Genomic DNA, 144,179 nt, shown 5'->3' with positions numbered 1-144,179 from the left:
AGCTATAACTTTTCATTGTAGATCAATTTGCCCCGTAGAAACAATAATATGCCCTCCAAAAGATTTCAAATGAAAAGAACTTTATATTTTGAATAAAGCTCTTTATTCCTCAAAACTCAAGTAGTAGTTTGAGAAAAAATCTTCTTTTCAACTGGGCTCTAGTGGAGTCTGAATGCCTGGTCATAATGCACCAGGCAACCCTGGAACATGAGCTCCTCACTTATACGGTATTTTTTAAGCTGAACTCTAAAGTGAGCATTTACAAAAGTTCTCTATAATCACACATGTTTTTTAGTGGAACTGAAATCTAACAGATCCTGAAATCATAAGCACTTTCTATTAACAGGGTAGTCACACTACCAACTTCCCTGCATCTGCCTCAGGGCTGGACCTTTATTAACACACATCTATGGCTCTTTGAGAGACTTTTTATGAAAAACTTAGTGAGGAAAAAATCAAGCTTGCTTTCCAGATGCCTTGTTTTCTCAAGTACCAAACTGCTCAGAAGAAATAACTTTACAAAATGGAAGCATCTGTTGAATTACCACTACTGCTTCAGCTAAGAGACACATCTTTATGAGTAAGATCTTTGTCCAATTATTTTCTCTGATTCTATGACCAGACATCATGCTGTTACATTGATAAGCAGAATATATCATTCTGAGGAATAAAGAGTAGAGTTATTGGTGGTACCTCTCATTTATACCAAAAGATCCACTAAAAATATCAGATTTATGTCTAGGGAGGCCTCTAGAGATTTTAGGGCCCACTGAAGAAATACTCCTACCAAGAGACATAATGCATTTCAGTTGAATTAAAGGCAGCAACTCACATGTGTACTCATTTTATTTTCTAAATGCCACTAGATGAAGTGTTTGAGATGATTAACTGAATATAAAGGGAATAGAGAAGTTGCCACAAGGTAGAGAAGGAAAAATTTTGGATTTTTAAATGTGATCTAAGTTACCTTCTTTTCTATTATTATATCGAATCATAATGGTTAGTGAACGAGATACTGGACACAATGGACATTGGACACCGATGGATATAAGACATTAGCATGAGTGACTGAAACCAATCTTAGAAGTCTCAGAATATCCCAGTAAACCTGGACAAAGTCAAGCACTGGACTCCAGATCAATTACAAATATTAAAATGGTATAGTTACTAATTTTCATTATTTGTTGTGCCATATATCTTCTTTCCTCTTCATTTTTCCTTCTATTCACGGTATGTGTAAATGGCAGTTAAATTTACCATCTATTCCACAGATGCTAATATGTCAGGGTAGGTGCCAAATGCAATTAGAGAAACATGTAGGTTTATCCAAAAATTCTGACTTTATTCTGAATGTAGGAAGTGCAAAATATTTTTCTCTTTTTACAAAGAGTTGAAGGGTTCTTATTTTGTTTTTGATTTTGACAGTCCCGAGATTGATTGCTGGGTGTCAGAAGCAGAAATACATGTTTCAGAAGAGAGTAGTGGGCTGGACTGGTTCTTTTTTAATTTAATATTCTTGATGTTAATTTCCCCTTCCTAAGGATATGTTTATATCATTTATCTATCTTCTATCTATGTATTTATCTATCATCTATCTATCTATCTATCTATCTATCTATCATCATCATCATCATCATCATCATCATCATCTCTCTATTGCATAAGCTCCATCCTGAATTTGGGGCTTGAACTCACAACCCCCAAACCACAAGTTGCATGCCTACTGACTTAGCCGGCCAGGTGCCCCTCATTATTTAAATAAACTTTTTCCTTTATGATAGTTTTATATTTAGAAAAAAACAACAAAGAGAGTACAGAGCATTACTACATATCCATTGTTAAGTTTCCTACATTGTTAGCACCTTGCATCACTATGGAATATTTGCCACAACATAGGAAGCGAGGATGGTATATTACCACTAACTAAACTCCACACTTAATTCAGATTTCACAAACATTTTTTCCTCTAAAGTCCTTCTGCTGTTCCAAGATTCTATCCAGGATACTACATTAATTCTCATCTCTCCCAGGCATTGCTACACTCAGACAATTTCCTTAAAATGGTCTTGTTTGGATGACCTTATGTTTTGAGGGGCACTGATCAAGTATTTTACAGAATGTCCTTCCATTTGGCTTCCTTTGATGCTTTAACCCCCCTAAACTGAGTGGATCAAAAGACTAGAGAAGCAGCTATATAATTGTGTAGAAACCAAGGAAACTCAAGGGATGAAGTCCTTAAACAGAGTGTGGGTTCTGAGAAGAAAACTCATAGAGAAAAAGTGGCCTTTTTGTCACCTCATACCGGCAAATTGATACTATCAACAGGATGCAACAGGATGACATAAACTGTGGTCATTGGGCCCAGGTAGTGTTTTTCAGGTTCCTTCATTATCAAACTATCCTCACAGCTTCCGTAACCCTCTACCAGCACTTCACCTAGGGCATCTCAGACTCGAGTGGCTAAGCCCACTCTCTTGAGGTTGGAGGTATCTACATAGATTGTTGGGAATTCTGTACAGAAGATTTGTCTCCTCTGATTTCTTTATTTCTCAAATTATTATGTATTGTGTACTTGTTATTTATCTTACACTTTGAGTTATCATACAATACCATATTCTTTATTTTATGCTCAAATGGTTCCACCGTGGGTCATTGGACCTCTTTCAATTTGATGCCTGTGTACTTTTAAAATGCCCCATGCTTTTCTTTATGTTTTAAGGACTCCCCTACTGTCTGGCATAGGAAGACTCTTCACGATCATCTTGAATGTTCCCTGCCCAACCCTAGCGTCAGCCATTTGTGCAATCAAATTGCTTCCTTTTGCTGGAGAATGTGATCAGAAACCAGAATCACGTTGCTAGGTATACTGGTTGCTACTGAGGTGTCATTGCCTCTTGACTCTCAACATACAAGCACACACACGTATGTTTACATAAACTATCATTATCTCTGCATCTTCTCATCTGCATCAATGCTAATCTAAAGATGAGTTCATACCAATGTCCCCTAGTCTAATCCTGTATCACACAATTCATCCCCACTGTCTCCTTTGCTGATCTGTAACCTCCTATTTCAACAGTGAGTAATGTGATGGTGGCCACCACTGGCCATGCATTTTCTTGTTCCTTGTTCCTATGCACCATTTCTTCACATGCTTTTTCAATATAATTATAGTTATCCTCACATATTGTAGTATCTCAGTATAATTTCATTATCTCGTGCATATCATTTGACATTCCACCTTCCTCCACACGATTGTGATCCACTTCTCCCCCAAAATCATATCTCTGCACCTCCTTTGTTACACAACATGGGCTCTTCTCTCCCTCGACATGTGCAACTTTTTCTACAAGCTTTCAGATAGAGTTTTGAGAGACAGTGTGAGTGGGGGTAGAGGCTGAAGAAGAGAGAACCTCAAGCGGACTCCATGGAGAGCTGAGCATGGAGCCTGACATGGGGTCTTATCCCATAATACTGAGATCATGACCCTAGCCATAATCAAGTGTTGAATGCCAACCTGCTGAGCCACCCAGGCATTGCCATGTCATTCTTTTCTAAGAGATTTTGTAAGTTCTCAATTTATATTTAGCAAATTAGGCTTCCTACTACTCTCCAAACTATGACCTCATGAAATTGATGGGCTGCCTCACTTTGCATCCATTCACCTTGCTCTATCTAGGGTTCGCACGCTGATGTGAATTATCCTCAATTTTCTCTCCTTGAGTCTAGTTCTAAATCTTACCAACATCTAAGATTCAGTATATATCTGTCCAAGTTATACCATTGTTTGCTATTGTAGCCAATTTTGGCACCATTTCTTCACATGCTTTTTCAATATAATTATAGTTATCCCCATATATTGTAGTAACTCAGTATAATTTCATTATCTCGTGCATATCATCTGACATTCCCAGCTGGATTTTCTGCTGTCTTAAGGTGGAATGAATTTCTCTATAAGGCCCTCTAGCATTTACTGCAATTAGTGTGCATTATGGATGCCCATTTATTGTTTATTGATTGAATGAATTTGTATCTCCTTATTCTAAAATAATATGGAGTAACTTACAACAAAAGTAGTGAAAAATATTTTGACAAAAGTAGTGTCAAACACTTTTCTAGGCATTTTTACACAGACTGCATTATTTGTTTCTCAAATCAATTTTAACAACTGACCACTATGGCTTATGTACCATTTGTACCATTGTAGAGATGATAAAACAGAGCAATTTAATATAAAGGGGAGGAGCCCAAATTCTAATCCAGGAATTGTGGCTTCAAACAACCGTTTTAACCAATAAACTACTATTCATGTTTATAGTCAGCAAAATAAAAATGACAGTATTATACAAAACTAATGAAAGTATAAACTTTTTTTTTAACTTTTATTTATTTATGATAGTCACAGAGAGAGAGGCAGAGACATAGGCAGAGGGAGAAGCAGGCTCCAAGCACTGGGAGCCCAACGTGGGATTCGATCCCAGGTCTCCAGGATCGCGCCCTGGGCCAAAGGCAGGCGCTAAACCGCTGAGCCACCCAGGGATCCCCGAAAGTATAAACTTTATATAGGTTACTGAGAATCTTTTCTATGGTTTAGCTTCAAATATGCTCCTTGAAGGTATGACAATCAAGGTTGAACAGGAAAGTAGTCTTTGCATTTTTTTATTTTGTTTGTATTCTTGGAGAAAAAAAATGTTATACCAACACGTGAAAAAAAGCAAAGTTTTCTTAGCATTAAATTTTAAAGATAACTTCCTGTATAGGGCTTATTATCATGGGCAGATAATATGTTTATACTACGTGCAAGGGAAGACTTAATATAGTGACATGTGGTAGTAACTTTCCATAAAAGCTAAGGATCTAGCACTAAGAGATTTGCAGAAGATTAAATTAATTTGGTCATTTTGTATTCTCCTAGGGTTTAACTTTATATTAACTACAGAGGGTTAATAGCTTACGCACTAATTATTTATTTCTAAGAGTTAAGTTTTTCAGAGTTGGAAAGATTGATTCTGTTTTCTAAGGAAGACCTGAAACGGTGATATTTAAACTTCCTCCATTCCTTATTTTAATTTTCATCAATTAAAAAGTTATTATTGGGATCTCTGGGTGGCTCAGTGGTTTAGCACCTGCCTTCAGCCCAGGGCGTGATCCTGGAGTCCTAGGATCGAGTCCCACATTGGGCTCCCTGTATAGGGCCTGCTTCTCCCTCTGCCTATGTCTCTGTCTATCTCTCACAAATAAATAAATAATATCTTTTTTAAAAAATTTAGTACTTGAAAATTACTCCAAGACTCATCGTTTTTCCCTATTTTTTTTACTACTACACTAGCTATTCAAGTTTGTAGGCTTTCTTCCCCAAACTAAATTTCATATGGAGATGGAAGCATCATATCGATGTTTCTAAAACCAAATGAGCAGATGAGGTCATATCCTACTATAGTTAAGTTGAAGAACTTAATCAAAATTCGTACTTTGGGAAAAGCTTCTTATATGTCTTCATGGGAGTCTGACCAGATATTTTCAGGAATAAGAGGTAGAATTTTTTTCATTACTTTTGAATCTGTTACATTCATGTCATAGAAAATGAGTGATAAAAATAGTGTAACTAAAAGATAAAATCTTAAAAAAAGAAAATTAATAAATAGTTAATAATTAAATTTGAAAACTATCTGGGGGCACATAAATGGCTCTGACAGTCAACCAACTGACTCTTGGTTTCTGCTTAGTTCATGACTCTGGGGTCATAAGATTGTGCCCTGTATTGGACTCTGCACTTGGCATGGAGTCTACTTTAGGACCTTTCCCCCTTCCTCTCCTTCCCCCTCTGCCCCTCAATCCACTCATGTGTGCCATCTCTCTTAAATAAAGAATTAAATAAATAATCTTTAAAAACCTGTCTCTGATTATGCTACATAACTTCACTTCAAAGGAAAAATGTTTATACAGATATATTCAGAAACATTGTTTTAATGCACACACAATCTATAGTACACATCCAGCAATCCAAGTTTTTCTTGTAATGTCATGACTTCTCCCAGCTTCTTAGGAGCATTCTCAGCATCACCAGTGGCACTTAATGTGCATTCCATGGTGTTATTCGGGGTTTATGGCACTGCACCCAACAAGATGAGAAGTACTCAAGAACTGCAAGATTTCACTTTTTAGGATGATAAGCAATTTCCAGGATAGATGAACAGCTCCCACTAAGATATTATGGTCACATGGCCTTATAAGCAGATACAACTGGAGCACAAGACAATAGCAACAGGAGGTGGCAAGAAATGTTATCAGAGCCAAGTATGACCTACAGTGATTAGAGTATGACCCACAGTTCATCTTACACAGTTGAGATTTAATACTGCATCATTACATCTTTTTACACTCCCCTCAATTTTAAATGGTGCCACTATAGTCTGCAAGTGTTTGTGTAAGTTTTGATAAATTTTAACATTTTTAAAATGTTATTATATAAATTCCAGGTTAATATGCAGTGTAATATTAGTTCCATGTGCCCAATATAGTGCTTCAACACTTCCATACATCACCTGGTGATCATCACAACAAATATACTCATTAATCTCCTATTTAATCAATTATTTTTATAATAAATTTATTTTTTATTGGTGTTCAATTTGTCAACATACAGAATAACACCCAGTGCTCATCCGGTCAAGCGCCCATCTCAGTGTCTGCCATCCAGTCACCCCTGCCCACCTACCCTTCGACAACCCCCAGTTGGTTTCCCAGAGTTAGGAGTCTTCCATGTTCTGTCTCCCTTTCTGATATTTCCCACTTCTTGTTTCTCCTTTCCCCTTTATTCTCTTTCACTATTTTTTATATTCCCCAAATGAATGAGACCAAATAATGTTTATCCTTTTCCGATTGACCTATTTCACTCAGCATAATACCCTCCAGTTCCATCCACGTCGAAGTAAATGGTGGTAATTGTCTTTTCTAATGGCTGAGTAATATTCCACTGTATACATAAACCACATCTTCTGTATCCATTCATCTTTCGATGGACACCGAGGCTCCTTCCACAGCTCGGTTATTGTGGACATTGCTGCTATAAACATCGGGGTACAGGTGTCCCAGCGTTTCATTGCATCTGTATCTTTGGGGTAAATCCCCAGCTGTGCAATTGCTGGTTCATAGGGTAGGACTATATTTCAATCTTTGAGGAACCTCAACACAGTTTTCCAGAGTGGCTGCACCAGTTCACATTCACACCAACAGTGTAAGAGGGCTCCCCTTTCTCTACGTCCTCTCCAGCATTTGTGGTTTCCTGCTTTGTTAATTTTCCCCATTCTCACTGGTGTGAGGTGGTATCTCATTGTGGTTTTGATTTGTATTTCCCTGATGGCAAGTGATGCGGAGCATTTTCTCATGTGCATGTTGGCCATGTCCATGTCTTCCTCTGTGAGATTTCTCTTCATGTCTTTTGCCCATTTCATGATTGGATTGTTTCTTTGGTGTTGAATTTCATAAGTTCTTTATAGATCTTGGAAACTAGCCCTTTATCTGATACGTCATTTGCAAATAACTTCTCCCATTCGGTAGGTTGTCTTCTAGTTTTGTTGACTCTTTCCTCTGCTGTGCAAAACCTTATCTTGAAGAAGTCCCCATAGCTCATTTTTGCTTTTGTTTCTTTTGCCTTCGTGGATGTATCTTGCAAGAAGTTACTGTGGCCAAGTTTAAAAAGGCGTTGCCTATGTTCTCCTCTGGATTTTGATGGAATCTTGTCTCACATTTAGGTATTTCATCCATTTTGAGTTTATCTTTGTGTTTGGTGAAAGAGAGTGGTCTAGTTTCATTCTTCTGCATGTGGATGTCCAATTTTCCCAGCACCATTTATTGAAGAGACTGTCTTTCTTCCAGTGGAGAGTCTCTCCTCCTTTATCGAATATTAGTTGACCATACATTTCAGGGTCCACTTCTGGGTTCTCTATTCTGTTCCATTGATCTATGTGTCTGCTTTTGTGCCAGTACCACACTGTCTTGATGACCACAGATTTGTAGTACAACCTGAAATCTGGCATTGCGATGCCCCCAGCTATGGTTTTCTTTTTTAAAATTCCCCTGGCTATTCGGGGTCTTTTCTGATTCCACACAAATCTTAAAATAATGTGTTGTAACTCTCTGAAGAAAGTCCATGATATTTTGATAGGGATTGATTAAACGTGTAAATTGCCCTGGGTAACATTGACATTTTCACAATATTAATTCTGCCAATCCATGAGCATGGAATAGTTTTCCATCTCTTTGTGTCTTCCTCAATTTCTTTCAGAAGTGTTCTGTAGTTTTTAGGGTATATATCCTTTACCTCTTTGGTTAGGTTTATTCCTAGGTATCTTATGCTTTTGGGTGCAATTGTAAATGGGATTGACTCAATTTCTCTTTCTTCAGTCTCATTGTTAGTGTATAGAAATGCCATTGATTTCTGGGCATTGATTTTGTATCCTGCCACACTGCTAAATTGCTGTATGAATTCTAGCAATCTTGGGGTGGAGGCTTTTGGGTTTTCTATGTAGAGTATCATGTCATCGGCGAAGAGGGAGAGTTTGACTTATTCTTTGCCAATTTGAATGCCTTTTATGTCTTCTTATTGCCTGATTGCTGAGGGTAGGACTTGTAGTACTAAGTTCAATAACAGTGGTGAGAGTGGACATCCCTGTCTTGTTCCTGATCTCAGGGGAAAGGCTCCCAGTGCTTCCCCATTGAGAATGGTATTTGCTGTGGGGTTTTCATAGATGGCTTTTAAGATGTTGAGGAATGTTCCCTCTATCCCTACATTCTGAAGAGTTTTGATCAGGAATGGATCCTGTATTTTGCAAATGCTTTCTATGCATCTATTGAAAGGATCATATAGTTCTTGTTTTTTCTCTTGCTGCTATGATGAATCACATTGATTGTTTTACGAGTGTTGAACCAGCCTTGCATCCTGGGGATAAATCCTACTTGGTCATGGTGAATAATTTTCTTAATATATTGTTGGATCCTATTGGCTAGTATCTGGTTGAGAATTTTTGCATCCATGTTCATCACGGATATTGATCTATAATTCTCCTTTTTGGTGTGGTCTTCGGATTTGGAATTAAGGTGATGCTGGCCTCATAGAACGAGTTGGGAAGTACTCCATCTCTTTCTATCTTTCCAAACAGCTTTAGTAGAATAGGTATGGTTTCTTCATTAATGTTTGGTAGAATTCTCCAGGTAAGCCATCTGGCCCTGGACTTTTATGTCTTGGGAGGTTTTTGATGACTGCTTCAATTTCCTCCCTGGTAACTGGCCTGTTCGGGCTTTCTATTTCTTCTAGTTCCAGTTTTGGTAGTTTGTGTTTTTCCAGAAATGCGTCTATTTCTTCTAGATTGCCTAATTTATTGGCGTATAGCTGTTCATAATATGTTTTTAAAATCGTTTGTGGGGATCCCTGGGTGGCTCAGCGGTTTGGCGCCTGCCTTTGGCCCAGGGTGTGATCCTGGAGTCCCGGGATCAAGTCCTGTGTGGGGCTCCTGCATGGAGCCTCCTTCTCCCTCTACCTGTGTCTCTGCCTCTCTCTCTCTCTCTCTCTCTCTCTCTCTCTCTCATGAATGAATAAATAAAATCTTTTAAAAAAGAAAAAAAGGAAAAAATAAAATCGTTTGTATTTCCTTGGTGGTGGTAGTGATCTCTCCTTTTTCATTCGTGATTTTATTCATTTGAGTCTTCTCTCTCTTTTTTAATAAGGCTGGCTAATGGTTTATCTGTCTTATTAATTCTTTCAAATATCTAACCACCGGTTTTGAAGATCTGTTCCACAGTTCTTCTGGTCTCGATTTCATTGAGTTCTGCTCGAATCTTTATTAACTCTCTTCTCTAAGATCTATTTGCTGTTTTTTCTCTAGCTCCTTTAGGTTTAAGGTTAGCTTTTGTATTTAAGATCTTTCCAATTTTTGGATGGCTGCTTGTATTGCGATGTATTTCCCCCTCAGGACTGCTTTTGCTGTATCCCAAAGATTTTGAATGGTTGTATCTTCATTCTCATTAATTTCCATGAATTTTTAAAATTCTTCTCCTATTTCCTGGTTGATCCTTTTATCTTTTAGCAGGATTGTCCTTAACCTCCACGTGTTTGAAGTCTTTCCAAACTTCTTCTTGTTATTTAGTTCTAATTTCAAAACTTTATGGTCTGAGAATACACAGGAGACGATCCCAATATTATGGTATCAGTTAAGACCTGCTTTGTGACCAAGTATGTGGTCTATTCTGGAGAAAGTTCCATGTGCACTTGAGAAGAATGTGTATTCAGTTGCGTTTGGATGTAAAGTTTTGTAAATATCTGTGAAATCCATCTGGTCCAGGGTATCATTTAAAGCTCTTGTTGCTTTGGAGATGTTTTGCTTAGAAGACCTATCGATTGTAGAAAGCACTACACTGAAGTCACCAAGTATAAGTGTACTATTATCTAAGTGTGTCTTAACTTTGGTTATTAATTGATTGATATACTTGGCAGCTCCCACATTCGGGGCATATATATTGAGGATTGTTAAGTCCTCTTGTTGGATAGATCCTTTAAGTATGATATAGTGTCCCTCTTCATCTTTTACTACGTGTTTGGGATAAACTTTAGTTCATGTGATATAAGGATGGCTACCTCTGCTTTCTTTTGAGGACCATTTGAATGGTAGATGGTTCTCCAGCCCTTTTTTCAGGCTGTAGGTGTACTTATGTTTAAAGTGAGTCTCTTGTAGACAGCAAATAGATGGGTCCTGCTTTTTTATCCAGTCTGAAACCCTGCACTTTTTGATGGGGTCATTAAGCCCGTTCACATTCAGAGTTACTATTGAAAGATATGAGTTTAGTGTGATCATGACACCTATTCAGTCCCTGTTTTTGTGGATTGTTTCCTTGGACTTCTTCTTTCTTTTACAGAGTCCCCCTTAATATTTCTTGCAGAGCCGGTTTGGTGGTCACATATTCTTTCAGTTTATGCTTATCTTGGAAGCTCTTTATCTCTCCTTCTATTCCGAATGAGAGCCTTGCTGGATAAAGTATTCTTGGTTGCATGTTTTACTCATTTAGGACCCTGAATATATCCTTCCATCCCTTTCTGGCCTGCCAGGTCTCTGTGGAGAGGTCTGCTGTTAATCTAATATTTCTCCACATAATAATTAGAGATTTCTTGTCTCTTGCTGCATTAAGGATCCTCTCTTTATCTTTGGAGTTTGCAAGCTTCACCATTAAATATAAAGGTGTTGAGCGGTTTTTATTGACTATTGGGGGGGATCCCTCTATTTCCTGTATCTGAATGCCTGTTTCCCTTCCCAGATTAGGAAAGTTTTCAGCTATGATTTGTTCAAATACATATTCTGGACCTCTTTCCCTTTTGGTGCCCTCGGGAAACCCAATTAAACGTAGATTTTTCTCCCTAGGCTGCCATTTATTTCCCATAATCTATACTCATGATCTTTTGTTTATCTCTTTTTTCCTCAGTTTCCCACTTTGCCATGAACTTGTCTTCTATGTCACTCATTCTTCCACCTCGTTAACCGTCATCGTTAGGACCTCTCGTTTGGATTGCATCTCATTTAATTGGTTTTTAATTTCTGCCTGATTAGATCTAAATTCTGTAGTCATGAAGTCTCTGGAGTCCTTTATGCTTTTCTTTAGAGCCACCAGTAGCTTTATAATTGTGCTGCAGAATTGGATTTCTCACATTGAATTGTAATCCAAATTTTGTAACTCTGTGGGAGAGAGGACTTTTTCTGCTTCTTTCTTTTTGTTTTTTGTTTGTTTGTTTGTTTTTAAAGATTTATTTATTTATTTATTCATGATAGAGAGAGAGAAAGGCAGAGACACAGGAGGAGGGAGAAGCAGGCTCCATGCCAGGAGCCTGATGTGGGACTCGATCCCGGGACTCCAGGATCACGCCCTGGGCCAAAGGCAGGTGCTAAACCACTGAGCCACCCAGGGATCCCTGCTTCTTTCTTTTTGAAGTGAGTTTTTCCTCCTAGTCATTTCGCTCAGTGCAGAGTGGCCAAAAACAAGTTGTATTGGGAAAAGGAGAAAAAGAGAGAAGAGAAAGAAGAAAAGAAAAAGAAAAAAAGAAAAGGAAAGAATAAAAGGGGGGAAGCAATCAGAACACAGAAAACAAGGGGGAGTATCCTCTGATTCTGTATATTGTAAATCCCTCGACATCCCCTAGTACTTTCCAGTGCTGCCTGGTCAATAACTTGCTTACCCCTGACCTTCTAGCTGGTCTGGGGAAGGGGCCTGCTGTGCTGATTCTCAGATGTTAGCATTTGGGGGAGCTTCTCAGCCCCCTGTCTGGTGTAGGCTCAGTGAAAGTTGTTTAACCTGTTTATCCCATGAGGCCACTGTGAAGCTCAATGGGGGTTGTTTATCCATTGAGGCCCCAGGAGGAACAACAACAGTAGCAGTGACCAGCTCTCCAGCCCTGGAGTCAGCTCCTGCAGAAACTATGGAGCTCTCAGTCCACAGGGGCCTGGATGCTCCGGGGGCTGGGCCGCTGATCTGCTCAGCTTGGGGCAGGAGCATCCTTGCTGTCCTGTGCCCTCCTGGCCTCTGCCTGTCCTGGGGGGAGCCCCGGATCTTGGGCTGTGTCCCCAGCGCCCTATGCTCCCTGGCCTGCACTGTTGGAATCGTGCTCCCGGCCACGCAGCTCCCTCTGCCCGGAGCCTCTGCCCCAGCCACCCGCAAGCTGCTCCCTGGTCCAGCCCTATAGGAAGCTCGGCCGCAGGGTGTGGCATGCTCTCCCCGGGACGCAGGTCCTCTGTTAGAGTCCCAGGGAGCCTGGGCACATCCCTGCCCTTCCTGGGATCCTGCTCCAACTCCCTGCAAGCGCCTTTCCGTCTGGAAGGATTGTTGAAGCTCCTGCTTCTCTGGGACAGGGCTCTCCTGTCCTGGGGGCAGTCGCCGCAGCCTTAGCCTGGCTCCTCGCAGGTCCCCTCCCCCTTGGATGCCTTTTGTTTCTTTATTTTTTCCCCAGGCTTCCTACCTTGATAGAAGCGTGAACTCTTCTCACTGTACCATTCCATCTGTTTTCTCTTTAAATCTCAAGCCAAATTGGTTGGTTTTCAGGATGATTCAAAAGTTATCTAGATAATTTCGTGGGGACAGGTGACTTGGGGACCATACTCTTCCGCCCTCTTTTTTTTTTTTTTTTCTTCCGCCCTCTTGACCTACCCCTAACATTTCTCATTTGTAACGTTAAACACAAATGCTTTAGTTGTTCACCTCAGTAGTATTCAAATAAATGCAAATTTAAAATGAAATATCATTTTTATATATTGAGTTAATAGTCAATGGCAATAAAGGTAAGCTAAAACTAGAATGCAGGTAACTTATCCATAGACTGTTAAAGTGATGCAACCCTTTGGCAATCAATTTGCCAATATGTATCAAAAATCATAAATATTAACACATTGTATTTTTGGGAAATAAAATAAAATCAGACTAGAATCTGATGAAACAATGTAAAGAGACTCACTGGAGTACTACCAATAATAGTGAAAAACTGAAAATAACACTATGTTTGTTAATAGTCAAGTAAATTAGATGTTAGCATAATACACAGTTTTTGGAGCAATATAAATTAATTATAAAATCATATCACATAAACAATATGAAACATGGATAAATGTATATAATATAATGGCATGTGTACATATTAAAGTATGTATATACATATATATTCCATGACCATGATGTTATCAAAGGTTGCATTAAAATATTGAAAGAATATAAAAAATGCTAAAATATCATTGTAATTGCATTATAAAAAAGGAATGCAAAATATTTTCTTTTGTCTATCCCAAATTTCTTTCTCATATAACATAGCAAATGATAACAGTTTTAAAACTTGTAAAGATTGACATTTAAGGAAACCCATTATAACATTCTCAATTCCCACTCCTTCCCATGAAAACCCTGATCTCCAAATAATTTATCTTCTCATTCCTTGTTGATTCCCATTATAACAGCTTTGCTAACACTACTTTCCCTAACTGGAATGTCCTCGCCCTCCCATCTGATTTTCTAAATCCCACTCAATCTGCAAAGTCCAGCATATGTCCTGTATCTTTTCTAAAGATTTCCCCAACCCTCCTAGCCACAGTAAAACCACCCTCTGGAACACCTACAGCACTTATCTGTACTTCTATTTATATGACCCTTCGTACATGGCATCTTTCCTCCATCACCCAGAATAATGTTTTTAAGTAGTACAGGACAACATGTCACCCATTTCCTCTGCCCAGGCAGCCAATTTTCCCTAGCTAGAGAAAGGAATATAATCTCTTCCATGGAACTCTATGCTTTAGCTGGTATATTTCTCAATCATAAGAACATTAAAATAAGACTATACTAGAAATAACCCGCTGAGGTTAGGAAGAGGTAAATGCTGTTAGAATATCTAGAATGAAGAGTAATTTTATGGGTTATAGTAATTAAATACTGAAAGATTTTGCAAACTTTCATATACAATGTCTTTAGACATTTAGGGTACACATGTTTTTAAATTTTAATTTCATTTTGAAAGTTTCTTCTAACATATTTTAAAATATTCACTCTTGGTAACTATCAAAAAGACAAGAGATAGTAAGAGCTAGCAACGATGTGGAGAAAAGGGAACCCTCATGCAGTGTTGGTAGGAATGTAAATTGGTACAGCTGCTATGAAAAACAGTGTGGTGGTTTCTCAAGAAATTAAAAATAGAACTCTCATTTGATCCAGCAATCCCACTTCTGAGTACCTATCCAAAGGAAATGAAATTCCTGCACCACCATGTTCACTGCAATATTATTCACAATAGCCAAGGCATGGAAACAACCTAAGTATCTATCAACAGATGAATGGTTAAAGAAATACTACCAGCCATAAAAAAGAAGGAAATCCTGCCATTTATAACAACATAAATGAATCCTGAAGGCATTATGCTAAGTGAAATAAGTCAAGCAGAGAAAGACAAATACTACTGGATCTTACTTAAATGTGGAATCTAAAAGTACTGTACTCCTAGAAACAAAGAGAAGACTGGTGGTGGCCATGGGTGGAGGTGGACAGAGAGGTGATGGTCAAAGGGTATATACTTCCAGTTATAAGATTAATAAGTTCTGGGGACCTGATGCACAGCATGGTGAATACAGTTATCAATACTGCATTGTATACTTGAAAGTTGCTTAGAGAGATCTTAAACATTCTCCCCACCACCACCACCACCACCACCACCACCACCACCACCACAATTATATGAAGTGATTGTCATGTTACATAACCTTACTACATTATCATTTTGCAATGTATATGTGTTTCAAATCACCATTACACTGTAGACCTTCAACTGATACAATGTTATCAGTCAATTATATATCAATAAAACTGGGGAAAAATCATTCTAAAAAAAGGCTGACTACTAGAAAAAAGTAAAGTTTCATATCATTTGAGAGAAGAATAAGCAAACAGAAGGGAAAAAATCTAAGATTAAATAGAACATTTAAATCCACTTCACTGATTTTCATATATTTATTTTTCAGTAAAAAAATGAATATTCTGTAAGGAATGTGATTAATTTTCAAAGAGTATTAAAAACACCTACTGCCTATTAGCACCCTATAACATAATAATTAAGAGGAAGAAATAATGGCAAAAGATGAAGTTTCTTTGAATTGAGGATAAAAGAAAGAGGAAGAGACCAGAAAGTGCCAAAGATGACAGCATCAAGGACATAAGAATGAAACAAAAAAGTGAGTTCTTCATATATTGAAGAAAGAAAGCCAGGAAACACACCTTAACAGCAACATCATAATTCAATTAGGTTAAAAAGAGATTTGGACATGATCTTACAGTTTGGGATAATAGTCTTACAGTTGGTAGAGGTCTCTTTACCCCAGTGCAGACTTCTTTCTAATCTAATGAAAAGATAAGCACTTATCAAATATGCTGATAGTATATGTGTAAATATCTAGCTATTCGCCCTATCATAAGAATCTACAAATTCCATGTCTACCATATGATTTTAATTATATGGAGAAATCACAGCTGAATTCTGTTTATTGAACTTTTGATTACATGCCCTGAATTGCAAATTTATTTATTTATTTTTTAATAATAAACTTATTTTTATTGGTGTTCAATTTGCCAACATACAGAATAACACCCCATGCTCATCCCGTCCAGTGCCCCACCCCAGTGCCCCTCATCTATTCACCCAGACCCCCTGCCCTCCTCCCCTCCCACCACCCCTAGTTCGTTTCCCAGAGTCAGGAGTCTTTATGTTCTGTCTCCCTTTCTGATACTTCCCACACATTTCTTCTCCCTTCCTTTATATTCTCTTTCACTATTATTTATATTCCCCAAATGAATGAGAACATACAATGTTTGTCCTTCTCCGATTGACTTATTTCACTCAGCATAATACCCTCCAGTTCCATCCACGTTGAAGCAAATGGTGGGTATTTGTCGTTTCTAATGGCTGACGAATATTCCATTGTATACATAAAGCACATCTTCTTCATCCATTCATCTTTCGATGGACACTGAGGCTCCTTCCACAGTTTGGCTATTGTGGACATTCCTGCTAGAAACATCAGGGTGCAGGTGTCGGAGGTTTCATTGTATCTGTATCTTTGGGGTAAATCCCCAACAGTGCAATTGCTGGGTCGTAGGGCAGGTCTATTTTTAACTCTTTGAGGAACCTCCACACAGTTTTCCAGAGTGGCTGCACCAGTTCACATTCCCACCAACAGTGTAAGAGGGTTCCCTTTTCTCCGCATCCTCTCCAACATTTGTGGTTTCCTGCCTTGTTAATTTTCCCCATTCCCACTGGTGTGAGGTGGTATCTCATTGTGGTTTTGATTTGTATTTCCCTGATGCCAAGTGATGCAGAGCATTTTCTCATGTGCGTGTTGGCCATGTCTATGTCTTCTTCGGTGAGATTTCTCTTCATGTCTTTTGCCCATTTCATGATTGGATTGTTTGTTTCTTTGCTGTTGAGTTTAATAAGTTCCTTATAGATCTTGGAAACTAGCCCTTTATCTGATATGTTATTTGCAAATATCTTCTCCCATTCTGTAGGTTGCCTTTGAGTTTTGTTGACTGTATCCTTTGCTGTGCAAATTCTTCTTATCTTGAAGTCCAAATAGTTCATTTTTGCTTTTGTTTCTTTGGCCTTCGTGGATGTATCTTGCAAGAAGTTACTGTGGCCAAGTTCAAAAAGGGTGTTGCCTGTGTTCTCCTCTAGGATTTTGATGGAATCTTGTCTCACATTTAGATCTTTCATCCATTTTGAGTTTATCTTTGTGTATGGTGCCAGAGAGTGGTCTAGTTTCATTCTTCTGCATGTGGATGTCCAATTTTCCCAGCACCAATTATTGAAGAGACTGTCTTTCTTCCAATGGATAGTCTGTCCTCCTTTATCGAATATTAGTTGACCATAAAGTTCAGTGTCCACTTCTGGGTTCTCTATTCTGTTATATTGATCTATGTGTCTGCTTTTGTGCCAGTACCACACTGTCTTGATGACCACAGCTTTGTAGTACAACCTGAAATCTGGCATTGCAATACCCCCAGATATGGTTTTCTTTTTTAAAATTCCCCTGGCAGAAGAAATGTGTGGGAAATATCAGAAAGGGAGACAGAACATAAAGACTCCTAACTCTGGGAAATGAACTAGGGATGGTGGAGGGGGAGGAGGGCGGGGGGTGGGGGTAAGTGGGTGACAGGCACTGAGGGGGACACTTGACGGGATGAGCACTGGTGTTATTCTGTATGTTGGTAAATTGAACACCAATAAAAAGTTAATTTATTAAAAAATAAAAAATAAAAAATAAAAAATAAAAAATAAAATAAAATTCCCCTGCCTATTCGGTGTCTTTTCTGATTCCACACAAATCTTTTTTTTTTTTATGATAGTCACAGAGAGAGAGAGAGGCAGAGACACAGGCAGAGGGAGAAGCAGGCTCCATGCACCGGGAGCCCGACGGGGGATTCGATCCCGGGTCTCCAGGATTGCGCCCTGGGCCAAAGACGGGCGCCAAACCGCTGCGCCACCCAGGGATCCCGATTCCACACAAATCTTAAAATAATTTGTTCTAACTCTCTGAAGAAAGTCCATGGTATTTTGATAGGGATTGCATTAAATGTGTAAATTGCCCTGGGTAACATTGACATTTGCACAATATTAATTCTGCCGATCCATGAGCATGTAATATATTTCCATCTCTTTGTGTCTTCCTCAATTTTTTTCAGAAGTGTTCTATAGTTTGTAGAGTATAGATCCTTCACCTCTTTGGTTAAGTTTATTCCTAGGTATCTTATGCTTTTGGGTACAATTGTAAATGGGATTGACTCCTTATTTTCTCTTTCTTCAGTCTCATTGTTAGTGTATAGAAATGCCACTGACTTCTGGGCATTGATTTTGTATCCTGCCACGCTACCAAATTGCTGTATGAGTTCTAGCAATCTTGGGGTGGAGGCTTTTGGGTTTTCTATGTGAGTATCATGTCATTGGCGAAGAGGGAGAGTTTGACTTCTTCTTTGCCAATTCGAATGCCTTTAATGTCTTTTTGTTGTCTGATTGCTGAGGCGAGGACTTCCAGTACTATGTTGAATAGCAGTGGTGAGAGTGGACATCCCTGTCTTGTTCCTGATCTCAGGTGAAAGGCTCCCAGTGCTTCCCCATTGAGAATGATATTTGCTGTGGGCTTTTCGTAGATGGCTTTTAAGATGTTGAGGAATGTTCCCTCTATCCCTACATTCTGAAGAGTTTTGATCAGGAATGGATGCTGTATTTTGCCAAATGCTTTCTCTGCATCTCATGAGAGGATCATATGGTTCTTGGTTTTTCTCTTGCTGAAATGATGAATCACATTGATTGTTTTACGAGTGTTGAACCAGCCTTGTGTCCCGGGAATAAATCTTACTTGGTCATGGTGAATAATTTTCTTAATGTGTTGTTGGATCCTATTGGCTAGTATCTTGTTGAGAATTTTTGCATCCATGTTCATCAGGGATATTGGTCTGTAATTCTCCTTTTTGGTGGGGTCTTTGGTCTTGGAAATAAGATGATGCTGTCCTCATAGAACGAATTTGGAAGTGCTCCATCTCTTTCTATCTTTCCAAACAGCTTTAGTAGAATAGGTATGGTTTCTTCTTTAAACGTTTGATTGAATTCCCTGGGAAGTCATCTGGCCCTGGACTTTTGTGTCTTGGGAGGTTTTTGATGACTGCTTCTTTTTCCTCCCTGGTTATTGGCCTGTTCAGGTTTTCTATATCTTCCTGTTCCAGTTTTGTAGTTTGTGGCTTTACAGAAATGCGTCCATTTCTTCTAGATTGCCTAATTTATTGGCGTAGAGCTGTTCATAATATGTTTTTAAAATCGTTTGTATTTCCTTGGTGTTGGTCGTGATCTCTCCTTTCTCATTCATAATTTTATTAACTTGAGTCTTCTCTCTCTTCTTTTTAATAAGGTTGGCTAATGGTTTATCTTATTAATTCTTTCAAAGAACCAACTCCTGGTTTTGTTCATCTGTTCCACAGTTCTTCTGGTCTCGATTTCGTTGAGTTCTGCTCGAACCTTTATTAACTCTCTTCTTTTGGTGGGTGTAGGATCTATTTGCTGTTTTTTCTCTAGCTACTTTATGTGTAAGGTTAGATTTTGTATTTGAGTTCTTTCTAGTTTTTTTTTCTTTCTTTCTAGTTTTTGAATGGGTGCTTGTATTGCAATGTATTTCCTCCTAGGGACTGCTTTTGCTGCATCCCAAAGATTTTGAATGGTTATATCTTCATTCTCATTAGTTTACATGAAATTTTTAAATTCTTCCTTAATTTCCTGGTTGACCCTTTCATCTTTGAGCAGGATGGTCCTTAACCTCCACGTGTTTGAGGTCCTTCCAAACTCCTTGTTGTGATTCAGTTCTAATTTCAAGGCATTATGGTCTGAGAATATGCAGGGGACGATCCTAATCTTTTGGTATCAGTTCAGACCCAATTTGTGACCCAGTCTGTGGTCTATTCTGGAGAAAGTTCCATGTGCACTCGAGAAGAATGTGTATTCCATTGAGATTGGATGTAAAGTTCTGTAGATATCTGTGAAATCCATCTGGTCCAGGGTATCATTTAAAGCTCTCGGTTCTCTGGAGATGTTGTGTTTAGAGGACCTATCGAAAAAAAAAAAAGAAGAAGAAGACCTATCGAGGGTATAAAGTGCTAAATTGAAGTCACCAAGTATAAGTGTATTATTATCTAAGTATGTCTTAACTTTGGTTATTAAATGATTGATATATTTGGCAGCTCCCACATTCGGGGCATATATATTGAGGATTGTTAAGTCCTCTTGTTGGATAGATCCTTTAAGAATGATACAGTGTCCCTCTTCATCTCTCACTACACTCTTCGGGGTACATTTTAGTTTATCTGATATAAGGATGGCTACCCCTGCTTTCTTTTGAGGACCATTGGAATGGTAAGTGGTTCTCCAAACTTTTATTTTCAGGTTGCAGGTGTCCTTCTGTCTAAAATGAGTCTCTTGTAGACAGCAAATAGATGGGTCCTACTTTTTTATCCAGTCTGACACCCTGCACCTCTTGATGGAGTCATTAAGCCCATTAACGTTCAGACTTACTATTGAAAGATATGAGTTTAGTGTCATCATGATATCTATTCAGTCCTTGTTTTTGTGGATTGTTCCCCTGAACTTCTTCTTGAAGGGTTATTTTAAGAGTCCTCTTTAAAATTTCTTGGAGAGCTGGTTTGGAGGTCACATATTCTTTCAGTTCCTGCCTGTCTTGGAAGCTCTTTATCTCTCCTTCCATTTTGAATGAGAGCCTTGCTGGATAAAGTATTCTTGGTTGCATGTTCTTCTCATTTAGGACCCTGAATATATCCTGCCAGCCCTTTCTGGCCTGCCAGGTCTCTGTGGAGAGGTCTGCTGTTACCCTAATACTCCTCCCCATAAAAGTCAGGGATTTCTTTTCTCTTGCTGCTTTAAGGGTCTTCTCTTTATCTTTGGAATTTGCAAGCTTAACTATTAGATGTCAAGGTGTTGAACGGTTTTTATTGATTTTAGGGGGGATCTCCCTATTTCCTGGATCTGAATGCCTGTTTCCCTTCCCAGATTAGGAAAGTTTTCAGCTCGGATTTGTTCAAATACATATTCTGGCCCTCTGGCCCTTTCGGCGCCCATGGGAACCCCAATTAAACGTAGGTTTTTCTTCCTCAGGCTGTCGTTTATTTCCCTTAATCTAATCTCGTGGTTTTTTAATTGTTTGTCTCCTTTATCCTCTGTTTCCCTCTTTGCCATTAACTTGTCTTCTATGTCACTCACTCGTTCTTCCACCTCATTAACAATCGTCGTTAAGACTTCTAGTTTGGATTGCATCTCATTCAATTGATTTTTAATTTCTGCCTGATTGGATCTAAATTCTGCAGTCATGAAGTCTCTTGAGTCCTTTATGCTTTTTTCTAGAGCCACCAGTAGCTGTATAATAGTGCTTTTGAATTAGCTTTCTGACATTGAATTGTAATCCAGATTTTGTGACTCTGTGGGAGAGAGGACTGTTTCTGATTCTTTCTTTTGAGGTGAGGTTTTCCTTCTAGTCATTTTGCTCAGTGCAGTGTGGCGAAAAACTAGTTGTATTGGGAAAAGGAGAAAAAGAGAGGAGAGAAAGAAGGAAAGAAAAGAGAAAAAGAAAAAAAGAGAAGAAAAAGATAAAGAAAGAAAGGGAAAAAAGGGTGGGGGAAGCAAACAGAAATCAAAAAGAAAAAAAAAAAAGAAACATGGGGGAGTATCTTCTGATTCTGTATACTTTAAGTCCCTTGACTTCCCCTGGAACTGGTCCTTCTAGCTGGTCTTCTGTGGGAGGGGCCTGTTGTGCTGATTCTCAGGTGTTAGCACTTGGGGGAGCTGCTCTGCCCCCTGCCTGGTGCAGGGTTCAGTGGGGGTTGTTCACCCCCTGAGGCCCCGGGAGGAAGCCACAGTGGCGGGGCCAGCTCTGCAGCCCTGGAGTCAGCTCCTGCAGTAGCTCCGGGGCTGTCTGTCTGCAGGGCCTGGAGGCTCCGGGGCGGGGCCGCTGATCTGCTCAGCTCAGGGCAGGAGTGTCGCGGGCCCTCCCGGCCTCTGCCTGTCCCGGGGAAGGCCGGATCCTGGGCTGTGTCCCGGCGCCCTGTGCTCCCGGGCCTGCGCTGTTGGATCCGTGCTCCCGCCCCGCAGCCCCCTCCGCGGAGCCGCCGCCCGAGCCCCTCCGAGCTGCTCTGGGTCTGGCCGTGCGCGCTGCAGCCCTTAGGGAGCTCCGCGCACTCTCCCAGGGCGCAGGTGCCTGTTAGTGTCCCAGGGAGCCCAAGGGCACCCCCGCCCTCCTGGGTCCTGCTCTAACTCCCTGCGGGCCCCTTTCCGCCCGGGACGGTCGGTGCAGCTCCTGCTCCTCCGGGACGGGGCTCTCCTGTCCTGGGGACACTCGCCCCAGCCTCAGCCCGGCTCCTCGCGGGGCCCCTCCCCCTTGGAGGCCTTTTGTGTCTTTATTTCTTTTTCCCCGTCTTCCTACCTTGATAGAAGCGCGAACTCTTCTCACTGTAGCGTTCCAGCTGGTCTCTCTTTAAATCTCAGGCCGAATTCGTAGATTTTCAGGATGATTGGAAGGTTATCTAGGTAACTTGGTGGGGACAGGTTATTTGGGGACCCTGCTCTTCCGCCATCTTGCCCCTCCCCCTCTCCCCTAATTTGCAATTTTAAAGCTAAGGCATTTTTCAAGTAATCAATACATTAGAAATTTATATGTCATCTAATTTATAGAATTCAATTCAAACTGCCATATTATGATGCAAGCATAAGATGTTTGTTATATAAGACAGAATTATTGATTTCTATGATAGCTTCACATCTAAGTTAATCACTTCAACCTATCCTATTCAAGGTTGAACCTAGTTAAAATCCAAAAATCTAATCCTAGTTCTAGGTCTCAAAATTCAACCCTCTAAAAATAATTATAATACCACTAGCTTGAGTGCCTTCTTAAAAGACTGTGGCATGAAGGAATAAAAACTTTTGTATCTACAGGAGTCTCAAAAATAAAAACCTCTTTGTCTAGTTTTTTTTTCTGAATGATCAAAATAACTTCTCCAAATGGAATATCTGGCAATTTATGCTGCCAATCTAGTTCAACGAGGCTGTGTAAAAGCACAGTTGCAAGAATTATATTTGTCAATTTTTTTGGTCAGCTATCTCCTCAACAACAACAGTTGATTAGCACATATCTGTCAAAATATGCTTTGAATCAATATCTTTCCTTTACTTAAAATCCTGAATCTATACTGGGATAATCAGAACAACAGATTGTGTTTTTTAAAACATTAATATAAAAGTTGTCTCTGCTATTTTCCTACAGTTGCCCAATGCCCCGTCCTTTATTTTGAAATCCTATTAGTGGGACAGTAGCCAAATATTACCTCAATTCTTATGTTGAAGGTAAAGACAGGGGAAAGACAACTAATGCCTTGTTATAATAAAAAAAAACAGCCAAAACTGTCAGGTGACATGAGGATAAAGGGAAAACAGTTCAAACATTTGGAGAACTGACCTCCTAAATATTTTTAACACTTCCTGTCTATGCAAGCTAAAAGGAAGATAAAATCCTCAAAAGATCTGGGTTAAAATGACATAAAATTAGGTGCAGGTGGGGAGGGGAGGGATTTAGCTTTTCTGACATACTCTTTTCATCTAAGCACAATGCCACAAACTTTAATAAAAGAAGGAAAATATAAAATGACTCAATGTATCAGTGAATAAGGAACACCTGACTGATCACTTCAGCTTTAAAACTCTCTGTTACCAGCTTTCTCTAGAGCCAGGTAAATACCCGGCAAATACAGTTAGTACAGTTGTTAAAATCTGTGACTGAACTTAGGTACATAAAACAATTAAGTTACTGTTTAAATCACCATAATTTGCTACTCAATTGGCCTGTAAGATACATGTGTTTATAAATAGACTATATTGAGAATGATTTGGCAAAGAAAAGTTGAGGATAAAATCCATCTACCACTTATTCTCAAAAAGAACTCCAGTTTCCAGTTTGGAACTGTTATTAGTAGTTATTCCACTTTCTTTATCTTTTGGGTGTTTTTGAGGCAAACTGTCTTACCCAATTACATGCTTTGAAAATTTTCAACTGATAAAAATCTGTACAAGGAAACGATTTAAAAATCACCAAAAAACCAAAGGACCAGATGTTCAAGACTTTAGACAGTATCTAAGAGAGAATACGATCAGAGAATGGCTACAGTCAGGTGGGCAGAGGTCAGAATGGCGGAATTCCTTCCCTGTTGTAATAAATATACGAAAACCACCAGCGGTTTGGTGACTATCACTGGTTACAGTAGTAAAACAGAAGGGGAAAGCCTGGTACAGAAACTGACTGGCTCAGAGAAAACCTAAGTGGTGAGAAGAGCCTAAAGGCACATACAGGTACGCATCTTTTATACTGGATGTGATCCACTTACATGGCCCCTGTTGAATCTCTTGGGGACCAACAGTAAAGCAAGTTTAGAACTTCATATCTTGAGACATCTCTAGCAAGATGCTGATCCAATGTGGTTCCAAATATCTTCTGTTTTCCTGGCTCACCTGAAGAGGAAAAAACACTACAGAGGATGTGGGAACTGAATTTCTTTATGTAGTTTCTTCTAGAGCAACTGTCTGAAAGTTTTGGCCCAATTCTTTATGAAGACTGGAGATGAGACACTTGAGGGACTAGTGGAAAACAAAATTCAAATGAAAAGGTGGAGTGAGGCATCTAAATGGGGAATACAAGAGCAAAAGATAACCGACCGTCATAGGTAAATCAGCATTTCTAATCTGTAAGTGGAAGGAGGCAGAGAAAGGAGAGAAAAAATAGGCACAGATGTTTCTCCCTCCACTCCCTCACCCCAATTGCTACTAAAAATTTCCAAAGTGCCTACACTTTTGGACCACAACTAGGGAGTGAATAAGCAAGGTTATTTGGAAAGGTAAACATTTTGTCAAGTCTCCCTCCCCTGGCTATGTGACATGATTAAGCTGCAGGGAGGCCTCTCAGATAATACTTTTTTTCTAAGAAAGATTCTGGTATAATACAGCTTGAAGCAATAATAAAGAGAAATATAAACTCAATTTATGCAAAAAGAAGTCACAGGACAATATACCATATTGACAAAGTTTATTTAATTCTGTTTTTCAAAAGGGGAGGAACAGCTTTCATATAATAAGAAATCAGAACAAAAGTAGTTTTTATGTAATAGAAAATATTTTTAAACTAAGCAAAACAAACTGCATGCTTCATCCCCTTAGGAAATATTATCCTCTGGAAAGATAATCTTTAAAAAAAAAACTAATAAGAGCTAAAGCAAATCTGATGTACATTACCACACAAAAGCATAAAAATGTAGTCCATAATATTTAGATTCAATCTAATAACTTTTTTCTTAAAACATTTTACCTAAATATTATATTACAGTTATTCTCCAGCGTTCATGTAATAGCCTAGGAAATAAAACTATTTTCTTTCCAAATATCTTCCATTTTAACTAGTTTACTTGAACTATATCTGGTAAAAATAGCAGAATTTTCTGACAAATAGGATTGGAGAACCAATTAGATCCTTACCTGACGTGGCTGCTTATTCATTCGTTGTGGGTCTGATTTTACTTTATTACTAGGGTGAGTTGTGACTTTGGTTACTGGTTGTTTGAAAATTGATGCGGTTTGTCTAATTGGCAATGTTGTATTCAAGTCTGGTTTATCCGGTGGTTATAAGCATGTTTTCATTAATAAATATTATGTATAAATATAGTTTGGTCCATTTTTTATTAATTTATTATCCATTACTTTTAAGTTTTTATAAATTCCAGTTAGTTTACATACAGTGTAGTATTAGTTTCAGGTGTGCAACCAGTGATTCAACACTTCCATATATTACCCAGTGCTCATCACTAGTGCACTGCTTCATCCCCATCATCTATTAAACCCATGCCCGAACCCCCTCCCCTCTGGTGTCCATCAGTTCTCTATAACTAAAGAGTCTGTTTCTTGGTTTGTCTCTTTTTTCCCCTTTGATTTTTAAGTTTACCTATTTAAATAATCTCTACATCTAATGTGGGGCTCAAACTCACGACTGCGAGATCAAGAGTCACATGCTCCTCTGAGCCAGGCAGGCACCTCTGTTTTGTTTCTTAAATTCCACGTATGAGCAAAATCACATAGATGGAGCTAGAGATTATTGTTCTAAGGGAAATAAGTCAGAGAAATACCATTATTCATTACTTTAAATTATATTATACCAAACTTCTCAATCTCAGCATTATAAATACTCGAAAGGACACTTTTAGCACTTCATTATACAAGACATACATGAAGTTTTCCTATCATAAAAAGCTTTACTTTTTATAAAAAGTTTTCTGTGTATTTTAAAATGTAAGGAAATTATCTATATGTGATGCATGATTAATTTGATTAGCCAGATATTCAGGACTTTTAAATGAATAAATTGTGCTTATGGGTAACACAAAAAGGAGCATTTTCAGAACAATCATCAGGATAGCAATCATCTCAACACTTGAGAAGGGAGGAAAATATTGGTATACTTGGCCTTTAAAATGTGAACAACCTGGTCAGCTATTAAGAGGCCAGGTTTATATAAAACCATAGAAGTTAAACTTCACTCTCAAATTAAAAGATAACTAGAGATGGAAGTTCTAACAAATAGAACTCAATTTAGCAACAAACATATCTTTTAATCACCAGTAAATAAAATCTAAGATGTGTTCTAGTAAAGTCAAAATGTGGCAGAGTTACTATTAAGTTCATTTGTGATGGAGGAGCAGAGGGGCAAGGAAGGAGAAGAAGAAGGAGAAAAAGAACAAAATGTGATTTAATCATTGTATATTCTGATCCTGGCAAAAATCTATATATACATAAACAGTCATCTGTATTTGCAACAATATACATCTGGTATTTTTGATACATGCACTTGATAAATCTACAAGAGGGTATTCAATGAAATTTTGTCTTTACAACTATCCCCAGATAAAAATTGTGCTATCAACTTCCAGGCTCCAAAAGAATGGTTCTCAAACTTCAACACACATCCATACCACCCAGGGGATTTATTAAAACATGATTCCTGGGCCTCAGCCCTAGAGATTCTGATTCAGGAGAGATGAAGTGAGGCCTGGAAACTTGCATTTCTATTAAGGTTACACGTGATGCTGATGCTACTGATCCAGAGACCACCTAGAGAACCACTACTCTATAACAAAGATTGCAAACTTGTTGCAGAAGAACCAAGTTTAACCCATAGGTGTAATTTGTTCACTTTTTAGTGTATTAAAATGAGGAAACATCTACAAGATCTGGAGATTTCACATAAAATCCATATTCTAGCTTAAAAAAATCAAAGATCTAGAAATACTGGACTTGATTTGACCACAACAGGCCATAATTAATTAGTAACAGCTGCCCACAAGGCTTTTCTTCACCCGACCCTAACTTTCCCGAACCTGAACCTGAACCCAAAACTGAACCCTAAACCTAACCCTACCCCTAAACCATAACCCTACTCCGTAAGCTTAACAGTATCCCTTACACTCACACTAAACCCTAACCCTAACCCTAACCCTAACCCTAATGCTACACCGCAAATCTAACCCTAACCCCAACCCGAAGCCTAACACTAACATTAAGCATAGTTCCATTTGGAACCTAGGTGTGACATGCCATTGAGTTGGATGTATCGTGTTGGTCAAAACCCATCACAAAACACCTCGCGGTGACACAGGGATATTTATGCCACAGGTCATTATCGCTGGGAGCCATTGTGAAGGCTGCGACTCCCAGAGCCCAGAAGGAGGCACCTCGGTCTCATTCAAAGTAGAACAGGACACAATTGGATGGTTTGATTACAGAAGATGACCATGGCTGCATCTTGTAGCATTCCCACCCCCATCATGCTGCCCCCATTGAAATGAGGCTGGAGGTAAAGTGACCATTGTGATATTACATTGCTGGTACCTAGGCCATTTTAAGTGGTACCCCATGCCACATCGCACCTCTTCGTGTCAATGCACCATCCTTAAAATTGTGCCTCAGATACACAGGGCACCAGCTCACGTGCATTACAAATATCATCCACAGACCCCTGATGATGTCCCTAGGAAGGAGATTCTGCCTCTTCTATCACCGTGCAGGGTGGGAACCTGGGGACTATGTGAGAGACACGGTGGGTTAGATAGGTCACAGATCTGGGAAAGCAAGCACAGAAAGAGAGGTCTGAAATCAGCTCCGTCTCCAGAAAAGTAGGACCTTCCTTGCATTTTCAGAGAGTTGTGGCTATGGCATTTTTGGCTCCTGATGTACAGTGAAGGAGATGGCATCGGGTAAGCAGTCATCTGCCAAGAAGGGGCTCTGGATAGGTCTGACTGAAGGGAGGGGCCCAAGGGCTGGAATCTTGAAAAAGTGACGTCACTTCCTTGGGGACAAGCGTGTAACAGATTTAGAACTCTGGTAACCAGGAAGCTACATTGAATATCCCTCTTTCCAGCTCACTTAACTGGAGCTGGTCAAGAGAACAAGATGTTCTGTTGCTGTTGCTCTACTTTCAGTGGCTCTGGGCTTCAGAGAGTCCAGACAGAGAGATGTTCATGTCGTTATGGACATCAGCTCGGCCCTCTTGGCCGAAGCTTCTGGTTATGTGCGGGAGACCTCAACAGGTACCGCAAGGCACCTGGGGGAAGCCACGGGAGAGCAGGCCACACTGTCATCTCAGCTGAGGGGGCTCGCACCTCTTTCACCCTCATTGGGTGTGTGTCCGTTTGTGTATGTGTAAGAGGGTGTGTTGGTGTGAGACTGTGTGTGTGTGTGTGTGTGTGTGTGTGTGTGTGTGTGTGTAGAGGGGACAGAGGAGAGGAACATGCCCTTCCTGGGCAGAAAGCAGCTGCCACAGTTTGGAAGCCTGACACATCTTTGGTGTTCAGACGCCAGGTCATAGCAGGCAAGATGAGAAGGTGAGTGCTGAGGGCCAAGCTCAACTTCAAGTATGTCAGTCATGAGCGCAAGAGTCTCTTTCATCTGGCTTCTCCTTGCCAGATGTCCCCTCAGCTGCCCCTGTGATGTGAAGCGGAGAACACGATTTCTAAAGGGGATGTCCCCTTGTTGTGTTGTGGAGGGAGTACCCTAAAGTGTCTTGGCCCTGTCCATATGGGGCACTGTATTTGCAGAGCTGCACCCAGAAGATCTTGGAGATGTTCTGTGGCTCCAACTCTTCTAACTCCCTAGACAGTGATTGAATGCACCAGGTAAAGAAGGCGCAGTGCTGTTCTGAGGTGAGAATGGGAAGAGGGCTCTCCACAGACAGATGGCCCCCAGACAAACATGGAGAGAAACCTGGGTCCCTCCCGTAGTGTTTCCACACGAGTGCCGCACAGGCCCAAATGCAAAGAGACCTGAACCTCCACTCCTAACCTCCGGCTACGTCTGAGGTGATAAGACACTGTTCCCCTAGGTTGGAATGGTGCAGAATAGATTTCATGCTTTTGAGGAGTGGGGGTGGTTTGTTTTTTTCACTCAGAGCAATGAGTGTCTGCGTTTCACTACCATTTTCCTTATTTCACCCACGCGCCCCAGGCATCCTGTGTAGAATGCAGATCCACGGTCTTTGCACAATGTCTGCAGGCCTCACAAAAGATCACACTAAAGAGGGTGATTTAAGACAAAAGGAAGGGTGGGATGAAGCCATTCTCTATGTTTATCTCTAAGCTGTCATGTGTCAGAACACATCAGATCATTGTAGGCCCAACGGGTCATGAGCTGCGTCCTTAGAGGTCCTCGTAGTACTCCATCAATGGGGCCGTCTGCCACAGTGATTCAGCCATTCAAGGCCATTGGCACTTGACATGATGCCATACTCTTGCCATGTCTGCCATGCTGCAAGGAGCACCTTGGACTCCTGAACCAAGGACTGTTTAAGTTGCTTGATCTGCCATAACTGCCCAGTTTGGATGGAAGCCCTCTGATGCCTCCTGACCCAAGTAGCTGGCTCTGTCTTTTTTGTAGAGATCCACACAGGAAATTGTGGATGAGTTGCTCCAAGGGTTCAATTACTCCATCTCTCCCCTAGAAGCACAGGTGCATCAGGCCGCCGACTGTAAGCATGGCCGGTCTGGGCTGAGAACAAGTCCCATTCATGGTGAAAGTCAGGACCCACAGATGATCAGGGCAAGCCAAGAGCCCAGACTAGAAACAACTGGCTCCCCTGGGGCCTGCCGAAGAAGGTGCTCTCCCCTGATCATTCCTCCCTAGGTCAGGAACAGACCAAGGTACATCAGCTTAGGGGAAATGCCACGCAATCCATGCTTTGGTCTCTTCTCAGGCCCAATCTGTGGGATCTTGAGCAGCATTTGAGGTGCTAACCCTCTGTGTTCTATCTGCAGTGGGAGGTTTATGGATGACTCCATGGCATACTGGTCTTCGTAACAGCTCTGAGTTGAGAGAAATGCGGGTGTTGCTCAGCTACTGGAATGTGTTGAAGTTGCCAATGCTCTGCCCTGCGTCCCAACCAACCAATGGTATTTTGAAGCCTAGAACCTTTCTCTGTGTGGGCCCTGAAGTCCTTTGTCCTGCACAACTTCCCAAGGGGATGGGTGTCTCTGGGCTGAGCACCAGACCCTGTTCTTCCCAGTGGCTCGTGGTTGGGAAGCTGACTTCAGTGCCCCTCCTTGTGTCTCTGGTGTGGAAAGGAATCATCCCCCCTGACCCCGGGTGAGGCCTGGACCATGCGGACGCTCCAGGAAGGCAGAATGGATACTTTTGTACAGTCCCTGCTGCGATCCTTCCAGGAGAGGAGCCTCTCAGAAAACGCAGTCGTTTTCCGTCTCTACCAGGTGTTCAGCACAGCCCCAAGGGGCCTGGGCCAGCAGCTCCACAGGTGAGTGACCACCCCGTACACAGCACAGGGCCTAAGGCTCGCCTCTGCTCCCGGCATGTTTTGGGAATGTCACTGCACCTCTCTCAGCTTCCTTTTCCTCCTCTGAGAAGGGCTGTGGAAGAGGATGAACCTCATGGGGCTACCGTGGGCAATCCTGGCAGGAAACATGGCCTAGACTTCTCTGCTGCCTGGCTCTGTCGAAAGGGCTGCTGGGCATCTTCCTGTGGAGCAGCTGTCTCTTTCCCTGTCAGCGTGGACGCGGCCCCACAGCCTCCCCGAGCCTCCCCGCGGGTCCTGAGGAGGCCGGGCCCTGTCAGCGTGGACGCGGCTCACGTCCTCCGGAAGCCTCCCCGCGGGTCCTGAGGAGCCGGGCCCTGTCAGCGTGGACGCCACCCCACGGCCTCCCCGAGCCTCCCCGCGGGTCCTGAGGAGGCCGGGCCCTGTCAGCGTGGACGCGGCTCACGTCCTCCGGAAGCCTCCCCGCGGGTCCTGAGGAGCCGGGCCCTGTCAGCGTGGACACCACTCCACGGCCTCCCCAGCCTCCCCAGCGCACCCAGGCTCCCGTCTGCAAGCGGAGAGGCTACTGCGCACGCGCCCCCGGGCGGTGCCTGGGCTCGGTCGCCCCCTGCGGGACGCGCAGGCGCTGCAGGCCGTGCGGGAGGCGGCGTCCCCCAGCCCAGGGCCGCCCCCGCCTCCTTCCAGGCTCCGGCCTGTGAGCCTGTGAGCCTGTGAGCCTGTGAGCCTGTGAGCCTGTGAGCCTGTGAGCCTGTGAGCCTGTGAGCCTGTGAGCCTGTGAGCCTGTGAGAACTGTGAGCCTGTGAGCCTGTGAGCCTGTGAGCCTGTGAGCCTGTGAGCGGCGGAAACGTCTCCCAGACACGGAGCCCAACCCCGGCTTCCCCAGGATACTGATGGACGGTGACCTGGAGCCCACGGGACGCGACGTGACATGTGGACCAAACTCTCACCACTTCCAGCAAAACTCACTCAACGTTGTACGTAAATTTAAAACACACAGCTATCAAAATATCAAAAAGAGAACATAAAAGAAAATCTACATGACCTTGAGTTTGGTGGTGCGTTTTAACACAAAACACGAAACACTGATCCAAAAAAATATATATATACATAATGTGAACTTTGATCCAAAATGTGAACCTAATGTGAACACTGATCCAAAATGTGAACATAATGTGAACACTGATCCAAAAATATATATATATACATAATGTGAACTTTACATATAACTTTATATATATACATAATGTGAGTTTGGTGGTGCGTTTTAACACACAACACGAAACACTGATCCAAAAATATATATATATACATAATGTGAACTTTATAAAGGTAAAACTTCTACTCTGTGAAAGACTTTGCCCAGAAAACTAAAAGACAACTCACAAACTGGGAAAATATTTGCAAAACACACATCTGATATTCAAACTACTTGATTTTTATCCAATCTCTACAAAAAACTCTCAGAAGTCCACAATAAGAACATAGCTGTATAACAACGGGTGAATATCTGTGCAGACACCTAGACAAAGCGATGTAGCAATAAAAAACAAGCCTGCAAAAATATGGTCTACATCCTCTATCATTAGGAAGTTACCAATGTGAACAGCAGCGAGATAGTGCTACACACCATTTAGAGATGCTAAAGTCCAAAAAAAGGATCCCAGTTGCTGGAGGGTTGTATATGACAGGAACGCTCCTTCATGTTGGGGATGTGCATACGGTTGCTTTGGAAGACAGTTTAGCAGTTTTTTCCAAGGCTAAATAAATCTCACCTGAGGGCCCAACATTCATACTTCTAGTATTTAGACAATTGTTCTGAAAAAACTGTTTCCAAGCAAAAACTAGCATGTGAGTATGCGCGGTAGCTCCATTCATCGTAGCTAAAACCTTAAAGAGATCAGGATGTCCTTCAATACATGAACCCATAAGCAAACTGCAGTGCATCCAAGTGAAGGGTGCCAGGAAGGCCTCACCAGCCTGTGAGAAGGGTGCACATGGGGCCGGCTGGGCCCATGCACACAGTCCTGTATGAATCCATGAGTGTCCCCCGAGTGCCCTCCCTAGTCAGGGCTGTGCTGGCCCCTGGAGCTGCCCGGGCAGAATGGGGCCAGGAGCACTCTTCCCAGGTGGGGCAGTGGAAAGAACAATACATAACCTCTGACACCCTCCACAACCCTTGACTGGGTTTGGGTTGGATTTGAAACAGTGACCAGGTAAACATTCATTCTTCTATTAGATTCTAGGCACTAAAAAAAAAAAAAAAAAAGATTCTAGGCACTTCGGCTATTCCAAGCCCTAGTGTAATTGATTATAGCAAAGCCCAAATATAGAATCAAGTCTGTGTTTCCATAAATTCCTCCTGGAAATAGCACCAGCTTGAAGCACTAGACTGTGCGCAGGTGAGGCCTCTACACTTGCTCTGCAGAGAGGATGAAAGGCTTAACAGAAGTCTTGGCAGGTGGGCCAGAGAAGGAAAAGCCTCTGCCTAAACTCAAGGCATAAAGAGCCTTCAGTCACCTCGGTCTGGGGAGAAGGAATTCATCCAAAACAAAAGTGTGAGTTGAATTGATTGTGTCAGCTTCTGAGCTGCTTCTTTTTTTTTAATTTTATTTATTTATTTATGATAGGCACACAGTGAGAGAGAAAGAGAGGCAGAGACACAGGCAGAGGGAGAAGCAGGCTCCATGCACCGGGAGCCCGATGTGGGACTCGATCCCGGGTCTCCAGGATTGTGCCCTGGGCCAAAGGCAAGCGCCAAACCACTGTGCCACCCAGGGATCCCTTCTGAGCTGCTTCTAAGCCAGGTGTCCCTTTGTGATCGAAAAAACAGCAGCCACATACTCACTGGCCCTTTAAAATTCCTTTGCAAACTCCTTAACTGATTTACCTATCTCTACCTTAAATATCTAGAAATCAGTTTAAAATTATTTCATTACATAAACAATACATTCAATGAAAATATTTCAGAAAACATAAACAGAAGGGAAATTGAAATTGAAAAGTCACCACCGAGAAATGACCACTGTTAGCATTTTGGTGTACGTTTCCAAAGCTATACACAACTTCACTCTAATGGCTGCATGCTATTCCATTGTTTGAATATACCAGATTTACAGCATATCCAGTTCTAAGATACTTGGTGCTTTCTTGTCTTTTACTACTATCAAAAGAGGTGGAATAAATATTTGAATCAAGTCTTTATTTATTTCATTGACAAAGAGCTCTAAAAGATAAAGACCCTCATTTACAAAAATAAAACGGTAATAATACTACAGTCACACCTAAATAATTAAGTAATAATTGCATAGTATCATCAAATATTTAATGTTTAGATTTCTCTGATTGGCTTATCAATTTTTGATGTTTTTAGTCATTCCCTCACTTTTGGTAACTAAATCTTGATATATTTGCTTAATTAGTTATTTAGGATAACTGCTTAGATTTGAAATTACTGTGTCAAAAGTATATTATGCCTACATCTACAAAAATGTTCTCACTCATTAGCTTCAAACATTCCAAAAGAACATTTTGTTGGAATGTGACTGTGGAAGGCAGGAGGAGGAAATCTTTCTATTTGAAGCTTTCATATGGTAGCGACAGAGGGAAGATATAACTCAGAGGTTTCTAGGTATTTTTACTATGGTACATTCCGGGCTGATTTCCCTCCTGCCTCCCTTCATCAGCTTCAGTGGGTTCAGGAGGCTGAAGAGTGTCTGTGCCTTCTCAGTAGCCCAGGTGTTTTTTGAAGAGCTGGCATCTCTCACTCAGCAGTCAAGAATTTACCTGTAGAACCAGGGATCTTCCCAAGAGGAGGATCTATATTTCAGTCCGGTGCGGTTTGTATGCCACCTTGCCCTCTCAATGCTGTTATTATTTTATATTTATCTAAAGTATTTACATTTATTTATATTTATAATTTATATAGAAGCAAGAGTGTAGTGAAGACAGCTAGACAAACCTGAGTTAAAATTTTGACATTATCAGTTATGGGCTGCATGAGCTTGGGCAAACTATTTCCCTTTTCTGAAAGTCAGTATAATGATAGTTTCCTAAGATTGCTACAGCAATGAAGTTACTTCGCACATAATAGGTACTTAATAGATATTTGTCTAATAAGTATTTGCTTACTAGAGTCTTTTTTTGAGTTAGAAGAAATCTAAGTGTACATCCTTTTTATTTTAGAAACGTAATAACTAAGTTCAGAGAAAATATGAAATTTGGCCCTTCAGTTATTCACTCAACAAACATTGATTAAACACTGAACCTGTATCAGGCACTGAAGATACAATGCATAGTAATAGATGGTCACCGTTCTCAAGGAGTAGGGATGGCATGTTTTTAAAAGTGCTCCACTGGCTCTATGTGCTGTCATAGTTATCTACCACTGTGATGCCCAGTACAGTCACCGTTAGCCACATGTGGCTATTTAAATTTTATTTACAATTAAATAAAATTAAAATCCAGTTCCACAGTCACATTCACCACTTTTCAAGTGCTCAGTGGCAACACATGGCTGGTGGCTCCTCTGCTGGACAGCACAAGTACAGACAGTACTACACGGCGCTGCTCCAGACCTTCTCCCCAGAATAATATCCATATGTGTATCTATTTCAAATTCATACACTTTCAATGTATTTGTATCAAGGTCTGAAAGCCCCTTACAATACAGGCAAGAGAGAAATGATGGGTGTTGGTAATGAAGTTAAAATAAAAAGCAGTTTTAATGTAAGCCAGGGCCCAAACTTGTGAAAATATGACCTTAGAACAGTTTCTCACTGAGTTGGCTGCAGCAGAATAATGAGTCACTCGTTCATGTCAACAGGGATGGGCTCCGTTTCCTGTGCCTTGTGAGGAGCTCTGTGGTTGTCTGGGCACATGCGGCCACATGCTGATGTGTGCACACTTCAGCCAGGGAGAGGTCACAGCTTCCCTGAGATTTCAGTGAAACTAGACCACTTTTCTCACTTACTTGCAGTCTCTTTAACTGAAGGCCTTACATGGATTTCACTTCTGGTGGTCTGTGTCCACTCAGTGATCACGTATTGCATAGTTTCTATGTCCCGGGGATCGCATTATGTGTTACAGATACGAAGATGATCTGACAAGTTTATGATCTAGCAGAGGAAGATAAAACTATCTAAAGGTGAGAATAGCCAGTCATCAGCCAAGGTGAAACCAAAAAGTAAGTGCTGGAATAGACAAGGTGCTGAAAAATTAGAGAAAAAGATTAAATTTAACTTAGGGAGACCAGAGAAGGCTTGACAAAAGAGATGGCACCTGAGAGCAGCCCTAAAGGATATGTTGGGACAGAAAAGAATGAAATACACTATCACTGAGAATTATTCTGCATTGAAGTCCTTGAAATTAAAACTTTTTAAAAAGATTTTATTTATTCATGAGAGACACACACACACACAGAGAGAGAGAGAAGCAGAGACACAGGCAGAGGGAGAAGCAGGCTCCATGCAGGGAGCCCGACGTGGGACTCGATCCCTGGTCTCCAGGATCATACCCCAGGCTGCAGGCAGCGCTAAACCACTGAGCCACCCAGGCTGCGCAAAGTCCTTGGAATTAAAAATTCTTCCATACAGGTTTTGATTTCTCCCACTCTTTCATACAGAACTTACTCTGATTTCTAGAGACTTCCACTCTTACCCCATTTGATTCTCATGGCCCTTCAGACACATCCAGGTGGGATCCTATGGTCAGAGTTCTCAACCAACTTTTGTCAGCACTCCATTGTTCTCAGGCTTCTGTATTTCGGTCTTGCCCATCCCCAAACTTGCCTTGCTGAATTCCAGGTCATTCTTTTTGAGATCCCTTAATAACCCTCCATTGCAACGCAACATTTCTTAGTCTCCCTCAACCCATTCTCCCCATGAGTAACTCCTTATCCTCTCCTTTCCCTCCTCTTCCAGGGCCTAGTTCTATGTCGTATCTCCCCATGTCTATCTTCAGTTTACATTGCCTAAAAACGTCTCTAATTTTAGGGGCAGATCCAGGTTTTGTTTTGTTTTTTTCAAAATTTATTTTTATTTTTTTAAATTTTTATTTATTTATGATAGTCACAGAGAGAGAGAGAGAGAATGAGGCAGAGACACAGGCAGAGGGAGAAGCAGCCTGACGTGGGATTCAATCCCGGGTCTCCAGGATCACGCCCTGGGCCAAAGGCAGGCGCCACACCGCTGCGCCACCCAGGGATCCCTAGACCCAGGTTTTATTCAATCTCTGGAGCATTCTTCAAGAAAAAGAACACAACATTACAAATACCAACATAGGAACAAAAATGAATATTTACAGTCGGCCCTTAAACAATGTGTGGTTAGAGTCCTGATCCACCACACATTCAAAAATCTGCATCTAACTTCCGACTCCCCAAAACTTAACTATCAAAGCCTATGGACCAGACACCTTAAGGATTGTATAAACAACAGATATTTTGCATGTCATATGTATTATATACTGTGTTCTTACAATAAAGACAGAAAAAAGAAAATGTTACTAAGAAAACCATGAGAGAAAATACATTTACAATACTGTACTGTATTTATCAGAAAAATATCTGCGTATAGATGGACCTGCGCAGTTTAAGCCTGTGTTGTTCAAGATTGAACTTTATTTAGAAGAGGCCTGTACAAGTGTAAGGAGCCCTGAAGGTTAGGCTTCACAGTAAATCTACCCCTGTCTACACTGTAATAAAAACAAAGCAAAACCCTAAAACTTCCTTTCTCTTTTTCTCATCACTCCAAAACCTTTCAAAGAAGTAATCTACACATCTTGTCTGTGCTTCTATCCTGTGTCCAATCTTCTGCAATGGTTTTCTCTAAAACAACATTGACCACCTAATCCCTAAAGCCCATAGATTTTTTTCTTGGCCCTGATCTTTCTTGTCCTTTCCACAGAGAATCTGACACATAGGTCATCCTTTGACTTCTCCAATGACTCCTTACCACTACATTACCAATGGTATAGCCTTACACAATGGCCCGAGTTGTCTTCTCTCCGCTGTGACTCAATGATCATACCCACACCCACGGTGTCTACTATCATTCTGTGTGGCTGAGCTGATCTGCGGTTACATCCCTTGCGATGACTTCCCTCATAAACTCAAGGCCTATAGTACACATTCTCTACCTGAGGTCCCACCGTCACCTCAAATTCATCTTTTTCTGGCTGTAGCAATAGCATCACTCCCTCTCAGCCACCTACTCAAGAAATGTCAAAGTTACTTTAAATAAAATACTCTCTCTCCCTCTCTCTCTGCATCAACTCTAATATCTAGCAGTTCTACATCAGAGATATCCCTAGAATCAGCCCAGCTCTTTCTATCCCCACTGCCACATCCCCTACTTCAGTGTTTCTATTGACTTGGACCAGTCCAAAAGCCTAATGTCTGAAGCTGAAGAAACTCAGGGCTGGATGTGACTCGCCCTATTGAATTAATGGCAGGTCAGCTCTAGAATCTCCATTTCCCACGTCTTCTTGGTGGCAACATCACAGTTTTAGACCCACCGAGATCTGTTTTGTAAACACTAATGCCAGGTTAATCTTCTTAAAAGTGATGATTCATCAAATGAAAGTGTAGTCCCTAGCATGTACTTCAGGGCCCTGAAATCAGGTGTCAGAGAATACCTCAACCTTATCTTCTTTTTGCATTGTACTGCGTAATCGACTGGGCTCTTGGATATTCTCTGAATATGACCATACTTTCATGCAAGTAATTTCTGGCATTAATTTCTTCCCTGCTATGTAGTAGTTCAGTAGTTCAAACTTCTTATCAATTATGGTCTGGTGTTGTCCTTATTTGCCTGTTTGTAGTTTGTAGTAGACACAGTGATTGTCTCAGCATCCTTCCCATCCCGGATGATTGTGAAGTCCAAAGAATGATCCAACCTATTTCCTTGTGATTGGTTTAGGGATGGGCATGTGATACACTTTTGGCCAATGACACAGAAGGGAAGTCAGCCCGACAGAATCTTGGGAAGGTCCCCATTTCTTAGGAGATATGGAAGAAGCAGTCCTTTCTGACTCTAGATACTCTCCTGGCTGGATGTGACCTATGGCTGGAACAGCCATAGCCACCTTGCTCCCCTGACAAAGGAGATGGAGAGGATCCGGGCTATTGATCTTATCGAAGATCTGATCAACCGCTCTTGGAGTCTGCCCTGACTCTGAACTTGCTATTATGTAAAGTAATATATTTCCTATTGTCCAAGCCATTTTAAGTCACAGCTTTCTGTTATCTGCAGCCTAAATCATCAGGAAACAGTGTTTTGTTTACAATGCTAGACCTTAAGCTTCTTGAATTCAATTTCTATTTCTGCCTAGCTCTCTCATGGCTTGGCACACAGCAAACACTCACAACATGATTGTGAAATTGATACTTATATATTTATTTCTGATATAACTAGTAAAAGCATTTGCAATTTATAAAGCTCTTTATTTATTCATAACAATTTAGAGATAACAAAATAAACCTTAGATAAATTAAATAATATGTTGAGGGCATTTTATTTTTCAAAGTCATGTAGGTTCTGAACAGGTTGTTCCCCTTTGTCTGAAATCCTTGTCCATGACTCCCATGCCTGTTAGGATCCCAAGAGTACTGAGGACTGATGGAAAAAGCAAGCAGCAGGTCCCTCCAGTGTCTAATGGGGCAAATACTGCCTATTAGTATCCTAGTTATTTCTGACTTAGAGCTCGGGACTGGAACCCCCTTCTCCTCTCAGTCCTTATTCATAATGCTATCTCTAGGGCCAGGGCAGACCACGAATCCCCACAAATACAACACTTTATAAGTAGAAGTATTTCCCCAGGAAAATGGATCATAGCTTTTATTAAGTTCTCCAGAGGGTCTGTGACTCCCTGAAAGCTAAGTAGCGCTATAACATGATACAATATCTCAGAAATAAACGAAAATAAAAGCTTTAAAAATATCCCTCACTCAGTGGACCTCGTATCTCCCTGTATTGTTCTGTGGTGTGTGATCTGAGGGACCAGTAGACCAGGGACCACTTGTAGATCGGGAAGCAGGAGACACTTAGGCAGAGAGGGTTGGATAGGTCTTGTCAAGACTAGTGTAAAAGGGAAATGCAGAGCTCCTTGTTGAAAAGTCATTAAGGATTTCAAAAGAGCTACAGCAGAGCATGGAACCAAGCGCAGGGCTCTTCTAAGCTGGAGGCCCTGTGCACCTGCAGAGGTCTCACAGCCAGGGAGTGGGTCCTCCTTCTAGGCCCCTGCAATCCCCCCCCCCCCGCCCCGTTAGGCTCGGGTCCGTTGGAGGGATCGCCAGGCATCCGCCAGGCATCCTGCACCCGCACGGAAGGCGCCTCGGCTTGCAGCACGTGCTGGGCAGGCCTCACAGGAGCATCCAGGCAGAGACGCTGGGTGTCCGCGAAGGGCCTTGTTCCAGGTCCTGGATGCAACTCTGAAGAAGACATTCGTGTTGGGCAGAGACGATGGACTAATAATCAAAATATCAGTGATTGATGCTGAGTAAAAACGTTAACGTAGGATGACGCGGTATTGGGTGACTGGGCGGCCCTCTGACACGACATTTGAGCTAAGACTTCACTGAAAATAGGCCAGTCCTGCCTCCTGGGAGGTCAGAGGGTTTCCTTAAGCGTGGGAAGGGGACCAACGCTCAGGGCAGGAAAGGAAGGGAGAGAAAGACCCCGGCAGGGGCCCGGCTAGCGGGGCGGGTCCGGGTGCGAGCAGCTGTGCGGCCGTGCGCCCCTGCGCCCCGTCCCCACCCCGCCCAGGTGGCCCGCCGGGCTCGGGGCAGAGGCGCGCAGGGGTCTGCGGATCCTGCAGATGACGCGCGCCCCGGGGCCCGCCCGCCCGCCCCACACCCAGGGCCCGCGGAGCGCGGCCGACCCGCGGGGCAGAAGCGCGCTGGGTCAGGGCGGGGAGGGGCGGGGGCGGAGCCGGGGAGGGGCGGGGCCGCAGAGGGGGGCGGGGCGTGCAGACGCCGGAGTCGCAGCCGCGGGGAGGGGCGGGGCCACGCGGGGTTGGGGGCGGAGAGGGGCGGGGCCGCGCGGGGGCGGGGCCGCAGAGGGGGCGGGGCGTGCAGACTCCGGAGTCGCAGCCGCGGGGAGGGGCGGGGCCACGCGGGGGCGGGGCCGGAGGGGCGGGGCCGGAGAGGGGCGGGGTCGGGGCGTGCAGGCGCTAGAGCTGGAGCCGCGGGGGGGAGGGGGCGGGGACGCGCGGGGGCCGGGGCGCGGGGGGGGGGGACGCGGGGAGCGGGCATGGGGCGGGGGCCGGGGCGCGGGGGGCGGGGCGGGGGCGGCGGCGCCGTTGCCCTTTGAAGCCGCGGGGCCGCGCTCTCGGGCCGCCGAGTCGGTTGCCGGGAGCCGCCCGAGGCCCCGCCGCCCCCGCCGTTTCTCGCCGCGTCGCGCGGGCCGGCGGCGGGGGGGCCCTGCGGGGCTGCGGCGGCCGTGACGGCTCCGGGCCCGCCGGAGATGAGGGCAGGATGTCGGTGGCGGGGCTCAAGGCCGAGCTGGAGCTCCTGGCGTCCGTCTTCCACAAGGACCACGAGCGGCTCCGCGTCGTCAGCTGGAAGCTGGACGAGCTGCACTGCCAGTTCCTGCCGCCGCCCCCGGCCCCGCCCGGCAGCCCGCGCCCGCCGCCGCCGCTCTCGCTGCACTGCAACATCACGGTGAGGCGCGGGGCTCGGCCGGGGCTGGGGGGGAGAGGGGGAGGGGCGGGGGCGAAGGGTTAGGGGCTAGGGGAGGGGGCGGGAGGCAGGGGCAGTCGCCCCTCAAGGCCCCGTCCCCTCCCCGGCCCCCCGCGGGGCGCAGGCCCAGCCCTGGAGCGAGGCGCGGGTGGAGGAGGAGGGGGAGGGGAAGGGGGCCCACCCCCACCTGTCCCGCGGGGCGGCCGTGGGGCTGCGGGCGCTCGGCCCTCTCTGCCCCCTGGGCCCGCCTGAGTCACCGCGGCCGCCACACCCGCTGTCCCTGGCGGCAGGGGGAGCCCCGGCACCCGAGGGGGGGCCCCCTACTCTGCAGTCAGCTGTCCCTGGGCTCCCTTATTCCCCCAGCTACGTTGAAGGCAGAGCTGACGCGGGGAACTGCCGCCTTCCAGGGAGAGTGGAGAACGCAGCGTCCGGTGCTGCTTGAACGACCCCTCCCTGCAGGCCTGGCTCCGCGCGGGCGGCCGAGCCCCAAGGGCGCCTCGTACCCGGGCTCGCAGGTGCTGCCGCGGGCTCTGGCCGCCGGGCCCCCCTGGGCGTAAGCCTCGGGATGATCTGCAGGCAGAGGGGGATGTTTGTCCAAGCCTTCTGCCCGGAAAGAGGATTTTAGGCCATAAAGCCGAAACGGCAGTTTAAAGCTCCCTCTTTGGTTTTAATTGGAAGCTCGTTAGGAACACCGGGATTGGTGTTTCGTGACTCTTTCCTGGGTGTGTTTGAGGGAACGGTGACCCGTTGACTTGGGGTGCTGTTCCCAGCCGCGGAGTAGCTTCTGACAGCAGGAGTCCAGGTGGCCGCCCAGCGCTCCTTGGAGCCAAGCCTGGTGCGTCCGACTCCCGGTGAAGCCGGTGGCACTGGGGAGTTTGGAAAGGGCTGGAAGTCATGATAACTGACGGTGAAATCATTTTCAGACGCTCTGCGGGAGCAGCTGTGTGTATTTTTGAGAGACAGAGACAAGTGCTGTGCTGGGGAGAGCAGGCGTGCAGCGTCTAGGTGTGCTGTTCTAGGGCCAGTTTGCAAAACTGGGTAGAGCAGTTTTCAGAACAAAATCCTTTTTGGGGAAGAGTTTCGTATGACCGAGGGTTGTCAAGCTCTACTGGGTCGTTAGGAAAGCCCGAGACAGCTCTTAACTAGAGTTTGGGGGGGGGGGTGGCAGTGGAGTGGGGCCTTCACAGGTGAGTACAATCTTGGGCGTGGAAGCTCGGTTCAGGCAGAGGGAACTATCCAGAAAAGACACCAAAGCTTGAGAAAATGGGGTTTGCCTAGAAGTAGACAAAGTATGATGCTATAGGCTGGTAAAAGACAACATTTCCCATGTATGGGAAGCAGGAAGTAGTAGTGAGCATGAAGGAGACTGGCTTGCATGGTGACCATTGCAGGGAAGCTGCCCAGGACGCGGTAGGGCTGCCTTACGTGCTCAGCTGCACCCTGTAGGCTTCGGGCAGCTCCTAAATTCCTGAGGTAAGTCGGGAAAACTGTGCTTGCCCTGGCCAGAACGAGTTCTCTCCAGGGTGTGGTCTCAGGAAGTGTGTGTGGATGGCTGTGGTCACCTCGGTGGCCGCAGGGTCGCACCGCTGCTGTGCTGGCACCTAGAGCCAGGGCTCCAGGGGTGACAGATGTCCTTTAGTGTCCAGGCTGTGCCCACAGCACAGAATCGTCCCGCTGCAGACACCGGCATCGTCCCCAGGGAGAAGCAGAGGAGGCTGATAGGAACCAGCTGCACAGAGCGGAGCCCGGGGTGGATTAGAGACACCGGTGGAAGGAGGGTGTGGGACGGGCCAGTATGAGGAGCTACTCAGGATTGTGAGAGGTCTCACTAGAAAATAGTTACCATGCTGAGTGCTCAGTGTACAGGAACGTGTATTAACTTTTTATGGAAAAACCTCAAACATGCACAAGTTGAATAGTGTGGAGGACCTCCATGTCTTCAGCCTCAACAATGGTCAATTTTTGGCCAATCTTATGTCACCTGTACCCCACCTCAGATTAGTTTGAAGCAGGTTCCTGGTCTGTCACTCCATCTGTAAATATTTCAGTGAGTATCTCTAAAAGATAGACGACACTCTTTAAGCATAGGTAGGTGTTTGATAAAATCTACATGGCTTCCCGGTGCCCATACATTTTCTTAGAGGGGAAAAAGCAAAGAAGAAAAATGAGGTTGGATTTCCTGTCTATTGTGTTTGTGAATTGCTATTCTCTAAAATGTTATAGCTCTTAAAAAAAAAAAGTACTGAATTTTATCTGTTTTTTGGTTTTTGCTCTTATTCCCAGATATTTATTGAGCTCCTCCACGTGCTAGGCCCTGTCTTTTCCCTTGCTCACCAGGAAGCATACTTACACAGTGTCTTTAACGTTTGAGAAAACTGCGCCTCACCTGTTGTTTCCTTGCACTCATGCCTGCCAATTTCTGAATAGTCTTCCCAAAATCCTGTGCCCCCTTTTCCTTTGAGGCTTCTGAAGCCATTTTTCCCACGTGGAATGTACCCCTTACCCACCCCGATCTGTTTCCACGTCTGACCATCCCTCAAGGCTCTTCTAGGAAGTCCTGTTCAGTCACTGGTGGTATTTATTTCCCCTTCCTCCCTTCTAGAATCTTTACTGCTTTGGTTATGTTTCCTAACGTTCTCTTCTAATAGTTTTAGATGTTTCTCTTTTTATGACAGGGGAGAAGAGTCTCTATGCTCTTCATCTTCCACTCAGTAAATATTTCTTCTATTTTAGCTATATTCTGTTTCAACAAAAATCTTCACTCTTGTGTAAGTTAACTGCCAAGAATTTGTCAAAAGTGTGGAGGTAACATCAAGACATGTTTTAAATGTTTCAGTAGGTCACTGGATAGGAAATCTGTAATTTGACTTCATGTGAAAGACAGTTTAAAAAGGAAAAAACAAAACATAGATGTTCTTTGACTCTGTAGGCCAAGGGAATTGAGCTAAGTCTTTTCCTGTTATATAGATTTGTCCTAATCTTAAAATATGAAGGGGAAAAACTACTTTCCACCTCAAAGAGTCTTTTTTATTACTTGCTTTGTGTGAGCTCCTGATACAGAGTGCCATGCAAACAAATCTAATTGCCAGTTTCCACTAACACTAACATGCAGTTGTTATGCTCACACCTAGAAGCAAAGCAGCATGTGCAGCCTTTTTGGGAGCTAGTAGAATATGGCATTCTTTTAGTCCTTTTGAAATATTTAACATAACTCGGCAACTCCATTTCTCCTTATATGGACTTCTGGAAATCTGGTAACTCTTGGTAGGGAATTAGTATTTCAGAGTGAAAATCTCCCCTCCCTCACCCCACCAGCCAGGGTGTAAATTAGCTGGCAAACAAAACTTCATACTAATGTTATTGTTTGTGTAGCATAAACCATAAACTCTTTTTTGCATGAGTGGCTATTTGCCAGGCTACTTGTGTTTGCACATTTTGTTTTGCCAATTTCTGCTGGTCATTGCCATAGTCACACCCCCCTGCCCCGCCCTGCTACCTACAGCAGGGCACTAACATCACATAACAAACATTAGAACCCCTGAGTTTAGGTGAGAGCAAAAGGTTTAGTCTATACTTAGTAGTTGGGGCCTTAAATCACTTTTCTACTATGTTTTTCTAAAAAATAAAAAAAAAAAAGACGATACTTTTTGTCCCACATGAAAGCTTATGTAAGAAAGCTCTTTAGTAGTCAAAATGTTTTCTAGAAATATGAAACTGATAGTGTCACTTGTGTCTGGATAACAATTTATTTTGAAAATGCTTTCTAACAGCTTTTCATGGGGAATAAATCAGTGCTGTTAATTTCTTAATTTTTTTTCAGGTTTCTATTCTTTACACTAAATAAAAAGTAACCCTGCGAAGGTTATACAAAGGAAATCATGAGCCAACTTGATTAAAGAGCCCAATACCTTTTCTTTGGTCTGCCCTTCTGGGACAGATTACCTTTCCAAATTGAATTCCTGGAGAATCATTCGGAAATAACACCTAAGTGGTACTTTCAGGCCAGAGGAATCATTGTTTTCAATCATCTGACCAATTTATAATATAGAGTCAAATTCCTAGTCCTTACCTATCTATCCTCCCTTATTGCCATTTTTAAACCCTTCCTTGAAAGAACAGACACGTGAAAAAGAGACTCAGGTTTCCATTTTATGAATGGTGTATCCCTGAGTAACTTGATGTTTTTGTTGTTTTGTTATTGTTAAACTTCCTTAGACCTGGGAAAGGATAGTATTAGATGGATGTCAGCTAGTGGAGAGGTGGGGACTTGAACTGAAACAGTCACTGCCAAACATAAAGCATTCCTGGAGAGCCAGGGGATGAAGCAGAGTCCCTGTTTCCAAGGCCATTGTAACAGTGCTCTGCTCTGTTCTCTGCTAAGGGATTATTCTGAAAGACAAAGTAGACTCAGAACCAAGGAAACTGTCCATTGGTTTCTGCAGATCAGGTGGTTTGGATCTTCTCCAGCATCTTTATTTTCTCTGCCTCAGTTTAATTAGAATGATGTTTTGATTAGCTGTGATTTGCTACTCAGAACACTTAAGCATTTTTCAGATCACAGGGTATGTATGCATTTTTCTTTTACCAAGTGTTAGATTTTTCACTCTGCTTCTCTGGACTCTGATCAAGTTACTTCATTGTTTGCTTGCAAAATGATTAGCAGGGAGCAATTTCTTTCTTTGGGTAGCCTTTTTTCCCCAGATGTCAGCATTTAGGGGCACCTGGGTGGCTCAGCAGGGTGTCTGCTTGAAGATTCCCTCCCTCTGCTTCCCCCCAACTCATGCATGGGCCCGTGCATGTCCACTGTCTCTAAAAATCTTAAAAATTAAATTTCAGAGACTTTATTTAGACTCTTAGGGCACTGTACGGTAATTCCGTCAGTATCATTCTTCACCCCAAATTTATGGAACACAGTGTGAAGGTAATGTGTCCTATAACTGGTCTCTGAAAGACTTAGAACTGTTATGCTCCTGAACCTTCAACAAAAGTTGTATGTGTCCATCTTCAGAGAGTGATGAAGTCCTTGCAGATGGCCACGTTCTATTATTTGGAAAAATAGTAGAAACGGACCATTCTGGCAGAGTTTTGCTGGTGGTCCTTGATATGGAGCCACACATTGGGGTTAGTGGACTTAGGTAGAAAATAGACACAGAAAGTTATTTCTGAATAAGACTTATGGTTTCTCTCTCTCTCTCTCTCTCTCTCTCTCTCTCTCTCTCTTTTTCTATTTTAAATAATGCTTTGGACTCTTAAGAGCTAGAGCTAAATCCTTACGTGTATAGCTAATGTCCTTTGAAACTTCCCTGGAAGTGTTGGCTTTCCATTCCTATTCAATCAGTTGGTTTCTGGAGCCAATACAAATTGCATAGGAACTTTTTTTCTTCCACATAGGAGCTTTTATTTAACAGTGGTAAAAATGCTAGCAAGTGTGCCATGAAATGGGTGTTCTCACAGTCATGATGGAAAATATGGCCCTCTAGAAAACAATTTGGTTTGCATAATCCCTCTCTGTTTGGAAAGATAAATACTATCTCAGGGTGGCCAACTTTGTCCTTAAGACTCCAGAGCATCCAGAAGGTGAATTTTAGTTCCAGAGAAGACCTCGATTTGTCTCACTTAGCCCATCTGACAGCTAATCACTGGGAGTAGGATGGGCTCATAGAGACCTGTGCCCAAGTTTTGGGTCAAGGGAAAGAGATGGGCAGATGGGAACAAGTTGGGGAAACGAGCTCCAGTAGAACCACATAGGTTAGTAGAGAGTGGTGGGGACCTTTCTTGTAAGGAAGGGCTGGGCTGCAGGAGGTGTGGAGAAGGCAGCTATTCTAAAACTTCTTGGAGTTAACACTTTCATACTGTTTAAAAGTGAGGGGTGCCTGGGTTGCTTAGTTGTTGAGCTTCTGCCTTTGGCTGGGGTCTCGAACTCAGGGTCCTGGGATGGAGCCCTGTGTCAGGCTCCCGCTCAGCGGGGACCGTGGTTTTCCTTCTCCCTCTGCCTCCTCCCCCAGCTCATGCTCGCTCGCGCTCTCTCTCTCTCTCTCTCTCAAAAAAAAAAAAAAAAAAATCTGAAGATGAGGGGCGCTTGGGTGATGCAGTCAGTCAAGCATCTGACTCTTGGTTCATGCTCAGGCCCAATCCCTCATGGGGCTCTCTGTGCTCAGCATGGAGTCAGTCTGCTTAGGGTTCTCCTTCCCTTTTCCCACCCTCTCTGACCCTTGCCTCCTCTAAAATAAATAAACAAATCTTAAAAAAATAAAAAAAGAAAGAGAGTACTGAGGGCCCAAGGAGCTTTTATGTAGGTTATCTATCAATATTTATCATTAGAGATTAAAACAAATATTTAAAATAGTCATTGAAATAAACATGAATAAAAATACTATTATGAAAAATGGCCATATTTTGTCATCTAAAACATTTTAGTAAGAATAGTGGCATAATTTTACATTTCTTATTAACCTTTGATGTCTGGTCTGTCATTTCTTTTTGCATTCAGTCTGTGAGGGTATGTTGTTTTGGTTGAAATATGAAGAAAATTCAGCCTCCTACAGATATTTGGTTGCAAAAAGTAGGAATATTTTAATAGTTATTTAGATAATTATAGATATTCTTTTTGGATAGTTCACCAAAACTTGGTCTTTCTTGAACTGTGAATGGATTTTCTATCTTTGCATGATTTATAACATAATGTATTTGGTCACGTGGAAAATATGGTTCACTGAAATCCTCTAAATATTGATCTGTTTCATTATATAATAAGACATTATATTAAGATCAGCGGCAATCTCATCAGAATATTCTTGGAAAGCTCTCAAGCTCATAGTAGTGGACACAGATTTTCCAAAATTCTAGTTTTTGCTTGAAAGCTTGAATTTTATTATAGGCAATAAATACTGTTCTTTGTTTTCCTTGAAATGACACACTCCTTATTCATGTTTCAGAAAATGTCTGTCAGAAACCCAAGTTGAAATAACATTGTCTATCAGTCATCCTTTCAAGTAAAGTTGGGGTTGCATTAAAGTGGTTGGTTCACTTTGCACAGCGCAGCCACACAAACGCTTTTTCTCTGGGTGTTCTCTGAGTTCTTGTGGGTGTGTTCCATTTCATCAGCTGCACTATTTAAAAGACCTACATAAGGATTAAGATTTAGTAAAGGAACTTTTACTACTTATTCACAGATATTCTTAGGTAAAACACCTTTTTCTCTGTCTTTGAAGCATCTTGAATGCCGGGTGGTGAGGAATACCAGGACTCCAAGCTTAGTTTGTGGTTCCAGCTGAGTCACTGCCTTTTATTTGCACTGCTGGCCCAGCAGGTTCCCCTCAGGGGTCGAGGGCCTCACTTTGAAAAAGGTTGAAGTAGTTGCTTAGACCAACGGTTCATCCTGCCTTCTCTAGGATTAAAAGAGCAAGCACCTCCTAGGTACTAACTGATCTCAGTCATGTTTTGTTGTTACAGGGATCATGATATGGTTTTAAGGGGTTTTAGTCCAGAGCAACAATTTATATATTTTATTTTGGTTCGCAGAAGTTTACTAGACAAACATAATCTACACAGGGAAGTTCTAAAATATAGTTGGCTGGGGGTTTTTGTTTTAGTTTCTGTGTTTTGTTTTTTGTTTTTTTTTGGCTACAGATACAAAACTAAGGCCTAGATGGTGTGTTCCCAAACAAGGCTGAAGAATTTGAAGGAGAAAATGTTAATAATAAGTAGTTTTCTTTAAGAGCAAGATTAATTTTGAAGATAGTTTTTCTTGTAGTCTGTGAAGAGGTTTGGGACACAATAAGAATTAGAAGAATGAGAATACAGAATAAACCACTACTGAACAGATTTAATGATGTCCTCCTTCAATCCAAATTTTTGTTCTTTAAAATTGAGAGCTTCAAAAATAGTCCGTCTCTTTGACTTCAACTTATATTGTAATTGAAATTATAGTTCTCAAAGCAACGCTTCTTTAATACTGTGTTTCTGCAAAATTGTTTCTCTATAACTAGAACCTCATGGTTCTGTAACTAGTATCTAATAATAATAACTTTCCCTAATTTGTAACAGAAAACAGTGAGTAAATGTCTATTGGGAGGTGAAAGCATATAATACTTTATTCATTAACTTTTAAAAATCAACCCATGTGATTGTACTTTGAAAAATATGTAGCTATAGCATTTCTTGTTAGTACTCAGTTTGTGATGGAATAAAATATTGGAATTTTATGGGGTTAAAGTAGTTCTGTATTGCTCCTTAACAAACGTGGCCCCCTAAAACAGCCAACGGTGCCTCAGTCTCTGAGGGCCGGGATCTGCCCGGCTTCTCGGGCCTCACTGGGGCTGCGTCTCCTGCAAGGCAGTCAAGGTGCTGCTGGTGCTGCAGCCGGCCTACAGCCCATGTCCCACGGCCCGCAGCCCACGGCGAGACCGTGGGGAACCTGCCTGCAGCCTCTCTCCTGCCGTAGGATTAGTCGCCTCTCCTGGCAGTTGGGCAGAGGCCTCGCAGGTCCTTGCCAGGTGGCTGTACGCTTCTCCGAAAGGAGATGGCTTCCACCAGAGGGAGGGTGAGCGACAGAGAAGGGCCCGTCCCTTTGTCACCTAACCCCAGAGGCGACCTCACCTTGCCTGCTGGATTGTCTGTTGGAAGCCAGTCCAGGGGCGGGAGTCCCACAGGAGTATGAATCCCAGGGCTAGGGCTGCTGGGCCCACTTCCGAGCTTGCCCACTAGGCGCTGAGGGACATCGTGGCCTCGGAGCTGTAGCACCCAGGCAGGGGCTGTGCAGGGAGGACGTGCAGGGAGGACGTGCAGGGGCTGTGCAGGGGCTGTGCAGGGAGGATGTGCAGGGGCTGTGCAGGGAGGATGTGCAGGGAGGATGTGCAGGGAGGATGTGCAGGGAGGATGTGCAGGGAGGATGTGCAGGGAGGATGTGCAGGGAGGACGTGCAGGGGCTGTGCAGGGAGGACGTGCAGGGGCTGTGCAGGGGCTGTGCAGGGAGGACGTGCAGGGGCTGTGCAGGGAGGACGTGCAGGGAGGACGTGCAGGGGCTGTGCAGGGGCTGTGCAGGGAGGACGTGCAGGGGCTGTGCAGGGAGGACGCCGTCTCAAAGGCTCACCTCCGTGGCCAGTGAAAGCTGTACGTGGCGCGTGGTCACCACGGTGCTGCTTGTTCTGCCTTCCAGCACAGCAGTATTCAAGAAACAATCCTCGCCTCGTTTAAGGAAGCTGTTCCTTTAGAAATTCCATCCCTCCCTAGGATCCGAGGAGGCTTGGAAAGGAGTAGGAGAAAGGTGAAATCAAATGGGATTGATTTGGGGGCCAATTTTCAATGGAGAAAAATCTCAAACTTCTGTAATTAGAGAGCAAGGAGTATAGCAAGATTTATAAAAATCATTTTAGAATTTATAAGGTTTTAAAAACAAGTGCCTAGATTACACTCCTTTGCTCTACCTTTAAAAATTAGGTTAGAGCTCTTCTAGATGAAGTTTAGAAATGTAGCTTTGTTATACTGAAAGGCAAAAGTAGTATGGTTTGAATTTATAGATTATACTTCAGGGTTATGAGGTGGTTGTATTTTGGGTTTTGGTTGTTTCTGTTCTTTTTTGTTTTGCTTTTTGAGGGATTTATTTATAATTCCAGATTGTAAAGTCCTTAAAAAATGTTAAAGCTGCAGAATCCAGGCCATAATTGACCTTTCTTTGTAAAGGAAAGAAGCCCATCTTCCCTGGTGCCTGAGTACCATTTATTTTTTTTTTTTCCAGCTTTCAATAAAACCTAACTTTTTGCAGTGTTCCTTTTTTGTTTCAAATAGCTACTACTTACTGGGTAAACTACTTTTTTTTTCTTGATTTTTTTAAAATATTTTATTTATTTATTCATGAGAGACCCAGAGAGAGAGGCAGGGACACAGGCAGAGGGAGAAGCAGGCTCCATGCAGGGAGCCCGACGTGGGGCTCGATCCCGGATCACGCCCTGAGCCAAAGGCAGGCACCAAACAGCTGAGCCACCCGGGGATCCCCATTTTGCTTGATTTTTTTAAGTGTACAAGTTATGTAACATGGAGGAGGCAAAATTACACCATAAAACTTCTTTCAAAAAAAAACCCATTACGAAAAAAGTTTTCTCCATACATAGATTTTAGTGTTTTGCTTTTCTTCACTGTGATGTATTTTACTTAAATCCATTGTCATCTTGCCATTTGGCCAACTTGCATACCCAGATTAGTCTGTATGTAACTGTGTTTAACATAGATGTCTCTGTAACAGGAATCTTATCCAACCTCTTCACCAATATGGTTTGTGGACTCTGATGACCCAAATCTGACGTCAGTGATGGAACGTCTAGAAGATACTAAGAACAACAATTCGGTGAGAGGATAAGCCAACCTACTCTCTTCCCCCCTTCCCCTAAAGAATGTTATATGCAGAACTTAAGTGTTAAGAGGTAATAGGATATAGAAAAGTCTGATTAGTGATTATTTGATAACCTTAAAGAAGCTAAGCACCAGTTTCATTTGTGTTTTGGCCTTCAGATTCTGTACTACCTGACTTACCTTTTTTTAATATTTATTTATTCATTCATTCATTCATTCATTCATGAGAGAGAGAGAGAGGGGCAGAGACACAGGCAGAGGGAGAAGCAGGCTCCATGCAGGGAGCCCGACATGGGACTCGATCCCAGGACCCTGGGATCACACCCTGGGCCGAAGGTGGTGCTAAACCGCTGGGCCACCAGGGCTGCCCCTGACTTATCTTTTTTATTCCCCATAGGTTAAGCCTTGATTTAGATAAGGAGTTAGGTGGTCTCTTTTCAGTGAAATCTGATTATTAAACCAAGCAAGCATTTTTGGTAGGGACCACTAGCCAAGGTGGAAGATAGAAAAAGGAAAAAAGACTGCGGTGGATTTGAGGGGAAATCATGCTAGAATGATATCAGTGCTAGTGTTGGGGAACGGCTTTCTCGGTCAGGAGTCTGTGACTGCAGGAAAAGCCATAGGTACACAAAGAAAATGTGTTTCTTGTTTTTTTTTTCTTTTCAAATATGAAGAAATATAACTTTCCATTTAACAGAATTTGGAAAATCTGTTTTCTATGATTTTAAAACTAAATGACTATTGTGAGAGAACTTAGTTAAAATGAAGGGAAATAGACATTTTGGAGAAGATTTCTGCCTAAGATAACGACTGGAGACATGATAGCTATTTTCTATCAGCATTTTTCCCCTTGCTAATAAAATGTATAGACTCTAATAAATATGCTTAAAGAGTTGAGGTCATATTCAATACAGTTTTATACTCTTTTTTAAAGATTAACATGGAATGAAAGACTTGACTACCATGTTCCTGGATGGGCAGATTCCATATTATAAATATATCTATTATCTCCATAGCTTTATGTTAATTTATAAATTGAATGCAATTAATTCCCCTAAAAATCCCAACAGTCTTATTTTTGGAACTTGACAAAATGACTCTAAAGCTTGTTTTTTTTTTTTAAAGCTTGTTTTAAAGAGTAAATAATTTTTAAAAAAAATGAAAAAAGTAATGAGAGACTTGTCCAATTAGATATTAAATAAAAATATTACGTACTGGTGTTGGACTGGACAGATAGACAATAGTTTAGACACAGTCCTGCAATTGAGAATTCAGAGTAAGTTAAAACACTCAAACACTTAAGGATAGGGGAAGTTAGAATCTTACCTCAGATTCTTGTCAAAATAAGTGATGGGTGGCTTAAACACATCTATTCCTAAAATTAACAGTAGAAGAAATCAGTTGAAGAGTATTTTAAGAGTAGAGACTGGTCCTGAGAGGCAGGAAGGATAGAGGTAAAAAAGTAAAAAGCTAGACAGACACACGTTTGCATCTCCAGCAGGAGAGTGTGACAGGACAGGGAAATTAGTCCCTTTACTGCTATCTTCTTTTAGGAGGGTAACTCTAAAAAGGTCCAGAAGTATGAGTTTTATAATAGTAGTAATGACTGTTTTCCGCTGCCTAAAATTTTTCATCAAAAAATGCTCACAAAATGAAATGAGCTAGGGCATAAAATTGGGTCTCATTGTATTTTTTAAAAAATTAATATATTTACATAAAAGAAGAAAACCAAATTACCCTCTATTCTTATAGTCTACCAGTTATTTCATAACCTCATTTCACGACAGAATAAGTTGTATTTCCTCACCTTTGCTTTACTTAATTCGTTATAGTCTAGATTGTGCCTTCATTTTTGCACTGAAAATTTTTATGTCTAGTTGCCAAATCCAGGGTCTCCTTTTTTAACCTTAAAACTGACATCTTTGCAGCAGTTTTGTAGTGGTGATTTTTCCCTTATTGAGACATTCCTCCATTTAACAAACATTTATTAAAGTCTGCCAATAAAAAGTCAGTTAAATAAAGGATACCAGTTTTATGATATAATAGTTTATTGTAGTTAATTCCATAGGAATGCATACAACTTTCCAAGATGTGCAAGTGAAAAGGCAAGGTGTAGAATATTGTTCTAATCTGGCCCTTTTTGCAAAGTGTTGTAAAAATAAATCCGTATTTGTGTGGGTTTATAGTTTTACTCCTCCTGGGTGTGTACAAGAAACTCTTAATAGTAGAACAGAGAGAAGGTTTTGTTTTGTTTTAATTGACTGACTTCCATGTCAGGCTGTGTCATCAGCGGTGGGTACAGAAGTCAAGACAAATCCCTCTTCTCTGGGAACTGATAATCTTACGAGAACTTCATCAGGTCACTGTCTTCTGTTCCTGTCTCTGAACCCTGCCTTGGTCTTCTCAGAGCTCTTCTCCCTTGGTCTTCCTCTTCTCATTGCATGCTTTCTGTGAGAAATCACTTTTACTACTGTTACTTAAATCACGGTCTATATTCCATGGATTCCTAAATCTGTACCTTTAGCTAAAATTTATCTCTTGAGTCAAGCCGGTGTATCTATCTATATATCCTGTAGATCCAGGGAATCTCACTTGGAATGTGCCATGACTGTTTAAAATGACTACATCTAAATTTGAGCCTACCCACCTCGTGGCACTCCACCAGCCCCACCCTTTCCCTTCAGTAATTCTTTGTGATTATGAGCGGGACAAGATGAAATAATGCTTGTCACCCATGCCTGAACCTGGGAACTAAAGGTTCTGCATACCTAGATTTCCTGACACCTCCCCTCTCCAAGCTACCTACTGAGTTGCTAAGACCTGTCCGTCTACCTTCTAAATATTTCCCACCATCTTAGTTTCTTCCATCCTTCAAACGCTTCTTTGGGGGAGGGAGCGTAAAGTTGAAATTCCTGAAAGATGTACAGCCCGAGTTTTCTTGTTTGCGCTGTGACTCCACCACCCTGCTGCTGCTCCCCAGCACGCCCATAGCTCTTCCTTGGCCGGGGGTTGGATTGTCTGGGTCTGTGTCCAGGTCACCCCTTCTCATCCTCATTATGTTCTTCTGAGCTTATTGGAGGGCTAAATCCACAGTACCTTTTAAATTTAAATTTTTTATCCTAATTTATTACTCAACTTTCCTAATATCTGCTTGTTCCTTTGATTACTTTGGAAAATCTTACTCTGCTGGTAACCCATTCTAATCCTGTCTCTGCTTTCTTAGTCCTTCATAAACCTGCCTTTTCATCTCTTTTCCTGGTCAGAGACATCCGGGAAACGGTTCCTAACCAGGTGGGAAGTAAGTTACCTTATTAGCTCTGGGAAAAGTCTACTCAGTGTTGAACGTTCTTCTTAAACCATAATTCCTAAATGTATACATTGAAAACAGTTTTTTTTCAATAATGAAAAACATGTTTGTGAACGTAATTTACCTCGCTGCTTTGCTTTGATGAGTAGATATGCTTACAAAACAATCTGGGTGTAAAAATGGGAACTTCATGAGTTACCCTTATGGTTTTCCTAGTGCATCTTTTTCCTTTTTTTTTTTTTTTTTTTTTTTTTATAAACGTTTAAGAACCTAAGGGCCAAGTGTTTCCACAGAAGATTTCATTTCATCTTTACCATTATAAGGAGTTTTTAATTTCCTTACTTTACAGATGGGAACCCTCACACTCAGGGAATTAGAACGATACCTGCTGTATCCAAGGTCCTTTAGATTCCAAGAGTCTGTCTACTAGGCCACATTTGCCTCGACTTTGAATATGACTGAAATGTATAATTTTATAACCCATGTGTAACAACACTGCCTCTATTTTTTTGTCACCTCATTAATGTAAACGTATTCTTGTCTGAAGTTGTAAGTAACTAAGAAAAGTAGTTACCAGCTAAAAATTTGACAGCATCTAGAGCTCCCCTTCCTCAGTCTTTTGTCATCATTCTGCTAGGTATTAGTTATAGGGATTGTATTCAAGCCATAGTCACCTTCTTACACTAGCAGCCCCTAACAATATTTCTTAAGGACGGTTATTTTATCTGTGGGCTGGAATTGAGCTGTGACAAACTTTTTTCATTTCCTACTGGATTGGTTTACGGTAGTCATAGCATTATTCATGTCTTCTAAGGGCTCTTTAACATAATATTTATTTACCGAAATGTGTTTTGTAGCTTCGTCAGCAATTGAAGTGGTTGATATGTGAACTCTGCAGATTATATAACCTTCCTAAGCACCTGGATGTTGAGATGCTAGATCAACCAATACCCACGGGTCAGGTAAAGTAAAAATTCTCCAGTGTTCAAGAGTTAAATAAATTGTCTCAAGCAAAAGTAAAACTAGGATGATTTTTCTTCTCACTATACAACTTACTTAGAAGTTAGTCTTGTTGAATTGTTTTGTTTTAGATACTAAAAATAACCTGTTTATTCTCTGGAGCTGCTGGTGTTCACTATGAGGAGAAACACCTGCCTCCCTCCCCCACTTACCACCTTTTTGTTGGTACCGCTCCTGATTTCTGTGACCATTCCTTCAGTTACCTTCACCTGGATTGCCACCTCTAAGTCTATCTGTGCTTCTTAAGGCCTGACCCAAGGTTACTTCACTGGCAGCACAAATGCCCACTAGTTTACCACCACCTCTAACTTTTCTGGATTTCCAGATTTACCTATTTAGGGCATAATTCATTGACTTTGTACTATAAATAGATATAAGGATTTAACTCTCATGCCACACACATTCCCACCCGCTTCCCTTCCTAAAACACCATTTATATTTAGTCCTATGAACAATCACTGTTTATCATTAGGACTTTGCAGTGTTGAGTTTTCTATTTTGGCGTTTCTTATAGAGCTCTTTTGTTTTGTAATGTCCTCCTTATAATAATAATTCTTAATTTAAAAAGTGATGCTTGGGCAGCCCCGGTGGCTCAGCAGTTTAGTGTCACCTTCAGCCCAGGGCGTGATCCTGGAGACCCGGGATTGAGTTCCACATCGGGCTCCCTGCATGGAGCCTGCTTCTCCCTCTGCCTGTGTCTCTGCCTCTCTCTCTCTCTCTCTCTCTCTCTCTCTCTCTCGAATAAACAAAATCTTTTTAAAAAATTAAAGATAAAAATAAAAAGTGATGCTCTCTTTCCTGTGAGCTCTTACTCTCTTCCAGAACCTTCGGTTCTTTTGCACCAGCCTTGCCAGGTTGTCCTCTGGGCTGGCTGTGCAGCTGTCATCTGGAAATATTTGTCTCCTCCACTAGTGTGGATCCACTGTCATCTGATCTCATGTCCTCTTTCTTGCTAACCCTTTCTTATTTTGCCTGAGTACATCCCCAAGGAAAATCCTAGCTTGAAGGAATAGTACATTTTCTGAGTTCTAACATTGAAAAATATATAACCAGACCACTGTAGGTTTGAATCTTGGTTCTGCTACTTAATAGCTGTATGATCTTGGGGTGATTACCTAACCACTCTGCATTAATTTCTTGTTTGTAAAATGGGGGAGATAGTAGTACCTCAATTCTGGGGGAGCTATGAAGAGTAAATGAGTTAGTACATGTAAATCATTTAGAGCAGTGCCTGGTGTATAGTAAATGCCCAATAAATGTTACTTGCTATTATATTTTACAGTCTTATTTGATTGATAGTTTAGTTGAATATATATAATTCTAGGTGGAAAATAATTTTCCCTCAGAATTTCAAAGACTGTGCTGTCGTCTTCTAGCCAATGGTGGTGTTTAACCTAATGCCATTCTAAGTCTTCCTCATCTGTGCATGACTCGGGAGACTTTTAAGAATTTGTCTTGGTGTTCTCAAATATTGTAATGATATATTTTTAGTTTTGTGTGTGTGTGTGTTTTGCTTTGTTTTGTTTTCATTGTTGCTGGACACTCAGTATGGATGGCTCTTTTCAAATGTTGGACTCCTTTATCTTTCTCCTGGGGTAAGTGTGCTTGTATTCTGTGATGACTTTCTCCTTTCCGTTTTCTCTATTCATTTTTAGAATGCCTACCAATGGGATTTTAGACCTCTTTGTTTGAGTCTTTGCATCCTTTATTCTCTCTTTTTTTAATTTCAAATTCTGGAAGTCTTTCAATTTTTAAAATTTGGACAGCATAACCTTTCAGTTGTTTTAATTATTTACTGCCTCTTAACCAGTTACCCTGAACTTAATTTGTTCTATTTCCTATAATTGTGTGGGCTGATTAGGCTTAGCTCCCAGTTGTTGTTTTTTTTTTCTGCTGGCCACACTGCACAGTCAGATAGTGCCTGGGACCAGTGGTCATTTGGACACGACTGCACTGCAGTGTCCAAAATGCTTCTTTACTGGGACACCTGGGTGGCTTAGCAGTTGAGTGTCTGCCTTTGCTTCAGGTCATGATCCCGGGTCCAGGGATCGAGTACTGTGTCGGGCTCCCTGCGAGGAGCCTGCTTCTCCCTCTGCCTGTGTCTCTGCCTCTCTCTGTGGGTCTCTCATGAATAAATAAGTAAAATATTTAAAATAATTAAAACAAAAAAAACCAAAATGCTTCCTTGCTTACCTGTCTGGTGCCTTGGTATTTCTTCACATAGCCCTTCTTTTCTCCTGACATCTCATCCTCTTCTTGGATAGACCTCTTCTTGTGGCTTCTCTTTCTTCAGAAAGGTAGTCCAAATTCCTAAGTTTTGGCTGTCAAGAGCTCAAAAGTAGAAGCTGTCAGCCCTTCTTAAGGCTTATTAGTTCTGGAACTGGCCCAGTGTCCTTAAGGAGTTACTTTGATATCCTTGTCCTCTCCCTCTCTGGCATCTCTATTTTCTCTTTAATACATTCCCCTCCTGGTTTATCTTTGTTTTTCTTTTTGAAAATTTTCCTCAAATATCTATTCTATGTTATTCATATTTTTTTCTTTATTTCCTTTCTTACTCCTATTTGAGTGAGGTACTGAAAAGATAATTGAGACTTCTTTGTGGCCAACACTTGTCAACTAATAGTGTTTAGGAGGAATTTAAGCTGACTTCCAGCTGCTCTCCCCTACCCCCCTGTTCTGTGGTGTAATAATAAATGGTGGCTGGACCTACTTGGTTTCTTTGGACATGACATTTTATAATCTCCTGTTTGAGATAAATATCTCTGCTTAGGTGCTGTGTAAGGACACAGGGGAGAGCATTGTGTTTCAGGGACTGAACATGTTCTGTGTTTTGGCTTTTGGTTGATCTCTAATTCCTGCTGTCTCGTGTACCCAGTGTCTTAGAGTGTAGAGGCTCTCTAGGGTGCTGTGGGGCAGATTTGCCTCCTGTAATCCCTAACCTACTGTACTTGTTTGCTCCACTAATTCCCATTCTTCCACATATTGTCATCTGCTAACACGTATGAATTTTCTTTTCTGCTGGTGGGCCCATTTCCTTTTTTGTTATCATTGTGTGTTAATATAGTTTTGATTCACAACAACTATAATTCTGGTGGGGCCTCAGGAAAGAAACAAGATGGGAAAAACATATATAAATGCTATGTTCAATTTGCCCTCTCTGGAATGTCTGCAACTTCTATTTCTCACTTAACAATATATCATGAACATGGTATGTGTGGATTTACCTTGTTTTTCATGGCTCTGTATATGTAGAGATACAATTTGTGAATTACATGTAGAAATTTACTAATTGTGAATTCATCCTTATGTTCATAATATTCAGCACCTTCATTGGTGGTGGCTGGAGGGACAAGATGGATATAATAGTACTTTATTTTTGGCTTTTTCTACTTTAAGTGAAATTTAATGTAGTTTGGTTTATTTACTTCCTTTTAGGCTCCTCTTGTCTCATTTCAGAATCAGGATTATGTAGTCTCATAAGATGACTTGGTGAGCTTTGTGTATTTTTTCTAAAATCTAAGACAGTTTAAATAAAATTTCAAACTGGATCCAGTTTTGCCTCCCATGAGACATCTGGAAATACCTGGAGATAATTTTGGATGTCACAACCAGCTGAGGGGGGGGGTGTGTGTGGGCATTTTGTGGATAGAGGGGATGTTACTAAATGTCTTACGATGTCCAGTCCTGCATGACAAAGAATTATGTTGCGCAAAATATCAGTACTCCTAGGGTTTAGAAATCATGTTGTTTTTGTTGTTGTTTTTTTAAGATTTTATTTATTCATGAGAGACAGAGAGAGAGGCAGAGACACAGGCAGAGAGAGAAGCAGGGAGCCCCATGTGAGACTTGATCCCGGGACTCGAGGATCACGCCCTGGGCCGAAGGCAGCCGCCCAACCACTGAGCCACCCAGGTGTCCCAAGAACTTTCTCTCTTAAGTTTAGTCTCATCTTGTATCATAAAGCACATAAAGGAGAAAGCAGAAATCATGGTTTAAATAAACGTCTGAGCTGGATATGTTTTTCTCTTTTTCTATGTATGAATCTCCATTTTTTTCCATTCCTTTAGTCAGTTTTAGTAATTTTAGATTCTAAAAAAAAAAAATCACTCATCCTTACTTTTGAATCTATAGTTATGAAGCTCTTTTCATTTCTGAAGTTGTTTTCTTTATTGTGACTACTTGTCAGAAGCTTGTCTGTTTTATTATGTTGGCCTTTTGAAAGAATCAGTCCTTTTCTTAAATCTAATTTTCTTTTTCATTTTGTCTTTTTTTCTTTTGCTTTTCTCATTTATGAGATCACCATGATTTAAATTGCTTTAACAAACATGTAAAGGTACACATTTTCTTTGTGCCATTTGACTTCATTGCATAGGTTTTAAGATTTAGTATATTTCTAAATAGTTTGTATTTCCTAAGTGCTTTGATTCCATCTTTTGTTCATATTACTTTGTTCTATTTCACAAGAAAAAGTTTTATATGTATTGAAAACATAAGTTACAGTGAATACTTGGGAACTACCACCCAGCTCCACCCAGGTGAAGAAACACAATATTGCTAGCATTAGGAGCCTTTTGCAGGCTCTTTCCAGATGATGGATCATTCCCTTCTGTGCTAATCTTTTCCTTTTCCCTAGTTTTGTCATATATATATCTGCATCTCTGAACAAGGTGGTTTAGTGTTGACTGTTTTTTTAAGCTTCATATTAAAAGTCGTACTATATGTGTGTTCTTTCTCATCTTTTTTTGCTTGACATTGTGTGTTAAACTTATTCTTTTTAGCTGTAGTTTTTTCATTGCTGTATTTGTTCCATTGTTTGAACATACCATAACGTTTATCCATTGGAGTTGATTGCAGTTTGCTACTAGGAATAGTGTGGGGCACCTGGGTGGTACGGTTGGGTAAGCAGCCACCTCTTGGTTTTAGCTCAGGTCAGGATCTCAGGGTTGTGAGGTCGAGCCCCATGTCTGCCTCTGAGCTCAAAGTGGAATCTTCTTGATATTTTCTCTCTCCCCCTCCCGTTTGTGGTTTTCCTCATGTTCTCTCTCACTCTGTCTCTCAAATAAATAAACCTATCTTAAAAAAAAAAAAAAAAAGAACAGTCTGCTGCCATGATCATTCTTGTCCATATTTTGTGGGATACTTGTGCAAGTGTTTTTCTGGGCACATACTTAGAAGTTGGATTACTGGGGCATGAGGATCAATTTCTTCTTAAATTTAAGAGTTAAGAAAATTTTTTTAACATTCGCAGATGGCATTTGGGCTATTTTTAGTTTTTCACTGTTTACAATATGGCCTATAACTTCTCAGCTGAATTGTCAACAATTGCTTAAACTTAACCATTGGTATTATTATGTCTTTGCTTATTGCTATTTCTCATATTCCATGGTTGCTTCCTAACTCTGAAAATAACATCCCTGAATGATGTCCTTTATTTTTATTTCTAGAAAGGCTTTCTGGGAATGTGTGTGGGAAGTGTTTTTATTGTTCATCGAACACCTATCTATCTGACTCTGTGCAAAGTACTCTATAGAAATGCTGAGTAGGGATCCCTGGGTGGCTCCGCGGTTTAGCGGCTGCCTTCGGCTCAGGGCATGATCCTAGAGTCCTGGGATCAAGTCCCACGTTGGGCTGCTTCCATGGAGCCTGCTTCTCCCTCTGCCTGTGTCTCTGCCCCCTCCCCCCCCCCCCCGTGTCTCTCTGAATAAATAAATAAAATCTTCAAAAAAAAAAAAAAAAAGAAATGCTGAGGATCCAGTGGCAGAGAAACACAGATGTGCTGACTGTCCCGATGGAACCAGATACAGAATTGAGTCTCTTCTAGGTTCTTTACAATTTTATCTTCCAGTACTTCTTGTCACAAGTGAAAAGCCTGCTGTCTGGTTCTTCTTTTTCTATATTTTTTTCTTTCTGGAAATTGGTAGGGTTTACTTTTCAGTATTCCTTTTGGGGCATTCAGAGCCACTTAATATTCTGAAGTCTTTCTTTAGCTTGACAACCTTTGTCTTCTTTCTTTCCCTCAGTCTTATGGATAAATAGTTCTCTGTATTCCTATCTCCCATTTCCCTTAATTCTTCTAGTTCGGTACCCTTTCCCTCCCCATACCCGTCTCCTTTTTCTCCACATTCTAAGGGAATGTCACAGTTTGGTCATCTTATAAATTGTAAATGCTTTGGTCATTCAAATCTGTTGAGCTCTCTGGCCCTTCTAGTGTTTTTTTTTTTTCTTTATCTTTTTTTTTTTTTTTTAAGAAAATCTTTTTGATTTCCCAGAACCATCTTTTCCTTTGCATGTGATCTTTTTTTATATTTTATGGATACAGCAGTGTCTTCTCAAGTACTGCTAAGGATTCCAATTAGGTTTTTTTCTTTTATTGTTTTATTTTCTTCATTAATGCTTCAGGTCACTTGTTCTTTTTGTTCAACTTGGTGCCTTTTTTTTCCAGATTGCTCGTGTTCTTCAAATATCTGTTGATACTTGGTTACCTGCTCCTTTATAGATGAAGTATACCATTGATCATTGTCAGTGGTCGATGTGAGTGCCATCAGCAATTGTCACTCTTCTCTGCTGTGGCCTCCCCCTCCGGGTTTGTACACCGGTGTTCTGACTGTGGCATGTGAATGGGGAGGTACTGACAGGCCGACTTTTCCAACTCCTGAGTTTCAGGAAGAGATGCATTTGTTAGATTTTGTTGCTTGTTGAGTTATATTTTTTAAAATGTGTCTTTTCTCTCTGGTTCTGACACCCGTAGTAAGAGGTCATCAGATTAGGCCTCCTGTTCCTTACCAGCTGTAGTTGGAACAAATACAGCAAGTATTTCTGGAAGGAAGAAAAATTCCACTAACTTTATTGCATTGCATTGTGAACTCTGCTCTGGTTCAGAAAACTTGCCAAACTAGGTATGAAGACCCTGCCTAAAATCCCGTCAGATTCTTTGTGAGTGAGTGGTAAATTGTACCCTGTAGAGAAGTATTCTGTGGTAGGTGACATGCTGTGAAAAAGAAAAATGGTTCTTTAGTGAAATGGTGATCATTTTATAATTTTTTAGCTTTGTGAAATGTCTACTTTCTAACATGTTTTATCTTTTATAATGTAAGGCAGTGGAATTATGGAAAGAATCAGGCCTTCCAAAGTTAAAAAGGTAGATATTTTAAAGAATCCATGGTTTGGGATATTTATTTCAAGTGAAAGAAGCTGTTGACCTTATATACATAGCCCTATACGTGAAATGTTTCCTTATTTTGAATTAGGATGTTTTAAATTTTTTTCCAGTTCTGCTTTATATTGGACTATTTGCCATTGTTATTCTCAAGGTATCTATTAAGTTGAATTGGTGAAAATTGTTTCATTTTCAAAAGCTGATAAATATGACTTGTCACATCAAAGCTGGATTTAAAAGTAAATATTCAACTTTAATAAATTCTGTTAGTGGAACTGTAGCGATAGAAGATTGATATTTTGTCCCTAAAGTCTTCTAATGTACTCAGTATGTGCTTATTCTGTGTGACCCTAGCAGATTCTTTTTCCTTTTCAGAATGGGACCACAGAAGAAGTGACTTCAGAAGAAGAGGAAGATGAGGAGATGGCTGAAGTAGGTATTTTATGTGAGAATCACCTTTTATAAATACTGTATCTTCATTTTTGAATATTTTAATAATGCTCTAATCTCCTTTATAAACCAGTGTTAATGTAGAATAATGAAAACCACATTGTATTTGAAATTTAATGTAATTTCTAAAATCTGGCTTTAGCTTTATTTTTTTTATTTTAAAGATTTTATTTGGGATCCCTGGGTGGCGCAGTGGTTTAGTGCCTGCCTTTGGCCCAGGGTGCGATCCTGGAGACCCGGGATCGAATCCCACGTCGGGCTCCCTGCATGGAGCCTGCTTCTCCCTCTGCCTGTGTCTCTGCCTCTCTCTCTGTCTCTCTCTCTCTGTGACTATCATAAATTAAAAAAAAAAAAAAAAAAAGATTTTATTTAAGAAAGGCACGTGTGCGCGCACTCACACACACACACACACACACACACACATACACAGAGGCAGAGGGAGAAGCAGGCTCCATGCAGGGAGCCTGACGTGGGACTCGATCCCGGGTCTCCAGGATCATGCCCTGGGCCGAAGGTGCGGTGCTAAACCGCTGAGCCACCCGGGCTGCCCTGGCTTTAGCTTTAACTAATGATATGTTTTTGAGCAAAATGCTTATTTGATTTCCTAGAAAATAAATGCTCTTAACATTTAGCATTAAAGTTATATTTACATTTAATAGTAATCAATATTTAACTCATATTTGGTTGTTTTTAAGAAGAACTATTTTCAAAAATTCTGGATTTAAATAATTTGAGAACATTTCAGGGACTACTCACTAGAAGTAATGAAGATATCTCATGTTGAAAAGTCATATAAGAATTTGGTAGAACAGATTCTAAGACCTTGACCTTAGGCCAGTTCAGTTGCCAGCCACTGATATAATTTGAGGTTTTCAGGCTTTGAAGCTTTGTTTAAATTCAGAATTCAGAGTGGAAGTCTGTGTCTACATTGATCATGTAAAACATATCTGAATTCCACAGTCTTGATTTTAAAAACTTCTTACGGTTTTTGGAGTTTATTTTTTAATTTTATTTTTCTAAGATTTTATTTATTTATTCATAGAGACAGAGAGAGAGGCAGAGGGAGAAGCAGGCCCCATGCAGGGAGCCTGATGTGGAACTTGATCCCAGGACCCCAGGGATCACACCCTGAGCCAAAGGCAGGCGCTAAACCACTGAGCCACCCAGGGATCCCTGTTTTTGATTTTAGAACCAATTCTAAATTAGTGCAAAAATCTTAAATTTAAATACACTTCTTAGGATGTCTTAAAACTAAAGAAGTAGTTGTGGTTTGTTCTGTGAGTCTGGGCACAAAATAATTCTTAACATTGTCCAACTTCTATGGCTTTTTTGGGATAGAGCTTGTTTTTAACATTTACGTGCAGTGTAACTTAGGTAGGATAAACTGCAGGAAAACGTTAAACCTTTCCCGTGGGTTCGGTATGCAATGAGGTTGACATTCTACTCAGAGTTTATGTTCTTCTCATTTTCCCTTCACAAGATAATATAAAGAAGGGATAGCAAGATTTAGGGAAATCTAGAAAGATAAGAGCCTGGACCTTGGAGATGTCAGATTAAGACAGATGAAAAGAGGATAAAAAGGCACAGAGCAACTTTTGGGCACGGTGTGTTTAGGTGCATTAGAGCTGTCTTTTTGGAAGAACAAGATTGATTTAAAAAAAACATGGTTTCCAAAAAAAAAATAAAAAAAAAAAAATAAAAAATAAAAATAAAAAATAAAAAAACATGGTTTCCTAGAAAAGCAGATGGCTAAAAGTCTTGAATTAGACTTTTAAAATAAAATAAACAAATAAAAACATATTTGTTGTGATTGTTGACAAAAAGGCCTTAAGCAAAGGCCAATGGGCTGAGAATGTTTTATAGAGATAATCTGCACAGAATAGAATTCATCATTAATACTCAAGTGGAGATTTAGGAGTAGGAATGTGGCTGAGTTTGAAGGTATAGGAGTAGGAGATTTAGACTAAGGGCATTTGTGAGAACTGAAGAAAATATATGTGGGATAGAACATTGGGGCTAAAGGGTACACATCAGGGGAGGGAGCTCCGTGAAACACAGAGTCATGGACAGGGTCTGAATATGAAAGAATTGTAGTAGGGGTGGAAGAGATGAGGGAGTCTAAGACCATTGGGTCTGGATGGAAGTGGTTTTTAAACTGGTCTACAATCACAGCGAATTTAGTTTCCTTAAAAAAAAAAAATGGAGATAGTAAGTATGGACTCTGTTCCTTTAGAGATTTTGATGGCTGAAGTAAAGAGAAGTTAAGATAATAGAAAAAGGAGATCCCTGGGTGGCTCAGTGGTTTAGCGCCTGCCTTTGGCCCAGGGTGTGATCCTGGAGTCCCAGGATCGAGCCCCACATTGGGCTCCCTGCATGGAGCCGGCTTCCCCCTCTGCCTGTGTCTATGCCTCTCTCTCTCTCTCTCTCTCTCTCTCTCTCTCTCTCTCTCTGTGTGTGTGTGTGTGTGTGTGTGTCTCGTGAATAAATAAAATCTTTAAAAAAAAAAATAGAAAAAGGTTAGAATTTTAAAAGTTCTGCATATCTTTCTTTAAGAGTAGATGATACAAGAAGGGAGGAAGGAGACTGATGTAGTGATTAAAGATGTTAGCCAAGGGCTATTATTCAAATTCCTCTTCTGACTTTTCTCCTAATTATAAGAATCAGGAGGTGCTCAGTACAGAAAACTGAGAAAAGGAAGAGCACTAAATGTCTCTAGCGTTTAATTGTTATTATTTCAGTATATGTCCTTCTAGTCTCTTTTCTGTGCTTATTTTAGTGTGATTGAGATTATATTCAGTTTTGTATTCTTTTTCATTGCATTATTTTTTCCATTTAATATATTTTATTTAACCTAATATATTCAAATTATTATCATTTCAACGTGTAATTGATACAAAACAAAGAAACGAGCTCTTTATATCTTTTCTCACTAAGTCTACCAAATTGAGTATGGACTGTGCACTTACAACACATCGGAGTTCAGACGCGCCGCATCCCAAGTGTTCAGCAACTGCAAGAGGCGAGGGTCTGCCCCGTTGGATAGTACAGCTCTAACTAGTACAGGCCCTGTGGTCGCCCAGGGGTGCCCAGTCCCCCAGCTCACCCCAGGGCTGTGTGGAATCCTCCCCTGATGGGTTCTCAGGTGTGAGTTGGGGCAGCTGCTCTGCCTCACGCCTAGGCAGCAGTCAGAAGCAGCAGGTGGGAACCAGCTGAGCACAGAACCTGGTGCCCACAGTGGCCAGCTCATCCACTCACCTCGCCACCACCCCCACAGAAGGGATTGGCATCCTGCTACCCTCACCACTCTTTTATTTCATTGTTGATACAGAAGAAACAATTATGCTTATGTTGGCATTTTAATGGTCTTCTAATATTCCATGGAATTGAGTTACCTGCTCTGGATTTTTTTGTTTTAAGATTTTTATTTATTTGAGGGAGAAAGAGTGACTACAAGTGCAAGTGGGAGGAAGAGGCAGATGGGGAAGGGAGAGGCAAAGAATCTCCCCACTGAGTGGAGAGCCTGTCCCTGGGCTCCTATCTCACGACCCTGAAATCATGACCTGAGCTGAAACCAAGAGTTGGATGCTTAGCCAACTGAGCCACCCAAGTGCCTCCCTGCTCTGACTTTTTTGCACATGCAGTTTGGGGGAGGGGGGAGGTTGTAGCTATAAAGTTTAAATAGGCATCTTTATGCTTGAGTCTCTGTTCACATTTTAAATTAGTTCCTTACAATAGATTTCTAGAAGTCGAGTTACTGGAACAAGATATAAATAAGCTCCGTGATACCTAATGCTTAAACGGTTTCAAAGTTCCTCTCAATAGATTTTTTTTTTGGTAACAATTATAGCTTAACAAATCTATTAAATATGCTTTACTCAGATTCTAGCTCTTAAACAAAATGTGAGGTACAGAAGGAGGGAACCTGAACTGAATGTGAATGCTTTTTTCTCTTCCCCATTCTCTTTTCTGTTTCCTATTAAATCAAGAATAATTGAACTTTTGGCATAAGCTTCAACAAACTAATAGCTTTCTTGTAGGACATAGAAGACTTGGATCACTATGAGATGAAGGAAGAAGAGCCTATTACTGGAAAAAAGTCAGAGGATGAAGGAATTGAAAAGGAAAACTTGGCAATACTAGAGAAAATTAGGAAGACTCAAAGGCAAGACCATCTCAATGTAAGTATGTGCAAATATCTAGAACCTGGACTTTGGGGATTGAGTAATTATAGGTAATAATTAATATAAAACTGGGCAGTTCATTAGGATAGCAGTCTAAGCTGCCCTCTCCACTTTCTCCTCTGTTGTACACTCAGCCATGTTTCGTCTACCTGCTGGGTTTTTGTTGTTGTTGTTGAAGTTTCTCATCTGTTGGTAGCTTTCTTCCATGTTCCTGTGCTTTTTACGTGCTGGAATTAACCTGCTACTCATTGTTATGGCTCCTTTCCAGCCTATTTTATGCTTACCCTTCTGTGAGATCTGTGTATTTAAATTCAGTGTCTTCTACAAAGTACAGTTTAAACTCTTCCCCACCAAGCTGCCCTCTGATCTCTTGTGCTCTAATGAAGCCAGGAGTATTTTTTTCTTTGACTTAACATCTCTTTTATGTGAAGTGGAATGGGCGTGAAATGAACAGTGAGTCTTGTAATAGACACAACTCAGTTTCCTCAAGTCTAAGATATGGATAATACATACTTTTTGGTTGATTGCTGAGAAGAATAAATGAGAACGATGCATATAAAATGTAGGGAAACGTGTACAAGTCTGGCTGTTTGCCTCAACACTTCCGACTTACTTAACTGCCTTCCATTAGAGCTGTTTATCCAACCCATGACATCTGAGGACCTTTGCTTTAGACACAGGTTCTCAGAAGCCAGGATTCAGTTACTATGTAGGGAGATGCCAGATGTTGTAAGGAGATAGATTAGTCTCCTTCTGTCTTACTGTATTAATTTAATCGGCAAATCTTTTTTTCTCTTTTTTAGAGAGTAATTTAGCTCTACTTATCTTGATTACCTAAAAAATCCTTGTAGCATTTAAATTAATGATTTACTTTCTGTCGTGATTGCTTTCAGTTTGTATATTATAGTCAAAATGACTATGAATTATTGAATATTTTTGCAGGAGAGACACTAAGCTAGGTACTCTACCTTCTGACTTAACCTTTGTAGCCACTTTATAAAATATTGTTCTTATTTATAGGTGTGAAACTAGGATTTAAACCAGTTAAGTAATGTATTCAAGGTCACAAAGGTAGGAAGTAAAAGCTTTGTGAATCTGCCACCCATCACCCAAAGTGTAGTGCAGACAGTAACATTTTAAATATTACATGATCAGATCTTTTTTTAATTAAGGAATTCTAAATGTTTTTGTTTTATGAGAAATAGTTGCATTCATATTTATTTTTTTATTAATATTTTATTTATTCATGAGAGAAAGAGAGAGAGAGAGAGAGACAGGCAGAGGGAGAAGCAGGCTCCATGCAGGGAGCCTGACGTGGGACTCGATCCCGGGTCTCCAGGATCACTCCCTGGGCTGAAGGTGGCGCTAAACCACTGAGCCATCAGGCTGCCCGTTGCATTCATATTTAGTCTTAGAATAAGATACTGGTACATTTTCATTTTTAAAGAAATCCCAACATGGAAAAGAACTGAAACTAGTTGCATGCAAGTGCAACTTGCATTATTTTTCTCAGTTTTTTTTTAAAGATATATTTTTATTTATTTATGATAGACATAGGGAGAGAGAGAGGCAGAGACACAGGCAGAGGGAGAAGCAGGCCCCATGCCAGGACAGGACTTGATCCTGGAACTCCAGGATGGCGCCCTGGGCCAAAGGCAGGCGCAAAACCACTGAGCCACCCAGGGATCCCCTTTTTCTCAGTTTCTTAATATGTAAAGTAGGCATTCATTATTGCATTCTTGCCTGTAGTTTAACTAATGAAACTGTTTTAGTTGATAGTGAAAAATGGTAAGGATTTTCTAGTATTTTCAAAATTGATGGTGACACTACATAACTATAAGAATAGCCCCCCCCCCAAAAAAAATTGGGGCAGCCCGGGTGGCTCAGCGGTTTAACGCCAACTTCAGCCCAGTGCGTGATCCTGGAGCCCCGGGATTGAGTCCCACATCTGGCTCCCTGCATGGAGCCTGCTTCTCTCTCTCTCTCTCTCTCTCATGAATAAATAAGTAAAATCTTTAAAAAATTTTAAAAAAGAATGGCTCAAATCAGGAACACGGACAACACCAAAGACAGGTGAGGATGTGAAGCAATAGGCACTCTCACTCGTTGCTGATGGGAATGCAAAATGGTACCGTCACTTTGAAGAATCCAGGCAGATTCTTACAAAACTGAACATAGTTTTTACCACGTATTCCAGCAGTTGCACTCTTTGGTATTTACCAAAATGAGTTGGAAGACTTATATCCAGACAAAAACCTGCATACAGATGCTTATAGCAACTTTATTCATAATTGGGAAGACTTGAAAGGAACCAGAGTATCCATCAGTAGGTGAATGGATAAACTGTAGTCTTTTCCAACAATATAGAATGTTACTCCCTGCTAAAATAAGAAATGAGCTGTCAGACCGTGAAAAGACGTGGAGGCACTTTACATCGGTATTACTAATTGAAAGAAACCAATCTGAAGAAAAGGCTACAGTTCAACTGTATGTTTCCAACAAAATGACATTCTGGAAAAGGCAAAACCCTGGAGACAACAAAAAGATCAGTGCTTGCCAGACTTGGGGTGGAGGGATAAACAGAGCACAGAGGATGTTTAGGGCAATGAAAATACTCTGTATGCTACTATAATGGTGCATATGTGTCGTTATGCATTTTCCAAACCCATAGAGTGTGCAGCACCAAAGGTGAGCCTTAAGGTAAATAATGGATTTTGCTAGTAATGATGTGTCAGTGTAGACTCTTCAGTTTACAAAATGTGCCTTCTGGTGAGGGATATTGATAATGAGGGGGACTGTGTGTGGTGGGAGCAGTTATATGGGAAGTCTCTGTACTTTGTCTCAATTTTTCTGTGAACCTAAAAATGCTCTAAAAAAAAATCCTAAAGAGAAAAAAATATTTTAAAAAATCAGTGGAGTTTGAAATAGGTTAATACTAAGTTCTAGGCTATTGCAGGAGCCCTGGTGATCTAGACTTGTGGTTAGACATTTTTTTGTTTGTTTGTTTTTCAGATGTTAACAAAGAGCAAATGAGTCAGACTTGTCCCCCATTTTATATTCCTATTGAAACTTCATAATCATCAATTAAACTTCTTTGATTTTTTTAAATGTCTAATTGTGATCTGTTTTTATAATCTCATTGTAAACCTTCATTTCATATTTCTATACCTGAAATCTTCAGTTATTTGACTCCATAGATCCTGGTAAACAGCAGTTTTTGTGTTGCAGGGTGCAGTGTCTGGGTCTGTGCAAGCTTCAGATAGACTTATGAAAGAGCTCAGGGACATATACCGATCACAGAGTTATAAAGCAGGTAAGGACTTCTGGATCTCTGCTCTCCTTAATGCCTTTTTTAATTTTCAGAGAGAGTAATACTTCAGTTCTTATAACTAGATAGAAACAGAAATGGTTATTAACTTTATTTTAGGAATGTAAAATGTAGATTTAATCAAGTTAGTGAAAGATGTGGAAGGTAAAGTAGGATGAGTTTACTTGGTCTTTGAATTTTTGAAAATGGTTATAACTTTTTTGTCTTCTTGCTGATGGGGATTAACTCATGATTTTTAGCTTCTGGGAAAGATATAAGTGATATCTGCTTTAGAAGGTAATTAAGATACATATATTATTGTATGAACAAAGAACTGTTGCTGAGTTGATTTTTCCCTTTCTAAAAAAAAAAATCAACTTTTATTGTGTATTTATGATATAACTTTAAAAATAGGTGGGTTAAGTTCATTTCATAGTTTGTTCTTTCTTACCCATTGTGACTTAAATATTGTGGAACCTCTAATTGAAGTAAAGTTCCCTTTTATTGTCACAGAGATTCTAACTGTATTGAATAAGGGAAAGAGTTGAACTTTAATATGTTTGAAGGTAGCTTTGTTATCCATTCAATAATTCTCAGAGTCATCAAATCTAAAACATTAGAGCTCACTAAAAATAAAAAACAAGTGAAAAAAATTCTGCTTTAGGGTGTTAAGGTAAACCATCCTTGTGTCTGAGTTATTAGAAGTTTTGGCATCCTGTTTTTCTTGTAAGAAATCTAAAAGTTTATCTGTAGAAATCCAATCAAATACAGTTAAGTACTTACCTATGGGTTTACTTTTAAATGTTAAATAATTACTTGTTTGTATAGCATTGTAGTAAAACATTAAAAATTAATAATCAGATACTATATGGAATTGGTTAAATTGTGGTATATCCATGAAATAAATGTCCATAGAGTTATTTTAAAAATTTACAATAGACTCCTTATATACTAAGTTGAAAAGATGCACTGGAAAGTTGAAGAAAGATTATAAAACTACATAGAGGGATTCCATTTTTATAGAAATACTTGCATGTATATAGAAGAGTCTTAAAGTACATTTGATTTTTGCATAATTTTTTTCTTCCCACTCACAATTAGTGGTTAACAGTTTCTCAACTCCTTAAAGAAGCCTTTTCATTGATGGCTTTAATTATCTGTTAAGAGCCTAAGCTACTCAGGTCCAATAGCAAAATATTTGCAATATAGCTTAGTTCTGTGTTTTAACAGCAAAATATCTAGATTTTATGGTTATCTAATGTGTTCATTTACATTGAAGTAATAATTAAAAAGATCAAATAAAGAGTAACCTAGGGGGCACCTAGGTAGCTCAGTTGGTTAAACATTTGATACCTGATTTGTGCTTAGGTCTTGATCTTAGGGTCACAGGATTGAGCCCCACATCAGGCTCCAGGCCAGTTTGGGATTCTCTCTCCCTCTGTCCCTCCCTGCACCTATCTCCCTTTAAAAAAAAAAAACAAAAAAAAAACATACATGTTCTGTATCTTTACAGGGATTTATTCAGTGGAACTCATAAATGACAGTTTATATGACTGGCATGTTAAACTACAGAAGTAAGTGACTCTTCTCTTGCTAACCCAGTCTTCGTAAAGATGGACTATCACAGTGGAAATCTTTTTCCCCCTGATTTGATGCCTCTATGATATGGTTTCTACTTAGAACTGTGTTTCTATAGAAATACTTCTCAGGTTGTTAAAATCAACTGTATCTTAGGCTAAAGTAAGTAAAGTCAGCAAGAGGAAGGAGAAAAAGGAGGACCAGCTGTGGGATAAAAGGTTTTATGGAGTTAGTGAGATAATTGGGAACTGTAGAAACAAGTGTGTTTAATAACCTAATTGATCATGATAATCAATTTACTTTTGGAATAAAGAATTTGAATACGACCTGCATATGTAGAACAGTTGTAGACAGATTTTTAGATTTTTGTTAATGATTTCCTTTTTCTGGTCTTGTCCGTGATAAATTTCTCTCCTTGAACCCCTTGGGTTATAATACAGTTTTAGAAGAGCAAAATAATTTTTTGAGTTCTGGAGAAAATTTATGTACTATGATTTTCCTTTAGAATGACTGCTAACTTTGAATCCCCTCATGGGCATGGATTTAAAAATACAGTGATCTTCTTGGACATTTAATCCCAAGGAGTCAGAGGCTATTGTGATTTATTTTTCCAGGGACCATATAGAGCAGTTTTATGTTTGAAACTTACCCAGGGGCTCTGTGTTAGCTCTTGAACTGGTTCATTTTTGTGGTTAGTAAGAAACCTCTCTTGGTTTTTCATTTGAATTGCTTTTGTGATTCCTAGGGTTGATCCTGACAGTCCTTTGCACAGTGATCTTCAGATCTTAAAAGAAAAAGAAGGCATAGAATATATTTTGCTTAACTTCTCTTTTAAGGTAAGAAAATGTTAAGGAGACTCCATGTGCTTCTAATGGGAATGTATAATTTTAGAATTGCTTTGGAAAACAATTTCATATTACTTGGTAAAGTAGAAGGTATTCATTCCCTGTGGTTCAGGAATTCTCCTCAGAGTATATACTGTGCTGGAAATTAACACTTAGGTACCCCAGGAGACCCATACAACACTATTCAGAGCAGTGTTGTTTATAATAATTCCAAACAGAAAATAACCCAAGTGTGTCTGTTCCAGTAGAATGGAAAACTGTGATATTCATATAAAAGGGAATAGAGCTATATGCAGAAAGGTGCATGAATCTTAAACACAGTGGTGAGCAAAAGAAACCAGATCCCAAAGCATGTTTTGTACAATTTCATGTATATAGAGCTCAAAAATAGGTAAAACTAAATTATATTGTTCAGGGCATGCATTCTCAATAGAGACAATATCCCCACCATTGGGGTGAAAACTGGCCTGTGGAGTGAAAAAAATCTTAGATAGGGATCCCTGGGTGGCGCAGCGCTTTGGCGCCTGCCTTTGGCCCAGGGCGCGATCCTGGAGACCCGGGATCGAATCCCACATCGGGCTCCCGGTGCATGGAGCCTGCTTCTCCCTCTGCCTGTGTCTCTGCCTCTCTGTCTCTCTTTCTGACTATCATAAATAAATAAAAATTAAAAATAAAAAGAAAAAAAAATCTTAGATATTATAATAGTTGGTGGCCTTATAAGGGGACACAATACAATACAATAAACAGTTAACACAGTATATCTGTGTTGGGGGATAGAATAAAATTTTTTTTCTAAAAAGCCTTAGTGGAGCAAAAATGAAAAGTCTGAGAAACACAGATTTATGGATTCAAACTTGGGTAGTTACTTTCAAGGAAAGCAAAGATGTGATTACCTTACAGTTGAGGATAGGGAGTACTCTGAGGTGAGAGGGAGGGAGTTGTGAGCTGAAAGGAATATCTGGGGATTTCTTGGATACTGGCTCTGGCCTGTTTTCACTAGGGTGCTGATTACATGGATGCATATTTGATAATATATAATGGTGTACCTTTATATGTTATGTACTTTTGAATTTATAGGTTATATTTATTATTTAATGTTAATAAAGGTTGAAAAATAGCAATGAAATTTAGATAAAATGTAGTGATTTAATACGAAATATGGATAAATGTAGTCTATTTTAAATCTTTGTTTCAAAAAAAAATAGGAACTGATTCTAAGGAGTTATATATGTGAATTCTATGGAGCTTCTTTTTCCGGTGTTAGATTGGGAAGAAAACATTTATGTAACAATTGTCTTAGATGTATATTTTTTCCATTTCAGTTAGGTAGACTTCAGTGCATTAGGGGCTGTGGAAGGCTTGAGGATATGAGGCATCTACATATAATCCACGTTCTTCAAGAGCCTGTATTCTTCCTAGGGGAGAAATCTGTGATGAAGGTCGTAGTGCTTTGGAGACCATGATGAAGAACCTGGGATCTTAGCCTTTACAGTAAAGACTTACTAGAGGTTTTTAGGTAGGGGCATGATTGATCTGTTAGGCTTTTTATTATTACTTTTTAAAACAATTATTATGTCTTCAGTATCCAAATAGGGTTTGGATAAGATAGAGTATATTTCTGGGAGACTAGTTGGGGCTTTGATTTTAATCTGGGCAAGAAGGAATGAAGGATGATGGTGGTAGGAATAGATGAGAATAGACGGGTATGAGGGTTTTTTTTTTTTAAAAAACATTTTTAAAAAAGATTTATTTATTCATTAGAGAGAGAGAGAGAGAGAGAGAGAGGCAGAGACAGGCAGAGGGAGAAGCAGACTCCACACAGGGAGCCTTGATGTGGGACTTGATCCTGGGACTCCAGGATCAAGCCCTGGGCCAAAGGCAGGCGCTAAACCACTGAGCCACCCAGGGATCCCCAGTATGAAGGGTTTTGAAGGAAGAAAGCAAAGACATGAAAGGGTACTTTATACTTGCAAAAAAACTAATTTTCTGGAAGCATCTTTTGCATGTATATATTTTTGTCTGGGGATATATCTTCATTTATGATTCAACTTTCTTCAATTTACCCAGATGTCAAATGTCTGTATTTTCCCTCAATTTTGTTATTATAGAAACTCTTGTGGTTGTCAGTTGGGTTGTCTTCCCAGAGAGTGAGTCTGGTATATATTTACTGAAGTTGCTAATGACTGCATTTTTATTGATTCGTATGTTGAAAAAATAAACCAGGACAGTAGCTTTTTGGAAAGTGTGTGTGTGTGTGTGTGTGTGTGTGTATGTATGTGTATTTGTGCAGAATATTCTAACGTGAACAGTCTATTAAATCATATTCCCACATGTCCAATACCAAGGTTAAGAAATAGAACCTTATACCTGAGGGATCCCTGGGTGGCTCAGCAGTTGAGCATCTTCCTTCAGCCCAGGTCATGATCCCTAGGTCCTGGGATCGAGTCCCACATTGGGCTCTCTGCATGGAGCCTGCCTCTCCCTCTGCCTGTGTCTCTGCCTCTCTCTGTCTCTCTGTCTCTCATGAAAAAACAAATAAAATCTTTTTTTTTTTTAAAGAACCTTATACCTGAAACTGATATAAATTGTGTTATAAAAAAAATTGTCTTTCTGTTTTTCATCAGGACCTTTGAAAGCCCCCTGTATGTCCCTGCCCTCTCACTTCTTTCTCAAGAGATCTCTTTAAGGGAATATGAAATGTTGACCAGGCAACTGAAAGACTTGTGGCTGCACTTAATGTTTTCATGGTATTTTCATAATCTAGATAGAACTTCAGGGAGGGGACGATCTGGAAGGTAAATAGCTGAAATTCTGTATTTGTCTTTCTGGACCATGACTCCCTGCCAGTTTGCTAGGGCTGGAGTATTTGTTAAAAGGACTAGGAATAATATGATTGCTCTGAACTAAGTGACTGTGGCAAACTGAACTACTGAGTTATTAAGTATCAGGATTCACAGATTTTGGAGGATAGTAGGTATGACTCAGAAAGAAGGATTTACAGGAAGGAGCGTCAACAGTATTTGTGGTCTCAGATGTCCATGGTGACAACTTGAAAGTCATAAGTAATAAGAGAATGGAGCTTGAGATAAAATATAACACAAGTTTGGGGATTGTGGACCTACTAGATTCGTCTGCAGCTTGGCTAATGTGTTATGCTGTGTTTTTTAAGGAGGTGGTGGTCTGGTTTTTCAAGCCGTATGTGAACTACTGAGCTGAATTCTGAGGTGGTATTTTGGGAAGGGGTTATCCAGACAAATATGGGTTCATTTAGAGAATAGGGGCAAGGATTTGAAAGATATTTCCATGTCCTAAGATAGGTGGTTAAACTGTAGGTTTGGAGAGAAGAACATAGGGATCATGAGAGCTTGTCTTCAACTATTTAAAGGAATAGTTATGTGGAAGCTTTTGTCTCGGTTTTTGATTAACGCAAAGCATGACATTAAAAACTAGTAAGTCAGACTTTAAAGAGATGCTTTTCAACTGAGTATAGGGAAGTGATAACTATGTAGAGCCATCTGGTGCCAATCTTTCAAGAATAGAATGTTCCTCATCATTAAAAGTATCTTGAAAGCCCAAGGTGTTGAACTGGAAACCTCATGATCCTTCTGAACCTAAAGATCCTCAGTTTCGGAGTTAGTATGCCAAGATAACTCAAATTTCTATGTTCACAGTCATCCCTATCCTCCCCCCATAACCCTTTAAGGAACTATTATTTCTGTAAAATATTGATTACTGAGTTCCCGGGTGTAGTTTATGGAACAGAGTCCCTCGGTCTTGATGTGGAGGAGTTACTCTGAAGAATTACTTAAAATGAAGGTAGTTCTCTCAGCCATATAGTCAATTAAAAACAGTTTATCATTTGGGATCAATATGTAAAGATTTAAAAAATAGGAGATTAAATGACATTGCACTTTATTTACCAAGCTTTGCATCTGTGTCTTTCATTACATCTGCTAAGTAGCTCACCTTTTATCTACAATTTATTTGGAAGTAGATTGTAATAATTGTCATTAAGTTGGCATCTTGTGTGGGTAGGTTCTCCCTTGCAGTAGAAATCTATTTGTCAAAATACTCATAGCACTTAAATCTTGTGAAGTCTTTCTGTTTTGGAAAATTCTCAGACATTCTCTCCAAATACTGCATCAGTCCCATTCTCTCCTCTCCTTCTAGGACTCTACATAAAATAAGCCTATTCAATACATTCACCTGTGTCTAGTTATTTTCTATATTTTCTACCTTTTTCTCTCTCTCGGCTTCATATTGTATGTTTTCTGGCCTGTGTACTGAATTTCTCTTTCACTGAATCTCTACTTGTGGCTAAATTCATCTGTTAAGTTTCAGAATTTCTATGTAATTCATTTTTGTTATTTTAGTCCTTTGCCAAGGTTTTCGATCTTCTTTGCTCGTACATATTCAACATAGTTATTTTAAAAGCTATGTCTGATGGTTCTATTTATATTTAATCTTGCTCTCTTACAGGTTTTGTGTAATTTGCTTCTCACTTCCTGGACGTGCTTGTCTTTAAGTCTTGTGTAACGGGCTATTTTTAGTAATAGACATTACAAGTGAAAAATTAGCTAATTTGAAGCCTTGGATGGTATTCTTCTCCAGAAAGGGTTTACATTTGCCCCAGTTGGGCACTAGCAACCAAGGATCACTGAATCGGGTCAGGGATTAGGTGATGTAAAGCTGGAATTCGGTGCTTGTCAGGGCAGTTTATCACTTGTCCTTCAGGATCCTGACCTTAAGGTGTGGGAGACTTTTCTAGGCCTCTCCTTGGCCAACCCCCGCTCCAATATCTACCTCCCCAACCTTGTGAGTGTGAGTCTGAGTTATACTGATCTTCTTGACCGCTTGTCTTCCTCTTCTATAATTGAAAGAAAACCCAAAGTGGGAGTGGGGTGGAGGGAAGAAAAGACCCTCTCTCTAGGGCTCCCTTTTTCTTTCGGATCTTGGCTCTGTAATTGTCATATTTTGTCCACCTCTTCTAGTTCTCGACTGGAGGATTCAACTAAGTTACCTAGTCTATCATGATTGGAAGGGTTCCTTTATATAGTTCTATTGCAAGTGGAGCCCCTTCATATTTTTCATGACTATCGAAAACACTGTTCTGTTTTGATAAAATCACTGACCTTGACTTCATCTTTATTTGCTTTGATTTCTACTTCATCTCATTTTTGATACGATTTTTGCTTTTATGACCCTCATCATCAGATAATAAATGCACACATTCTTTATAGACTGTTTAAAAGTCTTTGAAATAATACAGTGTTCAGGATTTTCTTAAAATGACTTAAACTTGCGTATTTGCTTTTTAGGATAACTTTCCATTTGATCCTCCATTTGTTCGAGTGGTGTTACCTGTTCTCTCAGGAGGGTAAGTTTCAGTAACTATTCTCTTTGATAGTGCGCATCAGAATCATTTGGAGGGCTAGCTAAATGCTAGGAGGCCTAGAATGCTGGCCTTACCCCAAGGCTTCTAATTCACTAGGTCTGGGATGTGGGCAAAGGCTGAGAATTTGCATTCTACATTTCTAAGATGGTCTCAGGTGAAGCTGATGTTACTAGTTTGGGAACCATCGTTTGAGAACCATTGGTTATGAACTATTATGTTATCAGTAAGAGTTTATTATGTCTCCTGTTTGTATATATTTTACCATTAAAAAAAAACAAATGTTTTTAAAATATAAATTGTGATTGAGGATTTAGAGAAAGATTTGAGAATGATTCTCACAAGCCTAATACCTGGAATAATCACAGAAAATCTCATGGCCCTGTGGACCTGGCCATCTAATTCCTTGCAAAGGTGGTGGTTTCAGTTTGGTAGAATAAAATTGTCTTGCATTTTTATTGAAGCTTGTATTGCTTTTTTGTTATTAAAAGTCTTATGAAAGATGGTGAAAAGATCAGAATTGGTACCTAGGTTAGTTATGAAATGTTCTGCAGGTCCTTAAATTAGGAGCAATTAAACTAATTAGAGAATTGTGAAATTGTAAATTGACCAATTCAACCTTGTGAGGTAATCCATATTATGGTGTAAGATCTAAAAATCTTCAGTCCAAAATAAATAAATAAATAAATCTTTAGTCCTTACTTTGATCATTGCTATTGTTGACATAGTAATAATTTCATTTAGATAAAAAATATGGATGGCTATAAATGATTAAGAGATTTCAAAATATTTTTGTCAATTCAGGATAAATATATAAAAATATTCTTATCAGATCATTTTGAAATCTGATCTAACTTTGAATAGCATAAATTTTTCATATTTTGTCATGAGAAATCCTAAGAAATTTAAGTATTTCTGATCTTCAGTTTACCATCTAGTTGTGGAGACAAAAACATGAAGTTGAATAATACCAATTTCAGTTTAAAAATCTGTTACATAGTTTCTCTTCATTGCTGTCTTTTTCTTTTGGGTGTTATTAATCCCATTATACAAATGAATGATTTGAATAGTAAGTCAGCTTACCCAAATAAACCTTCTAGTAAAATGTTTTTTCATTACACCAAAAGCCAACAACTAAAAGGAGATTAAAAGTAAGAAAATTAAAACTCAAAAAAATAAAAGGAGATTAAAAGCATTAAGTACTTCATTGATTTGCAAATGTGAAGTGTGGACTTGAGTTCTTTGAGGTTAAAGAAAAAGGGAGTTGCCTCCAGTATAGCGATCTGGGAAGACTGTGTCCCGCAGGTGGGATCTGGGGGTGGGGGTGGGGGGGTGGGCATTGAAGTAAGAGTGAGTTTCGCTGGTGGAGGTTGAAGGAAAATTATCTACATAGGTGAAAAAGTAAATATAATCACATATCTAGGAAAGAATGTGATGTATTCATAGCACACCAGACCAGACGAGTTTGAACTAGACGGCAAGGTGGGTAGAAGTCCTATGGAAGAGTTACATGAAAATGTCGTTTTTATAGGACTGTGGAGTGATGCAGGGCTTTTTGTTTTTTTGTTTTCATTTTCTTTTTTCCTGGTAAGCAAACTATGACCTGAGGGTATTGAATTTCTCTCTCGTTAGCTGGTTCAGGAACAGGAAAATACAGGAAAGAGAATGTTTTAGAAGGAAATATGATAACAATGGAAGAAGACAATGGTGTTCAGAAAGCCTAGAAGAATGCAAGGCTAGTTAAGAGCTGATGGCCCTGTCTTGGGGCATCTGAGTGGCTCATTCTGTTGATCATTGGACTCTGGAATTCAACTCAGGTCATGATCTCAGGGTCCTGTCAAGGACCCTGTCAAGGCTCTGCATTCAGCATGGAGGCTACTTCTTCTCCCCCTCTGCCCCTCCCCCTGCTTACACAGGCTCTTGCACTCATTCCCGCTGTCTGGCTTGCTCTGTCTCTCTCCCTCACAAATAAATCCTAAAAATAAATAAATGAATGAATAAATAAATAAGCAAGCAAGCTGATGGCCCTGTCTTAAAGTGAAGACACCCTAATTTGGTACCGTGGGAGTGGAAAGATGAATGGAAGGTGAGCACTAATGTGAAGCAGAACCGCAGTGACTTGGTCTTCATAGTCTACTGTTACATGATGGGGAGGACTTACTGGCTGATGAGAGAAGAACTAAAAAAGGTGAAGGCCTGATGAAGGATTGATAAAACACAGAGCCTTGGAACCTCAGGCTCAGCCTAACACTTAAGCACTGAGTCTGATGAGATTATTGAGCTGTTTTTGTCCTATATATGTTTTATCCTCCATCTTCTAGCTATCATCCTCTTCCTCTGTTTCTTATCACAGCCAAACTATTTTTTTAAAGATGTTATTTATTTATTCATCAGAGACACAGAGAGAAAGGCAGAGACACAGGCAGAGGGAGAAGCAGGCTCCATGCAGGGAGCCCGATGTGGGACTTGATCCCGGGTCTCCAGGATCAACACCTGAGTCAAAGGCAGACGCTCAACGGCTGAGCCACCCAGGCGTCCCCACAGCCAAACTATTTTTTAAATAACAGTTTCATTGCTTCGTTGTGATACAATTCACATATGCTAAAACTCACCCTTTGAAAGTGTACAGTTCAGTGGTTTTTGGTATATTCATAGAGTTGTGTAAACATCACCACTGTCTTATTTCTGAACATTTTCATTACTCCCTGAAAGAAATCCCGTACCCGGTAGCAGTCATTTCTCATTCCCACTGCAGCCCCCCACCCCCTGCCAACCACTAATCTCCATTCTGTCTCTAAGGATTTTCCTGTTTGGCACGTTTCATGTAAGTGGGACCATACAAAATGTAGCCTTCTATGGCTGGCTTCTTTCACTTAGCAAATGTTTTTAAAGTTCATCTACTGTAGCATATATTATTAATTCCACTTTATGGATGAATAATACTCCGTTGTATGGCTGTCCCACATTTTATCTATGGACATTTGTTGTCTCTGCCTTTGGCTACCATGAAGAATGCTTCTATGAACATTCACATGTTCTGATCTGCATGCATATTTTCATTTCTCCTTATATATACACCTGTGTGGAATTACTAGATCCTCTGGTAACTGTTAAGCTTTTTGATGAAATGCTGGACTCTTTTCCAAAGTGACCACCCCATTTGTACTCCCACAGAGACGTTTCTATAATCACACTCTTTGCTTCCTGGTTACTCTTCAGCCTCTCTAGTCTGGCATCAGCGGTTAATATTCCCGCCACTGTTGCCAACAGGGACTTCCATGTTGGTAAACTCAGGGGGCCCTTTTCAGGCTTTATCATATTTGATGATCTGAGAAATCAATACTGATTTCTCAGTAACATCGCAACATTTTTCTCTTGGCTGCTGGCTGTTTCCTCTTGGTCTCTTTAGCTGGTAGCTCCTTTTGCTCACCTAACTTCTCCATGTTGGAGTTCTTCAGAAATTGGTACTGGGTCATCTCTCTTTTTTCTTTTCCTTCTATTCCTGTGGCTTTTTTTTAATTGAAAGGTTTGAGATAATTGCACATTCACATACAGCTATAAGAAATAATAAAGATTCCGTGTACACTTTGCCAGTGTAACATTTCACAAAACCCCAACGGAGCAGGGAGCCCAATAGCGGGACTCGATCCCAGGACCCAGGATCATGACCTGAGCCGAAGTCAGATGCTTAACCAACGAGCCACCAGGCGCCCTGACACAGTATGCACAGTGTGATATTATGGTGAGACCCTGATACAATCCATAGACCTTAGATTTTCTGAGTTTTTCTTATAACTCATTTGTGGGTATGTTTGTATTAAATTCTGTATAACTCGATCGCCTGTATAGGTTTGTGTATCCACCACCACAGTGAAGGATATTGAAATTCGAAATACACAAGAATCTGTCTTGTCTTTTCAAACCACACCCACCTCCCTCGTATACGCCCACTTCTGTAACCCCTGGCAACCACTAATCTGTCCTGCATTTTTAATATTTTGCCATTTCAAAAAACATAGTTACATAAATGGAATCCTCTATTTTGGAATTGTAACTTCTAGGGATTAGTTGTATTTACTCACCCGCTTCCCTGGAGATTCATCTATGTATATGACTAGTTTGTTCGTTGTCATTGCTGAGCATTCCATGGTTTAACCAGCCACCTGAAGGACTCCTGGGATGATTCTAGGGTTTGGCTCCTGCAAAATGAAGCTGCTAGGAGTGCTTGTGTACACTGTTCTGCTTTCTCTAGGGTATGTGTCCAAGAGTGCCGTGGCTAGCTCATATTCTTCTTGTAGTATATTGAATTTTTAAAGAAATTGTCAAACTGTTTTCCATAGTGGCTTTACCGTTTTATATTCTTACCAGGGATGTGTAAGTGATCTAGTTTCTCCACATCCTTGCCAGCATTTGGTTTCGCCACTTGTTTTTATTTTAGCTATTCTGATAGGTAGTGATACCTCATTGTAGTTTTAATCTGCTTTTCCCTAAGGCATATTTCCTAATATTGAGTATCTTTCATGTGTTTACGTGGCAACTTCATAGACTCTTTCGTGAAATATCTGTCCACGTCTTGCCAATTTCTGAATTTTGGAAAAAATTTTTTAGTGTGGTCTACATAATAGTCCTTTGTTGTAATAGATGGTTTTTAATTTCTCCCAGTATGTACCTTCATTTTGTCTTCCTAACAAAATCTTTTGTAGAGCAAAGGTTTTTAGTTTATCTATTTAAATTGAGATGTAGTTGATATATAATATCGTTGGTTTTGGATGTACAACCTAGTGATTTGCCAGTTTTAAGCATCAGAAAGTGCATACTGTGTCAGGGCACCTGGGTGGCTCAGTTGGTTAAGCGTCTGACTTCGGCTCAGGTCATGATCCTGGGTCCTGGGATCGAGTCCCGTTATTGGGCTCCCTGCTCCGTCGGGAGTCTGCTTCTCCCTCTGACCCTGCTTGTGCTGTCAAATAAATAAAATCTTAAAAGAAATAAAATGCATACTGTAATAACTGTAGTTACCATCTGTCACCATACAAAGTTATCACAATAGTATTAACCATATTCCCTATGCCGTACTTTTCATCCCTGTGGCTTATTTTGTAACTAACTGGAAGTTTGTACCTGTTAATCCTCTTCACCTATCCCCCCCCCCCCCCTTCACCACCTTCCCCCTACTTATTGGCCTGGCAACCATGAATCTGTTGTCTGTATTTTTTTGCTGTTTGTTCATTTGTTTTTTAGGTTCCACATAGAAGCGAAATTGTGTGGTATTTGTCTTTCACTTTTCTTATTTCACTTAGCATAATACCCCAGGCCTGTCCTTATTAACGAATGGCAGGATCTCATTCCTTTTTAAAGCTGAATGATATTCCACTGTGTGTGTGTGTGTGTTTGTGTGTGTGTGTGTGTGTGTGTGTGTGTACACACCCAGAGGTGGAATTACTAGATCATATGGTAATTCTCTTCTTAGTTTTTTGAGGAACCTCATACTCTTTTCCACAGTGGCTACCAATTAACCTTCCCACCAACAGTGCATGAGGGTTCCCTTTCTCTACATCCTAGCCAACACTTGTTGTTTCTTATCTTTTTGATACTAGTCATTCTGACTGGTGTGAGTGGATACATAATTGTGGTTTAGATTTGCATTTTCCTGATGACTAGTGTTGCACTTCTTTTCATATGTCTGTTGACCATCTGTATGCCTTCTTTGGAAAAATGTCTAGTTAGGTTCTACACTGCTTTTTAAATTGGATTGTTAGAATTTTTGGTGTTGAGTTTTATGCATTCTTTATATATCTTGGATATTAACCCCTTACTGCATATATCATTTGTGAGTGTCTTTCCCATGCGGTAAGTTGCCTTTTTGTTTTATTGATGGTTTCCTTTGCTGTGCAAAAGCTTTTCAGTTTGGTGTAGTCCCAATTGTTTACTTTTGCTTTTGTTTCCTTTGCCTGGGGGACATATCCAGGAAAATATTGTTAAGGGTGGTTTATAAGAGTTTACTGCCTATGTTTTCTTTTAGGAGTTTTATGGTTTCAGATCTTAAAATTAGGTCTTTAATCTATTTTGAGTTTATTTTTGTGTATGATGTAAGAGAATGGTTCATTCTCTTGCATGTAGCTCCCTGTCCAGTTTTCCCAACACTATTGAATAAATGGTCGTTCTTCCCCATTGTGTTTTCTTGTCTTTGTCATAGATTAATTGACCATGTATGTGTGGGTTTATTTCTGGGCTCTCTGTTCTGTTCCATTGATCTACGTGTCTCTTCTTGTGCCAGTACCATAGTGTTTTGATTACTATAGCTTTGTAGTACAGTTTTAAACTTGGAATTGTAATACCATCAGCTTTTTTGCTCTTTCTTAAGATTGCTTTGGTTATTCAGTCTTTTGTGGTTCCATAGAGATATTAAGATTTTTTTCTAGTTCTCTGAAAAACACTGTTGGTATTTTGATGGGAATTACACTCAATCCGTAGATAGTTTTGGATAATATGGGTGCTTAAACAATATTCTTCCAAGTCCTGGGCATAGTACGTCTTGCTGTTTATTTATGTAACCTTTTATTTCTTTCATCAGTGTCTTAGAGTTTTTAGAGTACAGGTCTTTCACCTCCTTGGTTAAATTTATTCCTAGGTATAATTCTTTTTGATGAAATTGTAAATGGGATCATTCTCTTCATTTCTCTTTCTGCTATGTCATTACTAGTGTATGGAAACACAACAGATTTTTTTTGTGTGTCTTGCAAAAAGTTTTTAGTTATGATGAGTTTCAGTTTATAGATGTTTTTCCTTTTATGGATAATGCTTTTGGTGTCAAATTTAAGAACTCCTTTCCTTGTCCTAGATCCTGAAGATAGTCTCTTATTTTGTGTTTTCTCAGTTTTATAGTTTTACATTTTACAGATGAGTCTATGCATCATTTTGAGTTAACTTTTGTATAAGGTATGAAATTTAAATCAGAGGGTTTTTCCTTAATGGTCCGATTACTCTAGTGTTGTTTGTTGAAGAGGCTCCCATGGCTTTCAAAATATCTCCCGTGTCAGTGACTGCCAGGTTTTATAGCTAATGTTTTTGTCTTTTTTTTTTTAATTCAAAATTTGCCAACCTATAGCATATCACCCAGCGCTCATCCTGTGTTTTTGTCTTTTCTACTCCCAATATCGACCTGCCTTCTTGACATCTTTACTTGAATGTCTCTTTGTTTTTTAAAATATTTTATTTATTTATTTATTCATGAGAGGCACGGAGAGAGGCAGAGACACAGGCAGAGGGAGAAGCAGGCTCCCTGAGGGAGCCTGACGTGTGCCTTAATCCCAGAACTCCAGGATCACGCCCTGGGCCCAAAGCAGAGCTCAACTGCTGAGCCACCCAGGCGCGCCAACGTGGATGTCTCTGCACGGGCATCTCCAACTCTATAGCATGGAAACTCGAACTCCTCTTCTTTCCAGGCTCTTTTCCCCGTCTTCTCCATCTCCGTTATTGAATGTAGTTCTTCTTATACCCTCCTTTCCCACCTCCAGTCCTCTAATTCTCCTCCTCAGAGAGGTCCCAGATCCAGTTACTTGTCTCCGTTTCTGTTGCTACCACCACCGTTTCTCATGTGGACCACTTCCGAGGCTTCCTGACTGGACTCCTGCTTGTGTTCCTTCTGTCGTGTAAGCTTTTAGCATGATCTTTTATAAATTTGTTTGATTATGTTGTTCTCCAGCTTGAGCTCATCCCTGTCTTTCCATTGCTCACAGGTTGGTGCTCTTCCCATATTCTATAAGCTGTCTGTGATCTTGCCCTTGGCTTCCTCTCTAACCCTCTTGGACGCTACTTGTCCTGTCAAAGCTGATGTCCCACTGAATGTCTTTCAGTACCCGGCACGTGTTTTCCCTCATAACCTTTCTTAAGCATGCATTCCTCTGCCTGGAATGTTACTCCCGCCCACACTTCTACATCCTACAAATCTCGGCTGGTACTGGTACGTTACTCGTAGAGACGCCGTTCCTGACCAGCACATTTTTAAAGAGTCCCCTGGTTATTACTTCGAGAGCTCTGAGTCCCCTTTCCGTACTTTGTTTTATTTGTTTAGCCCCTGTGATCTTAACTAGATGGTACACGTGAAGGACAGGGTCCTGTCGTTTTTCTTCGGTGTATCCTCTCCCTGGTCAGTGTGTCGTATATTTTTGTGCGGTAAATATTCATGAGTCCGTGAATTACAGTAAGTTAGCAAGATGTGGACAGCTTAGGGTAATACATAATGCTAGGCTTGGTTTATATTTTTCTGAAATTGTTTTTTGGATTTTATCTATTTGAGAGAGAGAAAGAGAGAGAACACGAACATGCCCAAGTGGGGAGAGGGGCAGAGGGAGAGGTAGACTCGCCACTGAGTCCCAGGACCCTGGGATCATGACCTGAGCTGAAGTCAGACGCCCCCCGCCTCCCGCACCCAAGGCTTGGTATTTTTATGAGCTATTTTAATGAGCCATCAGTACTTGGCTATCTTTCTTGCTTAGTCCAGGTCAGCGTGTAGTAACTTAAAAGAGAATCATAAAGATTATTTATTTTTCATCTCATTAATACATTGTGAGCAACTATCCATAGGCAACTGAAAATACTTTATTGGTTAATATAATGTGAATTTTTATTTGTGCCCCATTTATCCATGAAGAGAATGTTTCTACTTCTAGATGACCATGGGTTGTTTCTGTCTGTATTAAGGGAATGTGTTCTGAATAGTCTGGTTTTAAGTGCCAGCATTTTCATTTATTCCTATCTAAAGTCTCGGTTCTTACAACGTATAGTTTATTTCCTTACCTCAAGAATGGGGAGGGTCATGACTGTTTTATGTGGCCTGGGTAAGCCTGCCTTCCTTTTCTTTTTTTTTCCAATGTGACTATTGTTAAGAATTTGGCTATATATAAAAAAAAAAAAAAAGAATTTGGCTATAATATAAAATTTTTATATTCCTCATCTCTCTCATCTTTTTTTTTTTTTTTAGCATCACTTAATCGTGTTCTATGAACACTGATAAATGATTTCTGTTGTCTCCTCATCAATGCCATTTAAGTGATCATCCTAGCTTGTGGATGAGATTAGCTGGCAAACATTCTTGCAAGAATTTTCTAGTATAACAAAAATTATACATTGCCTAAAAAGGCTAAGCTTTAGGATAGTGTTTGCTATACAACTTTGGCAACTGAAGTTATTTATTTATTTGTTTTGGTTGGGGATTTCATTTTTGTTGTTTTTTTTTTTTTATTGGAGTTCAATTTGCCAACATATAGCCTAACACTCAGTGCTCATCCCGCCAAGTGCTCCCCTCAGTGCCCATCACCCAGTCACCCCAACCCCCCCCACCTCCCTTTCCACTACCCCTTGTTCATTTCCCAGAGTTAGTTGTCTCTCATGTTTTGTCACCCTCGCTGATATTTTCATTCATTTTCTCTCCTTTCCCTTTATTTCCTTTCGCTAATTTTTTATATTCCCCAAATGAATGAGACCATATAATGTTTGTCCTTTTCCGATTGACTTATTTCACTCAGCATACTACCCTCCAGGTCCCTCCACATCGAAGCAAATAGTGGGTATTTTGTTTTTCTTAAAGATACTGTTTTTAAGTAATCTCCACACCCAGTGCCAGGCTCAAACTCCTAACCCCAAGATCGAGAGTCGCACATTTCGCCAACTGAGCCAACCAGGCACCCAAAACTGAGGGGTTTTTAAAAATTGAAACTATTACTATGCTTCCATATGTGGCATATTATTTTTAAGTGACCCTTAGATTATTATTATTTTTCCTTTTTTCTAATATTCTGAATTGTCTCAGTATTCAGCAGGAACTATTTGAAGGCAAAGAACAATAAGTATTTTGAGCATATATTGATAGAGTGAATACAACTCAATGTGGAAGTAGAATCAATCTCTCCTTTTAGGTGTAAATGCTACTAATAGTATGTGTTAAGGAAAAGTTTGCTTACCTCACTTTTATGTAGGTTCTAGAGCTGTTTCTTGTGTTTAGACATCCAACAAACATTTGTGTAGTTAAGGCCTCTTAGAAAATTAGTTTCTTTTGGCCCATGAATACAAAATCTTGCCTTCTTCCCACCTGAAAGACTCTCCACGCCCAGAATGAAGAGTGGGTGCTAAAAAGAAAGGTGGCAGGGATCCCTTGGTGGCGCAGCGGTTTGGCGCCTGCCTTTGGCCCAGGGCGCGATCCTAGAGACCCGGGATCGAATCCCACGTCAGGATCCCGGTGCATGGAGCCTGCTTCTCCCCCTGCCTGTGTCTCTTCCTCTCCCTCTCTCTCTCTCTGTGTGACTATCATAAATAAATAAAAATTTAAAAAAAAAAATAAAAAGAAAGGTGGCAGGTAATTTGTAACTTGGGCTGGTCTACACAACTCTTTTTCCTAAGATAATAGTCTGAGTCCCTGTCTGTATTTAGCATTTCTGAAGTGTAAAGATCAGTAATAGTGTTAACTCATTAACAGATGACTAGAGTTTGAGCAATTTATGGAGAAACCAAAATTCAAATGAAAGCATGGATCTTCTAATTCTGTTAAATCAGCAAGTGCTTATTTAAAGCCACTTTATACAAGATACTCTTTGAGCCCATTGGGAGATTCAGATGATTGGAGATGTCTGTGTTTTAGAGATTTAGAAGAATGTACAAACAAGTTTATAAATTTTCTGATTCTCTACCCAAATTTAGTGTTTTGAAGTGTTTTTCTTTCCCTCCTATAACATTAACTGTGGAAGTTCCCAGAGTTTGGTGCAGTCAGGTAAGGAAGACACTAGCTTAAATTCTCCAGGATGTGGGACTTATTGAATAAATTCCATTACTGAATAATTTTACTATAACTAATAATAATGGTCTACAATAGAAGTTTTTAGATTCCTTACTTTTCTGTAATTTGGTTTAGTCAACACAAGGAGGCATTTGGGTAGCCAGAATGCAAAATCTGTATACTAGAATGGTCTTGGCAAGCTTTACTGGAGAAAGATACAGCATTTGGAAAAGTAGGGAGCCGAAAGAATGTCAGGCAAGGGAAAGACATGGGCAGAATTCCAGAGGACAAAAAAGTTTGTAATGGCCTTGGTGTTCAGACTTGTGGTCTTAGCTTATTTATTTTCAAGATTTATCAGTCTGTCTTCTATAATTATTCCCTTGATTTTATTTTAGGCATGATATTTCATATATTTTGAAGGTCAAAATAACATTAAAGGAGAAATGAAATTATTTTGTTTGAGGAAGGGTTAAAAGGTTGAATAATCTTGATCTAAATAACGATTTCCTAAGAGAAATCTGGGAGATTCCCAGAAGTTGTCTGGTTCAGAGAACAGTTCTCAGGATTGGAAAGAGAAATTGAGGCATCTCAGAGAAGGGACTCTATGGTGAGAACCACTTGATCCTCACAAAAAGATGGATGAAAACAATTTAAACCACAAAATACCATGTCATGTTCATTATTACAGATAGGGCAAAACTGGTGTCATTGGCTAACATAACTGTTAGAGAAATTTTCAGATGAATGTAATACTCCCATTTTCTGGAGGATTCAGGAGTAAGTTCCTAGTTTCTGATATCCTTAGATTAAGCATTCTGTCTCTAAGAACTATTTTTTTTTAATTAAGACAGTTATAAAGTGATGACATTAGAATTGTTTAACTATTCTTAGTCCTGGAACCCTAGAACCCTAACCACTATTCTCATTTTTGGATGTTATCTTCTAACCTTGACTTGTATGTATTCCTAAGTGGTGGTACATTAAATAAAAAGGAACGCCGACATTTAGAGAATTAAATATGATTTCCTTTTCTCTTTTTAAGGTATGTGTTGGGTGGTGGAGCACTATGTATGGAACTTCTCACAAAACAGGTGACTGGTTTTCTTGTGGTACTCCTGTTTTTCAATCTCAGTGGAGTGTTTTGATGATGTTAAATTAGATTCTGAGTGAAAAAGCTCTGATGTAATGCCACCAAAAAATTGTTTTGAAGAGTACCTACTTTTAATAATGAAGTGCTATTTAAGGCAAACCAATAATATGACATTGTACTTGGTGCTTAATCTATTCAAGGATAGGTGTACTGAGAGCGATGTTTCTATAAGGTTATAATTTGCTCATGTTTGATACTTAGAACATAGATTTTTTGTTTGTTTTACAAGATTTTTAGAAAGTCCAACTTTACTTTTTTCTCTTGTATACAGACTTCTTAACATTGTCTTGCTGTTGTCAAGCTGCTACGTGCCATTTTGTTAAGTTTTCCCAAGTGGGAATCAAGAGTACCACTGTGTTTTTTCTTCTTCCTGTAGGGCTGGAGCAGTGCCTACTCAATAGAATCAGTCATCATGCAGATCAATGCCACCTTAGTGAAAGGCAAAGCCAGAGTGCAGTTTGGAGCAAATAAGGTACCTTTATTAAGAAGATCACATAAATGATAATACATGTTTTCTGTTACCTTATGAGACATATTCTTGTTCTTCTAGTCTTTGTTGTTCTTACTATAGGTAAACATGTCTATAATTTGAAGTCTTGTATGTATATGCTAATGAGTTAAAAATTATATGTACTTTAAAGATTGCTGAAATTGAGATCATGTTGTAATACTTAATTCCCAGTGAGCATTTATATGCTAGGCTCTGATCTAAACTTTTTACTTGTAGGTACTATTTCAGTCCTTTTACTGACAGAAGAGTAGGTAATATTATCGTCCTCATTTTGTGGATGAGGAAACTGAAGCACATGGAGGTTAGATAACTCATGTAAGTCAGGTGACAGGTGGCAGAATGAGGACTGGAACCAGACGGTCTAGTGTTAGTCTCTACTCTTACCCACAGAGTTCTGTTCTTTATTCACTAACTATGTCAGAAACCTCTTTCCGTGTCTAATTGTAGTTGTCTATAAACAGTTAAATGGACCAAGGATAATACTCTTAAGTTAGTATATTTTGCAGAAATATTTGTTGATGGAAATTATCCTGACCTAACATTTCAAAAATTTGGATGTTCCTAAAGGTCTGTGTGAATTTTGTGTTAAATGCCTATCCTAATTGTTTGAAATCTAAATTATGTATTTATAACTATATTGCACATCAAAGCAGGAGTCCAGTAGACTCTTAATTAATTCACAAAGGAAGAAAAAATTGAAAAGGCTATTATAAAAATCATTTATTTGGGGTAGTCCTATATAGTCAGTCTTACTTGAGTTCTTTTAAGAGATGTTTCTTTTACACTGGAACAAAATAAAAAACATTTTTTATAAAATCTACAAGTTAATTATTGAATGCTAATGAATTGCTTAACTACATTTAACTAGAAATAATATTAGCATTTGGTATACTTCTGGTCTTTTAAATTTCTTCCTGGCATTTATTTATTTTTATATAGAACTTGATGTGAAATTTCATCATGTTTTTTTTTTTAATTAGCATGTTTTTCTTGTTAAAATATATAAAAGGCTTAGAAAGATGATTGTTTTTGAGTAATTGAGAGAACATTTTATCAGTAACTCACTGTGTAAACTTACCTCTTCTGGGTGTCTGTATCTTTACCTTAAAATACAATTGTCTGGATATTTTCAGTCTCTTCCAGTTTTAAAATTCTGTAGTACCAATACTCTGTTCAGTGGCACAGTTCTCTTGGAATCACTCAATGTCAGTATTATTTTCAACCCTTATGTTTCCATGATTTATAGGTTTTATATAGAGTGCTAAGTTGGGCAACTAAGCACATTTGCATATTAAAGTATGTCTTACAAGATGAATTTTTTTTAATGAATTGTTATGATAAAACTTCACTCTTTCAGTTTTTTTCTTATTAATAAATATCAGTTAAGAATATGGAAACTTTATATAACTAGGAGTTTTGCCTTAAAGGATTTTAAACTACAGGAAGTAGTCTGAATGTTAACTTAAAAATACTGTCAAATCATGTGCTAAATGGTGTTAAAAAATAGGCTACCATTTGTGTGTGTGTGTGTGTGTGTGTGTGTGTGAGAGAGAGAGAGAGAGAGAGGGAGGGAGGGAGGGAGAGAGAGACAAGGATGTATTATGTAGATGTGTTTTTTTTTGTTGTTTTTTTGGTTTTTTTTTTTTTAAGCAGAGACCATCTCTGTAAAGATATTCAAGAAAGTACTATTTCTGAAAAGGGGGTATTGAAATATTGATGCGGTAAGTTAGAGATGGAAGAGAGACTTTAAATCATTTGTGCTCTTTGAATTTCTTTTTGACATATGACTATTACTTCAAAAATATTTTAAATATTTTTAATGATACTATTAGCTGTTGATTCAAAATAAATGAATGAATTTGTTTCCTGAAAATATTACTAAAATGATACACGTAAGTACTGGAGAAAAAAAAGATGCCTCTCAGAACATACGAAATTTGGAGATAGGGTCAAATTGTTTCTGAGGATGTGCAGCTCTGTGCAGGCAAGAGTCATTGCACAGCCCTGCCATTAGCTTGCTCTCGTAGGCTCAGCCAGCAGGAGCTGAGAGTAAGCCATGGGGCAGAAGGATGTCGGCCAGGCTGGTTTTCTGGTCAGTTAACATGGGCTACAGGCTGTAACATTAACTCCAGGCTGTAGTAATGAGAAAGTCTTCTAAAGTAGAGTTCTTCTATTATGACTTGGCAAGAATTTGGGGTTTGGATAGGCAAGGTTCATTCACTGCATAGAGGGCATGATAGTTGGGGTAAATAAATAGTCAAATCCTAGAGCACAGCAACTGTTGGAGTAGCTCCTAAACTATTTCTACAATCAGGAAAGGCACCGATAAATCATTCCCTGTTGCCCATAGAGACTTGAAGAACAAATTAAGCTTGGTCAAATGGACAGTTGTAGAACTCTGTAGCCAATAGTTAGGTACTACATCTTTCCCAAGCATTTATGGGATATGGGGGAAAATAATAAATTCGTAAATTAATTTTTTTATGATTTTAGTATTCATGAGAGACACAGAGAGAAAGAGGGGCAGAGACACAGGCAGAGGGAGAAGCAGGCTTCATTCAGAGAGCCTGATGTGGGACTCGATCCCGGGACTCCAGGACCATAGCCTGGGCCGAAGGCAGGCACTAAGCTGCCGGCCTTCCAGGGATCCCCCATAAATTAGTATTTAAAAAACAAGCCATAGCATTTAAGGCTAGAAGTCAGTAATGAAAAGATTAATAAAAATCCATGTGAATTTGGAAATTAAACACCATTCTAAATCATGGGTTAAAGCAGCACCGGGGTGGCTCAGTGGTTGAGCGCCTGCCTTCAGCTCAGGTCGTGATCCCGGGGTCCCAGGGTCCTGAGGGGGGCCTGCTTCTCCTATGTTTCTGCCTCTTTCTGTGTCTCTCATAAATAAATAAATCTTAAAATAAGTAAATCATGGTTAAAGAATCTTATGAATATTTAAAAATACTTAGAACTGAACCATAATAGAAATACTAAAATTCTCCCTCTGTCCCTCTTTCCTTCTCTATCCCTTTCTCTATCTATCCTTTCTCTCTCTCTCTCTCTCTCAAACATTCATGAAACTAATCCTGTTCAATGCAGAAAACTTCAAATTTTCAAAGTGGGAAAAGGATAGATGTCATCCTCTGATCCTCATTAAATTAAAAACTCTAATAACAAAACAAGAAAACAAATGTTCCTTTTGTGGAATTATGAAATTCAGACAGCCCTTAATAGGGGCTTTGAAATGAAAACTGCAGGATAGCTAGAGAACAGCAATAATGCAATTACTGCGTGCTAGGAAGTCAAGGAGAACTTGGACTGAATACTCCTTGCCCTAAAATCCTTGTATCATTAAAAAAAAAAGAGCCAAGCTTCTAACTCAGTGTTAGAAAGGACAATCAGGTAAGCTGAAAGCAGAAGGAAGGAGTTAACAATGATATATGCAAAGGTCAGTGGAGCAGAAAACAGAAAGGGCCAACTCCCTGGTACCAGAAAGCCTCCACAGTGACCTTCTCTAAATTGGACGAAGATCCTGCTGTTGACAACTGGGAATGGGCAAGGCTGATGTTCTTTCTCCTCTTGTAGATGGGCAGTAGGGTTAGGAAGCGACTGCTGCTCCATCATTTGCAAGTTCCCATCTATGTGTATTTTTCCTATATAGTGTTTCACTTGTACCTTTGTCCCTTGGTGAACAGGCTGACTGAAAAACACTACTTTTCATTAACTTACAGATAACATTAGGGCACATTTTCTTTGTTTTACAGATGCGGTATGGGAGGGTTTTACTGTTTTTAAAGAGGTCTTAGATGGGGATTGCTAGGTGGCTCAGGGGCTTAGTGCCTGCCCTTGGGCCCAAGGCGTGATCCTGGAGTCCCCGGTTGGAGTCCCACATCGGGCTCCCTGCATGGAGCCTGCTTCTCCCTCTGCCCGCCCCCCATCTGTGTCTCTATGAATAAATATATAAAATCTTAAAAAAAAAAAAGGGTCTTAGAAAGTGAAAAAGGCTACACTGTAGAAAAAGAATAAAACATCTATTTGCAGAAATAGAAATAAATAGCTTGTGAACATTTGGAGACACACTCAGCCTCACTCAGTAATAGAAATGCAAATCAAATCCCCCCCCCCCTTCCACCTCTGATATTGTTACAAATAACAAAGGTTTGTAAGAGGGCTCTGGTGAGATGGTATAGAGGCATTCCCACCATTCCCACACGTGGAGCCCATTTATACACTCTTACTTATGGACAGCTATTTTAGCAACACCTCAAGATTACGAAGGCCTATATATCTTTTGACCCAGCAGTTCTGCTCAAGGACTTTTCCCCAGGACTTTGGAAATATTTGTTCAGGGTTACTCACTATAACACTGTGACAACAAAATACTGAAAACAACCTAAATGTCCACCAATTGGAGATTAATAAGATATTTGACTCTCCATGTAACAGAATAAAAACAGGAGGATTTAATAAAACAGGAGGATTAAGCTTTTTGCACACTGATAGGGAAACAGGTCCAAGATTCAGGGGAGATAAGGGAATAGAACGGTGTCTGCAGCATACTGCCTACCATTTGTTGGGAGGAAAAGCAGGGGATGGTGGGTACTAACAATAAGTTATACATGGCTTTTCTTATATAATCTTAAGGAGATACAAGAAACTAACGGTAATTAACTTGAGTAGGAAAAAGGAGGGTGGATGAGAGAAAGAACCGGATGGTTGCGGGACAGGTAAGAAGGAGAATTTTCACCTAGAATGTTTTATACTTTTTAATTCTTATGCTGTGTGAATTTATTATTAAGTTCTATGATATAACAGGTGTGTACCACTATGAAGAATGCTCTTGATATATTGTAGGTTAAGATGTTGCTCAGTTGTACTGATACAAACAAAATCAGTCCTAAATTTGGCCCTTTAAAAGAGGATCTAAAGAGGCTACCAAAACAGGAGTCCTTTAGTAATGCCTTGGTGCCACTTATGATATTTTTTAGATTTTTAACTTAAGGTGTCATTGATATACGTAGTCCTCAAAGCTTAGTGTTACCTTATCTAACGGTTATATTTCAGGCTTTGTGTGTGTGTGTGTGTGTGTGTGTGTGTGTGTGGTGGGGTTTTTTTGGGTGGGGGTAGGGACATGGAAGTTATGAGGAAGAGAGATGGAGTTTTACTCATGTCCAAATAGCATTCTTTGACTTGACTCACCAGTAGAGAGGGGCACTAGAACTATAAAGCTTTATACTTGTCCAGTAAAAGGATTTGTAAAAATGAACTGTGGAGCTTAAATAGATTTTTATTGTACTACAACTTTGGTTTTCTTACTCTAAAGTGGTAGAGAATAATGAAATTGAGAAATGAGGGTTTGAAGTGAAAGTTATTTTTGAAATGGAAATATTCCATTTCCTGTGTTCTTTTAAGCATAGTAGTGATACATCCAATAAATTATTTGTAATGATCTTCACCTACTTATGGTTTCTATTTAAAATGTGTAATTCTCTTTCAGAATCAATATAATCTAGCAAGAGCCCAACAATCCTATAATTCCATTGTACAGATACATGAGAAAAATGGTACGTTTAATTCAATAAGTATTTATTACCATTTATGAAGTTTTCTATGAGGTACTTCCTACTGATAACTTTTCCTGTTTTTGTTTTTCCTTAAGTTCTTAAAGTACTGTTACCACAATGAAAAAATTTAACTTTTGAGGATGCACACACCGTGCTTCATTAAAAAAAATCTTTGTATCCTAAATACTTGACCTGAGAACCTGAGTTAGAGTCAAGATTTTTTAGTAGATTAATGAACAAATCACTTTACTTGCTTGAAATGTCTGGTATTAGGATAGGAATTGGGCTCAAGGCAATTGTACAGGTGGAGTTCTTGTTCTTGATACTGAGTAAATGCAATCAGGATCCTGAACCAGCTGTTTCTGAAACATCTTCAGACTATCTAGTGCTTTTTGACAGTCATACATTTATCTATTCAAGTAAAAATAGACATATAGACATATGAGTATTTGAGTTGGAAATTTAAAAAACTTAAAATATCTTTCATGAAGTGTATTATACCTTAAATTTTGCTGGTTTTCACAATGCATGTTTTGAGTTTTTGTCTCTAACAGGTAGATTTGGAATTAGAAGACTGATTTTTCAAGTAGCATTTGTGTTACTAGCTCTGTGTCTCTGACCAAGTCCCATTTCCTCATCTCTAAAAAGGTGTATCTGTCTTGCCAGACTTGTGAGGAAAAAGAATAGTGTATACACATGGCACTTTGTAACTAAGTGCTGATAACAAGATATTCATTATAGCCATGGTAGTGAAACTGATGCTTTGTTGTGCAGAGCAAGTTAATAGGAAGTAGTTTTCTTTAAGGAGAGTATTTACAGCAAAATGTTCTTTACTAGAAATGTGGTAGCTTATGACTTAATACTTGTGCTTTGTGCACATTTTTATTTTAATTTCAAAGCAAATTCACCACTTTTTTCAGTGACTGTTTCTGAAAGAATAATATTTGAAACAGGTCAAGTTTCTAAAGGAAATGATAAAATTGGAGGGCAAGGCTGGGTTTTCATAATAATAATTCATAGCACACTAAATTAGATCCACAGGTATTTGTATATGACTTCATAACCATGTGGATGCTCTACGTATCTTGGTGTATTCATACTGTTCCAATGGCCATTTCGTGCGAAGCAATACTTAGTTTCGTTAGCCTTTCTACAGAGAGCTTAGATTTTTGTTGTCTGGGAAACAGTCACATTTTTTCTTTTACTTATTTTTTTGTTGAAGCAAACATTGTAGTCATCATTCCAAAATGTTTATGTAAATGTATTTTAGAAAGTGGGTGTGTATAAGCTTAGCTTTGGTAAAAGAGCATTTGATTCAGAATCAGGTTCCAGGTTGGTTTGTGCTGCCAACTCTGATCCTAGGCATAGTCACTGCACTTGCTGAGATGACTTCCTCACTGGTGAAATGGTGTCGTTGTATTAATGACAGTCCAGGTTCTTATTATTTTCAAATGCCAGCATTTTGTTTGGGGGATAGTTATTTTCAGTTAGGTTTACTTTTATGCAGTTGAAATGGAAGAGCAAACCTAGCTTGTAGTCCGTTGTTCCATGCTATCACCTTTAGCTAGAAATTCAATTAGTGTAGAAATTTTATGTTGAAAACTCAAGTACAATTTATTCATAGAAAATAACTTTATGTTGTGCACATATCAAAATGCTATGTTATTAACCCGAATGTAAGTTTAATTTTTACAATAGGTTTAAACAAGAAAAATATGAGTAGAGGAAGTAGCTAAACTTAAATGAAATGCCATTACTCTTACTGACTCAAGAAGGTCTTTTAACATTTTTTCCATTGTGTTTCAGGCTGGTATACCCCTCCAAAGGAAGATGGCTAAATATGTTGACTGTCGTACGTTTGAACCAATGTTGCTTTAAAGAAAATCTTTCCAACATCCAGACACAAGCTTTGAGTGCCCTTATAACAGCAGTACCGAAGACATTAGCTAATAGATATTTTAGTGGATAATCTGTTGACTGACATCCAGTATGAGTTACAGCCTTTTCATTTTGCTCATTTTAGGTATCTTGGACTGAGTAGTGGGGCATTTACTCATACTGGCGACTTATCTCTTTTTCATGAAAAATCTGTTAAGCAGACAAGTCATCATCAGGTTATAGAAGTTGCGACTTTAGGGTAACTTTCCCATATTGAGCTCATGTGTTATAAGGACTTGCAATATACTGTTCCATTTAGAGCCAATAAAAGTTTGATATTTTAATATTGGTTTAGAAAATTTAAAGTCTTCTAAATCACACTAGCTTTTTCAAATAAAAACCATTTTTTGATATTGCCAAAATGATGACAGGAAACCTCCTCGTTAAACTTAAAATTTTTTATGGCTAGGTGAAAATACGAATTGTTTCCCAAAAATATGCTGAGTTGTATTGTACCTTTTAGGCAAAGCAAAGCAAGGCTGTGTAAATTAAAGCTTTGTGAGTAGTACTTTCCACTGGGGCATCAGAGTCTTGCTGGGCTGAATCCGCTTCTTTGTTGGTTCAGTATTTCTTATGAAGAACTGCAGTATAGAGCTTGAAGTTATTTAAAATACTAAATCATTTTACTTCATGTTTCCATTTTATTAACGGGATGTTGCAATCCTTTTTAAACTAATAAACTTGTAAAGTGGCACAAAGAGAATCCTGGAGCAAAAAGTTGCACAGCGAAGTACAAAAAGATATCTAATTTGGAGACTCTTAAAATTTTTGCTATAGTCATAACGATGGCTTTTACATTGAAAGACTAATAGGAATTCTGCCATGTTCATTCTTTTATAAAACGTGACTCAAATCAGCGTACCTCCATTTTATTGCCTTACATGAATCAGTCTGGTTTAGGTTGGTGATAGATTTTTTTAATCTACCCAAGTTTGACTTAAAAGCAAATTCTAGTTATTAAGCACTTTTAAAATGAAATCCAGAAGCACATTTTTTCTGCACAAACATGTTACAAAGTTCAAAAGTGTTTCTTACACATTTGCTCTAAGTTTCGATTCTTAACTTTGTAGACCACATCAGAGAAACTTGGCACTTCTGCGTTACTGTGTGTGTGTGTGACTTGTTTTTGCTCTATTTTGGTTAAGAGAACAGTAGAAAAATATTTTCTGGCATTTTTGTGTACTTGGGTTACATTTGTATAAAGTTCTGATTGCCAGTTGCTGAGATAATAAGTGACCAGCCAGGATTCTTTAAAAGCATTAAAGTTTCTTAAACCTAAGGCTAAATCTCGAATACACTGAATTCTTTAATATCCTGATGGCTAGCAGATCGACAGCTGCACACTTGGCATGCTTTGTTTTTTGGGGGTTTTATTTTTCATTGCAGATTTATTTGGCAATGTACAGTAAATTTTGTAAACTTGCATCAAGTTTATGAATAAAAAACCATTTAAAAAATAACTTTGTTACTTTTCCCTTGTAAGAGGTAAGAGCTTACAAACACCTGAAGCCAAGAGTGAGGGTTTTTTTGGAAGTAGGATTTATATATGGTGGGATGGGGTGAGGAGAGGGTTGAGAGGAACAGAGGCAGATTGATTTAACAAGAGGAAGCTAGAGAACCCAGGAATGGTGTACACGGACTTGGTTATACTCCAGTTTTCCTCAACCTTCTCAACCTTCTCCCTCTCCCGCTCTTTCCTTAATATAAATCCAAGTACTGCTTTCTCCATAGCCGTCCCTAGGCCCCCCTCCCGTTAACAAGAGTCTGCCCCCTCCGTGGTATTCCCGTGGCCTCCTTACAGACAGCTATCAAGTCTTCTCCCAGAAAAACTTTGGTCAGAAAACTCCAGGCCTGGGACATTCGGGCTCTGCTACGCTGCTTTGAGATTTTTCTGCGTTGGCTTTATCTTTGGATTCAATGTTATGTCTGGGTGCTGTATCCGTTCCTCTGTGCAGAGGCAGATGATGGCCTGGTCTTTTAGAAGCTGCCCCCACCCCGCGTACTGCTCTTCACTGTTCCTTGGCTGAACTGGGGCTTGTGTCCACCTCTCAACTGATGGCTGAATTCATACTTTGTGCCAGCGGTTGTCAGTGTACGATCTGGGGAACTCTGGAGACCCCGGGGACCCTCCCAGGAGGTTAGGGTCAAGTTATTTTCCTAGAACATTTGCCATTTTCTTACAAGCGTACAGTGGGCTTTTCCAGAGGCCGCCCAATGTGACGGCGCAACAGATGGCATTCGGAAGCAGGTGCCGCTGGCTTCATTAAGCCAGAAATTAGAGGTTTGCCAACTAAAGCGACCCCACAACTGTTCACTATTGGATGAGGGAGGGCATAGTTATTTTTTCACAAATATTCTATTAGTCTTTGTTCATCTGGACTTACTATTTTATGTGAATCAATATTGAAGTGTTAATCTTTAATATGGCCAATAGGAGTAGCTCTAACCCACATAAGCTCCGTGGGGTTGTCATTATTAACGTGAAGAGTCCTAAGGCCACACACTTGGCACCCGCTGCGTTAGGTGAATCGAGTTCACCCTCAGGAAACGGGGCTGGAGGCCGGGCTCGTCGGAGGGCGCAGCCAGGGGTAAGGGACGTCGGCGGGGATGCAGCCGCGCCTCCTTCGGAATCCCAGGGAACGCAGGAGTCGCGCGGAGGGCGCGCCCACACCCGACGGACACGCGGGGGGAGATGCTCAGCGCCACGGACCACAGGCGCGTGCAGGGGAGCGGCCACCTGACCCGCGAGGGGCTTAAACGCCAGAACGGACACGTGCCTTGGTGAGGAGGCAGAGAAGGGTGCGTTGCGTGTGCGCCGCCGGCGGGGCGGCCCGAGGGCGCCTTGGGGAAGGGGGGCGGGGACGGCCCGAGGGCGCCTCAGGGAAGGGGGGCGGGGACGGCCCGCGGGCGCCTCAGAGAAGGGGGGCGGGGACGGCCCGCGGGCGCCTCAGAGAAGGGGGGCGGGGACGGCCCGCGGGCGCCTCGGGGGGCTGTTTAGAGGGCGGCACCCGCCCGGCACGGCGCGCCTTCACAACCGCCCACTCGAAGTGCGTAGAGAAGCGGGTTTACAGACGATTCGACTAGAAAACAGGCCTCGCGGTGCGCAGGGACGCGGATGGGCCCGGCGGGCCGAGTGCCGAGCGACGGGAGTCCGACAGGCACAGGCGTGGACGCACCTTGGGATCTACGCGGAAGGAACAAATTCTGAGCACTTCGACGCGGGGACCAGTGGTTGGCAGGCGGCGGGGCCGGGGCGCTCCTCCCCGCGACCCGAGCCCGAGTCTACACCCGAAACCCCTGAGCACCTAGACGTCGGGGCCGCGGCTCCCGGTCCAGGGCGCGGGCTCCGGCCCGAGTCGGAGGAGCCCAAGCGCGCCCGCGTCCCCCGCCCCCGCGCCTGCGCGCTCCCCCAACTGCACAGTCTTTGAAGAAAGGATTTACGCGGGGCGGCCCGGGGGCCCCTGCGGTCTAGCGCCGCCTCCAGCCCAGGGCGTGACCCCGGGGTCGCGGGATCGAGTCCCACGTCGGGCTCCCTGCATGGGGCCTGCTGCTCCCTCTGCCTGGGTCTCTCTGTCTCATAAATAAATAAAATCTTTAAGGAAAAAAGGATTTACGCCAAAGCTTCCCGCAGCCGCCCGCACACGCGGAGCCCGTCGCTCCTGAAGCGGGCCAAGGCTGCGCCCGCCGCGATCAGGCCGCCCCGCCCCCAGACAGACGCCGGAAGCGTCTGCCGCCCCCGCCGGCCGGAAGTAACGCGCGAGCCTGCGCCGTGCGCCCTGGGCGGGAGGTCGGCGCGCCTGCCCGCGGCCTTCCGCGTCGCCGTGGGGCTGGCCCGGCGGCCGCTGCGGGATGGAGCTGCTGGGCGGCGGTGGCCGAGGCCCGTGCGCGGACCCACAGGGCTCCTTCGTGCTGGGCAACCTGGCGGAGGTGGTGGAGCGCGTCCTCACCTTCCTGCCCGCCAAGGCGCTGCTGCGGGCGGCCGGGTGAGAGGCGCGGAGGCGGGACGCGGCCTTCGGGACGTGCCGCGGGCTCCCCTGGCTGGCGGGGCGGGCGGGCCCCGGGGCGGCGTCCGCACCGCGAGGGACGCCCGCCGTGCCCCTCCGGCGGCCGCGGGGTCCGGGGGGCGCGGGCGGGGGCGGGGCCGCGGGCTCACGGCCTGTGCGTTTGCGCCCCCAGCGTGTGCCGCCTGTGGAGGGAGTGTGCCCGCCGGGTGCTGCGGCTGCAGCGCGGCGTGACCTGGGTCTCCGCGGGGCTGGCGGGCGCGGGCCGCCGGCAGGACCACTGCTTGGTGCGCGCGCTGGCGGAGGAGCTCGAGGCAAGTGCGGGGCGGCGGGGCGGCGGGGCCGGGAGGGCGGGCGGGGCTCCTCTCTCGCCCCTGCTCTGTGTCATCCTATTCCTGTAACTTAGGGAACGTTTTCTCGTGACGTGAAGACTGTCGGTGACGAGTTCTCTCGCGCTGGCCGTTCCGTGTGCGCAGGTCTTAGGATCACGACTCTGCAGGACCTTCCGTTGCCCGAGTCCTGTGGTCACTGCTCGCAGGAGGGCCGCCGGGTTTCCCTCCGCCGTAGCGTCCAGTACGTGGCCCAGAGATCTCGGCAGCAGGCCCCGTTCTCCTTCCTCCTGCAGCCCCCAAAGCCGGGCAGGACCCGGGGGGTCGGGACGTGAGCGGGGGCGGCCGCCTTGACCAGGGGGCCCTTAGGCCGAGTCTCCATGTGCCCCGGTGCTCGGGCAGGCTCTGCGGGCGTCATCACGGTGCGGGGAGTCAGGAAATACTTTAAAAAAAAAAATTTTTTTTTTAAAGATCTTATTTACTCATTCACGAGAGACACAGAGAGAGACATAGAGGCAGAGACACGGGCAGAGGGAGAAGCAGGCTCCACGCAGGGAGCCTGACGTGAGACTCGATCCCAGGACCCGGGGGTCACGCCCTGGGCCGAAGGTGGCGCTAACCGCTGGGCCCCCCGGGCTGCCCGAGTCAGAAAATTCTTACCATCCATTCCTCAGAGTCCGTTCAGATGCTGCCAGTTGTCCCGGTAATGTTTCCCGTAACAGAATAATTCAGATTACAGTCTTACCTTGTTTTTGGCACTGAGTGCAGAGCCTGGCACTGGCTTGCATCCCAGCACCGAGATCATGACCTCGGCAAAAATCAAGATTTGGAGGCTTCACCAAGCCACCTAGGCGCCCCTGTCATTTCTTTAATTTTTGAGGTGGAACAGTTTCTCAAGCTTTCCTTGACTTTTACCCCTTTGACAACTATGTGAATTACAGGCCAGTTATTTTGTAGAGCTTGTTTCTTAGATTCAGATTAGGTATCTGGCAGGAATATCACAGAAGTGATGCCGTGCTCTTCTAGCTTCATCCTGTCAGGTAGGATATGACTTCCGTTTCTGTCCCATTACTGGAGGTATTATCTCTGGTAATTTGATTCAGGTAGTCTGTCTGCCAGATGGCCCTCCTGTAAAATTATTCTTTTTCCACTGTAATTAGGAAGTAATTTCTGAGGAGATACTTTGAAACTATGGAAATACCTTGTTTCAATTTATTCATTGATTTATTTCTGTATAGACTTTTAAGTTTCTTATTTTATTCAATGGAATATGATCTCTAACTACCAGTATTTATTTTGGCATCCAAATTGTCCCCAGTTTGACTAGACTGAGCCCCTTCAGCTGGTTTCAGGGTCTTTGAGAGATGAATCCATCACCTTTGAGCACCTCCTTGCTTTCTGGCAGAAGATGCTCGAAGCTCATTTTATGTTTTGTCTGCTTTAGTCCTGGAATCAGTCATTTCTTTAAAGAGCATGGGTTCCTTTTAGTGGAAAATGGTATTTCAAAGCCAAGATCTGGGATCCCTGGGTGGCGCAGCGGTTTAGCGCCAGCCTTTGGCCCAGGGCGTGATCCTGGAGACCTGGGATCGAATCCCACGTCGGGCTCCCGGTGTATGGAGCCTGCTTCTCCCTCTGCCTGTGTCTCTGCCTCTCTCTCTCTCTCTCTCTCTCATGACTATCATAAATAAATAAAAGTTAAAAAAATAAAAATAAAAAAAAATAAAAGCCAAGATCTGGCCAACTCAAGGCAGTTGAAGGGTTTGCTGCTCCAGAGCCCACTAGACAGAGATAAGGAATATATACGTATGTATGTGTTTGTGAATGCATACATACGTGTACACACGCACACACACCCCATCCATACACACATTTACAACTACATTTTTATATATATGGAAAGTCAGGAGTTTGCAACAAGCACATCCCATTTCAGTCCAACATAAGATTCTTCCCAATTTTCTTTTCTCTTGGGTATTTTTTGTACTTTTCCTTTTAGAAATCTGGCACCCGGCATTCTTAATATGTCTAAATATTAGACAAATGCCCCACAGGTAACCAGTCTTCTGTTTCCCTCTTCTCGTGTGGATTTTTCTCCTTTTCTCTAGGATTCAGATCCAGAGCGGCTGGTATCCACAGGAAGGCTTGCAGTAAACTTTTCTTTGCACTTTGGCTCAAATCCTGCCCAGTGTATTTCTAGAGGTTGTCATTTGGAGAAATTCGAAATGCAAACACTTCCATAAAGATGTTTGTAGCATCATTTATTATAAGGGAAATTGAAAACAACTTACAGTGTAGAAATAAAGCCACTTACTGATGACCTGTAAGATACAGTAGTGACAAGAAAAAATGTTCATGTCGTAAGAAAGCAGGTTATGAAATTAGTATAATCTGAGTTATTAAAAACAAAAGGAAGGCTAGAAAAGAAGCTAATATGTCAGCAGAGGTTTCCTTTTGGTGTACAATTGTGTGACTTTATTTTTAATGTTTTAAATTTGCTTTTTTTTCCCTAAGATGTACCACAGCAGGTATTATTTTTATATAGCTTTAAAAGTTTATACAATATAATGGCTGTTATAGCCGGACAGATTTAGGTTTGAACCCATCTTTGGTGCATACTAGCTGCCAGTCTCTCAGAAAGTTACCTAATCTCTCTGAGCTTCAGGTTCTATCTCCATAAAATGAAAAGACAATGAGAATTTTCCTCATACCCTGAAAGAGTTGTTCTAATGGTTAAATAATGGAAGATGATGCATATAAATACATTAACTGCAGTACCAGGGATAATATTTTCAGTAAATGAAATTCTCTATTATCAATGTCATCATTAAAATTCATACATTAATGCCCTTAAAGAAGTTTATTCAGTGTAGTAAATGCTAGCGTGGTTAGACACAAACATGTAACCTTGTCCAAATCATGCTGTTTCCTTTGTGTTTGCCGTATTACCTAGTGGACATGGTACTATTTTAGCCATAAAGAAAGATAATTTAACTTTTATTAGAAAGATTTTAAAGTCCACTAAAAATTTTATAAAATATCTTGCCATTTTGGAACTTCTTTGAATGGTGGAGTAAGGATGTAGTTGTCTCACGTTGTGCTTTAAGAACATTTCCTGTTGAGGACTGTCACTGTTACTGCTTCTAATGAGAATTAGGAAGGAAGACTAAGCAAGTGCTTTTCATTGGGTACCAGGAAAGAGAGAATCATAAACCTTCAAGACTATATATACCCTCTATCTCATTACTCCCTGTACGAGATGACTCCAAAGTTAGGCAGATAACGAAGTTGGTTTAGGGTAACCGCATAGAGAGCAATAAGGCCATGGCACACCAGGGCGTACTTGCCTGCATTTAGCCCGGTCCAAGTGTTGTTAGAATGTCTAGTTTTTTGAAAGAATCTGGAGGCCCACATTTTCTGTAAATATTTTATGGAATTTTAAATAATTGGTAACCAGGTTATATTCTTTGAAAATGCTGTGCGGACCAAGGGCAATATATCCATAGGTTATCAGCCTTGGAGCCATCACAAGATCATCATTCTGTCTCAGTATCTTTTTTGAGTTTGTCTATATGAAATCTACTCTGAAACATCATAACATTCCCCAGAATTACAGTGGAGTAACATTTTTTTTTAATCCACATTGAGGCTTTGCTATATGTGAGTACTTCATTCTGTTCTGACAGTTAAGTCTTTGAAAATAACCAGTTCAGAAAAAAAAAGTATGTTCATCCTTTTGTTTAATTCAACCACTTTGTCACTTGTCTGTACTGTGACATTTAGTGGGAAACGGGAGTCTGAAGAAGCCCAGCTCGTAAGTGCAGGTGAGGCACGAGTATGAATGACAGGATTTGAGGACTGGGGTCCTGAAGGAGTCTCAGAGAAGGTTTTGTAACAGAGGTGGCACTTTCGGTGGTCTCTTGAGGGAAACGATCCTAAATTAAGTACAAAGTGAAAAGAGCTGCAGGAGAATCCCCGAACGGCAGTGTGTGTGTGTGTGTGTGTGTGTGTGTGTGTGTGTGTGTGTGTGTGAGAGAGAATTATAGGAAGCAGAAAGGTCCCTGGAGGGAACCAGTCGGTAAGGTGGAAGTGAAGGTCTGGGATATTGATTGGGTAGGCAGTGGAAGGAGTGGTACAGGGTGTATACCTTCCCTTTGTTGCTGAGGTGTTTCTGTGACTAATGCCTATGCAAACAGAGCAAAAGTGGCACCTTTTGCTGGCACTTACTGTTTTTGTTTAAGAGTTTAAATTATGAAAATGAACTTGTTGAGTCAGGCTGGAATGAGTTTGACCTGAGAAGAAATAACAGATGCTCAAATGAATGACCTGAAAAGGTAAGAGCATGAGTGGAAAATGAATGGGAAGTGGTTGGAGTCAGAATGCTAACATTGACCTGAAGGGGAGGGTACGCCAACAGCAGTTTGGACCAGGGCAGAACTTTAAGGAACCAGGAGAGCACTCATGGATTCATGTGATCTAATTCCTTTGTTTTTGTTTTTTGTTTTGTTTTGTTTTGTTTTGTTTTGTTTTTGTTAGCAGAATGTTCACATCTTACCACAGACAGTTCTTTATATGGCTGATTCAGAAACGTTCATTAGTCTGGAAGAGTGTCGTGGCCACAAGAGAGGTAAATACTGAAAGAGAAAAGGTTTGGGGGTTTTTTGTTCCTTATATGCCTCTGGAGTTAAATATTATCCTAGTCTTGAGAGTTACACACATGGTGAGGCTCTGGGCCTTCTCCCTATGGCAGACGTGAATACGTTGTCTTTGAAACTTGAAGACCCCCTTCTGCCTCAGACTGATTTCTGAACTTTGGAGTACAATTAAAACGTTCTTTTGAAAGATGTCTTTCTCATTTTGAAACAATTTAATCCTCCAGCCACTTTTTCTTACTAAACAGGATGTTTATCTTTGGCTATTAAAACCTTTTATATTGTGATGGGGACCCGTTCAGGGACACCAAAATTACACTGTGCCTTCCTGACTCTGCTAAGAGAAGTACACCGAGTGTCCCAAGCTAGGCACACGGAGGCCAAGAGCTCGACCTGGGTAATCACTGTCTAATTTGAATTCAGGTGACTTATTTATGCAATGAAAAAGTCATGCTCTAATATCAGCTAAACAGAGAGATACCAAAAATAAAAAAATAAACTGAGAGGTACAATAGCAAGGTAAAATTTAGCTGCTGTTGCTAGATTTAACATCATTGGGGCGTAAGTAGTATATGAACCAAGCAAGAAAGGCAAATGGTGGTGCTCAAGGTCAGATTTATAATTTAATAAAACAGGCCCCAAATGGGAAAATGTTTTCATCAAAGTTGTTAGGCTTTTTTTTTTTTTCTTTAAAGTAGGCTCCATAGCCAGCATGGAGCCCAACATAGGGCTTGAACTCATGACCCTGAGATCCAGACCTGAACTGGTATCAGGAATTGAGTGCCTACCCACTTCAGCCACCCAGGCACCCCCATTGACTTTCTCATAAAGCAGTGGTATAAACGACTTAAACTTTATTCCGTGTTTGCTGTCCCCCCCCCCCACACCATCACAGTTGACCTCAAATGAATAACATAATAATTTTGCTATTGTATTATTACAGCAAGGAAAAGAACTACTATGGAAGCAGCATTTGCCCTTGAGAAGCTATTCCCAAAACAATGCCACATTCTTGGGATTGTGACCCCAGGAATTGTAGGTGAGAGAAAATACTGATTTGATGATTTCCTGCCTTGCATTACTGAGGGATCCTGTAGATTAGCAAATTACTTGTAGCCTAAAAGCACATTTATATTTTTGGCCATCCAGAATGCCATAAAGTTAGTCGTATTTACCATGGTATTATATTTGACTTCTGTTAGTGTTCTTTAGGTTATTGTGGTTAGTAGTCTCAGGGCTATCTGTGTAAACTAAATGTGATGCATATCTTTCCAGGGGAGCCATTCGTGAGAGAAAAAAGCTCACATTCTCCCTCTCTCCAAATTAGAAAGCTTTAAGTGAGCATTCTCACTTTTGTCAATTCAACCAGTATCATTTCTGGTAGGCAGGAGAGTGTTAGGGCTAGGAATAGAAGCCACAGTAGATCTTCCTAGAAACCTCTGTTTCTCTGCTGGGACACCATGGTTTGAAGTTTATAGCGTGAAATTATACCCTTTCCCAAGTTCACTAGTGAATTTTTACCAGTTTTTATTATTCTTGATTCTTTTCCATAGCCCACGGGGGAGAGGCACGGTATTGAGGCAGTCATGGTACAGTGATTCAGGTGCCTGGAATAGAATCCCAACTGTACTTAGTATCTGTGTGACTTTGGGCAAGTTACCTAACCTCATAGGACTTCAGTTTCCCCATATATGAAATGGAGATGATTGATAATACCTCTTTGGAGGGTTATGAAGATGAAATGAGTTAGTGCAAGTAGAGTAGAGATGTGCAGGAATCAGTGAGCACCTGTTAGCTCTTATAACTTTCTTTTTTTCACTCTGTAGTACTCAATAATTGACTTTCGATCTAAATTTAAGAGTCTTATATAGTGAGGTAGAAGGATTTCAAGTGTTTACAAATGAATAAGGGTAAATACTTGTTGATAGGAACTATTTCATCTCTCCCTCTCATTATCTGCTCCCCACCCCCTGCTATGACATCCACCTATCACCACACATTTCATTTCTCATTGTATTAAAAAAAGGATACCAGTAACCATGCTTTTCTTTTACCTTTGAATTTTCCTTAAATGAGTGATCTAGGTTTTGCCATTACTAGTTATTAGCAAATGCTTACATAGAATAGTAGCTTCCTCATTTTCTTTGGCCTCCCCACCTCACCCACAGTGGCTTTTTGAAAGCACAATCACATTTCTCCTCTAAAATTTCAGGTGGGAGAGTGGACTTGGGGAGGACCCCGTTGTGAGGGCAGGAGGTCTACCTTAAGCCTGCCTTTTGGGCTCCCCTTACGCTGAAGGAGTTTTAACGTTATCCATTCTGAGTTTGCATATGATCTTGACATCAGGAGGAGGTGCCATTGCAGTTCCATCACGTTTCCCTGGACACACTGGTTTGGGTTCCCTGGGAGCCAGGTGCTTTCTGTGAGGCAGTCCCATGTATATCCCAACAAAACTTCTGCCAAGACATTTGGTTGGATTCCTTTTTCTTAAGCCACAGTTTAGTGATTGTTTCTAAAGCAGCCATTGGCTACTGGCCTGTCTTACCTCTTTAGGTTCAGAAAGCTTCAGGTTTGAGAAAATTTTTTCATTCCTCTAAGCGTAGAGGTCATTTTCTTTCTTTTAAGGTGAACTTTACTTACAGTGACCTGTACAACTGTAAGTGTACAATTTAATAGTTTTGACAAATATATACCCTTGTGTAACCTTACACACCAGTCAAGATAGAGAATATTTCTGTCATCTCAGGAAGTTCCTTCGTGCCCTATTCCAGTCAATCTGCCTACAAAGGAAATCCCACTTCTGATTTCTGCGACCATAGATTAGTTTTCCTTGTATGTCATACAAATGGAACCATATAGTATATACTCCTTTTTATGTCTTGGCTTTTTCGCTCTGTAAAAATATTTTTAACAACATAATATTTTTGAGATTTCTTTATGTTACTGTGTTTATCAGTAATTCATTTAAAAATTATTGAGTGTTATTCTGTTACATAAATAGATGATATTTCCACTCTTTGGCAATTTGGATTGTTTCACATTCCTGGCTATTATGGATGATGCTCTTGTGAACAGTTTTCTTTTAAGATTTTATGTATTTGAGAGAGTACACGCGAGAGCACAGCAGGGGAGGGGAGGGGCGGGGAAACAACAGACTCCCCACTGAGTGAGGAGCCTGACATGGGGCTGGAATCCAGGACCCTGAGCCAAAATCAGGAATTAGCCGCTTAACTGACTAAGCCACCCAGGCGCCCCAGGTTGTGAACATTTCTATGTAAGTCTTATAGCCATGGGTTTATTCTTGGGCAATTACCAAGAGGTGGGATTGCTGGGTCTTGGGGTTGGTATATGTTTATAAGAAACTGCCAAACCATTTTCCAGAGCCATTTTATACTCCTCAGCACTGAATGAGGGTTTCAGTTGCTCACTGTTCCATATCCTCGCTAACACTTAGTGTCTTCAAAGGAGTCTTTTCATTTTAGCCATCATAGTGGGTATGAGGTGGCTTCTTATAGTGGTTTTAATTTGAATTACTCCAATGATTTTAATTATGTTGGCATGTTTTCATATGTTTTTTGGCTGTTTGTCTGGTTTTGTGACATATCCAAGTCTTTTATTTTTTTATTGGATTTTTTAGTTGAAATTGTTTATATATTCTAATTACAAGACCTTTTACAGGTATAGGTATTGTAAATCTTCTCTCCCAGCCTCTTGCTCTCTTTCTGTTAACAGTGTCTTTGATGATCAGTGAACTTTTATTTTGGTGAAATCCAGTTTGTTTTTCTTTTTATGGTGAATGTTTTTTAAATCCTCTCCAGGAGGGGGATCCCTGGGTGGCTCAGCGGTTTGGCGCCTGCCTTTGGCCCAGGGTGTGATCCTGGAGTCCCGGGATCGAGTCCCGCATCGGGCTCCCAGCATGGAGCCTGCTTGCTTCTCCCTCTGCCAGTGTCTCTGCCTCTCTCTCTATGTCTTATCATGAATAAATAAATAAAATCTTAAAAAAAAAAAAATCCTCTTCAAGAAATGTTGGCCTATCTCAAAGTCACAGAGGTATTCTCTTATGTATTTTTCTATTAGCTATTCTATTTTGCTCTTATATTCAGTTCTGTGACCTAACTTGAATTAATTTTTTATATATGTTGTGAGATAGGGGTTCAAGGTTAATTTTTTTTTCATACGTTCATCCACTTATTTCATCACTCTTTGTTAAAGATTTTTTTCCCTCTAATTGCCTTGGCACCTTTGTTAAAAATAATGACTGCATGTTTATAGGTCTTTCTGGATTTAATTCTGTTCCATTGATCTATTTGCCTATCCTTTTTTTAAAAACTTATTTGAGAGAGAGAAGACATGAGAGAGAGAGCACAGGTAGGGCAAGGGGTAGAGAGAGAAGCAGAGTCCCTGCCGAGCCGGGAACCCAATCTCATTTTGTGCAATATTTAAATCTCTTTTGAATGTCTTCTCAGCTGGACTACTAAAGCACTTTCTCAGTAATCTTCAGTCTTTGTTCTTCTCTTGAGAATATTATCTGCAGAATAGTTTAGCACCACATATGAATCACATTACCATTCTTCTGTGGGACTTGATCTTCTATGGGATCATGCGTTGAGCTTAAGGCAGACACTTAACCAGCTGAGCCGCCCAGGCACCCTGTATTTGTCTATCCTTGAGTCAGTGCTATACTACTGTAGGTCTTGATCCTCTTTTTAAAGATTGATTAGTGTAAGTTTTGATGTTTTTTTAAATCATTTTGGTGGGATCCCTGGGTGGCGCAGCGGTTTGGCGCCTGCCTTTGGCCCAGGGCGCGATCCTGGAGACCCGGGATCGAATCCCACATCGGGCTCCCGGTGCATGGAGCCTGCTTCTCCCTCTGCCTGTGTCTCTGCCTCTCTCTCTCTCTCTGTGACTATCATAAATAAAGAATTAAAAAATAAAAAATAAAAAATAAATCATTTTGGTTATCTAGGTCATTTGCATTTCCACATATATTTTAGAATCAGCCTGTCCATTTCCTTTGTGTGTAAAAGTACTTTGCAGATATATAGCTCTGTGTGTGTATATGTACATCTATACATACTTTATATAATTGTCAATATTTTTAGGATAATTTTTAAAAGTAGAATTGCTGTGAGGATGTATTTACTACCCCCAAAAATCTTATTTAGAAAAACTTCAAATCTTCCAAGTTGAAGAATGGCAGAATAGTACAGTAAACATCCATATTCCTTTAATCTAGATTCACCATTTTAAAAAACTTTGCAATCGTTGCTTTTTTTCTGCTTGTTTGTAAAAACATTTCTTAACCATTTCAAAGTAAATTGCAGACAGCATGACACTACCCCTAAAATTTCAAAACTGAGAAACTTGTACTCAGCTTTTAACTTGTTGATTATCTTGGTTACCCAAAGTGTAGTTATCTAAGTGGGGCAAGATAGGTATCTAAGTGGGGCATGAAGTGTTACCAAATTTCAGCTTTATTAAATCTGTTCATGAAACTGTTTAACTTTTTTCCTAGTGACTCCAATGGGATCAGGTAACAATCGACCTCAGGAAATAGAAATTGGAGAGTCTGGCTTTGCTCTATTATTCCCTCAAATTGAAGGAATAAAAATACAACCCTTTCATTTTATTAAGGACCCAAAGAATTTAACACTAGAAAGACATCAACTCACTGAAGTAGGTAAGTCACTGTTATTTACCATTAGTTGCCCAATTTGTTGATTGATTTTGTTCCTTTGAGAGTCTAAATTAAATACACGTTTCTAGAGATGTGGGTAATTCAAACTAGTGATTCACGGAGGCTACTGCAGTACACTCTTGGTAAAATTTATTTATTTTTAAGTATTTACTTACTTTTGATGGACTGTGCAATTTTCTTTTTATTTTTTAAAAGATATTAATATACTTTTTAAATTATTTTACTTATGTTAAAGCCTGAGAGAACCAGAGATGAAAAATTTTCCAAAAATACTCTTGATAATAAATGTCTTTGTATTTAATTCTTAATCTTGAAGCACTTCTTTCTCTTTGAATATTTAATCATTTGACCTATTTTTATTTTCTGAAAAGTTTTTTAAAGCATTTTCTTAGACCAATAAAAGGCATTTATTGGGAAAAAAATTTTAGAGGCTAGAGGTTAGTTCTATGTCGATTAATTTAGATGGGAAAAAGTATAGTGAACTTGTTAAGTTTTAGAAAAGCTGTAAATGAAGGTAGAGTTTGTCAAACAAGTATTTACTAGGATATGTCAGAGTAGATAGGTCATAAGGTGATTTTGAAGAGGTAAAGGGTTGACTTAATTTCCAGAATCTGATGAGAAATTTTAATTTAATAATTTTAATTTAATATAGTAAGCAACAGAGTAGTTACTCAAGCAGAACAGCGTTAAGGCTTTTTGCCTATACCTACAAATGAACTTATTGGCATTAACTCATTAAAATCTGTTGGCATAGAAGATATTCAGTGGTGACCTGTTTATGCATCAATCAGCCAGCCTGTAGAGCTAAGCCTCTGTTATTTGAAATGGCACCAAATCCAGTGGGAATAATAAATTACGTAGCAGCGAAGGAAAAATTTGTGATTGGTTTACTGATGAGAAAAAAAGGAGTCTACACATTGAGACTGACTTGGACAGCTGTCCTTTACAATGTAAAAGAAAGATGTAAAGTGGTTGATGGCGATGGAACAAGGAGGCATTGGCTGCGAAGATCAGCAGCTGGCAGCAGCAGGCCTCATAACATAGAAGGGAGTTGTCAGGTACAGGTACGTACAGGTAAAGCCTTCGAGGTTTCAATAGCCAATGTGTGGGGTTGAGCTGGATACTCTAGCTAGTAAGGACACAGGCTTGTAGCTGACCTAGTTCTGCTACTTTCTAGCTTTCTAGTTCAGGACAAGTTTCTTAACTTTTCTAAGTTTCCCATCTGTAAAGTGGGAAAACTAACTTCCAGAGTTGTAATGATTAGATGAAGTGGCTTATGTAAAGCACTTAGCAAAATACATTGCTGTGTAGATGGTAGGCCAGTGTTGGCCTCTGTACCTTAGGCAGGCTTTGCAGTGGGTCACAGTGATGCATCTGCAGTGTGGCCTTGGGGTGTGTGGAGGAATAGTCTAGCGGGAGCTCAGGAAAAGGACATTCCGTGAAAGGGCAGCAAAGGTCTTGGATATTTGAGTTACATGCTATTTCTAATCCTCATGACAGCCTTGCCAGGTAGCAATTGTCACAGGGTGTTGTTGGTGAGGAAACTAAACTCTGGCAAGAGTAGAGAGCAAAGGCTCTTAGACTACATGGTACATAAACAGAACACCAGAGTTATCATAAAGCTGCCTGAAATCAAGGATGCCAGATGGAGTCTAAGGAAAACTTCAGATTAGGCCTTTTAAATGGATCTAATATTAGCTATAAAGGCAGAAAGAATTTTAGGAGGAAATGTGACTGTGTAGCCAAACCAGAGAGACTTTGTCATATTATAATGAGATTTGTTGGAGTTAACAGTGCTCAGCAAACCAGAACTTTCTTAGATTGGTGGCTAAAAGTTTGTGGGTTTCAAAGTCAAGAAGGAGTTGAGGTCAGAGTTGTTGGTTTGAGAGCCATTTGCATATATATGTCTTGGCAGTCTGTGAAGAGTGTCCAGGACAGCTTAGTACAGACTTTGGAAAATACTCCAGCAGCGAATTTACAACAAGGAAAGAAGAAGAGAGAGAGTTCGATGCTGATGAGAGGATGGGTATGTTCATTGGGTTCATGATAATAGAAATTCTATATTAATTTCATTCAGCTTTATTAAAAGGTCCCATAGGGCTAGAAAACTAATTGGATGCCAATTCTGTCTCAGTGCTACTCCAGGAAGGGTGTGACAGGTACATACATAATTATAACCCAAATAGAAAGTGAGCTGTGCCTCTGTAGAAGATCTGGAAAGGTTGCTGTAAGGATTACCAGTGGGAGGGAGAGTAAGGAGGCTTCGTGGGCCAAGTAGCATTTAAAGCTTTGAAGGATGAGAAACATGAAAGATAAGAGTGGTAACAGGATAGGCTAGATGATTAGCAGAAACCTAGGCACAGAGCCAGGTAATGAGAGCATGTAGGGAAAGTAGTAAACAGTTTACTTTTGCAGACAAAGGGTGGGGCACAGTGATGCCAGGCTAGAGAGCATAGTTAGTAAATGGCAACTGTTAACCAGAAATCTTCTAATTGCAAATGTGACCCTTGGAAGATAGTGGAAGCAGGGAGACTAGTTGGGAGGCCCCTGCAAGAATCTAGACAAGCACTGTAAGGCAGGGAAAGACCACCTACAGCCCATGTGCCAAGTCTGCCCCCCACATTTCTGTAAATAAAGTTTTACTAGAACCCAGCCATTTGTTTATGTATCACCTATGGCTGCTTTTGCACTCCAATGGCAGAATTAAACATACAACTCAGACTATATGGCTGGCAAAACCTAATTAACTATCTGGCTCTTTAGAGAAAAAGTCCTCCAACCCTGTGGGATACTACCATGGGCTGTTCAGGGTGCTTTCCAATGTTAGAGAACACAGAAGAGTTGCCCCAGTGCTTAGGCACCGTGATGAGAAGACCTGTGAAGGCCCACAGAAAGCACTGAAGTGGCTCAGTTCTCCATGAAATTGGAAGTGCCTCTTGAAGACGGGGACCTTGCATTTGAGAATTCTAGTTCTTCCTGACCTTGCGTAGAGAGGATGTCATTGTCTGGCCCAGCATCATAGTATATATAATTTTATACACACACATTCTTTCTCTTACTCTTTTTGAATTTACAAAAATGGCACATTTTAAAAATGAGGGACAGGTTTTCCTGAGGTCTGTGTGGTATCCTGTATTAAAAATAGTCTCTGGGATGAAAAAAGAATATGTGGATGAGCACTTAATTTTTGAGAAGGGCAGAAACACCTCACCAAAGTTTCAGAAAAAGCCATTGTTTGTTCTTTTAGGAACTGTTTGCATGCATGCCATATGCTAGGTGCTGTATGTGTGGGACTCTAGAAATACATGGTGAAGTTCCTGCCTACTGGAGCTTCCAGCCTAGCAGAACAAACTGACTGCTTCCTTCAAGTACCATGGATGTGAAATATGTGCCAAGTAGCACAGAGGTGCTAGGAAACCTGTAACCACAGTACTTAAAATCTGTTGTGGGGTTTTGGGAAAGTGACGTGGACAAGGCCCTAAGAAGTGAACTAGCGTGAGGAAGGGTCCTCAGATGTGGATAGGGAGGAGCATCATTGGAGTCTTTACCTTCTTTCTCGGTTACTGACAAAAATAGAGCAAGGTAGCCTAAGATCAAGGACACGAAATAGAAAGGGCCTGATAATGCACCTTCATAGAAGTTGAAATGCTGTGGATTCAGTGCTTATTTGTAAAACATGAAGAATCTGGTGTGTCTAGAGTAGTGAGGACAGCTGTCGGGGAGAGTGTGATGTCAGGTGAAGCTGCAGAGGCACGTCATGCCCATAAAACACGGTAAGCTATTTAAGGGAAGTGGGAAGCCAGGAATCTAAACGGGGGTGACATAATCAGATAGGTCTTTTGACATAGACCCATTCTGGGTTCTCTATTCTGTTCCACTGATCAATATTTCTGTTTTTGTGCCAGGACCACACTATCTTGATGATCACAGCTTTGTAGTACAGCTTGAAATCCATCACAGTCACAACTTGTGATGCCCCCGGCTCTGGTTTTCTTTTTCAATGTTCCCCTGGCTATTCAGGGTCTTTTCTGATTCCACACAAATCTTAAGATCATTTGTTCCAACTCTCTGAAGAAACTCCATGATATTTTGATAGGGATTGCATTGAACATGTACATTGCCCTGGGTAGCATTGATATTGTCACAATATTAACTCTTCCAATCCATGAGCATGGAATATTTTTCCATCTCTTTGTGTCTTCCTCCATTTCTTTCAGAAGTGTTCTGTAGTTTTTAGGATATAGATCCTTTACCTCTTTGGTTAGGTTTATTCCTAGGTATCTTATGCTTTTGGGTGCAATTGTAAACGGGATTGACTCCTTAATCTCTCTTTCTTTAGTCTCATTGTTAGTTTATAGAAATGCCACTGACTTCTGGGCATTGATTTAGTATCCTGCCACACTGCCGAATTGCTGTATGAGTTCTAGCAATCTTGGGGTGGAATCTTTGGGTTTTCTGTGTACAGTATCATGTCATCTGTGAAGAGGGAGAGTTTGACTTCTTCTTTGCCAATTTGAATGCCTTTTATTTCTTTTTGTTGCCTGATTGCCGAGGCTCGGACTTGTAGGACTTTGTTGAATAGCAGTGGTGAGAGTGGACATCCCTGTCGTGTTCCTCATCTTAGGGGAAGGGCTCCCAGTGTTCCTCCATTGAGAATGATATTTGCTGTGGGCTTTTCATAGATGGCTTTTAAGATGCTGAGTAATGTTCTCTCTATCCCTACACTCTGAGGAGTTTTAATCAGGAATGGATGCTGTGTTTTGTCAAATGTTTTCTCTGCATTTGAGAACCATATGAGAGGATCATATGGTTTTCTCTGCATTTGAGAACCATATGAGAGGATCATATGGTTCTTGTTTTTTCTCTTATTGATATGCTCTATCACGTGGGTGGTTTTACAAGTGTTGAACCAGCCTTGCATCCTGGGGATAAATCCCACTTGGTCATGGCAAATAATCCTCTTAAGGTCCTGTTGGATCCTATTGGTTAGTATCTTGTTGAGAATTTTTGCACCAGTGTTCATTAGGGATATTAGTCTTTAATTCTCCTTTTGCGGGGAGTCTTTGGTTTTGGGATCAAGGTAATGCTGGCCTCATATAATGAGTTTGGAAGTACTCTGTCCCTTTCTATCTTTCAGAACAGCTTTAGTAAAATAGGTATCATTTCTTCTTTGAATGTTTGATAGAATTCCCCTGGGAAGTCATCTGGGCCTGGACTTTTGTGTCTTGGGAGGTTTTTGATGACTGGTTCAATTTCATCCCTGGTTATTGGCCTGTTCAGGTTTTCCATTTCTTCCTGTTCCAGTTTTGGTAATTTGTGGTTTTCCAGCAATGCATTCATTTCTTCCGGATTGCCTGATTTGTTGGCATATAGTTGCTCATGATATGTTTTTAAAATTGTTTATGTTTCCTTAGTATTGATTGTGATCTCTTTAGTTCATGATTTTATTGAGTCTTTTTCTTTTTTTTAATAAGGCTTGCCTAGGGGTTTATCTATCCTATTAATTCTTTCAAAGAACCAGCTCCTGGTTTTGTTGCTCTGTTCTACAGCCCTTCTGGTCTCTGTTTCATTGAGTGTTGCTCGAATCTTTATTATCTCTCTTCTTCTGCTAGCTGTAGGCTTTATTTGCTGTTCTTTCTCCATTTCTTTTAGGTATGAAGTTAGCTTGTGTATTTGAGATTTTTCCAGTTTTTTGAGGGAAGCTTTTATTGTGAGATATTTTCCTCTTAGGACTGCTTTTACTGTATCCCAAAGATTTTGAATGGTTGTTTGATTTTCATTAATTTCCATGAATCCTTTTAATTTTTCTCTAATTTCCTGGATGACCAATTCCTTTTTTAGTAGGATGCTCTTTAACTTCCACACGTTTGGGTTTCTTCCAAATTTCTTCCTGTGATTGATTGAGGTCTAGTTTCAAAGCATTGTGGTCTGAAAATATGCAGGGGACAATCCCAGTCTTTTGGCATCAGTTGAGACCTGATTTGTGACCCAGTATGTGGTCTATTCTGGAGAAAGTTCCATGTGCACTTGAGAAGAATGTGTATTCAGTTGAGTTTGGATGGAAAGTTCTGTATATATCTGTGCAATCTGTTTGGTCCAGTATATATCATTCAAGGCCCTTGTTTCTTTGGTGATGTTCTGCTTAGAAGATTTGTGATTGGCAGAGAATGCCATGTTGAAGTCTTCTACTATTAGTGTATTATATAAGCATGTCTTTACTTTGGTTAATTGATAGACTCGGCAGCTCCCACATTAGGGGCATAAATATTCATGATTGTTAGGTCTTGTTGGATAGACCCTTTAAGTATGATATAGTGTCCCTCTCCATTTCTTACTACCGTCTTTGGGATAAACTCTAATTTATCTGATATGAAGATTGCTACCCCAGCTTTCTTTTGAGGACCATTTGAATGGTAAATGGTTCCCCACCCCTTCATTTTCAGGCTGGAGGTGTCCTTAGGTCTAAAATGAGATAGATTAGGTAGGTAGGTAGATAGATAGATATGATTTTATATATTATATATATATATTATATAAAATAAAATGAGTCTCTTGTAGACAGCAAATAGATGGGTCTTGCTTTTTTATCTAGTCTGATTCCCCGTGTCTTTTGATGGGATCATTCAGCCCATTCACGTTCAGAGTAACTGTTGAAAGATAATGAGTTTAGTGTCATCGTATTACCTATTCAGTCCCTGTTTTTGTGGATTGTTTCTCTGGGCTCCCTGTTTCTTTTACAGGGTCCCCCTTAGTATTTCTTGCAGAACCAATTTGGTGGTCACATATTCTTTCAGTTTATGTCTCTCCTGGAAGCTCTTTATCTCTCCTTCTATTCTGAGACAGCCTTGCTGGATAAAGTATTCTTGGTTGCATGGTTTTCTCATTTAGTACCCTCAGTAGATCATGCCAGCCCTTTCTGGCCTGCCAGGTCTCTATGGAAAGGTCTGATATTTCTCCCCATATAATTTAAAAATCTCTTGTCTCAAGGTGCTTTAAGAATTTTTTATCTTTGGAATTTGCAAGTTTCACTATTAAATGTCGAGGTGTTGAACGGTTTTTATTGATTTGGGGGTGGGGGGGTCCTCTCTATCTCCTGGATCTGAATGCCTGTTTCCCTCTTCAAATTTGGGAAGTTCTCTGCTATGATTTGTTCGAATATAATTTGAGGTCCTCTCTCTCTCTGAGTCTCTTCTGGAATCTCAATTAGATGTATATTCTTCTTCTCAAGCTATCATTTATTTCCCTAAGCCTTTCCTTGTGGGCTCTTTATTGTTTTTCTTTTTTCCTCAGCTTCATTCCTTTCCATCAGCTTGTCTTCTATGTCACTCACTCTTTTCTTCCACCTCATTAACCCTAGCTGATAGAACATACAGTTTGGATTCATCTCATTTAATCTGTTTTTAATTTTGGCCTGAGTAGATCTCAATTCTGCAGTAAGGAAGTCTCTGGCATCCTATATGCTTTTTTGCAGGGCCACCAGTATATCTATAATTATACTTCTGAACTGAATTTCTGACATTATATTTAAATCCAAATTCTGTAACTCTTTGGCAAAGAGTTTCCAGTTATTTTTTTTTGTAGTGAATTCTTCCTTCTGGTCATTTTGTCCAGTGCAGAGTGACTGTATGTGTGGGCTGAGTCAAAAATATCAACCACGATGTAAGTAAAATATACCCTTGGTGATTCCGGAGAGGTCAGAGACCAGAAAATAAAAGAAAAAGAACAGAACAAAATAAAAGGACCACTGAAGTGGAAAACAAATTTTAAAACAAATTAGTAAAAGTAAAAAGCCAAAAACCAACAACAAGAAAAAACAAAAGAAAAAAAAAAGAAAAAACAAAGTCAAGAAAAAGAGAATAAACGGGAGGGATAGTGGTGGTGAGGAAGTGGTAGTGGAGAGAATGTAGTCTCCCTGTGGGGTCCTAGAGGGTGATCCTCTTGGTTCTGAATGTATTGTGTTCTGTATGTTAGAAGGTGCTCAATCCCAAATTTATATAAACTGGCAGTACTTAAATGAAGCCCCAATATTGAACACACAAATAGAAGCAAGATAAAAGAGGGGGGGCAGAGTGAGAAGGAAGAGAGAATATAATCTCACAGAATGAACCAACATGCTGTTCCACTTCGTTCTGGGTGTATGTCCGTTGTGTTTTAGAAGGTACTAGCTTCCACTGATGTAAAACAAAATGAGACAGTAAAAACAAAAAACAGGGGATCCCTGGGTGGCGCAGCGGTTTGGCGCCTGCCTTTGGCCCAGGGCGTGATGCTGGAGACCCGGGATCGAATCCCACGTCGGGCTCCCGGTGCATGGAGCCTGCTTCTCTCTCTGCCTCTCTTTCTCTCTCTCTCTCTGTGACTATCATAAATTAAAAAAAAAAAAAAAAAAAAAAATTAAAAAAAAAAAAAACAAATACCCATATCTCATATATCTCCAAAATTAAATTGAATACGTTAAAGGGAATCCAGAAGTGAAAAGTACATCTAAGACATGTAATTGTAGAATTATGAAAGTCAAAAAGGAAAAAATTTTAAAATAAAGATTTGGTAAAATACTGTAGTTAAGGTGGAAAAAGGGAAATTTTTATTCTGATTTAAAAACAAGTGTAACAGAAAGAAAATATACAACAAAAAAAGGGACCCTCTAGTTCTATATACTATTTTCCCTCAGTCCTGGAGCTTTCTAGCCCTGCTTGTTCAGTAAACTTGCTCTTCTCCTCTTCCAGCAGTTCTTCCGGGGGAGAGTCTGCAGTGCTGGTTCTCAGGTGTGTGTACCTGAGCAGAGATGCTCCGCCCCCTGCTGGGTGCTGGGCTCAGTGGGAGCTGTTTACCCCATGGGGCCTTTGTTCTCTGGCGGCCCCACCTCTCCCAGGCACAAAATGAAACAAGGAGGAACAATAATGGCCACAGCCAGATCTCCAGCTCTAGAGTCGAGCTCTCCACGAGTAACTAACCACCGAGCTCTCCACAAGTAACTAACCACAGCTCCCAGTCCTCACTGGCCTAGATGCTCCAGGGGCTGGAACAGGTGCGCTGATCTGCACAGCTGGGGGGCACCCAGCGGCAGGAGAGTCCTCACTGTCCTGTGCCCTCCCCGCTTCCACCTGACATGGGGGGAATGGAGCATCACTGGCTTTGTCCACTTGGGGGCCCTGGTGTCCAGGGCCCGGTGCTGCTGGACCCACGCTCCCAGGGACTGCGTCTCCCAAAGGGAACAGAGTGGATTACAGCCACCTCCATCCCTTACCGGGCTCTATTGTAAAGGCTGCCCCAGAGCCAGCCCGCCTAACCAACTGGCTTCTCCCCAATGCCCTGAGGGCCGTGGCACTCCAGCCTTTTACTGAGATAGGACCACGGTTTGCCGTGAGCTTTCCCCGAGGGGCCCCTCCTCTTATAGTGACTCCGGGAATCCTGAGGCTTCAATGCCCCTCCTGCCATTCTGCCCTATTTCCCTGCTGAGCTCTTTTCTGTCAGGAAGAACTCAAGTGCAAATTTTTAAAGTTCCGGCTTCTCCAGGGCTGGGCTCTTGTGCCCCAGAGGCTTCACCGATCTGCTTCAGCCCTGCTAGTCACGGTTCCCCTCCCCAGCTTGATGTTTTATTTTTTTCACCATCCTATCTTGGTAAAAGCAAAAACTTTTCTCTCTGTAGCTGTTCCAGCTGCTATCTCTTTAAATCTCAGGTCAAATTCGTATGTGCTCAGGATGTTTTTAAAGTTACCTAGGTAAGTTTGAGGACCCCTACTCTTCGATCATCTTGCCCCCTCCCTCCTATTAGCTTCATTTTAAAGAGAGATTTTCTTTGAAGTATATTTTCTGTGTGCATTTAGATTCAACCACTTTGAAACAGATCATAAAACATTTGTCTTGAGAGTGGCTTCTCTAAAAAGAAGAGAAATCTGAACATGCAGTCCTGAAGTTTTTCCAAGCTTTCCTGGCCTGTCTTTGGAGTAATTTCTTCATATTTTTGCTTTCCTGAATCTGACATGGGACTTGGTGTGTCTAGAGTACTCAGATGAAAATGTTAGTAGACAATTGTGAAAGAGAGTCTAGAGCTTAGAAAACATTAGGGAAGATAGGTATTTAGAAGCTTTAGGTTTCTGAAACATAAAAATCTGAGTGGAGATGTGGGTTTTAATCTAGACCCTACCATGTAACTCTCTGGGCTTGTCACTTTTCTGGGATTAGCAGTCGTTACTTATAAGACTAGACAGTTGATCCTACAGCCCTCTTCCAACTTTAAAAAGTATTTTAGAAGAGAAAAAACATTTTTTCCTAATGTGCTGCTCTGGTCTTTGTGGGGGAAAAAAGACCTTTTAGTAGGTTTTAGGATATATGGTATGAAAGTCTTGGATTTCTATAATAATACCTTTTCATCCTCCATATCAGTGATTTATTGTATAGAAAATTAAAAATAGAGCAGAGGCAGTTTCCCTTGATAAGTCATTACTTGCTCTTGCATGATTTGTTATTTCTTGTTAGTAATCAGTGATCCCACCCCCACCCCCACTACAGTTTGCTTAAATGAGCCTTATTTCTGATGACTGGCACCTTAGGTCTGTCAAGATGGAAGTCATGTGGCTGACTCAGTGGAAACAGGAGTGTGGGTTAGGTGTTGGATTTTTTTTTTTCCTGTCCAATTATGAGTTTGATAATGCCAGAAATTTTGAAATTGATAATCTTAAGTCCCAGAGGTTCAGGTGAAAGCAGGGGAGTTTGTAGGGAAGTGCCTGTCTCCTGTTGGGCTATACCACCCCCTAATGGAAACTGCTTTTTATTGATATGCTACAGAATAGAACACTTTTTCCTGTTTTGGAAAGAGTTTTAAAATCCATCTTCACTCCCACCCCCTTTCCTGGAAAACGTAGATTGGGCCTGTATGTATTTTCATGATGTACTGGTTTCCTGAGACTGCTATAACAAACCCAGAGGCTTAGAACAACAGAACTGTATTCCATCACTGCCCCAGAGGCCAGAGTCTGAAATCCAGGTGTCTAGTGGGATGCACCCCCTCTGGGAGTTCCAGGGTGGATCTCTTCTGTGTCCCCCACCCTCTGGTGGCTGTTGATAGTCCTTACGGTTGCATCACTCCACTTTTTGCCTCTGTGGTCACATTGTCTCCTCTATGTCTATGTTTCTTCTAAGCAGATTTGTCTTAGTATTTATGGACCCTGCCTAGATAATAACAGATGATATAATCTCAAGATCCAAAGGCAGCCCACCTGGCTCAGTGGTTTGGCGCCTGCCTTCGGCCCAGGGTGTGATCCTGGGGTCCTGGGATCGAGTCTCACATCGGGCTCCCCGCATGGAGCCTGCTTCTCCCTCCTGCCTGTGTCTCTGCCTCTCTCTGTGTCTCTCATGAATAAATAAAATCTTTTTAAAAAAATTCCTTAAACACATTTGCAAAGGCCTTTTTTCCCCCCACATCAGTTCACATTCATCCGTTCCAGAGGTTTGATGTGGATACATTTTGGGGGGGACCACCATTGGACACATTACAGGTGGTTGGTGCCTTGTCTGTCCATTTTCTCTGGATCTTTAAATTATCACTGCTGCTAACTCTGTTCTGTGTAAACCAGCGTTCCCTTTCATTCCTCCTGGTGGCCTGTATGGAGACAGCTTCTATCAAGATCCACCACAGGTGCTGCTCAGTTACATAGCAGCTTCCTTATTTGTGTTGAGTGTGGGTTGTATTATTTCCAAAAGCCATTTCATTTTTTAATGGGGAAAATTAATGCCAGCAAACATGTTAAACAGTGTTAGAGTTTGTAAAAAAAAAAAAAACAAAAACAAAATGGGAAACTGGACAGCGTCACTAAACTGCATATAACTAGAAGTGCAAGTCATTAGCAGAAACATTGCATTTTGCAAAAATGTAGAAGATTGTAAGAAAAATACTAATATTCCTCTTGGAAAGCTATCTTTAATTGTTGCTCTTCTTTTTTCTGCAGGCCTTCTAGATAACCCTGAGCTTCGTGTGGTCTTGGTATTTGGCTATAATTGCTGTAAGGTGGGAGCCAATAATTACCTGCAGCGAGTTGTCAGCACTTTCAGTGATATGAATGTCATATTGGCGGGAGGCCAGGTGGATAACCTGGCATCGCTGACTTCTGACAAGTAGGTCTCATGTGCTTCCAGTTTCTCCTATGCATGACCACAAGTGTTCTCAGGTTTTTCTTACCTAGGCTTTTTAAAATGCATGTTTACAGAACTGCTAAGCTAATAGTTCACTCCGTTTTGCAATACTCAGCATAATTCTGCTTACTGTTAGGGAGTAAAATTTTTATGTTGTCTTTTAATAACTTATTTTAGTTGAATTCATCCTCTCCTCTAAGTTGATTTTCAGCATTGTCTACTGGAGTCTCCCTGACAGCTCTATACCCTGTACAACCATAGTGATCACTTCCTCTGTAGTTCTGTTTCCTCCTCTAAAGGAAACACATGGTTACACAGTGAATCCTCATGGTAAAACTTCTTAGAACCTCCGGTATGCTGAGTTCTATGGAAATCTTCTGGAGAGGGAATAACATTACCTGTGACAGTTCTCAAATCTGTCTTCCTCACCAGAGAGGAAGAGGTGAAGAATGCAAGTGCACTGAATTCTAAGCAGTAGAATCACCTAATTCTCAGTGATTACCTGTGGATTATTTCTCCTCAGACCTGCTCTTCTGTGCGTCTTTGCTTTTACCTCTAAATTGTATGTCAGCGCAGTGATGATTTAGCACCTCATTTACCTTTTAAATGCCAATCTCACTCAGACCAGGCATACAACATCTGGGATGCGAGCCTGTTAGCACGGTCAGTTGACTGTATAGCATTTTCTTTCTTTCTTTCTTTTTTTTTTTTTTTTTTTAAAAGATTTATTTATTTACGATAGAGAGAGAGAGGCAGAGGGAGGGAGAAGCAGGTTCCATGCCGGGAGCCCGACGCGGGACTCGATCCCGGAGCTCCAGGATCACGCCCTGGGCCAAAGGCAGGCGCCAAACCGCTGAGCCACCCAGGGATCCCTGTATATCATTTTCTTTCTATACCTATTGTGGGAAATAAGCCTCAAGAATCGTTACCCTTTACATGACACATTAATTTTAATGTGGTCTTTGTACTGTGTCAGTGGGTAAAAGAAGCCATTGAGTAAATCAAAGCTCCGTTTTGACAGTGGCCAGATATACCACCTTCCAAAAAAAAAAAAAAAAAAAAAAGATGGATAAATAATTCTTTGAGACATACTGACAATACACATTGCGATTGTATGTCAAAGAGGAAACATAGTAAGTTTAAGGGGGCAGTGGAGGACTTGAGAAGGTGGATTTTGCTCCTCAGTAAAGGGTTTTGCTACTAAGTTAGCCTTACTGTCTTAATCATTAAGCTTTTAGAATTAAGTATCTTGTTAGCCAAGTAATCTTGCCCATTTCATCAACTCACATGTTGGTAAACATGATAGAAATATAAGGTATTTGTTTTTCTCCTATAGGTGTTTACTATATTATGCTCTATAACTTTGATACTTTATATTTTCTTTAGTAAGGATGAAATACTTCGTTTTTTAAAAGAGCAAATATAAGCAAAACATGTTTTTATCTTTAGATTAAGCTGAATTCTAGGCTGAAAGTAATAAATAAGACCCAGCAATAGAATCTTGTTTCTTTATGGACCAGATAATGTAAAGCTAAAACTTCTGGAGTTACAGGTTCCTAATAAGATTATTGTTCATGATTGAATATCTAATATATCTTTTTTTAGAATGTGACAGCCAAGGTAAGGGGGAGAAAGATACCAAACGTGTAAATAATACTAGAAAGCTTTATTTAGTAGATATCATGTATATGTATAAAATTTTTAAGATTCCTTCTAAGAAAGTGAAAAAGGTTAAGGATATTTTATATCTTTCTAAAAACCCATGATGGTTTTCAGAAATCTTTGTGGAGATACATTTGCCCCTCAAATTTGTGACTGAAAAAACAGTTGTTTATTTCCTCATAGATCTGCTTCCCTGCCTTCTTTTAAGTGTTTTCATAGTTTAATTTTTAATCCCTATTATACTGCTCTTAGCTAAAGGTAAGCCTCGGGCTAGATGGAGGCTGTTAAAGACAGCTGCTCCTGGCCAGTGAATCACTTTTCTTTTACCTTTTAAAGTTTATATTTTATTTCATGATGTATCACCACATTTTTCTAATTTGATTTCCAGACAGCCTCTGGATATTGACGCCACTGGTGTGGTTGGACTGTCATTTAGTGGACACCGGATCCAGAGTGCCACGGTGCTCCTTAACGAGGATGTCAATGACGAGAAGACCGTTGAGGCTGCGATGCAGCGCCTCAAAGCTGCCAACATTCCAGAACGGAATACCATTGGCTTCATGTTTGCATGTGTTGGCAGGGGTTGTCAATATTATAGAGCCAAGGGGAATGTTGAGGCTGATGCATTCAGAAAGTTTTTTCCTAGTGTTCCTTTATTTGGCTTCTTTGGAAATGGAGAAATTGGATGCGATCGCATAGTCACTGGGAACTTTGTATTGAAGAAATGTAATGAGGTAAAGGATGATGATCTGTTTCACAGCTACACAACAATAATGGCACTGATTCATCTTGGGTCATCTAAATAAAGCCGCCTGTAAAGTGGCTTTCACAATATATGACTTTCCGGCTCTGCCTTTCCTAGAAAATGGAAACAGATGGTGTATTTCAAAAAAGAAACAAAACAAGAACAACTTTATATGTGTATCAGTTTTGTAGCTTTGAATCTCTAAAGATTATATTAGGGGTGGTTTTTAATAAGTTTGGTGAAGGACAGCTTTGTATATAACATACCACAAACAGAATTGGGAGCTTTTGCATCATGCACAATCCTAACCGACGATGGCTGTATTGTACCAGATTATGTAGCTGCTGTACTGTGACTTTATAGTCTTCCTATAGCATAGGAAGATTGAGAGAGGATTCATCAGTAGGATGAAGATTTAAGACATTCCATGACTACCTCTGCATTGTTAGATCTTTTAGTAAAATCATGAAGACCTTTTTTTCTCCCTTACTGAAGGAGAAAAATACATGGATAGCTTGAGAAATCTTTCTCTGCTTTACGGTTTTGCCTATTTTTTCAGAAGCTGTAACAAATTGCTGACTTTTTACTTATTTGATAAAAATTAAATAACTATTTTTGTTCTAGTGCCCTGAAGTTGCTTAGTCAAATAATTGCCAAGACTAATCAATATTTTATTGCTTTATAAGGAAAAAATTTTCCTTTTCCCTCAGTGAAGAAATTCTAAGAGAAAATCCTTTTCTTCACCTAGTTCTATATAGCTGACAATTACATCACCTTATTTTGGTTTTATACCAATAAAACCTACCTTGGAAACTCACTTAGACAGTGTTTTTTGTATATCATTGCTTTTGGTGAGTGAATGATGGAAGTAAATAATACTTTAGAAATGAAAACCCAGAATAGTAATTGTCAGCTAGTAAGTCTTGCCATGTTCCCCGCAGAATGATTTTTAAACTTGTATTTCTAATTATGCTAATACCTAAAGGAGCTATGTTGAGAGAACACCAATTTTCCCCACTGACCTTCTTCACATAGTGCTAGAACCTTGGATTCAGTTATTATTTCTTCAAATAAATTTTCTACCTCTTTATTTCCTCCTTATGGGATCCCTATAATGTGAATGCTATTATGCTTGATAGTGTTGCTGAGCTCCCTAAGTCTATTCTTATCTTGCATATTTTTCCCCCCTTTCACATGCTTAGCTTCATTACTTGCCATTCCTCTGTCCTCCAGGTCTCTGATTCATTCTTCTCTATAGCCTACTATTTACTCCCTCTAGTGTATTTTTCATTTCATTTATCGTGTTTTTCATTCCCGATTGGTTCTTTTTTAACCTCCTTGTTAAGGGTCTCACTGATGTCCTCCATTCTTTTCTCGAGTCCAGTGAGTATCTTTATGAATCAAAGGCATCCAAATTGGTAAGGAAGAAGTAAAACTCAACTATTTACAGACGGCATGATCTTATGTATGTATCTTATGTATAGAGTCTTTAGACCCTAAAGACTCCACTAATAAACTACTAGAAGTTGTAAATTCATTAAACACATAAGAAAAATTAATATACAGTAATATATTTCATTTCTATACACTAATAAGGAAGTAGCAGAAAGAGAAATTAAGAAGAGTCTCATTTACAATTGTACCACAAATAATAAAATATGTAGGAAATAAACTTCACCAAAGTGGTGAAAGACCTGTACTTTTGCAAGGTATAAAATACTGATGAAAGAAACTGAAGAGGACACAAAGGTAAAGATATTCTGTGTTCATGGATTGGAAGAGCAAATATTATTAAAATGTCCATACTACCCAAAGCAATCTACAGATTTAATGCAATCCCTATCAAAATACCAACAGTATTTTTCACAACTAGAAAATAACAAAATTTGCATGAAACCACAAAAGACTCTGAGTAGCCAAAGCAATCTTCAGAAAAAAAAAAAGAAAAAAAAAACTTCCTAAATCTGGGGAAAGGAAACAGAAATCCAGATCCAAGAGGCCCAGAGATCCCATCAGCAACTTCAACCCAAGGAGGTCCACATGAAGACACACAATAATTAAGATGGCAAAAAGTAATAGAGAATTTTTAAGGCAGTGAGGAGAAAAGACAGCAATTAAATACAAGGGAAACCCCATAAGGCTAGTAACTGATTTCTCACAGAAACTTCCTAGGCCACAAGGAAGTGAAAGGAAAAAAATATGCGGCCAAGAATACTCTATCCAGTCAGCCTACCATTCAGAATTGAAGAAGAGATAAAGACTTTCCCAGACAAAAGATAAAGGAATTCATGACCAACTAACTACAAGAAACTACAACTATAAGAAATGTTAAATAGGATTCCTTGAGTCAAACAAAAAGACAGTAAGTGAGAGCATTAAAAGTAGGAAGCACCAGAACAGTAAAAGTAAGTATATCTGTAAAAATCAGTCAAGGGACTCATGAAATAAAAGGATTAAAGTATGACACCATATACCTAAAATATGGGGCTGGGCGGAGAAGTAAAGATTGTGTTCAAACTTAGGTGATCAGAAATTTAATACAGGCTAATTAACATATACAGAAAATGTTATGTACAAACCTAATGGTAACCACGAATCAAAAAACAATAAAAGAGGGCAGCCCGGGGGGCTCAGCGGTTTAGCACCACCTTCAGCCCAGGGCGTAATCCTGGAGACCTGAGATCAAGTCCCAGGTTGGGCTCCCTGTGGAGCCTGCTTTCTCCCTCTGCCTGTGCCTCTGCCTCTCTCTCTCTCTCTCTCTCTCTCTCTCTCTCTCTCTCTCTCTCTCTCTGATGAGTAAATAAAATCTTTAAAAAAAAGTCCCATCTATATGCTGCCTACAAAGACTCATTTCAGACTGAAAGACACATGCAGATTTAAAGTGAAGGGGTAGGGATCCCTGGGTGGCGCAGCGGTTTGGCGCCTGCCTTTGGCCCAGGGCGCGATCCTGGAGACCGGGAATCGAATCCCACGTCCGGCTCCCGGTGCGTGGAGCCTGCTTCTCCCTCTGCCTGTGTCTCTGCCTCTCTCTCTCTCTCTCTCTCTCTCTCGGTGTGACTATCATAAATAAAATAAATTTTTTTAAAAAAAAGTGAAGGGGTAGAGAAATATTTATCATACAAACGGATGTGTAAAGAAAGCCAGGGTAGGGGACGCCTGGGTGTCTCTCTGCCTGTGTCTCTGCCTTTCTCATGAATAAAAAAATCTTAAAAAAAAAAAAAAAACTAGGGTAGCGTACAAAATACAAATAGACTGTAACAAGCAATACAAAATACAAAGTAAAGTGTAACAAGAGACACAAAAGGACCCTATATAATCATAAAATGGAAAAACCAAGAAGATTTAAAAATCATAAATATTTACGCATCCAACAAAGAAGCATCTAAATACATACAGCATTTAATAACAAACATAGAGGAATTAATAGTAATAGAATAATAGTACAATAACAACACTTTAACACTCCACTTATGTTAATGTATGGATCAAATGGAAAACCAATAAGTAAACAGTAGCTTTGAATGACACACTGGACCAGATGGATTTAACAGATATATTCATAACATTCCATCCTAAAGCAGCAGAATACACATTCTTTTCGAGTGTACATGGAACATTCTCCAGAAGAGACCACATAATAGGCCACAAAAGAAGTCTCAAGAAATTCTAAATGATTGAAGCCATACCATGCATCTTTTCTGATCACAATGCTGTGAAACTAGAAACCAGCCACAAAGAAAAATCTGGAAGAACACAAATAACTACAGGTTAAATAACATGCTACTAAACAATGAATGCATCAACCAAAAAAAAATTTAAAGGAAATAAATGGAGACATAAAATGCAAACGCAATGGTCTAAAATCCTTGGGATGCAGTAAAAGCTGTACTTAGAGGGATGTTTATACCAATACTGGCCTACTTCAAGAAGCAAGAAAAATCTCAAACAACCTAACCTTCCACATAAAGAAGCTAGAAAAAGAACAAACAAAACCCCAAACCAGTAGAAGGAAGAAAATCATAATTATATTGGAGCAGAAATCAAATAGAAACTTAAAAAAAAATAATAGGAGAGGGCAGCCTGGGTGGCTCAACGGTTTAGCGCCTGCCTTCGGCCCAGGGCCTGATCCTAGAGACCCAGGATCGAATCCCACAACAGGCTCTCTCCATGGAGCCTGCTTCTCCCTCTGCCTGCGTCTCTGCCTCTCTCTCTGTGTCTCTCTCATGAATAAATAAGTAAAAAAAATAATAGAAATAACTTCTGACACCACAGAAATAAATACAATTGTAAAAGAATATGAAAAATTATATGCTAACAGATTGGGCAACCTAGAAGAAATGGATAAAAATAATATTTATTTTTTAAGGGTTTTATTTATTTCTTCATGAGAGACACACAGAGAGAGGCAGAGGGGGAAGCAGGCTCCATGCGGGAAGCCTGATGTGGGACTTGATCCAGAGATCCTGGGGTCACGCCCTGAGCCAAAGGCAGATGCTCAACCACTGAGCCACCCAGATGTCCTTGGGAAATGCAAATTAAAACCACAAGGAAACTGACGGTGGGGAAAGAGAAAGATGATAAGCAGCAGTAAAGATTAGAAAGTGCAGACTGTGGACATCCCTGTAATTTGATCTTCTTGAGATTGCCACTGTTAACACTTGGCTATACCTCCCCATGTTTTCTATGCAAATAAATGTCCATATTTAAACAACAACAACAACAAGGAGATATCACCTCACATCAGTCAGGAATGGCTAAAATCAAAAACATGAAATAGCAAGTGTTGGTGAGGATGTGGAGAAAAAAGAACCCTGTGCACCGTTGGTGAGAATACAAATTGGTGCAACCACCATGGAAAACAATATAAAGATTCCTTAAAAAATTAAAGAAATTAAAAATAGAATTACCATATGACTCAGTAATTCCACTAGTAAGTATTTACCCAAGAAAATGAAAACATTAATTGGAAAAGATTATGTACCCCTATGTTTACTGCAGCATTATTACTTTTTTTTTAAAGATTTTATTTATTCATAGAGACAGAGAGAGAGGGGCAGAGACACAGGGAGCTTGACGTGGGACTCGATCCCAGGTCTCCAGGATCACACGCCAGGCTGCAGGCGGGCGCTAAACCGCTGCGCCACCGCCACCGGGGCTGCCCTACTGCAGCATTATTTATAATGGCCAAGATAGGGACACAACGCAAGTGTCCATGGATGAATGAATAAAGAAAATAGATGACAGATGATAGGTAGATAGATAATAGATGATAGATAATGGTATATATGTGTGTATATATATGTGTATATGTATGTGTGTATATATATATATATCCATTATGGACCCCCAAAAAACAAATGAAATCTTGCCATTTCCAACAACATGGATGGGCCTAGAGGGTATAATAATACTAAAGGAAATAAGTCAGAGAAAGACAGATACCAGATACCATAGGATTTTACTCATATGTGGAATTTTAAAAATGAGACAAACCAAAAAATGACTCTTAAATATAGAGAACTGGTGGTTGCCAGAGGGGAGGAGGGGGAGGAAATGGGTGAGACAAATAAAGGGGATAAAGAGTACACTTATCTTGATGAGCACTGAGAAGCATGTAGAATTTTTGAATAATGGTTATACTGTATACCTGAAACTAATATAACACTATCTGTCAATTATACTTGAATAAAAAAAATAGACCAAAGACCTAAATGCAAGACCTAAAACTATAAATGTCTTAAAATAAAACAGAAGAAAAAGCTTCAGGTCAATGGGTTCGGCAATGATTTCTTGGATATGACATCAATGTCACACATATCAACAGGATGAACAAGTTAGATTTCATCACAATTTAAAACTTTTATGTACAAAGGACACTTTCACCAAAGTGAAAAAGCAAATCCATAGGGGAGAATAGCTGCAAATCACTTAAGGAGGGCACGTGATATGATGAGCACTGGGTGGTATATGCAACTGATGAATTGTTGAGAATCACATCTGAAGCTAATGATGTACTACGTATGTTAATTGAATTTAAATTTTTAAAAATATAAGGTACAAAAATCACTTATGAGGAATTAATATCCTAATTAATATGAGGAATTAATATCCAAAATATAATAAAGAAGTCAAATGCAACAACAAAAGACAATCCAACTCAAAAATGTACAGAGGACTTGAATAGAAAGGTATTCAGAGAAGACATACAGATGACCAGCAAGCACATGAAAGATGCTCAACATCACTTATCATTAGGGAAATACAGGTTAAAATCATGAGATGGGGATTAAGCGTGCACATGCGATGAGCACTGGGTGTTGTATGGAAGTGTGGGATCACTGGATCGTACGCCTGAAACTAATATTACACTGTATGTTAACTGGAATTGAAATAAAAACTCAAAAAATAAAATAAAATAGACCTAAACATTAAACACACACACACACACACACACACACACACACACACACACACCATGAGGTGCCATTTCACACACATTATAATGGTTACTAACAACAACAAAACTGGCAAAATGTGGAGAAATTGGCTTGAAGAGGAAATAGTTAACAGCTGGGGTGGTACAGTTGGCCTGTGTTTGCTTCTCTGCCTCAACTCTTTACTAGCTCAGATTTTTGGTGTTCAGAGCACCCTACAACACTTCACTTTCATACTTCCTAAAAGTCAATATTACTTTCTTTATATTATATCTCAGGGTAACTTTATTATTTTTTTATTTAAATCCAACTTGCCAACATATAGCATAACACCCAGGGCTCATCCCATCAAGTGCCCCCTCAGTGCCCGTCCCCCAGTCACCCCGACCCCCCCACCCACCTCCCCTTCCACAACCCCTTATTCATTTCCCAGAGTTAGGAGTCTCTCATGTTCTGTCTCCCTTTCTGATATTTCCCACTCATTTTTCTCCTTTCCCCTTTATTCCCTTTCACTATTTTTTATATTCCCCAAATGAATGAGACCATATAATGTTTGTCCTTCTCCAATTGACTTACTTCACTCAGCATAATCCCCTCTAGTTCCATCCACATCGAAGCAGATGGTGGGTATTCATCATCTCTGGTGGCTGAGGAATATTCCACGTGTATATAGACCACACCTTTATCCATATTTCAGGTAAAGTTGGAAAAAGCTGCCTGAAGAAACTGTTCTGGCCTAATGAATTATTTATATTGTCCCTAAGAAAATGAAAGCCTCATGTTGTAAAAAAAATCATGCCCTAAAAATGAAAAGTCTCATTAAGAAAATAGGTTTGGAACTTTGTAACCTAAATGGTAACCAAAAAAATAATCCCAAGTATCTACAATTATCTGCACTGAAAATTAGTCTATCTTCTGCAGTTTGTGGATTTGTGTTTCTTCTTTTTAGATATAGGTTCTTGAAATCAATTACTTTTAATAGAAATCATTTCATTAATATTAAAAATATGGTCTAGAGTTAGCCTTCTTAATAAAAGCTCTTTTTCTAATCACCAGGTGGAAAGTCTTCATAGCATATCTGCATTTGCAGCTTCCCCAGACAGCTCAGCATGGTGAAAAATTAGGCGGTTTTTGAAGCCTCTGAACTAGCCATTCCTTGCACTTATGGGACATTTTTCTTAGAGTCTTCATATATTGCTAAGAGTTCATCTTTTTAGTTGTAAGAAAGTTTGCCTCTGTTTGCTTTAACACATTAGCTTACAGGAAAAATGAGGATTGAACCACTGCAACTTGCACGCAAGACTGGTATCGCTCCCGATTTACTGGTTCTGTATAAACCAATGAAATGTTACAGACACCCGCATACGTTGCAGTAGAGCAGACTTCATGTTTAAGTCTTTTTTAGGGAAGAAAGAAGGATTAACCCTTTTAATCCCTTTTACCTTACAGTATTTATTTTCTGCCTTTATGACAAAAAAGGAATGATTTGGTTCAGTTTGATATTTCTTCAATGTTCTCCATGACTTATGGAAAATAAGAATAAGATATTTTCAGGGCTCCTGGGTGGCTCAGTTGGTTGAGCATCTGCCTTCGGCTCAGGTCATGACCTCAGGGTCCTGGGATCCAGCCCAGCATGGGGCTCCCTGCTCAGTGGGGAGTCTGCTTCTCCCTGTCCCTCTGCCCCTCCCTCGTACTTTCTCACTCTTAAATTAATAAAATCTTAAAAAAAAAGAACTAAAATATTTTCTCCATCTCATTTTTTCTATATATGCACACCCACCAATATATTTATTTTTATTCACGTTTACAAACCCGCTCTTGTGGTTTTGTGATGTGGCGAGCCCGTAATCTGGCCCAGAACACCTAAGTCAAGCCAGCGGCCTGGCACAGCGCTCGTCAGCACACAGGGTCGCACGGGCAGCCCCGCTCAGGGCTCACAGAGGTAAGTGTGCCCGCCCTTCTCCACGGCCCACTCTCCCCTTCACAGAATGAGAGTAGCACCACCTGCCTCACGAGAGGCGTCGGCCTGTGTGAGGTGCCCCAGGAGCCGGGGCCTGGCGGGGATGGCACCTGACACTCCTGACCACCCCGCCGGGCTGCCCTCCTTGCACCTGAGGGACGGTGCCCTAGAGCTGGGGCGTCGGTGCAAGAGAGGTGACATGACTACAGTGTACATGTGTGCTGGGACTTTACCCAATGAGCAGTTGTACCAGAAGGTGGCTGATGAATGAGCAAGGCCTCAGGGAGTTTCCTGGTGAGACTTCACAGAGGAATGGGGTTCTGGACATTATCACCACAAATGCAGCAAAGAATGACAAACTTAGCAAACCATTAAAACACATTTTACTCAGTTAAACAGTACAGGAGCACATCTCAATGTCTTGATAACTCAAGTGATGATTTAGAGCAATTAAAATGCACCATCTGATAGCATCACTCAATAATGGCATCTCTTTCGGTCTTTTTACTGTGATACATATCCGGTAGTATTTACTGTTTTAATCGTTTTTAAGTGTGCGACTCCGTGGCATTTAGTACATCCACACTGTTGTACAACCACTACCACCATCCGTCTGCAGAACTCTGTCATCGACCCCTCCTGATAGTGTACTCATTAAGTAGTAACCCCCATTCTCTTCTTGGTGCCTAGTAACTACCGTCCTATCTTCTATCTCTATAAATTTGATTAAAGATCTCATGTAAATGGAATCATACAGTACTTACCTTTTTTGTCTGGCCTATTTCACTTACCATAATGTCTTAAAGGATTATCCATGACGTAGCAAGTGTCAGACTATCGTTCCTTTTTTAAGGCTAAATAACATTCCATTGTGTGAATGTACCACATTGTTTATTGATTATTGAATAAACATTTTGGTGAATTCCACTTTTTAGCTATTGTGAATAATGCTTCCATGAACCCTGGCACACAAATATCAATTTAAGTCCTTGCTTTCGATTATTTAGTGTACATGCCCAGAAGTAGAATTGCTGGATCACAGGATAATTCTATGTTTAGTTTTCTGAGGCACTAATTTGCTGTTTTCTAGTGTCACTGTACCATTTTACATTACCATCAACAACACCAAAAAGTTCCAGTTTCTCCACGTCCTTGATAACAATTGTCCTCTGCTTTATGTAATAGCTATCCTAATCCATGTGGACTAGTATCTCCTGGTTTTGATTTGCATTTCCCCAATTATTAGTGATATTGAGCATTTTTTCATGTGCTTTTTTTGCCATCTGTAGATCTTTGGAGAAATGTCTAGTGAAGTCCTTTGCCCATTTTTGAATTATGTTGTTTATTTGTTGAGTTGTAGGAGCCCTATATGTTCTGGATATTTATCCCTTTTCATATATATGATTTATATTTTCTCCCATTATGTGGGTTGCAATTATACTTTGTTGATAATGTCCTTAGATGCATAAAAATGTTTAATTTTAATGAAGCCCATTTTAACAAAGTTTTCTTTTGTTGCCTGTGACTGGTGTGATATCTAAGAAATCACTGCCAAATCCAATTTCATGAAGCCTTCTCGCATGATTGCTTCTCAGAGTTTTATAGTTTTTTATCCAAGTAAGAGTCCAACTTCACTCCCTTTGCACGTGGATATTCACTTTTCTCAGCACCATTTGTTGAAAAGCTGACTGGTTTTTTAAAAACAACTTCACTGAGGTATAATTTAGATCTCATAAATTCACCTTTTTAAAGTATATAATTCAGGGAACCTGGACGGCTCAGTTGGTTAAGCAGCTGACTCTTGGTTACAGTTCAGGTCATGATCTCAGGCTTGTGAGACTGAGCCCCAGGTCGGGCTCCACACTCAGCAGGGAGTCTTGCTTGAGAATTCTCCGTCTCCTCCTGCCCCTCCCCCTGCTCATGTACTCTGTCTCTAAAATAAATCTCTTTTTTTAAAAGTATACAATTCAACAAATTTTAATAATTTGCGATTGTGCAACCATCACCACAATCCACTTGTAGTAGGATACTATCTCCAGTCCACTTGCAGTCACTCCCCATTCCAACCTCCTACCCTGGGCAGCCGGTTGCATAGTACTTCCAGGTTCATCCATGTTGTAGCATCTATTGTAACATCATGAATGTAAGCATCAGGGGCACCTGGGTGGCTCAATCAGTTAAGCATCTGCCTTCGGCTCAGGTCATGATCCTGGAGTCCTGGGATCGAGCCCCCCCATGAGGCTCCTTGCTGTGTGGGGAGCCTGCCTCTCCCTCTCCCCCGGCCTGCTATTCCCCCTGCTTGTGCTCTCTCTGTGTCAAATAAATAAATAAAATCCAAAAAAATGTAAACACACCAACTTATGGTCTTTTGTGTCACTTAGTATAATAAAGGCTTATCCATGTTATAGCAGGTACCAGTACTTTGTTCATTTTCATAGCTGAACAGTATTCCATCTTAAGGATATACTGTATTTTATATATCTACTAAGTAATTTTTTGTTTTTTTATCTACTAAGTAATTGGTGGACATTTGGATTATTTCCACTTTTTTTTTTAATGAATAATGCCACTATGATCATTCATATTCAAGTTTTTGGGTGGCATATGTTTTCATGTATTTTGAGTAGTTCATTTACTAGAGAAGGGATTGCTGGGTGATATGATAAATTTATGTATTAACCCTTTAAGAAACTGCCAAAAGTCTTTCAAAATGGCTACAGTTTTTAATTCCCATCAGCTTTGTAGTCCAGTTTTCCCACATCCTCACCATTAGTTGTTAACATTTTTTAAATTATAGCAGTGTTAATAATAATTTCCATCTCCCTAATGACTAATTATGTTAAGTATCTTTTTGTATGCTTATAAGCCATTTGCATATTTTCTTTGGCAAAATGTAAATTCAAATGTATTGCTCAAATCTTAATTGGGTGACTTGTTGAGTTGAAAGAATTCTTTATATACTCTGGATACAAGTCATTTATTATATATATGATTTGTGAGTACTTTCTCCTAGTTAGTGGCTTGTCTTTTTATATTTATAATGGTGTGTTTTGAAGCAGTAGATGAAATCCAATTTATGGTCCAGTGATAAAGTCCAATTTTTTTGATCAATTGTGCTTTTCACACATAAGCTAAAACTTTTTGCTTAATCTAATGTCACAAAGGCTTTCTAAGTTTTCCTCTATGAATTGTCTTCTAAGCTTTCTTTTATAGAGTTTTCTGGTTTTTAGCTCTTACATTTATATACATTTTGAGTTATTTTTTGTGTTTAGTAAGGACCTAAATTCATCTTTTTACATGTTGCTATCCAACTGTCCCAGCATAATTTGTTGAAAAGACTATCCTTTCTATACTGAACTGCCTTGGTTCCTTTGTCAAAAATCGAGTCTATTTCTAGATCCATTTGTTTATCTTCATGCCAACAGCACAGTGTCTTGATTGCACATTTGTAATATGATGTAGTAAAACAATATGAAGCATCCCCATTTTTTTTCAAAATTGCTTTTGCTATTCTAGATCCTTTGCATTTCCATAGGAATTTTATAGTTTGTCAATTTCTACAAACACACACTTGTCAGGACTTTGTTTGGTATAACATTGCATCTTTAGGTCAATTTTGAGAACTAATATCTTAACAATATTGAGTTTTACAAAATCATGAACACAGTCTATCACTACATTTATTTAGCTCTTGCTTTCATTTCTATCAGCAATATTTTAGTTTTCAGTACATAGACTTTTCACATCTTTTGGCAAATATTTTTTCTGTCCTTTCCTGTCTCTTATCTCCTCAGCAGCTCCAATTACCTCTACATTATGCCACCCAAAGTTGTTGCATAGTATCACATGACATTCTTTTCACTAAAAATTTTTTAATAGTTTCTATTACTGTATATTCAAGTTAACCAATATTTTCTTTTATAATGTGTAATCTGATGTTAATACCATTTACTGTTTTCATCTCATACACTTATTTTCATCTCTGGAAGTTCAATTTAATTTTTCTAAATATATATCTTCTGTATTCCTGCTAAACTTTTGAATACATAGGATACATTTATAATAACTATTTAATGTGCCTGCCTGCTAATTCTAAGATTTGTAATAATTCTGGATCAATTTCAGTTTATTATTTTTTCTTATTTTAAACACATTTCCTGCTTTTCAGGTTGCTCATTTTCTTTTTATTTTTTTATTTTTTTATTTTTTTTTATTTTTTTTTAATTTTTATTTATTTATGATAGTCACAGAGAGAGAGAGAGAGAGAGAGAGAGAGGTAGAGACACAGGCAGAGGGAGAAGCAGGCTCCATGCACCGGGAGCCTGATGTGGGATTCGATCCCGGGTCTCCAGGATCGCGCCCTGGGCCAAAGGCAGGCGCCAAACCGCTGCGCCACCCAGGGATCCCGCTCATTTTCTTTTTAAGTTATCCTTGACTGCATTAGATTTATTTTTAATAAAAATTCATATATTTAAGGTACACAGCATGTTTTAATATTACATATATATAGGAAAGTTATTTACTAAAGTCAAGCTAATTAATACATCCATCTTTTCACATAGTTACCATTTTATTTCTTTGTGGTGATACCATCTGAAATCTACACCTTAGCAAATTCCAATGTAGAATACAGCATTATTAACCATACTCATCAGACTTGTACATTAGATTTCTCAACTTATTTAGCCTACGACTGCAACCTTTTACCCTTTGATCAACATCTCCTTATTTCCCCAACCTCCTCACTCCTGGTAATTACTATTCTTCTACTCTCTGCTTGTATGCAACTTTTTTGTATATTTTTCATGCTAGTGAGATCATGTACTATTATTTTTCTTTCTGGCTGCTTATTTCATTTAGCACATCTCCAGTTCTATCCAAGTTGTCATAAATGGCAGGAACTTCTTTATTAAAGGCTGAATAATGTTCAGCAGCTATTTCTTTATCCATTCATCTGTTAATGGAATATTAGGGTTTTTTTATATCTTGATTATTGTGAATAATGCAATAAACACAGGAGCGCAGCCATCCTGACATACTGATTTCATTTCCTTTTGGATATATATCCAGAAGAATTGCTGCATTACACTAAAATTCTATTTTTAATTTTTTGGGGAGGCTCCAAAATGTTTTCCATAATGATGGATCCAAGTTATATTCCCACTAGCAGTGTACAAGGGTGCCTTTTTCTCCACATCCTCCACAACACATATCTTTTTATAATAGCCACCCTCACAGGTATGATATCTCACCATGGTCTTGATTTGCAGTTCCCTGAAGATTAGTAATGTTGAGCATCTTTCATATACCTGTCAGCCATCTGTATGTCTTCTTTAAAAAAAATATGTATTCAGGTTCTTTGCACCCCTCCCCCTCTGTTTTTTGGGGTCATGTTTACAAAGGGAAAAAATCTAGTTTAGATTAAGTCTGGAAGATTTTTTGGGTTTTTTTGGTCTCCTACATGGGCTCTGTATTAAGATACAATTAGTTCTATGACACTCAGTAAGGAGAGAGAGGAATCATATTTAAGCCTCTTAAAACAGGGCAGTCTGGTTTAGCACCTGCCTTCAGCCCAGGGCCTGACCCTGGAGACCCGTGATCGAGTCCCACATCAGGCTCCCTGCATTGGAGCCTGCTTCTCCCTCTGCCTGTGTCTCTGCCTCTCTCTGTGTGTCTCTCATGAATAAATAAATAAAATCTTTAAAATAAAGAAAAAGCTCTTAAAACAAAACACCTGTAATTAACTCATAAGAAATCCTACATTTAAAATTCTATGTATGACTATTTCATAAACAACTATTATTTCTTAAGAATATAGTACTTGTTTTCCCTAAGCCAACCACCTTCACCATATGGTCTCAGGAGGAATAGGAAAAGGACCATGCAGGATAGATAAACCACAGGAAAAAGTCCTATAGGAGGTGGGGATGGCTCCTTCACATGGTGAAGAGGATGAGAAAGGCCACCATTAAGCAAAAGAACTCCGTGGCCTCCAAGAGGACAAAAGCCCAGAATGGAGTAGGAGATGAGCTGTTGCTTCAGAGAAGGGTTCCTGGCATAACCAAACACAACTAAACCCAGTCCCAATTCTAGCCCCAGAGCCAGTCATTCCTACCGTGACAGCCTCAACCCCAATGAACTTGGCTGCTGTGTCAATGTCCCATGAAATGGTGCTTGTTTGGAAACTGCTCCAAGGTATAAGTGAGGTCAGGGGACACAGGGCATCCAAGATGCTGAAGTTCTCATCTGTCAGTGTCTCTTGCAGTTTTAGCACCACTAACGACAGTGATTGGTTCACCAGCTGAGAAGTGCTCCTGACCAAGAAGAGAATGGAGACAAACTTTGTGAGGTGTACATTTTCAGGGGATGAGGGGCTGTGGCAGGAGAGCTGCTCCTGTGCAGAGAAGACTGAGAGATACAAATAGTTATTTTAATATTTCTTTATCTAGAAAAATAGGGACAAAATAGCATTCCACGTACATTTTCCTCAGAAATAGAGAAGAGCTAAGCATGTTGAAGGACCCCATTTTTGAATTAGTTGGTTTTTTGCTATTGAGTTGTAGAACTTCCTTATATACACATTGCGGTTCAACCCCTTATCAGATATATGGTTTGCAAATGTTTTCTCCCACCTCTTACACTGTATTCTAATATTGTTGATTGTTTCATTTTTTGTGCAGAAATTTTTAAATCTGATGTATCACCCCAATGATCCTCTATATAGGAAACCCAAAAAGTTCTACCAAAAAATTGCTAGAACTGATACACAAATTCAGTAAAGTCTCAGGATAAAAAATCAATATACAGAAATCTGTTGCATTTCTATACCATTAATGAAATGATGGGGTGCCGGGATCCCTGGGTGGCGCAGCGGTTTGGCGCCTGCCTTTGGCCCAGGGTGCGATCCTGGAGACCCGGGATCGAATCCCACTTCGGGCTCCCGGTGCATGGAGCCTGCTTCTCCCTCTGCCTGTGTCTCTGCCTCTCTCTCTCTCTCTCTCTGTGACTATAATACATAAATAATAAATTTAAAAAAAAAGAAATGATGGGGTGCCTCAATAACTCAGTTGAGCATGCAACTCTTGATTTTGGCTCAGATCATGATCTCAGGGTCATGAGATTGAGCCCCACATCATCAAGGAGTCTGCTTAGGATACTCTTTCTCTCCTTCTGCCCCTCCCCACCCCGACTCACATGCTCCTTCTCTCAAAAAAAGAAAGAAAGAAAGAAAGAAAGAAAGAAAGAAAGAAAGAAAGAAAGAATAGGAAAGGAAAGAAAAAGAAAAGAAGCAGAAAGAAAAATTAAGGAATCAACCCCATTTGCAATAACACAAAAAACAATAAGTCATCTAGGAATAAACCTAACCAAACAGGTGAAAGACCTGTACCCTGAAAACTATAAAGCACTGATGAAAGAAACTGAAGATG

At 40.4% G+C, this 144,179-nt stretch overlaps 2 protein-coding genes and 1 pseudogene across 9 annotated transcripts; 2 read left to right on the top strand and 1 right to left on the bottom strand.

Annotated features, from left to right (window-relative positions):
• The first annotated feature begins 41,246 nt into the window (after window positions 1–41,246).
• UBE2Q2 (ubiquitin conjugating enzyme E2 Q2) lies at window positions 41,247–100,431 on the top strand. Of its 7 annotated transcripts, XM_072739227.1 has the most exons (13): window positions 41,247–41,622; window positions 51,881–51,982; window positions 56,152–56,256; window positions 63,846–63,902; window positions 67,958–68,098; window positions 71,330–71,414; window positions 72,922–72,982; window positions 73,732–73,822; window positions 79,150–79,208; window positions 91,034–91,082; window positions 91,518–91,613; window positions 97,141–97,207; window positions 99,014–100,431. In XM_072739227.1, exons 1-13 carry the CDS (start codon window positions 41,437–41,439, stop codon window positions 99,043–99,045), a joined length of 1,131 nt encoding a protein of 376 aa, XP_072595328.1. In that variant the 5' UTR covers window positions 41,247–41,436; the 3' UTR covers window positions 99,046–100,431. The 7 variants fall into 7 exon arrangements, 6 of the variants coding, with proteins under 6 accessions (XP_072595328.1, XP_072595324.1, XP_072595325.1 ...); XM_072739223.1 differs by lacking the exon at window positions 56,152–56,256 and having other exon boundaries at window positions 41,300–41,622; XR_011997475.1 differs by lacking the exon at window positions 79,150–79,208 and having other exon boundaries at window positions 41,303–41,622.
• Window positions 100,432–102,864: 2,433 nt separating this feature from the next.
• On the top strand, window positions 102,865–129,917 carry FBXO22 (F-box protein 22). Of its 2 annotated transcripts, none has more exons than XM_072739221.1 (7): window positions 102,865–103,128; window positions 103,322–103,460; window positions 108,012–108,099; window positions 109,068–109,163; window positions 113,640–113,804; window positions 125,768–125,933; window positions 128,002–129,917. In XM_072739221.1, exons 1-7 carry the CDS (start codon window positions 102,995–102,997, stop codon window positions 128,417–128,419), a joined length of 1,206 nt encoding a protein of 401 aa, XP_072595322.1. In that variant the 5' UTR covers window positions 102,865–102,994; the 3' UTR covers window positions 128,420–129,917. The 2 variants fall into 2 exon arrangements, with proteins under 2 accessions (XP_072595322.1, XP_072595321.1); XM_072739220.1 differs by having other exon boundaries at window positions 102,917–103,128; window positions 108,009–108,099.
• A 12,771-nt stretch (window positions 129,918–142,688) lies between these two features.
• LOC112917124 (ATP synthase F(0) complex subunit C2, mitochondrial pseudogene) lies at window positions 142,689–143,279 on the bottom strand (annotated as a pseudogene).
• Between the last annotated feature and the right edge of the window lie 900 nt (window positions 143,280–144,179).

The sequence above is a fragment of the Vulpes vulpes genome, chromosome 15, assembly GCF_048418805.1.
Source record: "Vulpes vulpes isolate BD-2025 chromosome 15, VulVul3, whole genome shotgun sequence".
Lineage (NCBI taxonomy): Eukaryota > Metazoa > Chordata > Mammalia > Carnivora > Canidae > Vulpes > Vulpes vulpes.
The sequence above is the reverse complement of the archived record's forward strand: the minus strand, read 5'-3'. Positions and strand labels throughout refer to the sequence as shown.

Coding starts and splice junctions, on each gene's coding strand:
- UBE2Q2 (XM_072739227.1), top strand. CDS start 41,437: ATGTCGGTGGCGGGGCTCAAGGCCGAGCTGGAGCTCCTGGCGTCCGTC. Junction 63,903..67,957: donor AAGATGAGGAGATGGCTGAA/GTAGGTATTTTA, acceptor GCTTTCTTGTAG/GACATAGAAGACTTGGATCA. Junction 91,083..91,517: donor TGGAACTTCTCACAAAACAG/GTGACTGGTTTT, acceptor TTCTTCCTGTAG/GGCTGGAGCAGTGCCTACTC.
- FBXO22 (XM_072739220.1), top strand. CDS start 102,995: ATGGAGCTGCTGGGCGGCGGTGGCCGAGGCCCGTGCGCGGACCCACAG. Junction 103,129..103,321: donor GCGCTGCTGCGGGCGGCCGG/GTGAGAGGCGCG, acceptor TTGCGCCCCCAG/CGTGTGCCGCCTGTGGAGGG. Junction 103,461..108,008: donor CGCTGGCGGAGGAGCTCGAG/GCAAGTGCGGGG, acceptor TGTTTTTGTTAG/CAGAATGTTCACATCTTACC.